At 40.0% G+C, this 139,116-nt stretch overlaps 2 protein-coding genes across 2 annotated transcripts; both read left to right on the top strand.

Moving 5' to 3' along the window:
* The first annotated feature begins 18,164 nt into the window (after positions 1 to 18,164).
* Positions 18,165 to 41,488, top strand: TMX4 (thioredoxin related transmembrane protein 4). Its single transcript, XM_049800918.1, has 8 exons — positions 18,165 to 18,403; positions 27,133 to 27,248; positions 32,083 to 32,128; positions 33,249 to 33,377; positions 34,334 to 34,379; positions 36,630 to 36,731; positions 39,006 to 39,069; positions 40,382 to 41,488. The coding sequence occupies exons 1-8, from the start codon at positions 18,195 to 18,197 to the stop codon at positions 40,666 to 40,668; spliced, it is 999 nt and encodes a 332-aa protein (XP_049656875.1). The 5' UTR covers positions 18,165 to 18,194; the 3' UTR covers positions 40,669 to 41,488.
* An 8,731-nt stretch (positions 41,489 to 50,219) lies between these two features.
* Positions 50,220 to 78,931, top strand: HAO1 (hydroxyacid oxidase 1). Its single transcript, XM_049801098.1, has 8 exons — positions 50,220 to 50,375; positions 58,464 to 58,615; positions 67,208 to 67,463; positions 70,914 to 71,089; positions 72,110 to 72,201; positions 75,463 to 75,621; positions 75,884 to 75,953; positions 76,332 to 78,931. Exons 1-8 carry the CDS (start codon positions 50,239 to 50,241, stop codon positions 76,400 to 76,402), a joined length of 1,113 nt encoding a protein of 370 aa, XP_049657055.1. The 5' UTR covers positions 50,220 to 50,238; the 3' UTR covers positions 76,403 to 78,931.
* Positions 78,932 to 139,116: the final 60,185 nt, after the last annotated feature.

Below are 139,116 nucleotides of genomic sequence, written 5' to 3'. Positions count from 1 at the left end.
CTTTTCCTTCAATTTATTGTAATGGAAGTAATGCATTAAGAAGCAATATTTTGACAAGAAAAATCAAGACAAGACTATGGAACTGTTCCTTTTAAAGTAATTATCAAAGTCCAAATTCATTTTAGCAAGGAAACCTGAGCTTTAACCTGGTAATTAATGGAGATGATTCCAGAAAGAGGACTCATTTTTCACATAGTATAATGATAGATCTTGTTTTCCATAAAAAAAAGTTGAGAAGGTTTGTGAGCATTCTTCCAGGTTTCAGCCAACAGACTGTTTAACACCAAGGCTTCTAAGTAGTAATTTTATTTCCTCTCTTTACATGCAGCTGAATTTTCTCCAGGTCAGAGAATGCAGACAGACTGTCAAAAGCTGGGAGCTGCAAAATCCAGACACAGCACATTTTGCTGTATTGAATTTATAACGCTGTTTTTAAAACAAGAATAAAATGTTGCTGAAGGTGCAGGCAGATAATTTAGTTTGTGTTATTTTATTAGTTTCACTTTTAGTTGGGATTGTCAGTTATAAATGTGTACAAGGTCAAAAGGTGAAACAAGTTCGCTACTTCTGTAGAGTCAGCAAAAGACTTTTCTAAATATACATTAGAGCAACAGCCATCAAGAGTCACATAATGAGTTCACATATGTCCCAAGAAGAAAACAGCAGGTTATTAACACATTTGGTTTTAGTAGTATTTTCTTACATCTATTTTTATAATTGAAGTCAATAAAGTTTAACTGCAATGCAAGACCCACATGGAATTGTCCCCCACAGTTGCTATTTCTCCAGAACACACAAGTAGGTAAACAACTGAACAAAAAAGCCAAGAAAAACATTTCTAGTCCATATGAAAATTCAGATCTAATGTTCTAATGATAGTGACCCCATTGCTTTGATGCCATTAAAAATGGGAATGTTAGAAACCAGTCCACTGCAATCAGTGGAGCTCTATCAAGGTAAAATGTCTCTGAACGTGGAGTTCATCAAGCACTCTGCATGACACAAAGATCATTCAAGTTTATACCTGTCCTATAGCAATTCTCCCTGGACTGGAAAAGTCCCATTAAAGTAAATTGCAGAAGTGATTTCTGCCATGAAGAACTGGAGAAGAGAGGGAAAAGAGAAGACATCAGTAAAGTACTCAGTAAGGATTTCATTGTGTTACATACTTCTAAAGTGACTTGAAATTATGTTCTCCACCACATTTCTCTTACAAAAGCGAATTCAAGACAGAAAATTTCAAAACATTAAAAAGCTCAAGTCAAATCTCTGAATGCTTAGAATGATATTGTATTTTCCAGAACTGAGGGATCTTGCAAGAGATTTAGGGCTGTATTAGAAGTTATTTTATCCCGGAAGGAGAGTACACTAACATCTGTTCAATATGCTTTCATGTGGGCATACTGATTTTACACTTCTAATTGCTTCATGCTAAGCTTTCTGAATAAGTCTTAAAACATTTTGGGTCAGATTATATGAACTATTATAAGTGAACTCTTAGCATATTTCCCTGCAACATTCTTTCCAGACTCTCTTCCCCATACTATTCCCTAACAAAAGCAGAATGCAAATTGTACATAGCAAGCTAGGTAAAGGAGATAAGCAGCATCAATAGTGGGGCGGGGGGGGACGACACACGACAACCAAAACCTCACACAGATCGTAACTCTTGCTTCTGCCCTCAAGAGCTTGAGCCCTTCAAGCAAGAGCTGTGTGCATATGTAGAGATGGAAGGATGGCTGTGAAAAAGCTCTCTAGGCAACTTGACCTTCAGAGCCTGGCTGAACTCCAGCAGTATCTCCAAACCAGGGTACTGGTTGCCGTGATGCTTAGAGTTACCAAAGTTGAGTGTTCTGCCTCCAACCTGTGACGCTTTTTTACAGTGCAGCATAAGGAGTCTCCATGGGCAACCTTGCAGCTGCCACCCCAGTTCCATGCTTGAGAAAATTTGCCTACTCCCACCTCTACTCTGGCAACATGGAAGAGACAACGCAGAAGGGCAGTGGTCTTGTCTTGAGTCCATGCACTCAGTCTATGCTAGTGACCTACAGTTTCTAGACAAAGGAAGTTGAGAAAGCAATCTTTACTTTGTACACACAGTCAGATAATGATGTTCTCACAGGGACTGATTATCCTCCCAGGAGGCCTGGGCACTTATACATACTGGAAAAAGTGAACATTAAATGCTGCCTTTCCATTTTGGTAGTGGGTTTTTTCCCCACTCTACATTGATGGAAATATTGGCCATAGCATTAGCCTGTACAGCTCTCATTGCCTTGCACTAAGTGCAGAAATGAAATTCCAAGAGACTTTATTACCATTTATCCTTAAAGCACTCCATGCTTTTATTTGTGTCTTATTATAAGCTAGGGAAATGCATAATCAGTTGCCTGGTACCTGTACCGTGCAGCGAATTGCATCTGTAAGTATACACTTTAAAATGCTACAAATAAATAGAAGATGCTAGAACACAGTCTGGACACATTAGAGCACAGACTGGAAAATACAAGCATCAGCTTAACACCAGAAAACAACTAAAGAAAATTGTAAAGGGTCTCTAGAAACATGGATATTTCTTCACATAGATTTGGAAGCAAGCATTCACAATGAAGGAAGAAAGAGCCAGTCGTCTTACTTGCTGCTGTAGACATGCCTCATGTGCATCTTAGAGACAGCTGAACACTTGGGAGTCAAATCTTGTGGAGACAAAGACAAGTAAAAGTACTCAAAACCCTACAGTTCCACTAAAGAGAAAGCACATATGCCATTCACATATAAGTTCACACCACACAAGAAAGCTCAGTCAAGATCAAACCTCCCCAGGGATGTGGTAATCACCACAAGTGGAGGTTTTCAAGGTGCAACTGGACAGGGTGTACCCTATGTACCCTTTTCCATGACCAGATGATCTTTTGAGGTCCTTTCCAACCTAGGCTGTTCTACAATTCCATGATTAAAATAGCCCCTTCACCTTCTGTGAAGGAGAGTATTTTCCCACAGTCTTACAGTGACTTAGGGCTTGATTTATCACAGTTCAGGGCCAGTGTTAATTCCTTGTCATTGTGAAGGAAAATTGAGAAAACCTTCAGAGTCTCAGGAACTGCAACAAAGCTGCTGTTCAGACTGAGGCTCTGCACAGCAAGAGAGGCTAGCAGTACCAGCAAGGAAACCAAGCTCAGCCTAAACCAGAATGTCATTACCAAGGTGCCAATAACCTAAGAGAAGTAAAATCTACTTAGCAGGCGGTGCTATCTTAATTCTGCTATCCTGCAATCAGCTGTTGACAAACTGTTAATTGACTGAGCACAGCATCCACTAACACAAGCAAGCATTGAGGAGGACATGGGTTGTCTAACTGGATGCATTCCCAATCTGTCATCACATTTTCAAAAGATAAGCACACAACTGGTTCATCACACAGAAATGAAAAATCACACCTGCTCCAAGCTGTCATTAACATACTACAATGCCAAGTAACTGGGAGAGACACAGGAAATGCAAGTTGCATTTGCATCTAGAGCAGGCATTTGCTTCCACTTCATAAATCAGCAACCCAGATTCCACCACAGTCAGTGAAGCAGCACTTGGTCTACAGAATGCTAAGAAGGAGGGGGAAGGAAATAATTGTCATCTGTTTTTTACACTACTAGATCTAAGAGGCAACTCACTGGTTATGAAGCCACATGTCTTAAGCAAAGGAACTATTTTTGTGCTACAAAGCATAATTATTTTGTGGAACTTACTGCTAAAGCATCAAAGAACTATGGACAAGTTCAAAGAGGGGATAAGCAAATTCACAGAAGTCCACTGCTGACAATTAAAGGTAAATTAAATGCTTCAGAAACCCTTATTGGTACCAGGTGTATCCAAGACAGAAAAAGATGGTATGCACAGCCTGAGCTTGTACTCTTTCCCTAGGAATTTGTTGTTACACAGCATTAAGACAGGACCCTTGGTTTGCAAGAAATCTGTCTGATCCAGCCTTGCAATTCTTATATTTAGGTTTAGCCAGGAGCCCAGTCTCAGAGTCCATAAACAGGTAACTGAGGGAAATCCCACAAATTCACTTAATCTTAGCAACTTTTTTCAACTCCATACATTCAGGATGAGTTGTCACATGGTATTTGCTATAATTTAAAGTTTGTAAGCAAGCACAGCAATAATATTAACATCTCTCACTAGGGTATTCTGATACACAACTGTTTTTAAAGGCACTCAGCTGTACAAAGTGTTAGTGATGTGTACAGTGTTAATGACCAGTAGGAATGAAGGGGAGGTATTGGAAAAAAACCCTTAACTCACTTGTAGTATCATACAGCTTGTCAAGTACATCTGAACATAGAGATAGAACACCCCCCAAAAAAGCCAGTGTTTTTCAAGCCAAATTCCTACATCTGCCAGGAAAACCTTTCCTGAGGACAAAATAAAAAAGCAGGCTGCAAAAAATCCTATTAGCAAACACAACAATACAGCATTTGTCCTTACATAAAGAATGGCTATTTGGAAACTGAGGAGCAGTAGGTGTTTGTTTTGTCCAAATAAATAAAGTACTGAGAAGACATGCAGAAAACACTACTGGGTTGTTAGAACAATACAATGAAGGAAGAACATTTAACTCAGTTCTACTGAGATGAGCTTGGTGACCTTGGGCTGCATCAGTCATTGTCCATCTACATCAGCTTCACTAACCTTACTGAGATGTTCAGGTTAAAAGTATATTTAGGGTGTGCACACAGTATTATGGGTAAGAGGACTTACACAGACCTTTGCAAGACTCTTAGAACCAGAAGCTACAAAGGAGGCTGTTTGATTTGCTCCTGTATCTTCATTAACATTAAACCCCTCACAATGCTACTCTCACCTGGATGCTTCAGAAACAGACAACTGAACAGAGACTGCAAAGCAACTCAAAGATAGCAAGACATACTGCTAACTCCTACAAAACAGCAAGATGTGGTGTGAAATGTGCTGGCAAGAGGGAAAGATACTTGTTTCAAGTCAGAGAGGAAGGAAATTTTGATCTGAAGAGATGTTTTTACTAGGCAGTCACCCTTAGAAAGTAAAGGCAACTTACACACTCCCATTGTTTTCTCATGCATCAGGAAAGCTCAGAAGTCCAAACATCCCCTCTAACTTTTTTCCTCCTTCCAGCTTGTATTTTAACAGTCTTTCCATTTCTTCAGAACAAAGGTAGGTTGACAGTTAAAGCTGTGAAAGCAGCATGGCAATCTTATTAAGCATGCCACGTTTGCTATGCTACCCTGCAGAAAAATACAGTGATGCTAATTAGATTTCAGCCACAAGTAGCTGGGTGAATCCAATTCAATGCATACTGAAACTGCAACACTTTCAAAAGCTTTAACTGCATCTGGCTAGGGATAGCAGTATATACACATTCCTTATCTGATTTGTCCGGGAACCTGCTGCTGGCCATTCATGGAAATTAGATATTCCTCAAATGGGTGTTTGGTCTGAATATGTACTTGTATTCATACTGTCTGATCAAGCATACAAGATATACAAAAAGCTCTTGCTATAGACAGCATTAAACACCTCACTTCTCAGCTCTCTTGTCATGAGGAAAAGTCAGTAACCTCCATTCCTCTCCAGACTGAAAGTAAGTGGGTTCTTTCAGAAGATTAGTTTAGCATCCAGTAATCTGTTTCTCTAAACAGCCTATTCTGAACTACAGAAGCAAATCCCACTCTCTATAATCCTGTTGGTTTCATTGACAGGAGCCTGTAACGAGCATACACCCTATTGTAACAAAATACTATGCAACATTTGCCATTTGAGAAATACTACTTTCTTCCCTTATTTCTTAGGCCAATTAACCACTAAAAAATTTAATGAGGAAAACTAACTTTTAAAAATGACACTAACTTTTGCTCTCTGCAGTTTCATTCCAGCCCTAGTCTACCCATCTTCCCACTTAGCCCATCAGATAGCAGCAAAACCAGTACAAACCCCATTGGTAGGGCTGAGCTAGGACCTGACAATGATCCCAGTGCAGACCTAACCAGAACGTCAGCCTGCAGGATCTATCTGAACATGGCATACAGTACCAGTTGTAGACAACAAGATCCATCAACAGCCCCAGACACAGCAAAAGAATGAACCAAACCTGTAAGGCATCCAGGCAGCCTAAACAAGAGCAATACAAGACAAAACTACAATATAAATACTGAAGGCAACCACAAAACACAACTAAAGACTAGCACTCCTACAGCACAACTCAAACCAGCACCTAGTCCCCAGGCCTGAGCTTAAATGGGGCCCAAGGGCCTATGGACAGGGATCCCAGGTGAGGCTGATTGGGGCCAACAGAGCTTATTAAGTGCTCTCAGGGCCCTGATACAGCTGTTTGCAAGAGGTGGACTCTCTGGAATAGTTGGTTATCATTTAAGTTTGTAAGTATATAAACTTGAAAGGCCCTTTTTCTTGGGGAGACAGAATTCAGGCATGTAGGGAACAATTCAGTGTATGGTGGGCTGTAGCTCATAATAGGTTTTTGATGTGTTTTACTGAAGTGTAATCAAGGTTTGCTTTTTTCATAGCTATGTTCGCTACTGCATTCAGTGAACTTTCACCTATGTCAGTAGTGATGAGCTCTTGCCAACAATCTTAGTTCTCACTGTTGGTTGAACAAATGTCTAATTAATTTTATAGCTCTGGGTAGGAAAAAGCTATTTTCTGACTGCTGTGATTCTTCCCTATATCTGTTGCAATAGTTTTAACTGTAGGGTTTTTTTTAGCTTGTCCACCTATCTACAGTGGCCTCTGCCTTTCCATGGAGCCTGGATTAGCAGATAATGCTCTGCATATTTGGAGCCTGTAATTCTAAGGCTCTCTAACTAGTCAAATAGACTTTAGGAAGCTAAAAGTAGTGGTTGGATTTGTTTGTTCTTAAGCCCTTTCTGTAACATACTTTCTTTTCTATCTATAGAAGGTTCTGATGGTTACTTTGCTGATAAGCAAATACAGCCTACAACATGAGGACTGGCCATTTACAAGCCATCTGTACTTCTACTAGAGACCCTTGGAAAATAAGAATAGAATGTAAAAACAGTAGAAGATTAGTGCTGTGGTAATATCAAGGGAGGGGCTACACCTTCCCTGCAGCCCTTGAGCATCACTGAGATTTGATATTTTTTTTGATACTTATGTTAAGGGATAGTACTGAGCCTCAAAAGAAATTTTAGACATAAACCCCACAATCCTTGGGTGGAAGAAGCAGTCAGCACCTCTTAATAGCCAAAAAGTTTTTCTAATTGTCTGGCCTTTTGTTCACAGTACAGATTTTACTGGGAAATTACTGAACCACAAGTAGCAGCAAATGGTGGGCAGAGAGTTAAGAGGACTTAAAAAATGTCTGTTACGTTTCCAAATGGCAGCCCTCTGTTTTAGAAAATGACAGCAGAGTTAGTTTCTTAGGGTGTGGTGGCACTTGGGTGACTCCCTGCCATTCTTATGGCTTTTTTCTGCCTTCTGCAACAGAAATCATAGGGTTGCATTTAAGAAATTACTTGGAGGGTTTAATCATTTAAAATCATTTTTACTGTTTTCTAAACTGCAATAAAGTATTTTTTTCTTCTACCTCAACAAGGCATGTTTGAATTACATGCTTCTTCACAAAGATGTGTGAAAGGAAGAACAAGAGTGCTGTCGTGTTAGAAGTTGTGATTTAGCAGGACGTATTCTATATGTATGGATCTGTATTTAGATCAAAATGACATAGGTAACTTATAGCTATATCCTAACAGTTTGCCAAAAGTGCAACTCTATGAAGCCAAATCAGAAAGTAATCTTTCTATTATTATGGCCAAGGCTTTGTTAGTGTTACAAGTATAAATGTCTGCTCAGCCATTTAACATGGCTGTTCCAAGACAACTTTGGCTTCATTTGCCTTCAGGTTTACAGTCTTGGTGGTTTTCTTACATTAATGCATCTCTGAGAGAAGAAAAATATCTGCCTGTGGGGTTTAGTTGTAAACTGAGACGACATATTAGGAGGTCATCACTGTCATATGCTTTCCCATTTTTACCTACTCATTTATCATGGAAAAAAATCACAGAAATGGGAGAACAAAACATAAAATATCAGCTTAAAGAATATCCATCACTTATGCTCCAGAAGCAGTTGGATCAAAAGCTGTTCTGCTGGGTGAGGCACAGAAATATGAATTCCACCCCTTCCCAGTGTTTTGAGCAGTGGGACAGTTACATTCCCACTGGGTAAGGGAGTTGTGATATAAGCTATAATTAGGTTCAAGTATGCCAAATAGTATACTTGCTTCGCAGACAGGGCTCTGTGGGAGTGACCAGAGTCACAGGACTAGAATGCAAGACTTAGATCTACAATCATCTTGTCAGAGACAGGAGGATCTAAAACCCAAGAGGAACTCGTTTTGGCAGTTGCTACTTAGAAGGTCCCTACTTTGCATACTGCCTCCTTTCTGTGCTTATGTGTTTGCCAACAGCAGTTTATTACAGAGTCAGGTCTGGGTCTCCGAAAACTACTCTTCAGTAATTTTGATATAAAACTACATGCCATTGGCAAAGCAAGATAACTTGTTTCTTAGTCAGCTGATACAGCTGGAAAAGAGATGTTTCAGGATATGTAAACCTTTATAAGTGCACAATATGTTTCAGTTTTCTCTCAAGGGAAAAGCCATCCAGGAAAGTCAGGCTTAAGAGCTTATGAATGAAGCTGAAAGACCCGGAGCACTTTTCATTAAATGGTTGCCATGTAGAAAGCTGCACCATGGCTTGGAATATTTCAGCAATAATAATGAACTTTCATTACAGGGCTCTTCTGGAATGAGCCATTTAAGACTACATATTTATATACTTAAAGCATCCTTTAGATTGTTACCTTACATAATCCATTTATTGATCTTATCTGTTTTTCATTGTCTACTTGTGGACCTGAACAGTACTTAACAGGAAAAGGCTGGCAAATAAGGTTCTGAGCACTTACCAACGTCAACATTCATATTTCATACAAAACATGCTATTTCTAGATATCTGCTAGCGCATTCTTTGGCAAAAGGATAGCTCTGAAAGAAACTTTTAAATAAGCCCTATCATCAGCCCACTCTTCAAATAAATGTGCACACCCTACAGTTTTTCTTCCTTTTTTTTTTTTTTTTTTTTTTAAAAAGAAAAATATTATCTTGACTTTGTGCCTGACACCCTCATATTCTAGGGCTGGAACACATCAAGTGCTCTGCACAGGAGCCCCCCAGAGAAAAATCAATAATTTTCTTTACACTGATCACCTTAATTATCAAACCACATGTCTGAAAGTTGTAATAGACTTAAATATTTATGGACACTTTGGAAGTTGCATTTAATCACAGGATGATAACTGGTTGCTGATTGTATATTTGAAGATTTTTGTAGCCTTGGCAAATAAAAGACTAGTTTTTCAGCTTCCTGGAAGCTTGAGTAGTCTTTTTCTCAGATAATTTGCATTTTAAAAGACTTCTGCTTTCATATGTCCCAGCAACAAGATACAATTCTCAACCTAACAATTTGTAGCCTAATCCAGCAGTAACTCTTCAAGCAAAAGTCCCGCCAAATCTAACAGAGTTTTGCCTGAACAGGAACTACCACAGCAGGCCCATGATCATTGTCCCACTACCTGAAAGGTAATTGCAACCCCCAGATGACAAACTGCCTAAAAGGGTCTTTCAACAGCACCAGCATATGAGCCTCTGGCAACTGTCACACGCAAGCAGCTGCAGTGAGCTATGGGGATGTTCTGTACCAGATGGAGACTAGGCTGGAAGCAGAGTTATGTGGGTGGCCTATTTTCTTTGGCACCTGTAAGAGCATTTAGTCACCAACAGCAGAGGCCCATTCATAAATATGTCTTTGCAGAGGCTTATTGATCTATATGCCACCTCTTTTTGGAGCAGAGAGCAGTACTTCTATAGCCACGTAAATGACTACAAAATGTAAGCAATCTTCTCATTCCATTTTGTAGCAATGCTGCAAATCACCTTTGTTTGGCAGGCTCTTCATTCATCTGGATTTTTGGTTATGAAAAAGACATTGTCAGGACCAAGAATTTTGAACTCAGCCTGCTTTACATTTCAATACAGAAAACTTTTTGGATTGAATACAATTTTCATTCAAGTAACTAACCTCTGTAAAATCAGTGGGGTGATTTTATGACTATAACTGAAAGTCATCTTGTTCCTGCTACTCTGGGAACAATTTGAGATTATTGTCCAAAGGATAAATGGCCTGAAATATCTGTTGGACACTACTGAAGCAAGATAAGTGATGAGATAAACTCAGATGATATTGCAATGTAATTCTTCTTTCAAGTAACTTATTTTAAACTGTCCTTGGGAAAGGGAGAACAAGGAGAATTACACTGGCAAAGCTATGGCAGAATATAGTTACATAATTACATTTCTTACATTCATTGTGCATGTCAGGAAGTTTCTTTGTATAGATAGATTTTTCCAGTGTCTTGCAATGTCTTGTGTAGTTGTTTACCTTCTTTAAAGGTTGGCAGGAAAAAAAAAAAAAAAAGGACTGAGCATTACTTGTTCATTGTCCTTGGTCGACATAATGCACGGGTCAATGGGAAAGGTACAGGAGAAACATGCCCAGGGTTGTAGGTAATCACTGGTTAAACAGAAGGTCCAGGATAAGGATTTTATACCTGTTTTGTAACACTAAAGGAGAGAGATGAACATTACTTTACTAAAACTTGGAAATTATTAGAGACTACCCCCAAAGCCTCAGAAATACTGGGATACATATCAAGCTGGCATACCCATTAATTGTTCCGATGGGGCCAGAAATATTATTTTTCTCTGCATTTAGATGAAGACATTTTCTTAGTGTGGGAGAGAATGACTAGAACTCTGAAAAAGTACTGCAGATACAGCAATACTTTGGAAAATATTTGTTTCATGTATATCCTGCTGCTTTCATCAGAAGTTGCTTATCTCAGCACTAAATTCAGATTAATAAATAAAGATATTTGCAAAGGTTGGAAGTTTTGGAAGCTTGGCTTGAGAACTACATGCAATGGCATCTGGATTTATGGCTCCGCTGCAGTATGTCTTTGAGACGCTTATCCAAAAATTGACTACAAGCAAGAACTTAGCTTATGACAAGACACTTTTCATATTCTCAAACATACCATCTTTTCAGGTGAGCTTTTATTCTTTTTGCAGGAAGTCTTGAAGTATTGCAACCTTTAAAAAAAATTACAGCATATATTTTGTGTGTTATAGACTGCACAGTAGATACTCTGCCATAGAACATCTGTGAGCTTAGCCTGGGTTTACATCTGTGCCTTTGAGCAGCCTGCAGCATTTGGAGCAGGTTTAAAATGAGTATGACATGCTGTGAAGACAGCTGCCTACTGTTAGTGAGACTACCACTCTGCCTGGAATGGAAAAAGTACTTGCTGTGTTCGCAGTACCCAGTGCGGCTTTCAGATACCCAATTCTTGTGCTGTCCCTGCTGAAGTCAGTAGGAGAGCATCATGTCTACCTGACTTTAACACAGTTTGATTCACTTTTTTAACACAACATGCTTCACTTTTTTAACACAACATGCAGCTGCCGGAAAGGAGCCAAAAAGGGTTATTTTTGAAACAAGAAGTCACTGATGGTAAAAAACCATGTAAAAATAAATATCCATGCCATATTTAACAAATCTTAGTCTTGGGATAAAGGCCTGAATTTTGGATTCAGGTATTGTATAAGGAAGAATAACTCCTTTGCCTTTAATAGCATTATTTCTGATTTAATTTGGGAGCACAGTCAGAATTATTCTATGTCAATGACTGTTTATGTTGTAAATCATGCCCTATGTACACCCATGCCCTTCTCACAACTGATAGAAAGGAACCAGTGTAGGGTTCAGTTATATGGAACTTAGTTATTGGGCCTGAAAATAGCTCATGGTCACAAGACCGTTCCAGGCGCCTTTAGAAGACCTTGAACAGAATAAACAAGGAGATAGAAGAAGAAAGATCCCAATTAGAAAACATAGGTGCACACTCCACGATAAAGGGAACTTGGCACAAACTATGTCAATTCAGGGGCTTATCTCGACCAATTGGACTAAGACAAGTCTTGTGTGCTCTAATTAACACAGCCAATTATGTCCTGTGTTTATGCGCGTGTACAGAGCGAGTATAACTATCTTATGTTTATGTGCGTGGACAGTATCGCTGTAACCAATCACCACTTACGCTTGTGCGCATGGACACCAAATGCTTGCATGCGGCAGCCAATCAAAGTCTCTGAACAACTTAGAGAATTGTATAAAAATTATCAGCTAAGCTCAATAAACTGGCGACTTTAATCATCACATTGGTGTTCTGTCGTCTGGGCCCCGCACGGATTAATTCCTAAACCCTACAAACCAGTATCACAGTAGAGAAGAATACTGACCGCAAATAGAAACATGTATGAGAGCAGAATTTGGCCACAGATGTTTGTACTAGATTTACTGGCTGACAAGCCTAGCCAGCTTTAGCTTGCATCATAATCTAATAAAAACCTAGTAATATCTTTTCATCTAACTTAGCCACATTTATCGGGCTTTGGAGGTGTCAAGTCTAAAAAAAGAGAATTATACTTCTGCTTTGGAGATATTTTTATTGCTGAGGAAAAAATGTATTGCAAGAAACAGTTCCTTTCACAGCAGGAGAATTCCACTTTGGAAAATAAAAAGTCAGGCAATAAAAATTCCCATTTCCTATCAGATCTGTCCTGATCAGATGCACTCAAACTTGAAAGTTTCTTCTATCTCTTGCAACTTCTTTCTTTTAAATTCTGAAGAGGCTTGACAGGCAGAAAATGAACAGATGCACATTAGAGGTGGGAGATGATCTTGTAGGAGGTCTATGCTTGATTTATGCAAAGATGATGATGCGGAGGCATGCCTGCATGGTGGAGCACTGTGTGGGTGGAGGAATTGCCCAGCATGCACCTCTTTACAGGACTGGATATTACATAAGGTTTGTAAATTACTTCCTGTCCCTCCATTTTGTACCTTGGAAGATATGTAAAGATACCAATACAGAGACATTTCATCAGAAACAGGCTGTCCTTCAGGTTCCAAATCTCATTCTTTCTGTCCCAGTTTCCCTGCTGAGCAGTCTTCTTTTCAAAGCCAGCAAGCAAGCTGTTCCTCTAGCTCCCATGTAGGCATTGTAGGCTTCCAGAACCAGGTTCTCTCCGGTATCTCTGCTCCCTGGAGGTTAGGGATGCCTCTGGCTGCAGGAAGTACACTGAGCACTTGTATTGGATTTGTGTGGCAAGGTTTTGGTAGCGGGGGGGGGGGGGGCTACATGGGTGGCTTCTGTAAGAAGCTGCTGGAAGCTTCACCTGTGTTCGAGAGAGAGAGCCTATACCAGCCAGCTCTAAGACGGACCCACTGCCGGCCAAGGCCAAGCCCATCAGCGATAGTGGTAACGCCTCTGTGATAACATTTTTAGGAAGGGAAAAAAGTTGGGACAGATAGGTTCTTGAAAACTACATTTAACTAGAAGCATTATGGTTGCAGTACCCTCACTGGCTTTCTTTATGAAGGTGCAAAGTATGATTTCCTCCTGTCATTTTATACCTATCTGTTGGAAGGTGTCATTAGATTAATGTGAACTTGCTTTATATGAACAAGAAAGCTCTTTATATAGTTCTTTTAATATTCTGGTGAATTTTGTAGTCTTATTTATTGTCCTGGTTTCAGCTGGGATAGAGTTAACTGTCTTCCTAGTAGCTGGTACAGTGCTATGTTTTGAGTTCAGTATGCAAAGAATGTTGATAACACTGATGTTTTCAGTTGTTGCTCAGTAGTGTTTAGACTATAGTCAAGGATTTTTCAGCTTCTCATGCCCAGCCAGCAAGACAGCTGGAGGGGCACAAGAAGTTGGCACAGGACACAACCAGGGCACCTGACCCAAACTGGCCAACGGTGTATTCCATACCATGTGACATCCCACCTAGTATAGGAACTGGGAAGGGGGGGCAGGGAATCGCTGCTCCGGGACTAGCTGGGTGTCGGTCGGCGGGTGGTGGTGAGCAATTGCACATTCCAATCCTTTTATTACTACTGTTGTCATTTTATTAGTGTTATCATTATCATTATTAGTTCCTTCTATTCTGTTCTATTAAACCGTTCTTATCTCAACCCAGGAGTTTTATTTCTTTTTTCCCGATTTTCTCACCCATCCCACTGGATGGGGGGGAGTGAGTGAGCGGCTGCGTGGTGCTTAGTTGCTGGCTGGGGTTAAACCACGACATTTATGAAGGATAGATATGAACATTCCTGGTCAAAAGTCAAACTGTTGTATAAAAGGTTTTGTTCATTTGAAACAGATATCAAAGGCAGAGCAGTGGTGAGTTTCCAAGTTAGTTACAGTACTGTGTATTTTCTAATCTACCTATTTGAAACTATACCATTCTCCTTAAATAGAACAAGCTTTAAGGTTAATAAATCCATGTTAGAACATGCATGGAATACTTATTTCTGGCCATATATTGTTTATTCTCTACTACATTATTTGTCTGAAATTACAAACCAAGTTTCAAATGCTTTTGCCATTCTCATAGTAAAAAATATTTGCAACTATTATTTTGTTAGGTGCATGTACAGATTAAATGAAAATTGGAAGTATCAAAATTGCTATTGTCTGTGTGTTAATAACTTCTTATTTTCTTGTTTTACAAACAATCCATCAAATACAAATTCCAAAAGTTTTTAGGAGGGTAGTTCTAGAAATCCAGTATAGAACTGAAAATAATACATAGATGGTGATATTAGGCATATTTTAGGAAAATGAGTGTTACAATAATTTATTCTGCTCTAGGCAGTGTTATGAATCTGTCATGGCCCACAGTGAAAGAAAACATGTCAAGAATTTTGGAATACCTTTCTTTACCATGAGACACCCACACAAACTAATAATAGGACAACATTCAATAAAGTACAAAATAAACCTAATAGAAACAAACTTACAGAAAAAGTCTTCTAACTATACCCTCTATACCACACACCTAAAATCAATGAGTTTTTAATTCCCTTCTTTTTTCCAGTGGAAAGCCACACTATCACAGGAGGCTAAATTTTATTTCAGTGAACATAAAGACTTGACACAGAGAAAATACTTATGGAGCACAAAGCACAGTCTTGTGCATGCCCTTCAAGAGAAACACTGAAATTACTGCTAGGGAAGTCTAGGAAACAATGTATTTTGGTGGTGTCCTCTGTGCAGAGCAGGGACTGGTCACCGAGGTAAATTGTCATTCCAGTGTAGAAATATTTGTGACATGAGTGCTTGCAGTATCAGAGAACAGGAGAAAGAGAAGTTATTGGTATCTCGCCCTTCATTCAGGTCTACCACACTTATTTGTTCTTTCCATACTATAGTTGACCTTTCCATTTTATAACCAAGATTAAAACAGCTACAGAAGTGAACTCATAAACTTTTTTTGCCAAATTCTGTTCAAAACTTAACTGTGGCTAATGGGATACACTTCCATCAACAGCTGTCAAAACCTAAACTGACTGCTTAATTCCTAAACCTTTTCTCTAACAGCAGTGGGACTATGGAAGTTGGAAAACTCTTAACTCTCAAGATCTGTGCAAAGCCAGCAGAGCAACACTCACGTATAGGGTGAAAGTTGAAGATGTACAGATTTAACAGAAGCCCAATGAAGCTAAAGGAGAGTAAGTTTTGTAAGGGACAGAGTAATTGATGTAATCATGAAAGCAATAAATGGTCTGGCCCAGACAGGTGTCTTTTCTAAGTGGCCCTCCTTGTTTTCTCTTTTTATCCATTTCCTGTTTCATGCTCCTAATCAGGTTCAAATGAGGTGCATCTTCTCCATCTTTGCAAGCCTGACCTAATTCAGAGGGATTAGCAGCACAGTGACATGTCTCCCCTGTTTTAGGAACACTCTGTTCTGTTTTAGGGATGAAAGCAACTCTGCATTGTTCCTGAGCAGCCTTTGCCTGACCTGCAAACCTCCTCTGTGTTGAATATGGCTAGAAGATACTTATAAATTACTTATAAAGTAAGTCTTTTGCTCTTTTCATCCTGGTCTTTTTTTTCCTGATCCTTTTGAATTCGCAGGAACACTCCCATGTATTTGGAGCCATTATTTTACATGTTACTTCTTAGCCACTTCATGGAAATCTGTTTTGCCACCCCCTTCATTTGCATGTTCTTTGAGGACACAAATATAACTATTTCGCATCTTGTACTAAACAATAACATGTACCTCAACCTTCCCTTTTGCACATCAGCTCTTTGTCACATAAATTCTCCTAATTTGGTTCCACCAGATCTCAAACCTCTCTTGGTTTTGGCCAATCACTTCCTGCTCCCCCCCTGAGAATCTATCGAAAAACTAGCATGTTTCCCTCAGGTTTCCCAAGTTCTTACTGAGCAGCAGAAAAAAGTCCTTTCTGTACTATTGCCTCACAAGGGAACTTCAGACAAGTGTGTGTCTTCTCAAATAACTTCTAGTGCTGTATTTCTTTCTGTTCACTATGTATCTCAGGTCTAAACACTGCTAAAATACCACATCCAATTTTCAAACTATCCATGCAGGAAGGGCACTGATAAGTTAGACAAGGTTTTTTTTTTTTGTTGGGTGTTTTTTGTTTTGGTTTTTTTTTTTTTTTTTTACAAACCACAAGAATAGCTAAAGGATTAGAAAAATTGTAATATAGAGATTTTTGAGTTCAGTCTACATGTATCACATGGAAGATATTAAAAGATATATGTGTTCTGTGAGGCTCTTACTCACCTAATCCTCAGCTGGCATTAATTGTGGTGGCAAGAAGCTTACGGCTCAGAAAGGCAGGGAACTCTACAATGCTGGGAAGCTGTTGACAAAAATCTTTGGTAATGGCAGGTACTATCTGAATACCTAGTGAGGAGAGAATATCACCAAGTTATTGGGAGAGGTGACCTACTCTTGAGAAGTAGCAAATGAGGAAAATTGCTGTCACTGTTTCATGTCTGCACAATGTGAGTGGTCCTATGGGCAGGTCTGTCTCCCCGCTCGCTCAGCGTTGGAGGAACAGTGGAAGCCCATAGTTGCTGCTAAACTCCTCCTGACTCCTGACTTTTACTTTTGTCTCCAGATGCTAATGCTGAGTCCACTTCAGTGTCAATAAATGAAGGCCAGGCCTATACTTGGGCTTTAAGGAATGGTTTGATCAAAGCCCAGATTCCTACGGAGAAATATGGCAGTAACATAAAGGAGCCTCATAAGACAAACTGGCAAAGTGTCACAAAATCCAGAGGTGGTAAGTCCTACTGTTTCCTCTACTGAGGGGAAAAAAAGTGTGTAAGTGTTTTAACAAGAGAGCTTATAAATTTTTAGGTAACTTAGAAAATTCTTCATCACAAGTTACTTCCAAGCCAAGATAGTCTCCAGCCAAACAAGAACTAATTTCCCTATCAGACAGGAAGGCAGCTCAGGCCTGTTCAGTAATCTTTCATTTTTTCTGGTCAATTTACTAGGCTAACTAAGGAAGTTGACTGTCTTAATTACCATTGAGAGTGCAGTCATTCCACTCAAGGGCAGGGCTGCTGTTCAGAGGCACCTGGACAAGCCAAAGGAAAGGGGCTGACAGAAATCTCATTGAAGTCAGGGAAAAACACAAAGTCCTGTGTCTGGGATGGGTTAAACAGTGCATTAGGATAAACAGGCTGCCAGCCTGGGGCACACCGTCCCTTGGGGCCCTAGTGGACGCTTGAAACGTGATCCTGCAGTGCAGCCCGACAGGGCTGGTGGCTAACAGCATCCTAGTGAAGTGAATATCGCTTTTTACTCAGCACTCGTAACGTGGCACCTTCAATAAGGCATCCCGTTATGGGTGCCCCAATACCAGAAAGACTCGTTAACCTGATCGAGTGCACTGAAGCCACGGCGATGGTGGGGCCCGGAGCACTTGATCTGTGGCCCTGCTTGGAGTGGGAGCTCGGTCTTGAGTCTTCAACGGGGCCTTTCCCCGTGAGGGGAGGGAGAGTCTCCGGCAGCTGGCCGCAGTACAGCCCGCCTCAGCACCCGCCTGACGCCCCGCACCTAACGGCTCCAGCCCAACGGCCGCTCCGCGCGCCTCCTCCGCGCGCCCGCGCAGGCCCCGCCCCCGCGGCGGCCGCTCGCGCCCTCACTTCCTGGGGCGGGTGGGTTGAACATGGCGGCGGGCTGCAGGGGCGGGTGGTGTTCCCTCTGCACCGCGGCCGCTCTGCTCCTCGCAGCGGTGCTGGGTCCCGCCGCCTCCTCGTCCTCCTCCTCCTCCTCCTCCTCCCGGGCAGGGAGCCCGGGCGAGCTGCGGAGCCGCGTGCAAGTGCTGGGCGGCTCCAACTGGAGCCTGGTGTTGCAGGGCCAATGGATGTTGGAGTTGTGAGTAACGGCCGCTTTCCCGCCTGCCTCAGAGGCAGCCGGTGCCGGGGGGGGGGGGGGGGGAGGGCTTTCCTGTGTGCGGTGTCCGGCGTCTTCCGCCTCAGCTCGGCGCCTGTCCAGGGGAGCGGGTATGGCCGGTAACGCCTGCTCCAGCGCGGGGAGAGAGGGGCCGGGCGGTGCCGGCCTTCCCACCCCGCGAAGGGAAGTGCGGGAGCTTGCAATGGCTGGCCCGGGGAGGGGGGGGGCGCGGGCGGAGGCGGCCGGGCGGTGACCACGCAGGGATACCTAAGGCCTATGATCCCCTCTTCCACCGAGCGTTGTCAGCCCTGAGCTTCCAGGTACATGCTCACCTTATTTGAGAGGATCTGATAAAAGTAGCTTTCCTTCAGGTTCTCGTCCTGTGCAGGTACAGAGGGCCCGAGCGCCCCAAGGTTAAACCGGGCACATTTCAGTGAGCCTGTCAGCGGTGTTATTTGAGAGAACTACCCGCTGGGCAGTAGTGTCAGGCACTGTACCTTGCACCACTTACCCGTTCGGGACTTTCAGTGGATTCTGTGCAAGCTAGGAAGGCTGAGTTTGGTAGGTAATATTTAGCAGGAGTAGGTTTCCAAAGTGGTGTTACATAATATGCCGGTACGCCCTCACTTCCAGCTGCCTTGCTCTAGAGTTCTTGTTCAAGAAGATGCATCAGATTTCATTAACTTTTCAGTTCTGCTGTTGCCTTATCCTGGTGACAGCTAGAGAGGTTTGCCTATTGCCGTCTGGCGTTTTAAGTGCTTCCAACAAACCGTAGTGTCGTGGCTTCACTTGTGACATGCTACTGTTCTTGAAACATGCATGACGTTTTGCTCTTGGAGTCTAACTCAACTGCTTGTATTTAGAAGGGGGAAAAGGAACTTGAGGGTCTTTTCTTAAGACAGCAGTTAAAAAAAAGTAGTATAAGCAGGCTGTATGCTCACATGATATCTGTGTGCTGTGCAGCTATGAAACAGGACTTTATTGTGGCATGTGTGCTGCTCCTCTGGGGAAGTGCTTGAGTTTGAAACAGACTGGGTAGCCTGTGAAACGGACTAGGTTGCCCATCAACATCTGAACTTGTGTTCCCTTATAAATACTTACGCAGCTGCTTTAGGTTTTGTTTTAGTGTTGAATTTGAGTTATCTTCAGTCTCTTATTAGGGGGAGGGACTATCACTTCCCCTAGGGCTTTACTGCTCAGGATCCTACTGGACACCTGGTATTAATCAGTGAATAGATGGGAACAGTCCTGAAATAGCTGAGAGACCCAGGAAGGCCCACTGGTGTGGCTAAGGATTTGGGTTTGACTTTAAGTCTCTTTTTTCCCCTTTAAATTTATTGTGTTCTATGAGGTGGGGGAAGAGATGATCTTGGAGTGGGAGAAAATAAATTTATTTTTTTTAATTGAAATATTTCTACTTCTGACATCCTAGTCCTATGTGGACACTATTGTATGAAAGTTACTGATGCATACGTGAGTTGGTGAATCTTAAGGAGCAGAAAGGTTATTTATGGTGACTCAAAGTTTTTATTTCTAAGAGAAAATATTTAAATAATTAGTGGTACATGCCCCTGAGGAAGAAAGAAGAGAAGAACTGACTGAAATCAGAAGTGGCTGGGATAGCGAACAGTTAAAATCCTTAGGGAGTCTTTACTCCACTTGAAACACTTCACTCTGGATTGGAGTGACAGGTAGCTGACAATAGCAATGGTGGCAAAGTTAGCTTAGTGCTAGTGGAATACAGTACATGTTGCTTCATTGCTTAAGTTAGACTTATTTTTGTTTTATGTACAGTGTTTGTGTGAAAGATCCTTGGTCCTCCATGCTACTTTCTGTGGTACGTTTCTAGTGCTTTCTGCTTTTCTCCTAACTGAGAGGGAACCTGTCTTTATTGAGGATGCTAACTCAATGCTGCTGTTCTTGAGTTAGTGAGAGTTTGAGATTCCCAGTTGTGTTTAAACAGGAGTTTGAGATCTAGTACTGATTCTTACGATTCTTGCAGCTCTTTTCATGCTGATGGATTTTGACTTTTACTGATTTTAATCTGGTTCAGAGTTCGTGATCCTGACAGGAGTCCTGCATGTCAGTTCATTGATTCCTTCCATGCTGTGTGATAGGTCAGTTGGCAAGACTGCAGTATCATTTATCAAAACCCCATTTGCACAGAGAACCTCCTGTTTGTTTATAAGACCTTTGTTTTCCAGCAGTACTTATTGTTATAGGTTTTTTAAATGCACATATTATTATAGGATCTCTAAAAAAAACCCCAAAAATAAAATTCTATCTCCTGCTTTAGATTACTGGCTTGAAGCCTTCTGCCCTGGTAGGAACAGGTACTAGTACTTCTGTTTAATGTCAGTTTTTCTGTTTGTGAAAGTAGTATAGGCAAATTATTGCATGCTACCACTTTTTTGTTGTTCTCAGATGCACAAATAGAGAAACTTAAGTCAGAAATTACTTGTGTGCGGGGTTTGCAGTGGAAATAGGATTTTTTTTCCTTCATTCCTCCTAGCTGAAGAGTGTGTACTTGGCTGACTTTTTGTAAATATTCAGTTTTTCATAGCTGGCAAAATTGCAGCCACTGGAAGCACTGCTGCATTTCATTGATAAAAATGTTCTGGATAATTTTGTGTCTCTGAAAGACATTGCAACACTTTGCTTACTGTTACTGTTGCAGCATACAGATCTGTGCTGAAGTGCTGTGAGTGTGGTACTGGAATTAACTGTTTTTAAAGGTTTCCTTATGGACTTGTTTCTACTCTGTAGCTGCAAGATAATGATTTGTTAAGATGAGGAGTTTTCTTTTTTTTGTCTTTATTTTTAATATTCTGTCTGTTAAGAATACAGAAAACGAATTTCAGGTCTGTTTATTTAAAAGTGCATTTTGCATTTGTAAACATAGCTTGTTCCAAGCTTGATTGATCTTAATTTAACATCATCTTCTTTCTGAAGTAGATTAAAACAAACAAACAACACACACACACATTGTCATTTATTGTTAAACGTTGTCCTGCTACCTAGCAGGCCAGATTATCACAAGGGTTCAGTCTTCCCACTAGCACTTTTGTCTGTAGTTTCAAGGGAGTGTGCTAAAAATGTAGCTGAATGTTTTGGTATTTGCATAGTTTAATGCTTTTAAATAGTTGGCTTGAAACAATTTGTGTAAATAAACTCCTGAAGAGTTCCACGAATTATTTAACAATTACTGTAACTTAGATTGAGAGATCAAGAAGATTGGGAATTTTCTGTTACTTCTTCTTGATTTCTTAGTATCCAGGCTTTTCTTTGTCATATTCCTGGAAAAAAAAAAAAAAAAAAGGCGGGGGGAATGAAAAACAAGTTATCGCAACTCTGCTTTGGTTCTGAAGCTTCTACAGCCCTCCTGACTGAGTTCTGAGGAAGTGACCAAATTATTATGGACTCTTATTTAATAACCGAACACGTGGCAGATTACTGTGCTGTGCCTTGGCTGAACAGAAACTGAGAAAACGTGAGACTGAAATATCCTTGGTAGCAGATGCTTTACTATTATAGAAGGGGACAAAACCATGTAGAATGATGGAACTTAATCTGCTGAAGTTCTAGAGGATTTCACATAATCTTTCGGTGATTGGCTTTCTATTTTAAAAATAATTTCTCCATCTTTAAAAAAAATGCTTGAGATAGAAAGTTGTTGGGGTCCTTTTTTTTTTTATTATTGCAGATGGTACTGTTATCCTTTTCTTGTTTTTGAAACTAGAGAGCTGAGTAACTATGATATACCCTGCTTTGCTTCTCATCTTGTTCTTGGAAGTTTAAAATGTTACCTTACAGAATACAATTTGTTTGGCTTGTAGTGCATCACACCACAATGGTATACAGTTACTTTTCCCCTTTATTCAGGTATTATTGGAAAAGAGATGCATGTCAGGTTACTAAAGTAAATAACAGCAGAATGGGAATTCATAAGGTTGAGCTTGCACACTGAAACAAATTCCCCAGAGCAGTGCCTCGGTGTCTGTCACTTCAGCAGGCCCATCTGTGATTTAAGGCATTTAAGTGAAACTTGGCAGGAGAATGCAGGGAAGAAACCTCCTTTGCTCTTAGAGGTAGGGAGGGCTTTGAAAATTTGTAAAAAAAACTTGTTTAACTTTTGTGGAGCAACTGTTTTTGGGTTGGGAGATCTTGCCTGTCTGTTTTGAAGGGGTTTTGGCACATGGGAGGAAACTTCTTGTCAGCTTCTGGAGCATGTATTATTATGAGATAGATCTTGGTAGATTACAGGGACTAACTTCTGTATCTTTGGCTACTACCTGCTTGCTTGAAAAGTAGACTAAAACCATAAATAGTTGACTTTCTGAAGCTTATCTTTTGTTGAAATTACAAAGCCGCCTATCCTGCCTCAAGACCTATCTGTATTTAGGAACAAGAATGAATTAAATGATAGTCTTAAGGTAACAGCCAAACACATCAGGCATGGTCTTTTTTTGTTTTTTTTTTTTTTTTTTAGGTATGTTTATTGAATCTGTAGCAATAAGGCAAAACTACCTGAAAGAATAAAAGTAATAATTATTTCATTCTGATACTATTTTTACCATTCTATTAGGTAATGTTTCAACATATGCACCTCTAAACTTAATAGTACTCCCAATCTGAAATCCAGCAAATAGCTTGGTTTACTGTAAGCAGTACCTTTTATAAAAGTTGTGTGTCTTGAATCAAGAAAAAGTAGACTGAAAGGGGAAACTTTCATCTTTGCCTATTTTTCTGTTTTCTCTTCAGCGAATTCTCTGATGCCTGTATCTATAAGCTGTTTCTCCTTTGTTCCGAGATCCTTGCAACTTCGTGAAATTGCCATTAGAGCAATTTGTAGAATGCAAAAGTGTAGAATGGTATTTGAGGTTACATCTGTTCAACACCGGTAGTTACTGATAGTGAAAAAGCAGATAAAAGGTGTCAGTTACACTCATTTGAAAATGAGTGAATTGGTGAATTCCCTAGCCAAGCAGTTACAAGAAGAGAGATGAGTGGCTTGGAGCTGGAAACTGTGTATCAGTAAATCTTAGTAAAGTCATTCTGTGTTTACTGATCAGCTCTGTAGTGATGTGACTGAATGGCATGTTTGCTTTTACTGGTTTTAGGTATTTATTTATTTATTTGTATTGCAGCCATCAGTGAAGTTACTGGTATTTGAAAGCCAAAGCTTGGTCTTTTATGCTTTAGATCAGAGATAGACACACACTTTGCTTTGACTTTTTAAGAGTTTAAAATTTTGCTTTTGGATTGCTTTCTTTATGCCTTCTGAAAAAGTTTCAGGTATTGTAATGGGTTGGAGTAGGAACTGGAAAACACCTGGCTACTTTGAAATAGTGATTTTTATCCACTTAAGTCAATTGTTCTTTCAGTGGACCTGACCAGAAGATAGATGTTAGTTTCCTTATGTATGGAGGGTAGACAATGTATGAGGATATTTCAGTTGTAAAACTTTGTGCTATGTAAGAGGACTGGTAATGTCAGAAATGAGGTGTATGTTGAGAAATGTGTGATACCTGCTTGCAGTGAATAACTTGGCAGTGTATAATTTATAGGTATGTGCTGTTTTCAATCTGACTTTTAAATGCTGGAGATCAGTAAATTGCTTTTTAATGTGTAACAGGCTACTGAAAACTTCATTTCCTTAACCAAGTGCCCAGGTCTTGATTTAAATTCCAGTGGACTTTGATTTTTAAATTGGAAAGACCTGGGTGCTGTATTCTTGGTGTGCTTGTAGGGCATAGGGCACAGCACAAACAACAAATTAACAGCTAAAGGTACCCCCTTGTGCAAAGGGAGAAGCTAGAGGAGTAACAGCCTAAATTTGGTGGTGTTGACAAGGTGCTAATTCTTTCCTGATCTGTCTGTAGAGTAGAATAGAAACATAGAGTATGGCAGAAGAAATTTGGTTACATCTGCTTTTGTGAGTGACCTGGTCTTGCATCTTATGACTTGATGAAAAGTAATGGAGACTGGTTTCACAGCACACGTGGATCTACTTTCCTGCTCTGACAGACTTATTTATTTACTTACTTTTTTCCCGGGGAATATAAGAATGGTAGCTGTACTGTGACTCCTGTAGAAATACAAATCGGCCACAGTTCTAAAGGATTCATTAGAAGCCTTCATTGAAATAAAGTAAGTCCCTAAGCTTCAGTTCTTCAGAGTGCAAGAAGTTTTTTCAAACTTTTGATAAAGGTGACCAAAGTATGAAGTATTTTATGCTTGTGTATCGTGTTGAAAACAAAGTGTAAGGGGAGGTATTTTAAGACTGAGAGGGAAGCACAATAAGGCTTTGGCAATAGAATGTTTTTTGTTATTTCCAGGAGGCACTCCTGAATTCCATAGTGCTTCAAATGCTGCATAACAAATGCAGACAGTAAAGCTTCAGAAAAGTGAGGATGTCAAAGTAAACAGCAGTGATAACTCTTGGAAAAATCTGATGTCTATTTCAAGTTCATTCTTGTATATGTGGGGACAGGGTGTAGCCTGGCTGGCAAAAATTGGTGTAATTTCAGGAATGTAAAGCAAATATTTTAAGGCTGATTGTGCCGATGTTTAGCTTGAGTGGGTGGATCTTGTAGCATCACATGTGGCTGTTGCCATCCCACATCCAATATTGGTAATAAAAACTAGGAAGCCAACAACTAAGGCTTTTTGTGAAGTTCATTGTTATGTTCTGTCACTGCTAAACTTTGATATGGGTGGATTTTAATGCTAAAGAAAATGTTAATAATCATATAAATGTTAGCCATGTGTATTGAATATTTCACTTAATTTCATTTAGAAGAAAGGCTTATGAATGTGAAACTTAAGCATAAATGTTGATATGGGCCAAATTTCTATTTCAAGATCAGATAGTACCTTGAACAGGCTAAAGGGTGCATTAATCTTTAAAATCTCATGGCATGAGTTTGACGCATCTAGAGAAGCTGGATTTGGAAAACATTCTGACTTCTGTCTTTAATTTTAGAGCAACATCAGCAGCAGCATGTGATGCATGTGTGCAGTTTCTTACCTACCAGTCAAGCTACTGTAATACAATAATACTGAAGTACAGTGTCTGTCAAAATATTATTAAAAGCCTTCTGTAGGCCAGCAGCACAATGGGAAACAACTCTGCATGTGAGACTTGTTTCCAGCATCTTTTTAAAAGATACTGAGGGGCTATTTCTTGGCAGGGTAAGGTTTATGGACTGTTTTCAGATACACTAATGTAAAGTGATGTTGATTCAAAAAAACACAGTATTAGCTTTCATACTTAAAATCATAAATTCCTAGTACAGTAAAATACAACACATATTTTTAAATTGTATCTTTAACTTCCAAATGACAAGCTTTCTTTTTTTAAATACTTAGGTCTCAAAACTACCATAAAGCATTCAGAGTAAATTTGATTCCACCTCTTCTGTGAGAAATTACCTGGTTTAGGTTCAGTCTTATTTTCATGAAACATCTGTGGGTGGCTGGAGAGGTGTCAGTCTGCAGCCACTAAGTAAGCATTCCTGATCAGAAGACAGCCCAAGAATAGGAAGTGCCACTCTTTAAGTCAGATAATAGTACTGGCAGACAAGCTGAAGGAGTAAGGGAGTTCCTTGTAGAGGTTCCCAGTTAGAGTGTAGTGGTTATGTGGACCGTTTGCCCATAAAGAAATCTGTTTCTATTGTTAGCAGTGGATGAGGAGCGTGGTAGCATATATGAAGTAATGTGAGAAGTAGTGTGTCTCTAGACCTAGTATTTTTGCTCCCTTTCATTTTAAAATATCAGAAACTTGCACATACACATTTCCACCTCTACCCCCCAGTAAATTAGGTTAAACCATGTAAAGGTTTCTTTTCATTTGTAAAAGGGTAAGTCTGTGTATGGGCAATTGCCATGGCTTAGTTACGTGCTATACCTAGCTGTTCCATGTTACCTTAATTGCGTATATGACAGACCATTGAAAGCTGCACAAGTTTGACATAGACTTTGGGAACCAAGTTAGGGTAAAATACATAAAGATGGCAAATGGGGTTTTATCAGCATTTAAGCATTATCTGATATTATCCTTTCGTGTTAGCTGTTCTATCTCCATGTTGATATTATCAATAACAACTGCAAACTTAGTTTGCTTATCCCAATAGGTAGTATTGAAAACTCAGTTTTTGAAACCTGCTTTCTTACTTTTCTCCTGTTTTTTCTCAGAATTAATTTCAGCAAGATGGGCAGCATGAGCAGTAGGAATTTGATGTGCACTCTTTAAATCTCTAAAGAGTGCTATCAAAAAGGGCATGCTTTGATGTATTGAGTAGTGGGCTAAGGCAAATGTAATTTCTGAAAGTTCTGAGATGTGGGAAATCAATACAAAATGTTACATTGAAGGATACCGCTTCAGAGGACAGCCTGGCTTCAATAATTTAGATAGCTGCAATGGAAATGGATTTATTTCATATGTAAATAGAATAAATCATGGGTGGTGAGGGGTTTGGATAGGAATTTCTCAAATCTGTGGAGATTTGTGTTTGTCTTAATAATGTGAGGAGGAACGTAGGGGTTGATACAAAGCTACTCGATCATCTTATTCAGTACACTTGATTAAGAAAAACTGTAGGCTTTTTCCTTTGTGATTGATGTGTTTGTATTTTCTCTGTATAGTAAATAAACTTGAATGTCTGTAAGTGTAAGGATATTAAAATATTTAACCTGTCTTCCCCCTTTAGCTATGCTCCTTGGTGTCCAGCTTGTCAACAGATTGAATTGACATGGGAGAGTTTTGCAAAGGAAAGTGAACGTCTAGATATCACTGTGGGAAAGGTGGATGTCACTCAAGAACCAGGTATAGTATGAAATAGACTGTTTTAATAAAAGGAATTATTCAATATAAGTACCACTTAGTATCTGGGACTGTGCTTTATTTTACTGGAGTACCGGGGATACTAGCCAAGTCAGTTAAGAGGTTTCTAAATAAAAATAACGTTATCCACATTTTGTTTGTCCGTATAGTTCATACCTGTGAGCCTGAGTTTATAAACTCAGTTTGAAGGATTAAAGAATTGGGGAAGTGATCTGGCTTAATACTGTATTAAAAAGGGCTTATTCTCTATTTTAATCTACTTCACTGAAAGCTGTTGCCCATCTCATTCCTCTCTGCTCCAAACTGTCTGCAGAAGAATCCAGTTCTGTAGCCTCCAGTTACCGAGAGTGTCAGGGTGTGGTAACATTACCGCAATGTGAGCCTGCTTTAATAAGTTCTTAACTGTTTCCATGGTAGTGCTGTTTTCTTGTCTTGTTTAATTGTAGTGGTGCTTTAAAGTGTAGATGTTATTGTTGTTTTCTGTTGGTGATGCACATATGCAAATGTGTTTACAAAAAGGGTTTCCTAACTGTCCACAGAAGCGTGAACACAATCTTATTTATTCCTTTAGTGACTCCCTTAAAAGTTTTGGATCTATGTTTGTGTAAGCAAGTACCAATATTGTTTAAACCTCTGCATCTCTTGGGAATGCTTCATGCTTGTTTTGGCTTCAAACGGATAAAAGATTTTATCAGCAATATCAAAAGACTGAGAGAGTTAGGAAGATGTTACTAAAATAAAAAGGGCTAAGCTTTACTGATTGTCCATTTTATTATTTGAAAACATGCTGAAGAAGTTAGCTTTATCAAGTTAACACCAGGGAAATGACTTAAACTCTGGTCTCAGAGCAATTTAAGTTCACAAGAAAATGCCAGCTGTTCTAGACCTGTTGTAGGCTAATGTTTTGTTAAAAGTTTAGAAGTATACAAAAATCTGATGCCAAAAAGCTGTTGATGTGGAGCCCTGTTTAGTGCATATATTAATAATTTACAGTTTATTAAACAGATGAGTTTGAATATTAAAAATTTTTGCATAGATATAAACTTAAAGTCAGCTTCTGCACATAAACAAAGTAGTGGTTACTCTGGAGTTAAGGCTGCAAATGGGGATCCGTTATAATCCTATCTTGTTATTTTCTCCCAATTAGGGATTTTTTTGCCTATGCAGTGTTCAAAAAAAAGGATTTCAGTCTTGATTGTGGCATTTGGATGTGACTGTAACTTAAAAAAGCACTTTCAGAAGGCTATAAAAATGAAATACTTGAGATCTTGAATTATTCTTCCTGGTAAAGAACTTGAACAGAAGTATTGGGACCTGAAGGGGACAGGTACTTGATACTTTATTTTGGTCTAAATTTTTCTGAGTGATGTCAGATTCTTAAGACCTTAGATGTGACTTTTAGCCAGAGATTCCTTAAATATTTGAATTTCTAATGTTGCTGAGAGTCTTGACCTCTGAGGATGTTTGACTTCTGCATGTCAAAGCACTGACCCAAAATGATGAATTTGTACTAGAGCATGCATAATATATCTACAATATCCAGTTCAGCACAAAGCATGAAAACCATAGCCACTTCTGAAACTAATGAATACTCAAACTGGAAAACAAAGATTTATTACAGATTTAACCTTTGGTGCTGATGTAATGTTGAATGTATATGAGCTCCTTTGGAAGCTCTCCAAAGTTATTGAGGTATTTTTACTATAGGCTTATGCTTCAGCCTTTCTTGGTGTGCTTAAGTGCTCTAGCTCCTGTTTTTGCTTGCTCAATGGTACCTTAATTAGCTTTAGTTATGTAACCCCTTCATCAAATTGAAAGTAGTCAAAATGCGTTAAATTAGGGGAAAAACACTAGATGAGTGCAGAGTTGCGTAAAATTGCACTTCCAAAACCTTCAGGAGAAGGTAGCCATTCATGGTGCTTAATTACAGGAGATGCCCAAAGAATAAATGCACTGGAGCCTTAATGGATTTACAGCCTATTTCAGTCACTTGATGTGCTAGTCTTAAAGTGCTTATTCTTTCCTCATCTTTTCTATTGAAACATTCAGTATTTCAAGAGCACTTCTGGATCTCAAAATTCTGTATATTTGTGGTGCCTTCTTAAGCTCCCAATCACAGCATTTACCTGTGATTTAAAGTGAGACTTCTTGTGTTTTCTGTAATCTTTGAGTACTTGTTTGATGAAAGCAGCTTTCTTTTTGGATGGCATCTATATTCTCTGTATTTGGGGGGAGGGGGGTGGGGTGCAAATACTGAAGTAATTTTCCTGTTCTTGATTATATGTTGACTTTATAATGGATATATGTCACGTTTTTATTTGCAAACAAAAACAGATGCTTAACTGTATTTCAAGTTAAAACTACTAGCCGGTTCAAGTTTGTATGAAACGTGCACCAAAACAATTTACTGTCTGTTCTTAGCTTTTTGTAGCTGGCTCACGCCTGGTTTTACTGATCTAAGGAGGTGCCTTAGGTAAGCAGTAAACCTCCAACTACAGTTTTGGGGATGCTTAGATGCATTTTGGCAACAGATTTTATATTTTATAATTTATGGATTTCATTGTTCATTCTGAGACTGTTGGTACTTGCTCTAGGATAGGCTACTGCTAAGAGAGATTTAAGCTAACTATTTTGTTTTCTGGGTGCCTGACTAGCATTTGTAAGAATTTCAGAGAGTCTTTCAGTGTTCCCATAATTTTTGCTGCTCTTAAGCTTATTGTGTGCTTTATGGCTCTCCACCTAGTTTTATCTTGTGCAGCTGTGCTTCTGTTTGATTAATTCTACTGTTACACTTGTGGCTTTGTTTACTTCACATCTCCCTGTGCTGGCACAGGTTTTAGCTGTTTTATGAAGTTTTCCACCATGCTGCTTCTCATAGCAATAAAGGCGAAAAGTTGAAATGAAGATGACTTCCTTTTTGGAACTTTAAAGATGCTTGCACCTGGTTTGATTTAAGCATCTTAAAAAAACCAAAACCCCAAACACAAACAATAAAAAACCCACAACCCTTTTTTGCCTATTCTGTAGGGGAAATCACACTAGAAAAAGCATTACTACTGAAACTTTTAAAAATACCTGGCTTAGTTCAGTCTGGCACATCTCTGCCTCCAACGGCAGAAACTGTTGCTGTAATACTTTTCCATGGTTAGCTTCCTGATGCAGAAAGCTGTTTACTTTATTGAAAGCTGAATAAAGACGTAGTTCCCCAGAAAATTATCACAAACTTTATAAAAGCAAAAGTCAAATAACTGATTTGTACTCTTTACATTGGTACTTTATATGAATGGCAATTGCTAGCTAGAGGAATGTAGCCCTTACTAATGGAATTAGACTGCATATCTAGGGGTTGATAATCTCTGAAGTCTGCTGTATTTTTTTGCCAAAATAGACTGCATTAGTAGCACATTTTTTCATTTCTGCAGTCTTTAAGTTGGATGTGTTGAGTAGTAAATAATATTACTAAGCGCTAAGGTGAGTTCTTCCTCTCACTTGCAGGTTTTCTGACTCTCAGGAGGTGGTAGTGTCAATTAGCCCTGACTTTACTCAGATTTGGGAGCAGGGAGAGAGTGATATCTTCACCTGACAACTTAGCTGAGTCATACAGACAACCTGCTTATGAGATGTTCAGGAGCTTTATGCTTCTTGGCTGACTCTTGCAGTGAAGGCATACACTGGGAGATCTTCATTGGTGTACCTAACACAGTTATTCTGTAGCAGTACTTGGTGCAAGGCCAGAGAAATTCAAACATCTTTTCCCCACAAGCTGCTTTTTGATGATTTGGATAATTTCTCTGTCCTATGAGTTGCATTATGTTGTCATTGTCTAGGGTGATACTTGTCAAAAGATTATTATGTATTTGCCAGTCAGTGGGGGTCAATTCCAGTCAGCCTCTTGAAGTCCTACTTTAGCCTTTCTTTGTCCTTTCTGCTGTCTTCTGTCTGATGATCAAAATGCTGACATGACTCACCCTTCTGGATGGTGTAAAAAATTATTCTCATGGCTTAAATTTGCAATGTTTTACAGAACAGAATGCTGAGACATCCCAAGCTTTATTATAAATGTGTTGGCATACCACTTGTATTTACCTAGAGAGGAATAGTGTATGGGAAGGAAGGAAAAGAACATAGAAACGTTCAAAATATTCTCTTGCTACAGTCACGTTTGAGAGAGATTGAGCCTTCCTACAGAATATAAGAACAGACTCGTGCAGTATATGTGCATTATTTGGAGGAAGCAAACACAAAGATTAATTTATTTAATGACTTGAAGTACTTGACATCTGAAATGTGCAGCTCTAAATCATTTAAAATCAGCTAGAGGCTGAAAATTGGGGGGGCTAGAGTTTGTAAGCCTTTGTTGTCACTGCAATCATTAGTAGCCCAACTTTCTAGATGAAACAAAGGTCATCTGGATGAGACTACGCACAGACACAAGCACACAGCATCCTGGAATATAGATGCATTTGTGTGGCTCTTTCTCTTGGTTGGAGGTGCACACTGCTGGTCTGGCCAAAAACTTCAGTTGTGTGCAAATATTGATAAGGGAGATACGTGTAGAAAAATTACTTGTAGTAGACATTCTTCAAGGTATGCATTTTTTCCTAATTTGTCAACAGTATCTAGTCTCTGTTACTGTTTGTAGCATTTCTGAACACAAACTGTAAACCTGTACTTACAAAACAGTAGCAAAAGCTATGCAGCCTGCTGCTTTCTAGTCTACAAATACAGATCTATAGGTATTTATAGATAAGTCAGAATGCTGAGAAATTTCAGTTTTACTTAACTGTTTGATGTGGTTTTTTTCTTCCCTTTCTAGGCTTGAGTGGTCGTTTCTTTGTCACAACACTTCCTACAATTTACCAGTAAGTGTGTCATACTAGAAACAGTTGTCTGTTTCAGTAGATGTTCTTTTTTCCTGTCCTGTTTGAACAGTGGCATGGAAGATGTACTGAACAACTGGCTTATTTCACTTTTGTCAATCCCTAAAACATTTTTCAGGAGCTCAGTGCACTAAATGAACATGAAGTGTGTGTTTTTAACTTATGGGGGAATGTTTTCCTATAGACAGTTTTGTACCTAGATAGAAGTGGTGCTTTTTTCAGTCTGGAAACAATATTTAATAGCATTTGTAAAAACTGGTGCAGGTTTGCAGTATTGCCTTCTAGAAACCTGACTGTATGTGAGCAGACACACTTGATTGTATAGAAGTGTCACTAAAATTTCTCACTTGAATAATGGACTGCATAAGTTGCATGTAAAACTACAGAAATTTTCCACTGTTTGTTGTACTGCTTCTGTGTACTGCTTAGAATTCTTCATCTATTGACTTAGTACCAATATGTAGCTGTTGACTCCTACTTGCCACTTGTTTTAAACTGTAACTCTGAAACGCAGGGGAAAAAGAAGGAATACTGACTTGATTTCAGTTCAGGTTATTGTTGGAGCTTTGATTGTATGATGAAGTCCTCACCTGAGGCTTTTCTTTAGTTTAAGTGACTTTACGAAGTTCCCCTGTTATCAATACTGTTAAAAATGGATCAGAAGAGGTGTTTGCTGTATATCTTCTCCAATAAGAAGCTGTCATCCTTTAAATATTGAACCCTTAATAAAGTCATGGTATTGTGAGTAGTGCATATATATACACACACAGAGACACACACATATATATGCACACTTTTAATTCTGAGTTGTGTCTAAAAATTGGTTTGGTGGTTATCCTCATGTGCTTTGTATTTTCTGTAATGCGAGTGACTATTTAAGAAAAAAGTGGTTTTAATAAATGGCAAAAGCTCATGCATTTTTAAAAACTGAGACCTTCCATCATGGATTACAGTTTTAAAACATACTGAAAATGCTTAGGTGTTCAACTTTCTGAGCAAGTCGAATCTATAATGTATATGGGTTTTTGTTTGGTTTGTTTTTTTTTTTACCATAGATACAGTTTAAGGGATATCTGTGTTATTGTATATTTCCGTTTTTTAGTGCAAATGATGGAGTATTTCGCAGATACCGAGGCTCACGGACATTGGAAGATCTTCAAGGTTATGTTTTGGAGAGAAAATGGGAAGCTGTGGAACCTGTAGCAGGATGGAAGTCTCCATCTTCTATAGTGTAATACTTTGTTTTTATCAACAAGAAACATGTTTCATAGCTCATTATTCATTAAGAGTGCTATGTTGACAGCTTCAAGACAAAAGGCTTTTTTTCCCTAGTCATGTAGGCTTTGCAGAAGCAATCTGTATTGACAGCCTGCTTTCCAGTTTCTCACCTTTAAAAGCAGTTTATTTTCTGCATCCGCTTTTGTTGGTGCCTGCTAAGGCTTGTTTATATAATCTTTGAAAATATATAAAGAAAAAAGTACAGCCACTGAGCATTATGTGTCATTTTCAATATCTGCTAAGTACTGGAACCAAATGCATGTTTATGTAAATTATTACTTCATGACTTCTGGCTACTTGGGGCAGGCAGCTTTAAGGATTTCTTGTTTATTTGTTTAGAAGGAAGTCTTGTGTTCTCTCTTGGAATAGGAAACAGTGTAGTGCTTACACAGTATATTGGAATTGTTTTTCAGAGCATTGAATTTACTTTGAAATAGCGTAGAATGCTTGTGTGATATAAAGGATGAACCAAAGATGTGAATGGCCTGCATTTGATTCTGGCTAAGCTATTATGTGTAAATTCATGTCAAATATCCTGTGAGTGTCCTTATTTTTCATCTGACAGTGAGGAAGAGCTGTAGGATATTTAGTAATCGGGAGAGGAGCTACAGGGCTGCATGCTGCTGTGACTTGGGGAGAAGGTGGTTACAGCTGCACAGGGTTAAGCTGTGGAATTGCTATTTTTTGATTATGCTCAAATGTCATCTTTCAAGTCAGTGTTTAGATGCTTTGTGTTGAGCTGGCTTAAATTAACATAATTTTGTTTGCAGTAGCCTCCTTCTGACAATTACTAGGGCCTGAATGGCTTTGAAAGTCTATAGAATCTTTTTCTGGTTTCTGTGCAGTTTGTTGTGTATCTCAGCTCCTGTCTGTCTTGTAACCTGTTCCTTCCATTTCTTTGTTTTTTAGGATGCATGGCATGGCAGGGCTGTTTCACCTCTCTGGATGGATCAGGGTAAGTAACTATGTAGTAGTGTTTTCCATACCCCCTTTTTATGCTTAGAATAATCTGTTTAGAAGTCAAAACCTAACTGAATATTTTTATTAACCTTTTATCAGAGTTAAATTTTCCTTACATTTACTGTACATTGGGTGAATAGTATCTTTGGACTATAGATTTTGTGGTACTAATGGACTATGCCAAAAATGGCAGTTTGATTGTAAAGATTATCATTAATACTGAAAATACTTACTATTCTTGTTATCTTGGTATAGTTAAAATGTTCTACTGAAGTGTGCTAACAGGATAAATTAGTTTTTTGAGAGCTGCAGCAAAAATGGTTGTAAACATCAGGAATACATTTAGTATCTACCAGGTTCTCTCACTTAATACTATTACTAAAGATTATATCCAGGTTCATTTTTAGCATTGTGAATCATGCCCTTCCGTAGTTTGTTTGCATCTAGGGTATTGTACAGGAGAAGAGAGGGTAATGGTTTTATTTTTTAGTAAGAATTTCTGCATCTGGATTTCAAAATGTCAATGCCATTCACACAGGTACACAACAAATTTGGATGAGTAGTTATCATGAGTAATTATCAGAAGTAAAGGAGAAAGGCTTAGCATACACTGAAGTATGCTTTGAACTTAAAAATATTTCAAGACCCTTTCATTTGGGAGCTATCAAAGTTTTTCCTGTAGCATGCAAATACTGAGAATTTTCAGACCTTTCCAATTTTGGTCAGGAAACTTACTCTTTCTTAAAATCATCAAGTGTAACCAAGATTGAGAGACTGTCTTTGTAGCAAAAGGTCTTAATATTGTAACGTGCTACAAAAAATAAAGGTAGTAGAGGGTTTGAACAGAGTTGGTATCGCTTCCAGCAAGCATCTAACTAACCCAGAATCAAACAGAACTTTCAGTTGTTAGGTTTCCTCTGCCAACTGTCTGATTCTTTCTTTCACTGAATAGTATTAACTTTTTATAGCCTTCTGACATTTCACTTCCATAGTTGCTGTGTAATGATGTTGTCTCTGTCCAGTTTCCTTCCTGAAAGATTGAATGCTCTGGGAAGAAACCTTCTCTAATTTGCTTTCTGCTTTGATGAATATTTGAGCTGCACATTTCATTACTCTTCTTGCTGTGCTGTTCTTGTATATGCTATAATAAATGTTGGAAGCTGTTCTAACATTAAAAAAAAAAAGAGCCTGGAATTTTGATATTTAAACTTTTGTAAATGTAGATTGTGGTTTGTTTTCTAATGGATATATGCTTAGAAGAGATCTAATGTCATAATTTACTTCCTACCAGACAATCTGACTCGATGTGATGCTTGGTTCAGTCAATTGAATTTATAGGTTTGAATAACAGACTTCAGTTTCAAAGAAGTCTTAATATTGTATTTGGATTATTCTCTTTAAATTTATAAGTGAAATCACTTTTTCAGTGTCCGCTTAGAATGGGTGGCTTCTTTTAAGAACTAAAGAGCTTGAGTAAAAACTATATGGCTTAATTTTAGTTAATGAATGAATTCCCAAATTTAAGTATGTATTTTCATCTTGTGCAATTTTTAAGTGTCTACCACTCTGCTTCCCAGATATAATTATGGGGATAAAGCTCTTCATGAAGTTAAATTTTTTTCACTTGGTGGTGTACTTGAGAGGTAGTTGTAAAAGGACACTTGCTTTTAACCTGACTTGATTCTTTTTTGGTTCTGAAATGTTTAAGTTACCTTTTTTAAATAATCAGCTTTGTAGACTTCTATGGGTGCTGTGGCTATCCTTATTGGGCACGTTTACTGTATTGTCTCCTTCCTACAACAGAGGCCATAAGAACAAATGTACAGATTCATGCCGTGGGTTCATCTAGCCCAATAGTCTGTCTTTGACAGTTCCCACCTTCTTACAGAATATAATGATCAAGAATGTTGTGATACTTTCTGCTATGCTCTGAGGCTTCATACATTTATCTGCAGTAAGATTACATATAGCATCTCTAATGCTGAGTACCTTAGGAATAAGGAATTGTGCATCCTTTGTTTAAAAAGCCTTTTAATGTGAACAACTCAGTAAAGAACAAGGTTTAATGGTGTCAAAAGAATTACAGTATAACATTTAAGGATGACTAGGGCTTGAGGGGGAAGACTTTAGTATAAATACTGTTAAATGAAAGGTCTTAATTGGATATCAATTTATGTAATGGTGACAGCAGTATCATAAGTGGTGTTAGGTATGAAGCTATTAAGTATCTTCTTCTCATTTCCAGCAAATTCATAGCTACCTCACTGGTACTCTCGGAATTCATGTTTGGATTTCTTATGCAATCTTCATCTTAGCTACCTTATTGATTGGCCTGTTCCTGGGTTTGGTAAGAAAGCATATTACTTTATTTTTCTCAGGTACCTAGAACTTTTGCTTTGCATTAACTTGTGAAAAAAAGAATAAACTTCACTGATAAGATGTACTGAAGTACCTTATTTTAATGACATATCTCCCTGGTATCCAGTGATAAGACACATGGGCATGGTTCAAAGCTGTGCCAAGGAGGTTTAGACTGGACATTAGGAAGCATCTCTTTACTGAGAGAGTGGTCAAACACTAGAACAGGCTTCCTAGAGAGGTGGTCGATGCCCCAAGCCTGTCAGTGTTTAGAAGGCTATGCCTGTAATAACATGCTTTGACTTGGTCAGCCCTGAATTGGTCAGGCAGTTGGACTAGATGATTGTTGTAGGTCCCTTCCAACCAAAATAGTCTACTCTCGTCTATTAAAATTCTTAAATATTCAGTACTGCTGATCCACTCTCCAGTGTTGTTACCTACTTCTGGTAAAGGTTAAGACTGGTTCACTCCAAAAAAGTTAACCTTTTTATGAAATTCATGCTTCAATTTAGATTTGTTTAGTCCATCCACTAAACAAGTGATTTTTATATTGGCCTTTTGTATCCAGACTTTTGTACTTAAGGACTGAATGAATGCGTGTGGTCAGAATTGTGTTAAGAGTCCCAACTTTTTAAAAACACAGGCTTTGTGGAGAGATTTTTATTAGCTGGAATAGGATTGTATTTGTGGGAGTTAGCAATGTAAGTATGCTGCTGCACTGTTATTCAAAATGAAAGGATGAAATATTTTTTTAAAGGCTTTGAAGATTTGGGGGTTTAATTGATTTACTCTATTCCAGGGCATAGCTTTGTGGTTACAGCTTGGTTTTAATAAAATCTGACTTAAATTCTTTCTCCCCTGTGATCTTTTGGTTTGAGTTCTCATTAGTAATTGAAAAATCTGACCTCTTTTGTTACTAACTAGAACTGGTGTGTTGATATATCAATTTCCAAAACATCAGGAAGGTTATTAAAACAAACCTGTTAGCTATATATGTGAATGATAAGGACTATATCCTGAGCCCTGTGTTGTTTCATCAGTGGAAACAGTCCAAAGTTGCCTTACCTGTGGAGCTGGGATTATTTCCTCTCAGAATATTTGAATGATGTGGCTCTGTGACCTCTCAAATATCAGCATTAAATGAGAAACTGAGCTGGAAAAGAAAATATAGATGGGAATAGAAGTTCTTTCAGACTAGTTGCTTGGTCTACAAGCATGTTCTGCAACTGCAAAGACAGTTTAAAACAGTTATGCTGATAACTGCTAAGTCACTATTCCATGTAGGAAGTGTAAAGATTGATTCTGGCACTTGGACCTCTGCCCTTCAGCCCAAATATTAGTGTTAGTGAAATGAAGAAAAATGGTGTAAGTGTGTTTCTCAGTAGTATGGGGAAGTGATTTCAAAGCAGTGTGTGTATTTAGGCAAAACCACGTTTTTATACCTAATTGAATTGGTATATATGAGCAAATGTCTTTCACTATCCAATTTAAACAGCTGCATTTTTCTAGATGGTAGATTTTCATCCCCAAATGAGTGCAAATCAAGTTAGTGTAACTAGGAGCAAATGAATATGATAATTTTTAAAAAAAACTTCCCTTCTTCCTCCTTCACTAAAAAAACCCAAACCAAACACGAAAAAGCTGAAAAAACGTAAGGTTAATCTTTCAGCTTTTTCTAAAAAGCTTTTCAATGATTGAAATGTATTTCTTTTAACATGGTATCATCTCTTTCTGCTGCGTTATTCTTGGCACATGACAATAAGACACAAATATCTTCTTGCAGTTTGATTGTATGTGTTTGACACTAGGCTGCTTTGAATAACAACAAGAAAAAATCCTAAAAGACAAAATCAAGCACAAAAGGTGGAAGTACACATCGTGGATTGGGGAGTCAGGGGTAGGAATTGAATAACATCCCAAAATACAGAAAATTTTGACCAAGAAGGTTTCATAAGTTTTAAATAAATAAAAAAATCTTCAACTGTGTTCTGGGCCTCTCAAGATGCAAGCCATTTCAAAACTGAGTAAATTTAGGGAAGTAGGAGGCAGAAAATTTGGAGTAGAAAGCAGAGAATATTGGCTGGTATACACTGAGAATGCAGTTTTTCCTGTCTTTTTATTTAGCTCTGATCTCTGAGCAAGAAAACATAATTTTCTAACTTTTATTGTATGTCTATCTAAAAAGGATGAGTAGGAGAATACTTAATAGTGCAGGGGCTGCTGGGATGATTTGCTAATAAACACTTTTTTTTCCTTTACACAGATACTGGTTTTGATTTCAGACTGCCTTTGCCCATCCAAGTCAAGATACAGAGCTGAAGCATTTGGTAAGAACTCTTAAGTGGGTGGGATACTGTAGGTTTAAATGTGAACTTGCAGGAGGGAGGGCAATACACTGTCAGGAACTTAGATGTGAGCCAATAATTCAGGTATTAATTTTAGTCACACTGACAAAGATTGGTATGTTGGGCTCTAAAATCCTGGTGTCACAGCATCCACCTGAAGGGTAGCAAAGCAGACCAAAAAAACCACCACTGCAAACCAACAGTAATTTGTTCTAGCTTCCACAGGTGTGAAGAGGCTAAATGCATTAAAATTGAGGAAGTCTTGAAGATAGATACTGGAGTTTGTGTATTTTGTGCAGGTGCATATTCACTAGACTTGTGGCTTAAATATAGAAAGGAATTTGCTTTGGCAGGACACTTCCACATCCTAATATGCACTTTGTATATTGCATTAGGAGATGCAGCATTCTGAATCTGTAAAATTCTCTATGTAATTTGTGGTTGGGGAAAGGAGGAGATAGAAGGAATCAAATTAATCTAGAGACTGCAGCTGTGGGGATGGGGGAAGCTGTTGCATCTCCTTCAAATACAAGAAGAAAACATATGTCTTCCTGATCCTTAGTGAAAGGGCTTCTGAATAGTATTCTGCTCCCTACAAACATGCGAGGCAAAAACTTGCACACGAAATAGTCTCTTGTGAGCACCATATGTGTGTTAAGCTCCAGAACACCTTTTGGTATGTTTGTGCTATTAAGTGGAGTCAAAACTTGACTGTAATTAAAAACTTATTTTTTAATTGCATACATTTGTGTGTATTGGTTTGCTGTTGAAGATGAAGGTGCATTTGTGACACTGGCCAATAAGACTTTAGCCAAATCTAGAATTTAAGTGTGCAAAATTACCATCTTCAAAATCTTAGATGTTCATCACTATCAAAAGAAAAATGCATCTATGCATATTTGTGCAGTATGCTATCCAATTGGCTGGTTGACTCAACAGCAGCTGTTACCTGACAGAGCTTACCAGTATCTTATCACTTTTCCACTGATTTGTTTGATAATGATACCTCTTCAAGGAGTCAGGTAAAATTGATCTTTCTGTAGTTTGTAACTTGGTGGAACAAAATGGAAGCTATCTATGCCTTATATGCAAGAAAACCAAATGAAAATGGAGGAGAAATACTACTGAAGATTTATTTGAAATAATTGAAAAATAAGGAAAATACAGTCCTGTACAAGTTTTCAATAATAACGTTTATGAATATTTCAGAATACATACACGGTGATGTAACTTGAAAAGACATCGTTCTAAGATTCAGTCTAACTTCAGTATTTGAAACTCCTCTTTTGTTTAGAAGAAGCAATTACAAAGGATAATGTGGAGAATGCAGCATTAGAAGAACCAGAGGAGGCTGCAGAGCTTTCCGCAGATGATGCGGAAGAGACTGCAGATGTAAAAGATCTCTCAGATGGAGAAGATGCAGCAAATTCAAGTGCTGATGACTCAGAGGAGGATTTAGCACTTGGAAAAGAATCAGGGGAAGAAGAAATGGAAGACTTAAGTGAACAACCTTTAGCTGATCCAGAGACTGAAAGCTCAGTAAGACAGCGTAAAAGTCAGGCGGCTGATAATGGACTATAGTTTTTTCGGTGGTGTATTTTGTACACTTGGACCAAAGAAGTATCAGACCCTGGGTCTGAAGCTGAAGCTTACACTTGATTTGTCATTTGTGTTTACGCAAAACCTCTGCTCTGTCAGCAGGCTTCTCTTTTTTTTTAAACTAATACTTGCTTACTTTGTTTTATAAGCACATATGCTGTGTGTTGCATAAAGTTGCATAACTTTAGCCATGACAATCAAAATGTGTATTTTATTTCTTTGAAGTCTTCTAAGAGAAAAGGAGTGTAACAGCCTCAGTTCACCAGCTGTAAAATGGTAATCTATGCTTGTGTTCCTTTAAGTATTAACCTAAGCAAGATCAGGAGTTTTAATTCTTTACAGTAGCTCGGCAGGACTGTGACTTTTCTGTCTGAATGTTTATTGTTTCCATATGCCACAGAAGCACCAGAGAAGTGATACAGTAGTGAAAGAAGGCACCTTACTAGTCTTCTGTTAAAAATGTTGTGTACGATGTGTTTATTTTTTATCACTTTCAACTGAAGCACCTTTCTCTTTCATTTTTATTAATGTTTGCTTTGAAAGTTTATCATACAGTATGCACCCAAATTTTTCAGTTTTTGGTAATTCAGAGGCATGTTGCACAGCTCAAGCTTGTCAGCTGAGTTTTTTGACCCAAGGAGTTTGAGTAATTGAAAACCTCAGGCCAAGAAAGTGGCAGCTAAGTGTTTAAAATATGTTTGAACTTTTAAAAGGTTTAAAGGAAATTATTTTGGTCAGGGGGGATTTTTGCCAAAGCATGACTCTATCTCCGCGCCCCCCCCCCCCCCCCCCCCCGCCAAAAGATTGTAGCAAGAAGTCTTCATTGTGCAGTCAGTAAGCTGTGTATTTCTTGCCAATACAAGCTTGTCATATGCAGTGCAGTTCTGCCATTTCCAGCTCAGAATACTTTTGGCAGAAACTGCTTTAGTAATATTAACTGAAGAGGCACTTAAAGTTTTAACTTTGATTGCGTTTCTACGTTTTGTCACTGGAATTGGCATGTTAAGAAAAGAGAGGGACACGAGTGGGTAGTGGGGAGAAGCTTTTGGTTTTGCTACTTATATCAGGATAAACATGGGTCTATTGAACTGTGTAAAGTGAAAATGGCTTGCCAGCTAGATAGCATTAGGTATGATTAGAAGACTTAAGTCATTAGAGATACCAGTATTTCCCTCCTTTGACTTCGTTAATATTTAAGGATTTTTTTGGTAAGGAATCCCTACAGTGAGATTCTGTATGTTCCTACTTTGTGGATGTGTGATCATGTGCATAAGATGTCTTAATCTTGGTTTTTTTTAATGTGTGTGTATATATATTTTGCATAAACCTTGCTAACATGCATGAATTTAATCTTGTTCTTCAAGAATAAAGAATAATCAGAGATGAAATCATCTCTCATTAGAAGAGAAGGTGCAAGTGCAAAATGCTGGTTTCCTTTGAGACTGAGATTAATAGGGCCAATTTGTGTTGAAAGTTGTTTTGGTTTGGGTGGTTTTGTTTTTGCTGTTTTGTTTTTTTTTTAAATAAATGCTCATAAAGAGCATATTTACTATGAAAGCTTAACTTTTCCTGTTGCGTATTGTGTCTTGGAACTATATGGTAGAAACTTTGCATTTGTCTGTTACAGCTGTGTAAAGAACAAAATTACACTGTGTATATTGACTATGAATTTTCTTAAGGACCTTTCTCAGTCTGGAGCTTGAATTTCATATAGTGGACACATAAATATGCTTTCACATTTGTGAAAATATATAGTTGATAATATATATAAATTGCACTATAATGAGAAAAGTTTGTCTTGTGTTATTTGGGTGCTGTCCCATGTAACTGAGCAATTACAGAAGCTTACAGAAGAACTCAGTTGTGGTACATAGCAGCTTTTTTTTTTTCTGAAAAAAAACCCCCAAAACCAACCCAAAACCCAACCCCAAACTCAAGCTAAGCTTTTATTTGCAAAAATTAAGAAAACTTTGTGGCCACTGTAGTCTGGAGGGAAGAACTGTGTACCTAAAAGCTCAGTACAGATTTGTTGTTTCCACCATGTGTTTGCTTTTTTTATTATCTGTGCATCAGGAGCTCATAAAAGTCTAAAAGAAAAACAATACTCTAACCATATTCCATGAGACAAGCAGGAGTCAGTGTGTGTATATTCATTTACATGAACTTGCATAAGACAAGAATAGACATATCCCCTCAGTCACAGATCCAAAACTACCAGACGCTGAAAAATATGTGGGACTGGATCCAGCACAGATTGAGGGCAATGATGGCTTTGATTGTGTACCAAGGAGGATATTTTATACTGCATAGGGTCTTGTGATACTCAGCGTGTTGGAGGGGGCATGTCAATATTAAATTTTGATTCAATTTCTCTTCACTTTTGTAATATCATGTAGCAAGTAATCTAATATCCTCTTCAGCTGTTTAAAGAGGTTTTAGCTTTAAAACATGCAGAATATGCTTATACCTCACAATGGCTTTGTTGTATGCTGTTGGGAATATGAAGTATTAAAAAGCCAAGTGTACCTCTTTTCAGTGCTCAAGATATGAGGTATTTGGGTTTTTGAATGTTCTGACAAACAAGGTGTTCTCACAAGACTTGCATTTCGTTACAGTGTCTTTGAATTTAAAAAAAAAAACACAAACAAAAACCACAAATGATACTTTGTCCTGTAAGATACATGGTTTATGAGATGCTGTGAGAAAGATCAGAAGCTCCTTTGTGTGGTGATTTTTCTGAAGTATCTGCTTACATTTCCTCTGTTTTTCCATGTCACTGTTAAGTTTGGATTATTTAAAATGAAGATATTAAGTATTTTCCATCATAAAAGACCTATCTGTAACATCACTCACTGATGAGCAGGGATTAAGTAAGCAGGCAGCAAGTGACAGCAGTTCATCTCTTTATAGATCTGTCTTTTAAGTCTAAAATGAGCTGTACTAGGCTTCTAAAGTTTTTTTGAACATAATATGTATGTCACTGCTCCTGTGTTTTCATTAATAAAATAGGGAATATTAATGCTAACTTAGGTTTGACTGTATTTGACATGCATTGGAGTATCATGAAGATAACTAAATTGTGATTAAGACTAGAAGAACAGGTGCTGTGCAACCATTGATACCTCCAATTTAGTTTTATATTTGTAGGAAAAATATTGTAGCACGATACTGGAGATACTCAACTTTGACTAATGTTTATCTGGCAAACAACAAGTAGCAAATACTGTAAAGGCTAAATTTGTGTTTAACAAAGACCACTAGCTATGCAGTAAAAGTGTAATGTTACTATACTTTCTAGAATCAGGGCTTTTTCCACTAAAAAAATCATGCAAGTATAGTACTAATTAGACTATAATGATAACATTAAGCTTGGTGTGTTTCCAAAAAAAAAAAGTCAGTATCAACCTTTTGTGCAATCTGAGTGTTACCTCTGTTCTATTATGATTAATTTTAAAAAAATGGAACTTGTTCTTGCAACCTCAGTATAGACAAAATGTCCTTGGAGGAGCTGCTGCTAACACTGTTAAAAATGTTTTGATTAAGGATAGGGCTGCAAGGCTTGTAAACTAGAGCTCTATGTCAAAAATTACTTAAGATTTTTGAGAACCAATTTAAATTTCAAACGGGATGCATGCCACTCTGAAAACCAGTCCCTGATGGATCTGAACATGAATGCTTAAAAGCAAGTAATTAAAAAAATCCAGTGGGTTACTTTTTAAAGAGGCCAGAAATACATACAGCCTTTCAAAACTCTTGTCCTCGAGATTTGTATGAAACTTGTATGCGCATCTTGGAATACTCTGTATATGCTGCACCCGTGCTGGGCAACACTTGTTATGTGGGCTTTCTTCATGGAAATGTTGAACAGGATTGTCTTTTCTGTGAAAGTGTTGCAAATTTATACTGGAATTCCATATAAATTTTGTATTTATGATAATCTTGTAGTTAGTTTTCATTTTCTCAGTGTGTAGATGGCTCATCTGTGTACTTAAGGAAAGGCTATTTTTTTTGATACTGATTTTCCAATTAATAATAGAGGTTGTGACTTGTGGACTTGTGAAGATTCCTTAAACTCTTTAAAACAAACCTGTACACTAATGAATTGCTTCCTTGTTACACGAGTGAAAAAACGCTTGGAAGAAGCGTACCTAGATGGAGGAGTTTACTGTAGGAACTCTGGGCTGAGCAGTACACTCTTGAAGGTATAAAATACAGCTGGGGTTCAAATGCAGGCTGCCGGGCAAAATAGCGTAACTCTGAATCCCTGAGGGCTTCACCTCAGTACCTCTACGTTAGGTTAGCTCTCCCTGCTCCCCCCTCCCACCCTGAGAAATCCACTAACTCTGAAAATTGTGTGCTAACTCTGTCTGGGATTTGGAGGACAGCAGTACATTTCTCCCTACTGATGTGGTCAAAAATAAGCGTATGGATCTAGATAGCACGTCTCACTGTAGTTCACAGCAAGCAGTTGTTGCTAAAGAAACAGGCCTTAGGGCCAGCTGTGCTGTGGAGGGAGAAGTGACTGCCAGGAACCATTGCTGCAATGTATTTGAATGATGTGAACAACAACTGGATCCAGTACATGGATTCATTCTCTTCGGGTGAGTTTCCTGAACTGCCTTTCACTGTGAACAGAACTGCTGCATGGGTTGGGTGATTTGCCATTCACTTCAGTTTTCTTCTTTTCCATTGCATTGATTTCCTGATGTAAAGTTGCAGGGGGAATGGTATCAAATGAAGCCCTTGCAAGCGTTTTGTTGTTTCACTATTTAATCAGCTACCTCTTGTTCTGTCTCATGATGTGAGAATATGAGACTTTCCCCATGAAAACATGCAGGTGGAATACTACAGGCAAAATCTGGTTGGGCTTTGAAAATTACGTTGTTTAAGCAATCAAACATAAGCTCCATTTTTATAGAGGAAATATGAAGATAACTGATGGCTGTACTGGAGCGGTCAAAAAGCTTAAGTTTCTACCTTGGAATTTTGAACAGGACCAGTGGTAACTCCCGGCTCCAGCAATGGGGCTGCCGAGTAGCATGTGCCTCCTCCTAGGAGCTGATGACACATTGAAAATGAAAAGCTGCATGGCTTTGCAGCAGGTCTTTTGGCTGCAGTATGGTAGTGGGAAGCAAACAGATACCCTTCTTTTCCCTCTTCTGAGTATTAACCCCCCTCACCCACACACAGAGGAAACACCAGGATGCTTGGCTGCAAAGGGCTGCCCGGGAAGAAACAGTGCATGTCCCTTGTGATGCTTTTGCCGCTTTTCCCAGGAGCTGCCTGCCTCTTCTCCAATTTTCTGCTTATCCTTCCACTCCTAACCCATCACGCAACAGCGGTTCATTTGTAAGCTTGCTTGCCAGGGACCCAAGTCTGCTGATACCTTTCTTTCATTCCCTTCCTTACAGGGGAATAAAAAGTGTTGTGGTTTAATGAAGACTGTGGTGACTGCTTCTTTTAATGAAACGTCTTTATTTCTTTCCCAGTAGAAAAACATTTAGAAACTGTGTACTCTTTTGTCTTTACTGAGAAGAAAGCTCCATATTTAAACATACAGTGAACAAATGGGGTTTAGTAATCAAATATTTTCATTAAATTCCCGTTTTATATGGAAAGGCCATTTTTGTTGACTTGTTAGAATTTCTCAGAGCCTGCTAGTACTTCAGGCTTTTACGTCTGTTAATCTGAATCCCAGCGGGGTGTGAGAGCTGAACCTAGGCACCACTGATCGTCTTGGCACAGGCTGTGCCAGTAGCTCACGCGCTTGCGGAGCATGCAGAAATGACAATGGTCATTTAAAGTGTTTGACTGTCAGTCCTATGTCAAGGACATGAAAAGATCATGCTTGATAGGGGCACTTTTTTATGTCTGCTTATTGCTGTGCGGTTGGGCGGCCAAAAATAGCACTGAGAACCTCTTTCTAGATCTCTGCTGGATTGTTTTCACTGTACTTGAAGTCATCCAGATCCTCCCAGGAGCACTGGTCCTCCATTTGATGCTCCAGTCTCCCTTCACCCCAGTGGTTCCCAGCCTTCCCAGCTGACTTCCCAAAATAGACATTCAGGGGCTTGTTAGAGCCACTGGCTGAATGGCCAGGAAACTGTCCTCATCCCTGTAACAGGTACATTGTTTTTGACTTGGTCTCATGCTGAAGTCACAGATGGCTGCTGGGGAAAAAAAAAGGCAAATATTTTCTGTTGATTCTTCTGACTGACTTGGAGGGGCCAAAGTAAACTGGTTCAGTTCTAACTGATGTGAGATATTTGCTGAAAACCCTTAATCATCTCTGAATTGTTTTTTTTTTTTTTTTTACTTTATTTGAAGAAATTTACAAATGTTTGTGGGGAATTTGGAAGTCAAAATAACCATTTACTTATGTAAGTTACTTGATAAATCAACAGCTTTGCATAACAGTCTTAAGAAATAGGTAATCACTGGGATGTTGAAATATTTTAATTATATACTGCAGTTAACTTTTCCAGTTAATCTTTACTGCAGTTAACTGAAGTGAGAAAATCCCGGCTGACTCATCCTTCACCTATGGAGGTTTTTGCATGTTGACAGGACACCATTGACACTGTCTCTCTGATCCTGCGGTAAGACACAGTGGTTCAGACTCAAATGCTGTGTAGCGATCTCCCTCTCTAGCAAATAACATACATTAGGACAAGCATGTTGTGATATGTCTTGGAACACTTTTTTGGCTTTTAATTGGAGCACTTTCTAAGCCCGAAGTTGTATCTCGGTGTTCAACAGCCCTCTGTGGGCTTTTCCTTCTAGAATTTGCGATACCCTTTTTTGAACTAAAGTGCAGAGTTTCCTTTGCAGAGCCTGGTTCAGTCAAGCTCCAGTTAAGTGACGCTGTTCTCCGTTGGTAAGTCTCCGGTGACCTGCCAAAGGAACAAGGGAGAAGCAGTAAATACGGGAAAGGAGGGTAATGCTACCCTGATTGTGTTGGTTGGTTGGGGTTTTTTTTCCTCTCTTCCCTCTGCCCTAATCGCATCTGAACCTTTCAATTGAATCGCTCATTGACTTTTATCAGTGAGGTTTGTCATGGCTGCTTGGGCACGCTCTTTGCTGTCAAGTCAGATGCTGTTCTTTTGCTTCAAAGTTAAAGTTCAGACAGCCGATGTCTCATTAAGTGCCCCGAGGAAACCTTTGATCCAGAGAGATTCATTAAAACAAGGAGCCAATTATTTGGAGGGAAGTGGTGTCAGATGTGCTGGGGAGATGTTGGCTGTGCTCTCCTAGGGATTACACCCATCCTAGTTTAGCAGCAGATTAAACTTCTTGTTTTACTTTGTTTTGCTTCCTTTGTGCTGATACTGGTACCCTCCACTGCACCCCAGCTCATAAACTGGCCGGCAATGGGAAGTGGTGGGGGGGGGCCCTGTGGGACTAGAAGAGTTTCCAGCTCCTGGTGGGCTTCTGAGATCTGTGGAGCTTCCCAGGGCACGTTGGCTGGGCAGCAGCAAGAAGTCGGTGACCCCGGTTGGGCTTTGGTGTGTGGTTGGCATGTTTGGGGGGATCAGCAAAGGGTGGCATGTGAGCAGCTCCATGGTAGGGGAGGGAAGAGGAACTTCTAGCCAGAGCGGCAGATAATGACCAGTAAAGTAAATCACTGATCTCGTGTGAATGTGGCAAATGAACATAAGTGGAGAGAGAAAGAGCAAGGTGGGAAGTGTTCTGAAGAGCTTAACTCTTTTTAAGTCAATATAGACATTACAAAAGGGGGTGGGTGGCAAGACCAGTGGTGAAACTGTATTGTTACCTTCAGTAATTTTTGTGGAACTTTCCAACATTAAAATCTTTTTAATTCATCAAGGTTGAATTCAGCTGCACGTATTAAAATGTTTAGCTATTGTGCAATGCTTACTGTCTCATACTTGGGGATAAATACCTGTCTTTAGCATAGGCGATGTAAACTTTAAATAAATGAAAGCAGACGTGTCCCCAGTTTTGTGCTGGGAACACAGAGAAATGTCCATGTTAAACCAGTTTGCATTTAAATTGTATCTGACGTTCATGTGTGATAAATGCCTCATGGTGTAATTGTATGTACATTGATACTCATTTCCAGTAATTCATCCCATGAATATTCTAACTGGTTAGAAAAATGACCCCCTGCACACCCCATACAACTTAATCTGAGATGCCCTCATCTAGGAAAGCAGTTAGAGAAATAGCTGCAAATCTCTCAGTGCCATTTTTCCTTCTAAATGATTCCTGAGCTGGCACCATCCTTCCTGCCTCAGCCCCTGAGATATCCCTCCAAATATATTTGACAATCTCCTTTGAATCTTAAGCATTTTTCTCGCTCTTTGCAGACTATTGCATTCCCAGTTGTTATTTATAAACCAGCCGCAAGGAAGATGGCTGTGGTTTTCACAGAGGTACATGTACAGTTAACTTGATGTTGTCTGAATTCTTCAGCCTCGCTGAAGAATGAAAAACCAAGTCACTTAAAGCCCCAGATTATTGGAGGGAGTGAGGCACAGCTGTATGTGTATTGCACTGCATCTCTTCGTCTCGGCGTACCACAAATAATGAACAGTGAGCAAAAATACAGGCTCTCTGGTTTGCTTGCACCAGAAAGAGGTGTGCAGTGAGCGCAGTGCATGCTACTTTGCTCCTATGCACGCTGCAAAGTCTGCCACATCTTGCGCTATGCTTTGGGGGTTTGTTTCCAGTTAAGGTATCGATTTATCCCTTTTTTCCAAAATCTGGGTTTAATAAAATGGCGTTGCTAATTGAAATGGATGGAAAACTTGTAAGTTTTCCCTGTCAAGTAAATACTATACATCTGTTGCAAATGATGTAATTTGTGAAAATTTAAGTCAAGATTCCATCAAGAAATCTTAACTGAGTCTGTTACACTTTGGATAAGTGTCATCTCTTTGATGTGCTAGTTTTATCTCCAGCTGGTAAGTGCATCTGACTTCATAACATTTTAAGAATAACTAGAGCTCTCTGGGTTGTGGAGGTGGAATTACCTTAAAATCAGGAGCCATTTGCCTGAGGATATATTAGATGCCTGAGCTTCCTGGCAGCGGGGTCCCTGCAACTTGACTCGGTATCCAGGATTTTAATGGAAATAACTGGAAACTTGCTTGTGTTAGGTGTTGTCCTAAATGTCCATGCTGGGACCTGCTTTTAAAAATCATCTAAATCAAGATTTTGCTTTTTGGGCATAAACAGTATCTTTCTTGTTTGAGTCTCCTGGATATTTTGGATGATGAAGGCATACACGAGAGACTGTACATTCCTGTTATTGCAGTTTTAAGTCATGCATGGTGCACCTATGTATTTCTTGCCAATTCATTTTCTTTCTTTTTGCCATATTTTTTTCCATTATGTTCTAGGTTGGCCTTGACCACATGAAATAAAACACGGTGCTGAAGTCCAATATGACAGAAGTTGGTGTATTTTTTTTTGGTATGTAGGCAAGTTGAATCCTGATGAGGTCCTGTATTAATGATTTACAGACAGAAATAGAGAGCTTAAAAGAGAGGGAAGTAGGAATAAACTAACCCTGTGAGATCTGCAAATATGTCTGGAAAACCAGTTTGCATTGCTGATTTTGAAGAGTATGCTAAAAAATTTCTCCCCAAATCAGTGTATGATTATTACCGATCTGGAGCAGATGACCAGGAAACGCTAGCAGATAATGTAGCAGCATTTTCAAGGTAGGAAGATGATGTAAGGCTGAGGTGGGAGGTAGGGGGTGTAAATTCTTCTTTGTTAGTAAATGTGGTGCAATATTAGATTTTTCTGTGTGAACAAAATTCAATTTTTCTGCAACTTCCTTTTTTATCAAAGACTCTCAAATAATTCATTTTCAAAACGACTGCCTCTCCCCTTTCACTCCACCACCTAACATTTTCTGTCAGAAAGCTGTCCCTAAAATCCATTAGCATCTTTTTAGCTTTACCTGCATTTTGTTTCTTTTGTTAACATAAATTCTCTAAAGAGTCCTTCAGCTTCAATATTTAATCAGCTGATGAAACTGTAGTTTTTACATCTTAGGCTTAAATGCTGGCAAGGGATTCTTGTGGTGGGGTTGTACCTTTTAGGTCCCGAGTCAGTTTTGCCTTTTGCTTGTTCTTCCTAAATTGAATCAGTTACGCAGCCTTCCCTGGTAAGTGCACGTGCAGCATTGCTAGATCAGAGCTGCATAGCCTAGCAGAAAGGAGTTGCGTATCCTAGCTCTGGAGCGAGCTGTGGAAGCCAGGGCTCAGTACTGGGTGGCCAAGCCATGCTCAGGAGGTCTCCAGCAGAAGGGCAGCACTTCACCGGGAAATATCGTAAATGATGGGAATGATCATAAACCAGTTTTGACTTAAACTGGCTGCCTGAACTGTTGTCAAAACCTGGACTCAGGTCACCCTTTGTTTCAGAAGTACGAGGTCAACACAAAGTAAGTTGGCATTTGCTGTCAGATTTGGCGGAAAAGTGTCAGAACTCATGTGAAGTCAGTTGGTTCCCCATCTCCTGAATCTCTGCTGCTGCTCTGTCCCCAGACCATCAGCCCAAGCACTGCAGAGGAAAGAAGGCAGCTGGAAGCTGATCGTCTCAGCCTGGCTGAGCCCAGTCAAACTATTTAGAGAGCTGTCGGCTTCCCTTTCTTTGGGTGCTGTGTTGGTGCAGACTTTTAACCCCCTGCACTTGTCTGCTATCTCTAAGGGCTTTGTCTTAAATCCCATCGACTCTAACAAACCAAAACAAGATTTTGGGGATTTATTTTTAGTCTTTCTCCCTCCCCACTTTGCTCTCCTGCTGTAGAGCAGCAATCCTACTTACTGCTCCAATTGCCTTTCCATAAGCTATGAGCAAGTCACCTGGAAATCCCACGCAACTTTAAGACTGTAGGAAACTCGTTGGTAATTCATATAGCAGGATCTCACAGGTCAGATCACAGAAATCAACTCTGAACCTTAATTTTAGGGATGTGTATGGAAAAGCTTTTTAATGGCAGGAGAAGAAGAAAACTAAGCTTCACTGTGACCACTTATTCCAGACCTCTTAGCTCTGTGCAGAAGCCCCCATCACAGACTGGAAATCCCCTTGTGCTTGGGGCTGCTGAAACACAAGCCAAAGGACTGCTCTGGCTCTGAGGACTAAATAGGAGCAGGATGGAATGTAGTAGCGCTCACCTATTTTTTATTTTATTCATTTTTTTTAATGCTTCCAGATGCTAGGATGTTATTTGCCCTCATAAAACCAAAATGAGATGTTAAGGAAAGGACACTCAAAGGAAGTGCTCAGAGGCAATAAACTGTAGTAGTAGTGAACTTTTCACTACTAACTGCTAGAGGTAATAATCATGATTAAGCAAAAGTTGGATCTAAAGTGCCCAGACACAGGCTGGCAAAAAGCTGGGTATGTCCACTTGTTGGTTTGGTATTAGCTAGATGTTAGCAGTGAGATAAGAGCAGCTCTGCCCTGAAGCTGTTTCCCACCACAGGGGCAGACTCCTCTGAGAAGACGACCTCTTTGCATTGGGCTGGTCACCTGTGGGGTTCAGGCTCACCTCCTCTTTCTTGGCATCTTCTATTACATTCTCAAGAAGAGCCTCCAGTTTTAGGTGTTCAAAACTGCAGAGCTTGCAGGCAGCCTGGAACTGAAGGAGATAGTAAATAGTAGTGCCTTGAGCAGCCTGAGACCTTAAAAGGAAGTAAATGAAATTTCCCAGGTCCTGGTGTGGCTAAAAGGCCCTCGATGGGTTTCTGCTCCTCAGCAGTGAAGGTATGAAGGGGCTGGAAGCTGTGTTTCTGTCTTTGCTCCCCCTCTCTCTGTATATTTCGCTTAAAGAAAACAAGATCTAATTTCTGCAGTAGCTTTAGGCCACTTAAAGGTCATCCAAAAAGGCAGTTAATAAAATCTAAAAGACTTGACAATGGGCTTACTCTATTAAATCATCAAGCAACAGAACTTGTTGACAGCCAAAGAGAGGGGTCACGGGGCAGAAATGTTGACGTCAAAGCTTTGCTTGTTACCTTTCCGTTGCTCTGCATCTACATCTCTTTCAGAGTGTCCGGCAAAGCACGGAGAAGCGTGCTGATGGTCACCCAGCGGATCAGTGGGAGAGCTGGGGTCAAAGCCTGACAGCCAGCTCCTCTGGTCACACGCGCGGTCCTCTCCTTTCTGGTCGCTGCAGCGCCAGCACAGCCCTTCCTGCAAGGGTGGGCATTGCACCTGAAGTCATCTGCTGGCGCTTATCAGCTTTCCCTCTATGATATGGAAAGGATGCAGGGCTGGAGCAGGGATATATAGTGATTTACAGCTTCATGGGCAAATGTGCCCTTTTGTCCGTCCTCAGGGAGGTGATAGTAAAGGCACTCAGAGTTAAGTCAGCCCTTAGATAGCACTGAAAAATGTAAGCTAAATAGTTGTCAACTTTCCTAGTGCCTTCCTGTACCTCTCTCTTTGCAAACCGAAATATTTCCAGTAAGCAGTGTGCCTTTGCTGCCTGCAGCCGGAGACACCTTCCTCTCTGCAAAGGTGAGCCCCTTTGATGGGCTGTTGAAGCTTTGTGGAAGCCCGTTGAGCACAGGGCTCCAGGGGTTCCATCTTGATAGCTACAGCAGTCCCCACCTGTAGCTGCTGTGGGGCACCACGCATGCTGTGGTGCGTTTTCTTAGCACGGGGGATGCTAGGGTTAAGAGTTTATAAGACTGTGTTTACAATGGCTTCCTGGCAACACACCTAGAAAAGGTAGAAAGAAACCTGGTATAAAGATTTCACAGTATTGGGTTTATAAGACCTGTTTGACACCAGCAACTTTTAAAATCTTTCAGTTTTTCTTTGATGCTGTCGGAAGAAACGTGGCCTAACCATTAAGGATGCAGGACTGCTTCTCACTCTGACTCTCATGCAGTCCTTGTGTGTTTCTGAGCATATTACTGGTTTTCTCCCTGTTCCTGTGGGTAAATATGAAGTAAGATGGACTTTAACCACCCCCCCACCCCGTGCCACACAGTCGCATGACTTTGTGAAAGAAATAACTACGTTCAGCTTCATTTCCCACAGCCAGAGAACTCCTGTTGATATCCACTGTCAGAAGCTTAGTTGCAGGGTTCAGCCTGATTAAAAATGTTTACACTTTATTTAAGTATTTATAGATGTATGTATAAATGTTTATGTTTAGATGGAAGAGAAGAAACTACAAAACTGAACCAGAAGCATGAATTGTTAGCCCATACTTTTGTGGTGCAAGATTATTCAGCTGAGCAAGACTGTCGGCATGGATTGTATTTGGAGGAAAATCAGTGCTGGGTTTGTCTGAGCTCTCTATTTTTTGGCAACTGAGTAGTTGTATTTGTGGAGAAATAAATAGATTATTATTAAGGACTAATCTAGCAAATGAATGGTTGTGTCGATAAATGCTGCAATACCTTTGGAATGGCCCATGCAATTTTTGGAGCAGCGCAATCCATGCTCATTAGATTATAAAATGAATGTCCTGGCCTTTTGACAGCACAGGAGCTTAAAGTACTTTGGGCCTGTAATCAGCTACCAGAGTACAAAATGCTTCCAAAAAGCTAGTGTTTAAGATAAGGTTAACACCAGGTACAGTAACTCTCCTCTAGCTTCCAGTTCTTCTGGGACTGAGGGAAGAACCAGAGCTCACATTTCAACATCAGTGTGTTCCTGCTAAGACCAGATAATTATTTTTATTCATAATTTTCAAATGATGTGGACATGGCTCTGGTGTAAGTGAGGCATTAAGGCTGGAAAAGATGATTTGGGCTGTCAGAGCATACATTACTCCCTGTGGCATCTGACCATATTCACCTTGCATTTGCCCTGTGTCCCAGAACACCGTGTGTCCTTCCCACTCCGTGCTGTCTGGCGGTTAAATTCACTCCCAAGTTGTTAAGGAACCAAGGGGCCTGAATGGAGAATAGATTTTATGACAAGGTCGGGACGCCTTTAGCTTGATGGTGTTCAAGAAATCAATCTGAAATCTCCCCTTTTGGCATTGTAATGAAGGGGGACATCTGTATGTGTAGGAACACGTTTCTGCTAATCTGTCGTGACATGTTCCGCCACTGACTCCCCGGTGGCCTTTGGAGGAGACGCATTTTGTTGTCATGTACGAGGAACAGCAGTCACTTGCTTATCAGTGACAGCATCAATGCCTATTTTCTGCAAACCTATTGTCATCTTGTAGCTAGGTATTAAGGACTTTAAAATGACTAGGCACATAAATAATTTAAATACTGGTTAAAAAAAAGCAAAGCTGAGAATGTGATGGTGTCAGACAAGCATGTGAAGTTGGGGGGGGGGGGGGGGGGGAGAAAAGGAAAGGAATGCCTGTAATAATAAGTTGGTTACATTTCTGCGATGTCTTTCACCTTGGATTCGCAGAGTGCTGTGAAAAGAGTCACTGTGTAGACAGCAAGACACCCTGGGAGAGAAAATTGATTTTCCTCAAGCGGAAGTAGCTGTTGCTTTGCCTTGCACAGCACTAGCACCTGCCCCTCACAATGGGATGTGGAGCTGTAGGGGAGATCAAGGCAGCAAATTGGGTTGAAGTTGGAATGGAGACTTTGCCCAAGCAGTGCATCCTTTCCCAAGCGTGTTGTTTGTGATGCAGCACAGAGCGATTATTCAGTGTAGGCTCAGAAGGGAAACGAGGAGAGCTGCTTGAAAGTGTGTTGCAGTTTGAAAATTTCAGCATTTTCACAGCTGAAAATGAGTGGGGAAAGCGGTGAGTGCCTCCCTCTTACCCAACTGCAAGATAATTTACATTCTGAAGTTTTTTGAGCATGAAGGGAAAACAAAAACAACCAAACAAACCAAACCACTAATCCCCCCTACTTCCCTTTCATCCTTCTTTCAAAATGGCATTTAGCTGAAGTGACCTAAATCAGGAGTGCTTGCTGCCTTTCCCACTGTGGCATCTCCCCACTTCCAGCTAGCAAGAAAGATGTACTCGCTTGCAATTGCTGGTTGCAGCACACAAATGTGGACTTGGCTGGAAAAAAACGTGGGTGATGAGGAGATGGTGAATAAAAAAAAAATCAAGTTTTTTACAAGATATCCAGGAAACGTTTTCACTCAAAGACTAGAAGGAAGCAGGTGGTGTGTGGCAGCCTAATGAATGCATGCTCTGTGTACTGGGAAGTACTGCTCTGGGGTTCTGCTTGCCGTTGTTAAGGGCATTTCCCTATGGCTTGTCCAGAAAATGTCTCACTTCAAGTGTCTGGCAAACTCATGGCTGAAAACACCCATGTTTCCAAAGCAAGATCAGGTTTTGTCTAAGAAGTATAATACTTGAGGTAGTGATCCCTTTTGGTGTCTTTCGTGGGACCTAGTAAATACTCAGTTATGAGTATTGACTTGATGTTGGTCTAGAGGATGTGACCTGATAAGGTGCAAGGGGAAGTGAAGCCACAGAAGATGTTGGAATAGACATTTATGTTTAAAGTCGAGGGCTAATGAGCCTTAGGACCCCAAAAAGCTTATGGACGGAGTAATCTGATGGTACGTAAAGGTGAGTTGGAAGGATGCTGTTTATTGCTACTTGAAGCAGCATCCTTTTTCTTGCATACGCACTTGGGAGGATTTTTGCTTTTTCTGTTTCTTTTCCCAGCTAAAAGCACTATAGAAGTGTTGGTGCTTCAAGACTGATGCTTACGTGTGTGCTTTGAGATGGCAGTGGTTTGCATGAAGTAAAAATCTGACAGGTCTGGGACAGCAGAGAAACTAGGAGGCTGGGGAAGAGCGAGATACTTCACATACTTATGCTTTTGAGTTTCACCATAAAAATGAGCAAGGATATTAAAAGATTTTTGTTTTCTCTATATTTCCTGGGAAAAGATGTCTCGGAGCTGGGAGAAAGCCTTCTGAAGGCTGATTAGGAAGAAAGGGGGAGAAAAAAGTCATGTTTTCTTTGTCCCACCCTCAGCCCATCCTCCCCTGAAAAATAACAAACCAATACAATAGCATGAAAACAAGTCTGAGGAGACATACTTGCGGTATGTGTCTTGGCGTTGAATAATACAGCTGACTCCCACAACTACAGGTCTCCTGGGGAGCGCTTCCTGGAGAGCTGGCATGGCCCCGTGCTCTAGGGCTTCAGAAATTTAGGTCTTGTCCTGGCTCTGTCCCAAGCTTCTTATGGAAATGTCTCTTCATCTTTCTATAAAACAAAGAGATTGTGTCTTTTCTTTTTCTTATAATCTGTCAGCTTAATGTGCAAGCTTAAACTGACTACTACTCGCTGTCAGAGCATAGTCTGAGGGTAACAGTGGCTCTGGTTGCTATCTCCGTGCTAGTAATAATAATGTTATCACTCGGACGTTCTGGTGCTGAGCAGGTAGTCAGGTTCAGCAGTAGTAGAGCTTAAGCTTTTAATTATGTTCTGTAACTAAAATTCAATAGCCATCAGAGTCCTTCCAGAGGGAGGCGATGCCTTAGTGAGAAGTGATGTGTATCCTACTACCTACCGCTTGCAGAAAGGGTTTGGCCTGGCTCAGTGCACAGCCCCTGCTGATGCACCCCCTCTTGTGGCTTGTAGTCGGAGTGGCTGCGCTGCAGCATCACCTGCGTGGGCAGAAAAAGTCCAATTTCACAGGTTAGCCCCAGGAATACAACCCTATTAAGATCAGTTTGGATACTGCTGTGTCGTCTAGTTGACCCCACCATGAGGGACTGCGATACTGTCGTGCTGCTGTTGTGGGGGGAGAAAAAGAAACATCTCTGTGAGTGCAAGCATGTGGTGCCCAGCCTGACTGCAATAAAATGTAATTTCAGATTAAGCGTGGTTTAGTTTGCTCTGTTTTGGAGCCAGGTTCCATTAGTACCCGAGCTGAAGAGCCCAGTGGAGAATAAAGCCCAGCTCTGGGCTGATGTGGTTTCTGGCAGACGTGTTGAAGGCAAAGCAAGGTCGGGAACGGTTGAGCAGATGCTGGGCCACATCATTCAAGGACTAGACCATAATTTGCCCCATTGGGAAAACAGTTGTGCTACTCGGTCTTTTCCTGCACCAAATTACAGTGGCCACGTTTGGTCTTTTCCTGGAAGTCTGGAGTCCCTGCAGTACGACAGGCTGTCCCTGGGGTTGCAGCTGTAGTCTCACGGGCTACGTGTTGCACGGCAGCTGGTGACTGCTGCGGACAGGACCTCTCCGAGCAAAGTGACTTGGTCTCTGTGTGAGCAGAGATGCAGTGCAGTGGATTTCCACACCCTGCCCGAGCTGAGGAAAGCCGGGGCAGCCATCCTGCCTGCCTGCTTCCCACATGGAAGCTCATTTCTGTGTAGTCTCACTGCAGAGACTCGTAGCACAGGGACAAGGAGGGCTAAGCATGCTGGCCAGGCTAGTTTTATCCAAAAAATCCCATGTCTTTTGGTTCCCTAGTCCATACAAGGAATAACTGAGGGGGGGCTAATACCTCTCCTGTTCCTGCAAACCCTCTGTCATCCAGTTCTGCCTCAAGGCTTTCGGGGAGGCTGAGACTCACTGTGAATCTTAATATTTTGCAGGTCCTGTCTTTTCTTTCAGATGATACCAGCCAGTAATGTTCAAAGGCTCTTTGCCTCTTTCACCCTCCATGGACTTCGGTGCCTCCTTGCCTGCTCCCTCCTGGCTTTGTGCACTTTGTAGGTCCTGCTGCAGCTCTGGGTCACACAATGAGGTTCTGCTCCAGCCCCAAAACAGCTTTCACCATGTTTCTCCTGACGGGAGAAAAATCTGCTCTTGGCTATTAAGAACTGTAAATAACTCTGATGATGCAGGCTTTTTATTCTCTTTATTTGTCTCTGTGAAGATGGAAGCTGTACCCCCGGGTGCTCAGAGACATGTCGGTAATGGACCTGTCAACCTCAGTCTTGGGGCAGAAAATCAGCATGCCAGTCTGCGTTGGAGCGACCGCTATGCAGCGCATGGCTCATGCTGATGGAGAGACGGCTACTGCTAAAGGTAAACCGTGCAAAGTGCCCTCCGCGGTGAGGCAGAGATTGTTCATCAGTAATACTGTGCCTTCTGGTTGTGAAGCCTGGCTTGCTTTCTTGTTCCTGATGCTGTGGCCAGGATGGGCTTGAGCTGCTGCTTAATCTGGTTTATTTGTAGTTTTGTTTTTACTGATTTCCTTTGCCTGTTTTGTGTGCAGGTTCTCCCTCACTCTGAAACAGGGATGAGAAATGGAGTATGTAAGAGGGGAATAATTTGTAACAAATACAAAATTGAAAATGACATCTGTATACATATCTTTCTATACGTTCTATAAATATAACTATATATATTGTCACGGCAACATTCTTCCTGTTACAGAACTGCTTCTAGAAATTCAGAAGCCTTTGATTGTTTGGGAAAAATACTTGCTTTGAAAGGAGCTCTTTGAGAGCATCCCAGGGAGCCAGTGAGATAAGGGCCCCTCTGGGCTAGATGCTGCACAAAGATGTTGCTAGCATGGAGGCTGAAGCCTAAAAGGCTATGAGAAATGAGACATTAACCAGAATTCAGATATGAAACTGTTCCCTACTCCTTTAACCCAAGCTGCAGAATGACACAAAATCTAAGAAAGAGGTCACACTGTGCCTGTTGCATACAAACAGCATCGGGCTATGCATGTTGATGATCCAGCACCGAATGAAAAAGGATAGAAAACTTAAACAGGCGATATTAAAAAAATAAAAATAATCCTGTGCGTGGTTGAGCTATTCATATAACAGCATTTCCATGACCAATGCAGCAAACGCTAGTGTGAAGTGAGTCTAATTATCTGCCCTGCAGCGTCGAGTCTCATTAAAAACCACGTTGCTGCGATGTGCACCATGATGGGCTGCAGTGCAACTCCAGCGGCAATTTCTAAAAAAGCGGATTTCTCCAATTTTATATATAGTATGTTTGGGGAAACATTTTTCCCTTTCCCAAGAAATTTGTTGGGAAGCCAAAGATTTTCTGCCTATTGTATATGCTGGCATATTCCACACGATGGAGCTCGAATACCTTGAATTGGTTTGCAAAGCTGCGTCGGGTGGGATGCCTTGGTGCTGTCCTGTCCTTTGGTAACTCTTGCAGATTATTTCTGGGCCAGGTTATGCTGGGAGGAAACTCTGGAGCATTATACTGTTCAATGCAAACATATTAATGCAATGTTAAGAGCGAGATTTGAAACACAGAAAATTCAGGATGTTCCTTAGCAAAAATTCCCACCAGTGCTATAGCCTGGCCACGGTTTAAGGCATAAATTTATAATGGCCTGTAAAGTCAAGTGTTACAGTAAGGCTGACTTACTGAGTGGCTGACTGAGTTATGATTGTGGTAGATAACTTAATTTTGGAGTTTTCTGACTTTTGTGCACTTATATTTTCAAACTTATGGCATATGATTATTGTATTTAATGTTCTTGGGTTTTCAAGCTAGGAGAGTTTGGTGTACTCAAAACAGTTTGAATGTGCATTCAGGTAAACATATCTATTGGAGTTGGTAAATTTTTCATCACTTTCAAAGGAGAACATAATTAAAATCACACCCTCTGTGTTGCATTAGCACTTCTTGTAGAAAAAATACAGCTTCGGTTTTGTGCTCTGTTAGAATTGGAGTGGGGCATTTGGTGCCAAGCTTTTCGTTTGACCTTATAAGATGACAGGGATTAGCTATAAAGTACATATTTGGCTAAAAGGTTCCCTTAAACTTGGGACATTTGGTATTGGAGGTTTGCCACATCCAACTTCTCTTAAATTCTGCGATACCTCTGAAATATAAGTAAGCAGATTGTTGGTTGCTTTAAATCAGCTTTTGCTTCAGCTGCACCAATTTACGCAAGGCAAGAAAGTCTGATCCATAGTCTTGCGGCTTTTGCAAACCTGGTGTGCTTCGTAAGCTTGACTTTTGGCTCAGGTGTGTAGGAAGCAACGTATGTGGTGGTGCCTCTGCTGTTGCAATGATCTTTGAAAAGCATGACATGGTCTGAATCTTGCCCCTTCCTGGCCAGGGAAGTAGGTAGTGCATGCCCTGGCTTGTGCTGGGGGAGATGGCAGCTGCCCAAAGCAGCACTCAGTGTGCATGTGTGTGTGCCCAGGCACCGCTCAGCAGGTCATAGAATAATTTAGGTTGGAAAAGATCTTCAAGGTTGAGTCCACTATGCCCAATAAACCATGTTCTGAAGTGCCTTGTCTATGTGTTTTTGAATATCTCCAGGGAATGTGACTCAACCACTTCCCTAGGCAGCCTGTTCCAACACCTGACAACCCTCTCAGTAAAGAAAGTTCTCCTAATATCCAACCTAAACCTCCCTTGCCGCAACTTGAGGCCATTTCCTCTCGTGCCACAAGCCGCACAGCTGCCTGGCTGGGGTTAAACCCCAAGAGATAATCTTGGGTTCACACCATCCTTACCTGCAGAGCAGGGTGGTGCAGGTAGCAGTAACGGCTCCTTCCCCTACCTTTTTGTATTTTGAGAACGATGCCTGATCCTGCCAAGGAATTTCCTTCAGTAACAGCATTTTGCTTTGAACTGCTCTGCTTTTCTAGCAGACCTGCATGTTGCAGCATAAATACCCTCTCTAGGGACAAGGGCATGTCATGGTGTCTCTTGTTAAGTAAAATTCCCTGCCCTCACAACCCCTTGCTTTCGGGCTTGTCAGGGTTGTGGGAGCTGCTGCCCCTTGCTGCTGCTGCTGCTCCTTGAGGGATGCTCTCCCGCAGCGACCAAGCTGGTGGAGAGGAGCGTGCATGTTTCCCAAAACAGGGCAAAGTCTGGCAGCTTGCCTTAAAGACGCCTTCACTGACAATTCTGCTTCATTATTAAAGGATCTTTTTGGGAAAAAAATGTTCAATTGCAATTTTAAAAGTTGCTGGTGACAGGCCATCCAACGCAATGTAAGTTATTTCAAGGGCTAACTAACTCCACTCTGAGAAGAATAAACTGTAATAATGGTCAAAACTTTTACAGCCTCAAATCCAGATGTTGGATTTACTTATTGTTCTGTTAGCTAGAACTTTTTTTAAAAAAAAGAAAAAAGCAAAGAAGTTGTCCATATAGGCTGTAATAAGTTTGCTCCTCAGTTTTCTTTGACATGTCTGAATGGACCTTCTTATAGAGACCTCCTTATAGAGAAAGCTCTCTTGTCCTTGAAAGTATTACATGGACCTTGGCAGTTGTCCCAGTTTTTCCAGGTCCGTCTTCAAGTATATTCCCTAGCATTTTAGTTGTAGTTCATCAGTGTATGTGGCAATTTTCCAAATAATAGATTTTCTGTTCGGTAGAAACTGAAAAACTGGGAGGAAAATTGTTTTGGATTAAATGAAATGTTGAATCAAAACCACGATGTTTTATTTCATTTTCCTAGTAGCTAATGCTTTTAGCCATTGTTCTGTTTTGAAACAAAAGTGTTAGCTCAGAAGAAAACATTTCCATTATGAAAATACTAATACATGATACTTTGACTGAAGTGAATTTTTGTCATCCTTCCCACTCCAATTTCAACCTCTTCTACTAAAAATATTTGCCAAATTTGATGAATAATCTTAGCCACCATTAAAGAGCAAAGGGCTGTTCTCTAAACACTTTTCAACAGAACTCTTCTGATTCTACTTGATTTTTCTTGCTTGTCCATCAAAAGAGTCACTATTCCTCCATGCAAAGACATTGATTTGCCATCCTGACTTCATGCTGTGCTTGCAAACCAATATGTTCCCCTGTCGTCTTCAGTTAGCGCTCCCTACAAGTCCAGTAGTACTCATGCTCCTGCAAATAGGTCCCACCTTCAAGTACACCAAAACAAAGCCTTGTGCACCATCCAGCTACTGAGCAAGAAATAGCAATTTTTTTGAAACCTTAATTAATAATAAACAGATACGTATCATTATTTTAAACAGGTATGTAGCATTATTTTATTGAGATTTCTATTCTGTTTATATTGCTGCTAATTACATAATGCTCTCTTACTGACCGATTACCTTATATTCTTGTGTTTTAGCCCAGAAAGGGTATTGCAATACCTGACTCCCTGACTTCCTGAAAATCAGGCTGAACAGCCTGACTCTCTGTTCTTGGCCAGATCTTTCAAAAACGTTGAGTGCTAGTTGCTCAGATCTGGTGATTTTATTTATTTACCCTCTGCAATTGCTCTCAAACAACTTTGAGTTACTGCTGACAGAAGAAGGGTTTCACCATCACCTGCGATGTGACTGCACCATTTGCTTTGCCAGACAGAGAATAGGAATACTGACCGAAAAACTTCCCCCCACCCCCACCTTGCTGTAGTTGAACTACCGGCAGGTCTATCATTTCCACTGGAGAGGGAACACCACCTTTGTTCCTTTGGCTCTTAACAAACTTCTGCCGTGGGTTTTGTTTGCTTTGATGCTGCTGAGCATCTGAACTTAGGTTCCTTATGCTCCTCTGATGTGCCCGTGACTGTAAAGAAGAGATCTAGTGCGCTCTCGCTCTTTGTGCTCAGCCACAGTGAAAATAGCAGGACTTTGTACCCATCTTTCACCTGTTTCCTATGTGGTGTCTCTCCCAAAAATGTTAACTTTGAGGTATGGCTACTCCAGAGTCATTGAGAGGACGATATTCATGTGGGACAACATGGCTTGGACTGACCTGGCCCTGACTCCCTCCAGAGACCAGCATGGCCAGGGGACTTTCTGGTGCAAGTGTACACAGGCAATCTGGCATGACAGCCCCCCTAGACCAGCCAGATCTATTTTGGCCACATGTATTTTTCCCTGCTGCCTCCAGCCTTCCTGTGCAGCTGACAAAATGCATCGTGTCAACAAAATGATTGTAGGCACAACTCGCACACAGCGTTTTGTAAGGGGTAAGTGAGGTAAGGCTGGGCAGGGGATTTCTCAGCCAAGTGTGTTTTGTCAAGAGAGTAATGTTAAGTACTTTAAACAACTCTGTTTCTTAGGATATGCATCTCCAAGAACATAGGTACTTCTCTCGAGAAATACCACTGTGCCAAAAGGACATCGTGTTGACCCCAAGTAATGTCCTCTGGCCGTAACCTGGGGACAGCGGATTCACCGGTGGATTCAGGGAAAAATGACCACAGTGGGGCAGTTTGGCTGCCATGCTTCAGAGATGCCCCTAAAAGGGAAACGATGGGAATTTGCACAGCTAGAGAAAAATAGCAAGTTCCCATTCCCATACAAGGTAACCCTGACAAAATACGCAAGCTTAAACTGGGCTCTTCTCCAGTGTCCTCCCCTGAAGTATGTTGCCTCTGGGTTGTCCACAGGACAAACTCCATACCCTTCCCAAACCACTTAATGAAGTGATGCCCCATCAGAGGAGGGAAGGAGATTCTGAGGTTTCAGGATAAAAAAAGGGCTAAAAAACCTTATCGTTCTGTTCTCCTGTGGATTTCCCGAGTGGGTTCTGTCCCGTGGTCAGCCTTGATTTGTTGCTATGTAAAATCCTTCAGCTGAGTTCCCCAAGAATGAGGAAAGCCCCATTTTATTGAGGTTTATGTTCCCTGGTGAGAAGGCATATGTCCTTGCTTGTGGCCTCCCTGTGCTAAGTACAAGCAGGCAGCAGTAGCGCCGAGAAACCTGTGCCTGCTCAAGGCAGCTGTGGAGCAAAGGCTGTGAAGCTTCCCTTTCCTAGGCACCCTTCTATATCCCAATTCTAGTTGCATTTGGCCCCGAAACAAGAGTACAAATAACTCAAAGCTTTATTGTCCTGATGTCAGAAACTTCCCCTGCCTCCTGTGTGTGGCTATTGCCATGCTCTCTGCACTGTCATTGACCTCAGTGGGAGCTTGCGGAGTGTACAAAGGTAAACGTGTGCTTTGGGCAATGCTCGAGAGTAAAAGAAGACCTGGGGGTTGGAAAAAAAAAGACTAAAAGCAATCTGAAATGGCATGAGGAAAGTCTGGTTTACTAAAATCTGGTATTTAAACTCTGGCAAATGTCACATATTGCTGCAAGAGCATCCTGTGAGAATATGGATCTAGTAGTACTGATTTGTAATAATAAATAGAGATAGTTGCAGCACCCCAAAGCTGAAGTGTAAAATATAGTTGTTGGAGGAAATGAATTGCCTCTGTTTTCTTCAACTGCAGCTAAATGTGCAAGGAGTGGGAGTATATCTTTAGCAAAACCTGATTTGAGGTAGAAAAAAACCAAACCCTGGCAGCACTTCAGGACTACGTATCATATGTTTTGGAAAGTCTAGAAAACTGTCAAAATAAGCTTTAAAATGATCAAGATAAAGTACAGATCAACCCAAACTGGAACTTGAAAAATTTTGTGTGTGTGAACTTTGAATTTGACTGTGCAGATCCAAAATACGCATGCTGAGCTGGTGCTTTACCAAAGAGTCATTAACTTTACAGGACAGACGAGAGGAATTTTGTGAATATGCTTTCGTGAAAATGCCATAACCCAGTCTGAGATAGTTGAACTTTGATTGAACCAAACTGCTTAAATCTAATCTTAAACAAGATGAAAGCATTATTTTCTCTATTGCTATGTATGCAGATAAGTTGAAAGGATATGGTGGTATTTTGTGTTTTAAATCTTCTATTGACCAAATATATTTTACTGTGCAGTTTCTATCTTAATTTGTGCTTTTGCAACTATTCTTGTGTCCATAGGGCTGTAGAGGTAGACTTGAGAATAAAAGAAAGAATGGAAACAAATGATACTTAAAAGCAGATTGAACCATAACATTTACATTTTTCCTTTATCTGATCTGAGGGTTTTGCAATTGCTGGGTTAGCAACCCTCCCTCTCATTCATGAACTTGTATTTGACAGAGCAACAGGAATGAGGATCCCTTGTTTCTTAGCATTGCTTAATGGTCTTGATTGGGCAAACCACTTATTATGGGATTTACAATAACCCACCACAGCTGATTTTAGCAGGACTTTAGGTATTCAGGATGCATAGGTTCTTTAGAAGAAAATAATTTCTACATACTTAATCTGTGAGAGGGAACTATTTTCAGTAATTTTAAGGAGAGGGATGAAATGGCTACAATGTAGAGAGTTTTGGGTCATAGCTACCCTATTTCCAATGATTGAAAGCTGCCTGGTGGCCCTGGGAGGGTGTAACCAATTTGTTTGAATAAGCTGTTCATAAGTTTCCACTCTAAGAGACTTGTAATCCTTATTTAATAAAATGTTGTCGTAAAGACCACTTTTTAATTCCTCAATGGGCTGGAGATGACGTTTTGAAACAGAGGTCCATTTACATTAAAAATATGCGTACTGCGGTAGACCAAGAAAAATAAGGCTTTATATAATATTTTTGAGTTTTACAGTGTGTTTTCCTTTATTTTACATTAAGTGACAGATTACTCCAAAAAGAATAAGTAATAGATTCATAAAAATATAATTGTATGAGGTTAGCTGGTTTGTAGTGCAACCCAGGTTGGAAATCAGCCCCGGGGAGGCAGCTAGCACAGAGCCTCCGGCTGCTTGACCCTGTCTGGGATTGTTCAATGACATTTAACCTCAGGGCTGCCCACACCTCAGGAATAATTTCACTCCACAGCTTTCTGAAGGTAAAGGAGGAAAGGTCAAAACACATTGGGTGTGAGCACCCATCCCTTTGGCCTCAGCAGAGACTTCGGAGATCACTTGTCTGTTGTACCTTCTCGTCCTTGTATTTACTTTTGGGGTGTTCTGGTTGGGGACTGCCACTTGGCATGTGTTTCTCCCACTCTCAGTGAGGTCAGAAATTCTACATTTTATTGGCAGAAGTGTCAAGCTATATAAGTGAGATCACAAAATGGATGTGGGGTTCTTTTCCTTCAGGCCATGAGACAGGCAGCAGAAGCGTTGAAGCAAAGAACAGTGGAGCTTCCCCCTCGAGGCTTTAAATGAAGTTGTCTGCTGGACTATGTCCTTCTGTTTTATTATGCCCCGAAATACCCTGTAGGGTTGACAACAGGCATTTACTAGAAGAGCACTTCAAGAAATGTAGGTTTAATGCTAGTGAACATTTTGAGGGTGGGAGAAAGCAGCCAAAATGCCATGATCAGAATGCTCAAGGGAGCATGTATGGCAGTGGTGAGGAGGACTGAAGAGCAATGTTGAGAATGACAGATCTGAGACACTGATCTGCAGCAATGTGGCAGTGTTCAAAAAGTTGGAAGCCTTAAATGCATTTTTAAAATAATTTAAAAATGTGCATGTTTGTGTATGTCCTTAAATGTATGTGCCAAAATCTCTGACAAGTGGTAGCCAGACGCTAGGCGCTTACAGACAGGGTCCCCATAGGATAAAGAATTATTAATATGGATTAGGCTTAGTTTGATTATATCTTCTATTTCCAGTATTGGAGCAGGGATCATCCCAAACAGCATGCAGACAGCAGTCACCAGAATTTTTCCTACAAACACACAGAATAAGCCAGAGAGTGCTTGCAGCAGCCCACCACTCTTAGCAACTGCTATTAATGTAGCATTCCCTGGAAGGCTGAAAATGCATTAACACTGAGGAAAGGAAGTGTGAAATTACGTGCACCAACACACTCTTGTGAGCCAAGTGGTCCTGTTTAGAGGAGCCTCTGTGTTTTGCGTAATCTTGAATATATCTTTGTGTTTCTCCAGCCTGCCATGCAATGGGGACAGGGATGATGCTGAGCTCCTGGGCCACATCTTCCATTGAAGAAGTGGCTGAAGCAGCTCCAGCTGGCATTCACTGGCTGCAGCTTTATGTGTACAAGGACCGGGAGGTTACCAAATCCCTTGTGAAGCGTGCAGAGAGAGCAGGTTACAAAGGGATCTTCGTGACAGTGGACACGCCTTTCCTCGGCAGGCGCATCGATGACGTGCGCAACAAGTTCCAGCTTCCTCCTCACCTCAGGTAGATGCCCGCTGGTGGGATGTGGGATGGGCATGTGGCAGTGCCATGGTCACTGTGAGATGCTGTGGCAGAAGTTTGTCTCTGGCACAAGGAATTTCTTCCAGGTGCCACATGCTGCACTGGTTGGTAACATCAGAGAACTGAGCACATATCTCTTGCTGTGCTTGGGCTATGATCTGCTTTGGGTCAAAACTAAGCTTTCTTGGCTGTTTGCAGACTGTAAAAGATGCTGTGTGCTGGGCAACATGAGGCTGCAGACTGAGGAAGTTGGAGAGATGGGGCATTTCTTTGTACCTCTGTCAATGTATTCTTGGATGTATTCAAAACTCAGCTGGACACAGCCCTGTGCAGCCTGCTCTGACTTTGAAGTTGGATCCAGCTGCAGAGTTGGCTGTACTCTGAATGGGGGCCTGGACTAAGTGGACCAAAGGTCCCTTCTGACCAGCGTTGCGATCCCTTCGAACCTGTATTATCCTATGATACTGCACTGGGTCCGAGGCCACGTTACTACCAACCACGGAGCCCCTTTCCAAGCAACTTCAACTCTTCTTTTACTCAAATACAGAAACACACGGGTATCAGTCTTTCTAAATTCTCCATGAGAGTCAATTTCTCTCTCCGTGTGTGTTTTGGGACATTTTCTAAAACTCAGAAGAATTTGTGGCCTCATGATTGACTTCAGCACTATATTCTAGTTCCTCTCTACTGCAGGGTCTATGCAGCATTTAATTTTAACTGAATTATCCAGCAGTGTTGTAAGGGCAGTGATTTCACTTGTCTTTTGCAAATATAAATCGGTACACTGTAGAGACCACCCTGATAAACATATGCTGAAGTGCTGGCACAGTGTTAGCAGCCAAGGACTGGTTGGAAGAGGATTTAGTGGATGGGATATCCAGGACTTGGGTTTGCAAAATGGAGCTAAAAATCTCACGAAAATCTTGCAAATAGGTCTTGGTAGTGACCCTGGTCTGCCATGGCATATATTAAGACTACTGTGATTGCTCTTATTCAGAGCCTGCAAATGAACACAAAAACGGAGAGGGGAAAAAAATGAAAAAGGATAGGTGAACATATTTTGAAGCAGATTAACTTTGATTTGAGTTCTGGGTGAAAGCTAGTTTTGAATATTATCAATGGATCTGAAGTGCTCTTCCTATGTCTTTTAAGACTGTTATGTTATACTATGTACATACCATATGTAACATGTACGTAGCAAGAAATATAATATCACATCCTGAGGCCTGTCTTGTTTTTCATAATATTCAAATTGAAGGTAAGCTGTGGGACTGTGCAATGAATCTGATTCTTTACCTCACAGGCCAAAAACCTCCAGAGCTTGAGGTGTTGGATCTCCCCCATACACTTGTACTTGGAGTGAATAGGTGATATGATGAAAGTTGACAGAACAACCTTAACTCTGCCTGTGACTTCTGTGTTAAAGTACAATTTTAGGAGGGTACAATCTTATGAGAAAGCACCAGAAAACAAAAAATCCCTGACACATCTAACATTAAAATGTAGTACACTTGTATGCATAATGCCCCGTATAGTAATCCTGCTATAGATCTGTGATTAACAAAACGTTATTGATACACACTGCCATTTTACCTAAAAAAAAAGAAATTTAAAAATTCTTTACATAGCTTTTTTTTTAGGGGCAGTATTATTTTAAGGCCTGGGGTTAAAGAGTTTCTGAATGCGAGTCAACCCCAAAATATTTGAGGAAAGCAACACTTTGACCCCACCTGACTGAACCGTAACAAGGTTTTGTCTGAGTGAACCATATGAAAGAATATGAAGTTGGAGTAATCTTTAAAGGTTTGAATTAATCACTTCAGATTTCAGAATGACACTTGGACAGTGTTTTGTTGCAGAGTCAGCGGTGAAACTCCCCTAGCGCGGGGCTCTGCTCAGTTATGTGATAACTTTTTCTTGGCTTCAGGTTTTCAACAAAGTTTCAAAGCAACAACAAGGTGCCATTGTGCTCAGAAACGTATGTAAGGCAACATTCATTCAAGTGTTGATCTGCATTTCACAGGCCAAGAAAAACAACAGTTATTTATATAATCTTATCCATGGTTCTGTTTTTCTCTGGGTACCCCACCCTCCACAAACCAACAGCTGAAAAGCTGGATCTTGCTGAGAGCCCACTCCTTTCTCATTTTCTTCTGGGTTTGGAGCTGAACAGAAAAGCCATGTGAAATCCTGCTTGTTGCAGGCATGAAATCGGCAGTGAAACTAGCCAGTTTCCATGCAAAAACCCCTGTGCATTTCCCAAAATGTGGAATATGAGTATAAAATTGTGCAATGTGGAATGAGACAATTTCTGAAGAGCAGAGCAATCAGCCTCGTGTCGCTGATGTTTTTTTAATGCTTGTGAGCACTCGGGGCTGCTGCAGCTTTCTAATACAAGCACAGTCTGAATTTCTCTATTTGCCCTCCTTTCCCCTTCTGCTTTGTCTGCTAAGTCTGTGAACTCTTTGGTGTAGGGGCTGTCACTTACCATTCAGTTCCTAGAACCTGTGAGACTAATTTGGTGCTAAACAGCAAATAATACCTAATGTTTTCATAGGAACTTCATTTTCCTCCCCTACATTTTACAAGGAAACATACCAAAAAGACACAAGGTGAACTGGCTGGATGTTGGTCTTGTTGGACAGATGAAAATTCTGAATTCTTTGCAAGGCTTCATGAAGATCCATCTAAATCATGGAGCTTAACAAAATTTCTTTCTCCCTGCCCATCTACCTGATCCCCTATTCCTCCAGTAGCTGAATACACTGGATTTGGGAAAAAAAAAGAACAAAAAAAGAACACCAAAACCAAATTTGCTGTGTGAAAGCTAAGGGGTTTTTTGCTGGTAAGTTGAGGTGCGCCTCTTGACTTCAGTGAGTCCTGGGTTATGTAAAGCAAGATCAATGTTCTCTTCTCACATCCAGCCTGTACTGCTCTAGGGTCTGAATGTCCCACAGCCTCTGATGGATTTATCCTCACAGTGCTCCTGGCAGATACTGTTGTTCCTATTTTATGGTGGGAAACTGAGGCAAAAGGAGTGGCTAAGTGTCATGCCCAAAGTCACAGGGGAGGTCTATGGGAGGACAGATGCTTGAGCCCAAATTAGTGCTTTCACTGCTGGGTCTTCCTCCTGATTGTGGATTTGATGCTGAACCTTTAAATTTTGGACTTTATCCTATTTCTTTTGAAAGAACAAGGACTGTTGCCTTGGGCCAGAGAAACTTGCACCAATGTTATAAAATGCTTTGCCAGCCAAAGGTTTTGGCTTGCTAAGGACTGTGATCTGACATGCTGGGATAGGTTTTTTTTTGCTCTTGCCTTGCAGTACAGCAAAGGTTTAACACAGGTATATCAAATGCTGGCATTAGGGACGGATTCATGGCTACAATGAGTGTTTCTCAGACTATTTTTCTATGTCTTTTGTTGTTTTAGATTAAAAAACTTTTCAAGCAGTGACCTGGCATTCTCCTCAGGGAAAGACTTTGGAGAAAATAGCGGACTGGCTGTGTACGTAGCTGAGGCGATTGATGCAAGCGTCAATTGGGAGGACATCAAATGGCTTCGAGGGCTGACCTCGCTGCCCATCATCATGAAAGGAATCCTCAGGGGTGTGTAGGTCTGCCGCTTCCTATGGGGGAGGTGAGGTGTCCCTTCTTGCAGAGGCACCAGGGAAGAAAAAGTGTTTGTGTTGGGGAAATTTCTATAGAATTGCATAGAAGTGCATTACTTTTTCATGGGAAGCTTCTGCTTTGCTGATATGGAATATGGTTGGATGCATGTTCATGTTTCTGTGCTGTGCTAAATAGGGAAGATTTTCCAAAACAGAGGCAATAACAGTCAAAGGGAAAAAACCTTCTCTTCCTCATGCATGGTTAGGGAACCAGCAAGCAAGACACTTGCAGAAGTAGCTGCTTTAATAAGTACCCGGAGTTGTCAGATTATTTGCACAACTGTGCTGCAAGGTGCGTTTAGCTTGACATTCAATAGGTAGGGACCAGAGCATCTGGTCACTAAACTAGTAAGTTGGTAGGCTTGTATCATGTCAGTTCTATCTGAAATCAGATGCAGCCACAAAGATTGAACTTGCTCTGTTCGTTGTGCCTGTAAAGTCTAACTCTAATCTGAGTTGGATGCTACTTAAAGGAAAGCTGGATTTCCATTCTGTCAAAAGCACTGAGCACAGTGAAGTGGTTTCATTAAGTATGAATTATTACTGTAATCATGCTGATAATTTTGGCTTGGAGAAAATAATTTAACAAAATAATTTCTCAGTGACAAGTTGCGGGACATAGTAGAAAAAATAAAAGCTAGCAACCAAAGCATCTGCTAATCCAAAGTGGTAAATTGTTCTGCTCCAACATTTCAGATGACTTTTCTGGTCTTACTGCTTAAAGATAAAACTTTTTTCTGTGTTGAGATGGGGCTTTGGAAGGGTGAAGCTCTCAGGTGGCTTTGCATTAGCTGGCCACTTTTTAGTGATGCCACAGTTTCCTTCATCATGGTATCAATAAGCTCCCAGTTATGGAAGGGCATATCTTGTTTGTTTGTTTTTGTTGTTTTTTGTTTGGGGTTTTTTTTTGGTGTTTTTTTTTGTTGTTGTTTTTTTTTTTCTTTTTTCCCCTCTTTAGCTGATGATGCTAAAGAAGCTGTAAAGATTGGGGTAAATGGTATCCTGGTGTCAAATCACGGAGCACGACAGCTTGATGGGGTCCCTGCAACTGTAAGTACTGATGCCAATATGTACAAGTAGTCTCTGGTTTTCTCTACGTTTTGGCTTCTTACTCGCCTTCTCTGAACATGTGGTAGCTGGAGGAAAAACCTGTAAATATGTGTGTTATATGCCCTAACACATGAGTAGTAATCTCTCTCTACTTCTCTATGTATGTCACATCACACCGAGTTAGACACAGCCTCCCCTTCATCAGATCAAATAAAAAACACGGGAAGGTTTATATGAGGCTGTTTCTTCAAGCTACCTGGACACTCTGTCCTTGTCTGCAGTACCCTGCATGGAAATCTAGAAGAGCGATTTCAAATAGTGTATTATTTCAGTTAAAGGTTTAGAAATTGGGAAGTTTTTAGGAAATCTTTTTCAGTCTTCTCTTTTATTTCTCCTTTCTCATCCTTTTTTGAACCCCCCTCCCCCATTGCCATTTGCAGTTCACTGAAGGTCATACTAGAGTTGTTTTTCCCTTTTAATACTCTTCAGGGAGTTCTGAAAAATTACAGAGTTACAGAACAGCTAAAGGCAGAATGAAACTCTCCCTTTTTCTCCTTTCAAACATTTTCAACTTTGGAAAAGGTACACAGTGGTTAAATTACAGATTTTTTCCTTTTTCCTTTTCCTTGTCGTGCTACCCTGTGCCTTTTCCAAAGGTGAAAGGGATTTGAGAAGTTCTCAACTGGCAAAAAAGAAAGAAGGAAAATGAAAAAGTATGTGTTCAGGGTGAAGGAAACCCCTCAAAATTCCAGTCATCACTCATCTTGCTTCATTTGGTGTGGGAAAGCTGCACAAGTAAAAAGAGAATGAAAGGGAGGAGAATCAAAGCCCAGTTGTGACTGTTTCAGTATTCCTAATGTGTCCTTGATGAAAAACCTCCTGTTTTGCATGATGATTTTCTGAAGGGAGAAGGGGACAGGTAAGCCTTTTTTCACTGCAGGGTGTTTTGCACATGAAGTCTTATCTGCTTGGCTCTGCTGTTCCACTGGCATCCCCCCCACCTCCCCTGGAGCACTTCTGCTCTCTGCTTCTCTCCTGAAGGGCAGCTATGGATTTCCCCAGCCAATTTCCTTCACCTTCTGATTTTCAGAGGTCTTCACATGCACCCAGTGATTGCCTGGTTGTGTTGGCTGGTCCTTCACCAGCCAAGCCCTGCACTGGGGAGCCAAATGCCAGCACAGATGGTTTTCTAAATGGTTAATGAAGTCGAGGCATTGTCCTCTGAGTTGAGGTATTATACTCTGAGACGCTCTTGCCTGACTGTCTCCAGATACTCCTGGGAACTGGTAGGAAAACGACCTCCTGATCTCAGGACTTCTCCAGTTTCAAAAAAGAGACTGAGATTTTTCTTTCTTCAAATATGATTTTATGTTGCTAGAGAGTGTGCAGCTATTCAGTTTTAGACACCTTAAGGGGAACTGAATTTTCAGAGTGTGGGTGCCCAATACTTCTGAAATGAATTTTTCTTCTTTAACTTCTGTCCTCTTTATCTTCTTGTCACCTTTTGAGAATGTATTCCACAATTTCACTAAGAGTATTTGAAAATCTTGGGCAAGTCTATGTATGAGGTAATCAATAGTAAGAACGTATGAGGATACTAAAAACATCATTTTGAGAAATGAGAAAGCTCAAGAAATATGAATTAATTTTTTGCCAACTGCAATAGAACAGAAATTAAACTTGCAAACTACTTGCTATGAGTTATTCCTTTGCAACACCACAGTGCAGAGAAGGCACTATTAAAGCTGATGTATTCACTGAATTTCATTGTACAAAGAACTACATTTCACAATGCTGTTTTCATAATGTAAATCTCTGTATCAGATCATGATAAATGTTTCTGTTTTATAAACATAATGATTTGCTTTAACTTCATGGGTTTTCAGAACGTGAACTGAACCCGAGCTGGTTAATATTTCTAGTGTCTAGTTACACGTTGAGGAAATCTATGTTTTAATTATGGTTTGCATCATACTTTAGTTATTATAGCACTTTAATGTTGGTACAGTTTGTCAGGATGTAGAAAGTGGTCTCTGTATATGGAAATAGATCCAATATATGTTTGGCAAGAGAGCAAAACCAAAGGGAGGGGAAAAAAATCACAGCAAGTGCCAAACTTCAAGAAAATTTTAATCCAAATCTAAAAACAAACTGCACTTTCAAGTTTTTTTTCCCCCTCATCTCCTAGTCATTTTTTATCCATTAGAAAGGAAATAAATCACATCTGTATTTGAAAGACATGAATTTGTGTGCCTTTTGTCTTGCTACCACACACTGTTTCCAGTCTCCTTAGTACTTGGCTTCCAGTTTTGTGTCTTTCCTGATTTTCATGAATAGGAACTACTTAGGTGTTATAGGAACAGTTGCCCTATAATTAACACTTGAGGCTTGAATTCAGGAGGCTCATCTCTTCACTGGGACCTCTTGCATAGTGTGGACATGTTACCTAACTCCCTGGTTGGTTACTTATAACTTGGGAGCACTCAAAATCCTTTTCCCCCTTACCCTTTATCACTGGTGTAGGGGATAAGTAGAGCTTGGTGAAAGTAACGTAGATGCGCATTAAAGGAAAGCATTTCCTGCCTTGCTCAAAACTCAGAGGAAAGCTAGTTTTTTTCTTATATGAAGAAATTTCTTCTACAATTATTCCTACGATCAAGATGTATTTTCAAAAAGAAAAATATATTCATTAAAATTTTTCAGCCAACTCTAAGTTCCTCAGGGCACACCTTTCTCTTACTCCATGTCTATAAGTACAATGCCTGCCTCTGGGCTTCTGGATGCTAGCTGGCCCTTAGTGAAAATGAATACTAAATTTAAACAAGAAAGTGAAAACAATTATTTAAAAAGTGATGGTGATTCGGTTTCTTCCCCAAACTAGTGAACACTGGAAGTTTGGGGGGTAATATCAAGGAAAGGCCTCCTCTGTGCTTGCTGTTTCTTCTTATATTATTCCAAAGCATCTGATACTGGCTTGTGTCAGATACATGTCATTAGATCAGATGGACATTTTGTGTGACCCTGCTGATTCTCATTTTACTAATGTGACTCTTCAAATTAATTTGACCTTTGTATATATCTGCTAACATGCTAAGTCACTACTGTTTTTCAGTACAAAGCTGTGTTGTTTGTGCATACGGTTAGGCATGCAATTGCTCATTTGGCTTCTTTAAAGCTTGGATCCTATACATAAGAGTTCATTCAAAAATTAAATAGGGTTACAGAAATAGACAAGTTGTATTTCTGGTTTCACTCTTTTAGATTGATGTCTTGCCTGAAATTGTTGAGGCTGTGGAAGGGAAGGTGGAGGTGTTCCTAGATGGTGGTGTAAGAAAAGGCACAGATGTTCTCAAAGCATTAGCTCTTGGTGCCAAAGCTGTATTCATCGGCAGACCTCTCGTCTGGGGCTTGGTTTATCAAGTAAGTTAGAAAAAGCTCAAATTTCTGTTCTTAGATATCTAGACTCACTCTTTAGGCTTAGTGTATGCATGTATATGTGTGCACACAGGGGTGCGTATGTGATGGTGGCTGTGTGTATCCAGACCATCTCATCTAAAATTTGCTATGACAAGTATTCGGGAGTTACAGTTGTGCATAAAACTTTGTTGGCACATGTATATGTGTCTGTATCTGCATGTGAGCTATGTGTACACATAATAGTACATATTGTCTCCTAATCTAGGGTGAAGAAGGAGCAAAAGAAGTTCTTCAGATGCTGAAGGAAGAGTTTCGCCTAGCAATGGCACTGACAGGTGAGACATCAACGCTTCCTCTCAATAATAACCACCTCTGTCTCACATTTCCTCATAGCTTTTATCTGCCCTGGGCAAGATGTTGTTGTAACCTACAGAAGGGAGATGGAAATGTTTGGAATATAAACAGATCAGGCTATGGAGAGATGGGGAAAGGACTTGTTATCTCTCTCTTATAGATGGGGAACTGAGTAGATTAAGTAAAAATGTTTTTCAGAAGGAAAGCAATAAATCTGCAGAAAGGTAGTAGCAAATCCTTGGTCACTAAGGGGTGGATTTCATCTGACAGAATGTAGATTTCTATGGGATAGAAAAAGAAAAGGCTTAGAGTGGGATAAAAAAGCAGGGTTTTCAACTGATATGTAACTTCTCCTCCAGGATGCCAGAGAGTAGAAGAAATTGGCAGGACACTGATACGAAGACATCAAGTTTTGCTTTCCAAGATTTAGGTCTGAAGACTATTGCCTAGTGTGTTGCCTGTACAGAAAGTGTGCTACCAGACAAAAAGCAACTGCGTTCACTCTTTGGGCCTCATCCTGCAATCCTGACTGAGAAGGGGTGGTCTGTAGGAGATCACTTGCTGACAAAAGTACTTGAAGCCAATTTTACAGGTGTTTCCATATTCTCCTAGGCTCTTCAGGAAAGCTGCTCTACTGGCAGTTGTGATTAGAGATGGGCCTTTATACAAGACCAACATAGAAACTTTGAGGTGTTTTGCAACAAATGCTAATATTAACTTACATGCCTGGAAGTAACTTAGCTGTTAAAATGAAACTACAAACAGAAATGCTTTGATAGCAAACAGCTATCAAAATGCAGAAATTTAAATTTTAAAAGATACTTTTTGTCACTGTTTAGAGAAATCACATTGTAGATCATAGAGATTAAATCTTGCTTCCTTATGAACATAGTGTCATTTCCCTAGCGACTATGTGTTATTACTTTATAAGCCTGTGGGCTTGTAGCATGTAGCTCAGAGGACTCTTCATTGTGAAGAAATGAACAGCAAAGTGAATTTGGGGAAGTTCTGCTGTTTAAGTGACAGAAATCCCTTTGCAATCAGACAACTATTAGGTACGTGCATCAGGTATGGGTTAGACCCTTGGCTGGTGCAAATCCTTGTAGCGCTATTACCTTCACCAAACTGCCAACTGCACCCAGCTGGAGCCCTGACTCACCTTTTTCACCTGGCTTCACTTGCTGACAGTTGCAAGTGAAGGCTGATGCTACCTGGGAGAGTTTGTAGGATTTGCAGCCATGTGCAAAAGAGAAGCTTGAATAATTGAGGTATTAACCCATGACTTGGGAAGATCTTAGTGGCTCTATTCAGTTTCCATGAACACCTTTCAGACAGATAAATCTTAGTGTTACCCACTCTGCTTATGATGAGGATAGAGACATACAGGATCTGCTCCTCTATTCTCTGAACAATCCGAATACTCACTGAATTCAGGAGAAATTTTACAACTGTAAAGAACAAAACATAACACAAAAGTGACCTTTTCCAAAGTGAGCAGACAGTAAGGTTCTACTAATCTCATCTTGGGTAAAACTAAGGGTGGCTCTTCATATGTCTCACTTCTGTTGCAGGTATAGCAATGTTACTGGGAGCAGGGAGAGGCCACTGCAGAAAGGTTTTGAAAATCTTGTGGAAATTTAGTGTTCATTTTTAAGGAGGCTTTAAAAAAAACAAAAAAGCCTTCATTTCATTGTTCCACTGTCACTGACATCACTGGCTCCACCATTTGTTTCCCAGCAGTGTCAGGAGGACTCATGCATTCTGACTCTCCCTTTTTGCTCTTTTGAATTATCCCTTATTGAGCTTTAGAGGCAGCTTTGTAATAAAATGATGGCATATTACAATGTGAACTAAATCTGGGGCTGGAACTCAAAATGGGGAGAAAACCCAAAAGGCCACATGCTTGCCCTTCAGTTGTAAAATTTGTACTCTTATTTACTGCAGAATGTAGTGTGTTGTGTGAGGGTTGCATAGCAACAAAATAAAGTTTATCTGTGTAAGGAAATATGAACGTTTCTCAGAGCACAGAGAAGCATAATTTCTGCTGTTTACTGCACTTATATCTGTTGCAATGTGGACTGTGTCAGATGTCAATTAGACTAACTTCAGAAAGACTGTTTATTTTAGATAATATAAATGTTACTTAAAAGATAGGGGCATAATATCTTATGTTTACATGCTTAAGATCTATTTCTAAAGTTTAGAAGATGCAGTTTCCTGTCTTTTGCCCTAGCCAGATTCAAGGAAAGTTCTGTAACTCTGTCGTTCAGGATAAATTCTGATGGCAAGGAAACTGTTTTGTTACTTGTGTGTAATTAACTATTTCTAGTTCCTCTGGGATAATGAGTTTACATTGGTTTTTTTCCTGCTTGTTATCTGAGAATTGTCTGACTGCCTTCCAGTTCAACCCTAATAAGAATAGACATGCATTAAAACCCCAAATTAGAGCCAAATACTGAAAGGCTGTGAGATAGGGTTAACAGAAATGAAATTAATTTGCCTGGTAGACTTCTGTTTTTAAAATATTCCACAGTGAAGAGAAATTCCCTTGATTTTGAGACAAACGCACACAACTGCTTCTGGAAATTATTGAAAAGAAAAAAAAAAGGTATGAATTCTGTTTGGTTTTGGTTTCAGGTTAGAAGGCAGAAATACTGAGTGCCCTTGACCATGTTAAAAGGTGAACAATGCCTAGGCTAAGAAAAAAAAAATCTACCTCACAGTTGCTTCACCTGGAGAAGCTGAGGAGAAAACAGTACATGTAACAGGTGGTGGCAGTAGATATTTCTGCAGTTTGTGAGGGGAATATAAGCAATATAACAGAAGAAAATAGCAGGAGTTTGTGAGATATGTTAAGTAAAAAAATACAATATTTGCTTCTAAAGTGACAAGTGAACCCAGCTCTTAGGAACAATTACTCATAGTCCTCAGATCAAGACATAGAAGTAGGGCAGAACACAAAGTGTATTTTGCATTTGTGATACTTTAGTATATCTGTCTTACTGTATGTCAAATAACAAACACAGTGTCTTGATAGTTTTAATTGTGAAATTATTTTCTGACTTTACCTTGACTCCATATTAAGTCATAGATACCAAGAAAAAATGTCTATAAAGAAAAAAATCTAATAAAAGAGGAACAGTGAGTGATATTTATGTACCCAGAAAGACAGCACTCAACTGGTGTGCTGGGTGCCTGGAAAAAAAACAATGCATTTGGGAGGCTGGTGACTGAACAGTAACTGAATGGGGTTCCAACACTCATGGGGTTCCACCTCCAACCACCTCTGAGGTAGACCAGGAACATTCCCTGTAAAAGGACATTGCAGCTCTTAATGAGAGAATATTTATCAGATCTTTTGTGGAGAGAGGAGACCAAAAGCAAAACCTAAGAGTATGAAAGAGGAGGAGGATCCTGTACTTTTTTAGGAGAAAGTGGTACCTCCCAGGAGGCTAAGATGTGAGGCAGGCTTTTTCATACTGATGTTTCATATTCAGCCTACATGTGGATTTCTCTGGTGCTGTCAGTTTAGAAGATCCCCTTTCTGGACTCATCCCCACCAAGTTGTCTCCTTGGGTCCAGTGAGCCAATAGAGGATTAAACACACTGAAGAGAATATGGAAGAGCATGGCACTCTACAGAGGATGTGCCGAAACCACTCGGGAGATTTGGAGATGCTTCAGCCCTGGTTTGGGATCTCAACAACTGAACTTGAGAGACCCATTTCTAGCAAGAAGTTCTAAAGAAGACAGTCTGTTTCAAAGTGACAAGGTCAGTGAAAGAGCCTGTAACATTGTCTGGAGATCTGATATTGCTCATCAAGGCTGGACATGCAGGGAGCAGGGCCCTCCTAGGAAAAAACAATACACTTCTGCAAAAGACCAGCTTGAGATGCAACACATGAGTGGTTTGTGCCCGGAGGACAGGTTTGGCTGTATTGGGAACATATTTGCCGTAAGACTTTGGCAGTTTAATAAAGCAGAGGAGAGTGCAGAGGTGCAGGACTGCAGGCATGGCAGTCTGGTGAGCAGAAGATGGCAGAAGTCAACCAAGGGTTGTGAGACCATCTGACCTTTCAGATAAAAAGCGGAGGAGGAGGTTAATGTAGCTTCAGGACAGATTTTACTCTCTCGCTTAACCTGTTAGTTCTTTGAAGCAGAGACCTGCTGCTTTTTGAATGCTTGGAGCCTGCACACAGGGTGGAGAATCCAATAAGTAAATAATAAAAGTCATAATTCAGTGCACTGAAGCTGAAGAGCTGTGAAAGACATGATCTGTTTTCTTGTGATCTCCACTTCTCACTGTGACTCTGGGACATGTTATTGTGTTTTATTTCTACTAGTGGCCAAGTCAAACAAATAGTTCTGGAACTGGTAAGAATTCCACCTCCATCCCCAATTTTTCAGGTTAAGCATGAAACTTGTCTGTCTTACTGGGAATTTCTGAATATAAACAAACAGACACTTAGAGTAACTTGCTTTGATAAATGGGCAGTGTAGGTCGGGGCCTGTTGGATACGCAGGCAATTCAAAGATGAAGCAGAGTTGGGGAAGTAGGCAGGAATGGCTCTGCTTTTCTTGGCTTCTCAAATGGTTTTCAGGCTGAAATCAAATACTTGAGAGCATGAGGAAAGCTGGCTTCTGAAGTCATGATTTTGCACTGAACCTCACTGTAAGGATATCTCTTATAAAGCTACTTTTGATGTGGAAATTTGGCTCCAAACCACACTGAAGGCCATTATAAATAACCACTTCATCACAGGACACACAGAAGTTGGCTTCCTTGAACACTCCTAGAAAGCAAGTCTAACCTTATTGAGCCATAGTGTAAATCAGAGAAGCTCCATTGACTGCATTAGTTTATACTGATTTACACCAGCTGTGACTGTGGCCCACAATGCAGCAAGATATGTCAGCTTTTAAATTCTGTCACTGAGTGTTGAACAAAACTTTTTAAAACAAGACTGGCAATCCCAGATTTAGATACTAATGAGACACAGCACTGTAATTGTTTCACGATGCCTATATGCTCCATTTTGTTTTCATTTTTGTCTTGCTTCTGTTTTTCTTATCTCCTGCCAAACAGAGGGACAGTACCACATATGTTACATTCATAACAAAGATGTTTTGCTGCTTTTAGAACGTGTCCTCCAGATGCAAAATGCCTTTGTGTTGTAGTTCAGCTTCTTCCTTTGCATAGGTATGTTGTTTATGTGCCAATATAAGAATGCTCTTGAGGGCCAGCCCCATGTTTCTCCAGGGCCTGGAGCTCTTGAAGGGGCACCCACAGGCTGCCCCAGCTGAACTTCCAAGATCTGATTCCCCCTTAGGGATTTCCAGCTCCTAAGTTGTCATTTCAGATGGGCAGGATGAATTGTGTCCAGGAGCACACTGATAGGAATGCCCCGAGACCATCAATACGTTTCCTCTGTCACAATCCTGCAGGGTGCTCATGTAGTTAACCATACCGAGCAATCAATTGCACTGGCAGCACCTTTGTGCTATGGAAGGCTGGTAGATACATACAGATGGTTTGTTCAGCCAAGGGGAAGACATTCATGTAAATAGACTGACAATGATTAATATAGATTATTATTTTATGACAACAGCAGCTCTAAGTTCCTGTCAAGGTCAAGACAGCATTGTGCACTGCAAAGATGCTTTTCTGCAAGCAGCAGTCTGTACGAACAGTCAGAAGTGTAAATTGACAGGCACAGGAGGAGAAAGTCTCTCTATAAAATGGGAGTGGAAGCAAACTGATTTCCCCAGTTACCTCCCTTAAATTTCCATTCTACTGCCTTAATTATAAATCATGCTGTTCTCCCTAAGGCAGATAACTCTGGGGTGGACATCACATATCACAAATACTCAACAACCATGGGGAAGGTCCACAGATGAACTATAGAGCAGAGGTAGAGCTGGGCCACGGCAGAGCCTTTAACCTGTGTATTTTACCTTGCAGAAGGTGGAGCTCCTTATACACCTGGGACTATATCTTACGCTCTGCCAGTTTGCCAAGCAAAATCTGATTGTGGTGGCTTTGCAGTATGGGAATGGAAAACCTCTTATTTCTTGCTGGTTATCTATGATTCAATAGCATAGCATAGCATGATTTTGCTTGAGTTCTCCCCAAGCCCCTCAGTATACTAACCCCTTTAATTCTGTATACTGTGGTTTATTAGGTTTTCCTGTTAGGAGGACTGAAAGTAGTAGGATTTAAAATACTTAGTTATCATTAAAAAGGTTCCTGCAGACCGAGTACTCATGGTTAGGCTCATTTCACATGAGATTTGTCTAATTTTCAAGAATGGTCATGAAGACTTCAAAGGAAGGTGCAAGGATCCTACAAAAAGGCAACGTGGCATTAATTTAGCTCTTATAGAAATTCAGGATGTGTATTGTACACATTTCTACTTGGTATGGTTAGCAAGTAAGTTCAGTATGTATCATTACTGGACCCAGAAATCTAGCATGGAAGTGAGATAAACAATCTCCATAACAGGCGAGACCTGAATGCTGATCAGAGATGGGAATTTGAATAGCAAGATTCTCTCACATACCTAAGCTTTCCTCTGGGTCTGTATGTGTGCTCTGTCAAAGATAAACTAGCCTGGTCTGTTGAAGAGCATAGGTGGGGTCTCTTTTATAATTTCAGTACAAACTGTCACTGACTCTGGAGTTACACATCTGTAGTCTTCCCATCAGGTAGTTAAGAGCAGCAAAAATTACTCAATTTTGTATAAGCAAATTCCCTTTGACAAGCTTACATCTACCCAGGAACCTGGAAAAACTAAAAATGCACCCTTTGTACGAGAAACTCCACTGGCAAGCTATTTTAAAAGAGTTACAAACAGAAATTTATATTAGGAAAAGAGAACTCTGTCACAGTCTTAGGAAAGCACAACAACAGAATATATCTGCAAATAAAGAATAAGAGTTGGCAATAATCCACCTCATTTCCTTACTGCCTACTCGTGAGTTTGTTCCATGGCTTCTAATCCGTGGTTGCATGTTCAGAGGTGCCAGCATCCATCTCTGTTTTGTTGTGGCATTGCATCTCATTGCATCCTGCATTGCATATTGCTGCCATGTCTGCATCAGCCTTTGCTGTGAAATCCTTGGTTTTGATCTCACAGGGAAGCTGGAATAAGAGAGATGCCTGGGACCTTTGGGCAGAGTCTTTGCTCTTTGTAAATACTTTGAAATGAGGTGTGGACAGGTGGTGGGTGTTGGTGAAGGGCTTTTGGCCAGAAGGTAAGAGCTCTTTTTCATTTCCCAAGAGCCCTCTACTCAGGATTAATGTTGAAGTCTACTTATAGTGGTTTGCCAGATGGGACAAGGGAACCTGCATAAATGAGAGTTTGGTGTAAGCCATAGGTGGCCTATGATGCTTCAGCAGCACTTTATGTCAGTAGAGAAAGCACCGAGTGCCTCCTCGAGGCAGAGGAACCCAGTCCCTGGCTCCCAGGCTACATACCACCTATAGCCATCGTAAAGTTAAAAAGGAGGCTTGCCTACATCATGTTACTCGCTCAGTAGTGTTGTCCTGCAGCCAGGAGATGTTAGGGCTTGCTGCTACAGAACTTCTTCTGTAAGGGTCATGCATTTGACTAAATAACCAAATGCCCACCACCATTGCAACACTCTTTCCACTTCATCTGTTTAGATGCTGATACGATCTTTGTCCAAAATGTTCAGGGCCAAATTGTGAGCTAGCATAACTCTGTTGCAATCTGTGGAGTTGTACTGATCGATGTTGGCTAAGAATCTGAACTACAAGCTCATCTCTCCCTACCCTTCCAAGAGGCACCAAAGTTTTCATTGGTTTCATGGGAAGTTTTGTGTACATCCCATCCAGCCCATAATATTTGAATTTGTGGGACTTGCAGCTGTCACGCGAGGTGCATGATTGTCATTTTTATGAGGAATTTTGAGACAAGAGCTGGAGGAAAGCAGCAAGCTCCGTGGCAAGACTGTGATGATTGTTCTTAGTTTGGCAAGGCTTGTAGTTATCTACTCAATGCTGCTTACGTTTGCCAGCCAAAGTTGCCCTGTTACAGAGTTGATACTGAATATCAGACCATCTTGTGTGAATGGAAAAACGAACAGACCTGGTGCATGTCGTGCATACTTTAACGTATAAATAAACAAGTACCTTATGACTTCTGTCCTTCACTCACCATGTTATCTATCCATAAACTATACCCTAACCGGATTCAGTCTCCCAACCTTTGCTTTTTATGTGCTCATTGTTAACTTGGAAGACTGCCACAGCTGTACAGCAGGCCTAAAAGATATCTCTGATAGTTCTAGCTCCAGCTTATTTTCTGGTTATTCAGTGGTGCCAGGGAAACTCAGAAGACCTTGTGGTGCATCATTAGCACTGTCTTCTCATGTTGGTCTATGGAGAGTCACTTGCAAATAGTTATGTGTTGGTTCATAACTTCTGCGTAACAGACTACAAAACCACACACAACCTAAATAATTTGCTGGCATGCTAATGAGCAGTAAACCCAGACAGTTCAACCATCTGCACGCTCTGCTTTTTATCAGTTTCAAGTGTGTTGGGTTTGGGTGTATGTGTCCCCCCAGCAAGCATAAAAACATACTTTTGATCTATCACAGAAAGGCCCTTTTACTGTAAAGATAAAAAGATAAAAAAGTATTCCTTTTGATTCTCAATCCTTTTTCCATTATTGCTCTGATACAGATGGGAGTTGTATTGTCAATTATTATAGAGCATGTAGAGTGCATTCAAAGAACAAGGAACCATAGAGTACATCCAGCCCACAAGCTCGTTTATTAATTTGTGTTGCTGTTTACTGATGTGTTTGGAAATATTCAGTACTGTATGATGAGCAAAGATGTTGGTTGCAATATAAAGCATCTCTAAGCCAACACTGTGCGCTGCTGCCATGATCCCTAGAGCTGTGATTGCAGCAGTCATGGAGAATGTTTCTTTTCTGACTGAATCTTCCCTGCAATGCACTGAATAATTTAGCTTGGAGGATTTTTATTGCCTCCGTCAGAACCTTTTTGGTTATTAATACAGGAGAAGTAATATATGTATTACTACATATATTAGTACATGGGAACCCAGAAGAGAATATCCTGACCTTTGCTGCTTTAGGTGGTTAGAAAAGTGCAGTGACTGAGTGACATTTTTGAAAGACAATGACATTTTCTCTATTTTTAAAAAGGGGAAAAAGGAAGATCTGGGGAACTATAGGCCACTCAGTCTCAACTTTGTGCCTGGCAAGATCATGGAGTGGATCCTCTTGGAAACTATGCTAAGGCACATGGAAAATGTGGAACAGGTTGCCCAAAGAGGTTGTGGATGCCCCATCCCTGGAAGGAGGGCCAGGTTAGATGGGGCTTTGAGCAACTTGGTCTAGTGGAAGGTGTCCCTGCCCATGGCAGGGTGGTTGGAACTAGATGACCTTTAAGGTCCCTTCCAACCCAAACCATTCTATGATTCTATGATCTTTATAAAAGCAAAGTGTCTGTAAGCCGTATAACATGATGCATCAAAGTAAAGGTGTCTTTGCAGAGAAGTCAGCTCTATTAAGTGGTATTCCTTTCTTCATAGCTAGCCTTTTTCAGTTTCACCTTCCCACCTTCTTGAGAAAATGGCTAAGGAGAAATTCTTTGAAGTTTCTCTTTCCTTTTCTACTTGGAATTGGAGTACAGTCCCTTCCCCACTGCCTCATTGGCTGTGGGAAGGTGTTGCTGTGATTAATTATTTTTTCCTTGTTGTTGTTTCTAGTGCTGGCAATAGTTAGACCATTCTGTGGTGCAGTGTCATCACGGTAAATGCCAGAAGAGCTCATCTCAATATTACTGTGTTCAGTGAAGTGTGTCAATTAATTACTGTTCACTTATGCTGTTGCAAAGACACTTCAATTGCCCCAATAAGATGCTTTTAAACAGCATGATAGTACGTAAACAGTTGATATTTTTCAAAATGAGGTCAGCAGCCTAGTAAGAACTTCGAATTTTTGGATGTAGTGTAATTTGCTGCAGGGAATAGTCAGTATGTAACTTTACAGGGCATTTAGTGTCAAAAGCAGCAATTCCTGATACATTATTTTTTCTTTGTCAATTAAAATCTTCCAAATCAAGTGTTCCTAAGTTAATTCCAGCAGGTGATGTAGGTCTGCAAAACAAAACTTTGCACATGTATCTGGCTAAGGGGCTGCCTTTTGATCTTACATGTATAAATACATCCCAGACATGTGGACATACAAAGTGGTTACTTGTATGCAGAAGCAGAGAAGCTATGCTAAGGCATATATCTAACATCTGCCTTGTAATTTTTCCTGCCCTGATCGTGACTTTTTGGAATTCATTTATGTCCATAGCTGAGTGGCTCTAAAGAATAAAGCCCTACCCAATGTGCAGCTCCCTGGGCTTATTGGTTTTACAGTTCTTGAGATGTTAGCTAAAGGCTACCTGAGGTCCTCACTGAACCTGCTGGTGAACTTGGGTCTGATTTCACAGAGATGAAGCCTGCTTTTTGCCTGTAGGTGGAAGCCATGCAGAACCTAACACCTTTGCAGCCTTTGCATAAGTGCAAATATACTGAGAAGTGTACATAGCTGATTATTATGACCGTGGAGATAGTACATGATCTTGGTTTGGCGGTACTAGCAAGATGATTTGGGGCTCTTTCATCTCAGAATAAAGACATACGGGATCCAATGGCTGAAAGCTGAAGGTATTAAAAACAAAGTGTGGGGTTGTTTTTTAGCAGCAGTGTTGGAATGTTTCCAAGGGATGTGGTAAATTGTCCTTTGTAGTATTTAAATGAAAAATAGATGGGTTTTGAGAAGATATACTCTATTTCAGACACAAAATATTGGAGAGTTGTTGGGTAAAATGTTCTGGCTTTTTCATGGTGAAAATCAAATTAGATGATTGCAACATCCCTAAAACATACTCAACCTATCATTTTCCTTTTGATGTTTTTGGTGTTTGTTTTTTTTTATTTGTGGCTGAACCTACATGAATCAGGCAAGATAGGATAGTTTGCATGATGGATTTGTGCAATCCAAGCTACAAAGAGGTGTACTGTTTCCCTGATCCTGAATGGTGCTGAGCCTTTTTATCAGAACTTCCCAATGACTGGGCATTTAGGATTTTAAGCCTTTAAGATCCAGTGATGCTTTGGCTTAAGGTCCCTGTCTGGGTATATCAGTACAGCTCTTTTGGCTGGAATGGTACCTTGCTGAATTAGACTCGTTAAGGCTCTGCATGGTCTTCTTGTTTCTCTGACATCTCTGCTTTTGATTTTGCTGGTTTGGATACATCAAATGTCTTGCTGTCTTGCTAACCGATGGTAGGTTTGAGAGCATAATTCCAGGCTTTGTGAGAACGGAACATTTGTAAAGCAGCAGCCCCTCGATAACCTGCAGAGAGAAAGCACATATGACAGGCAGCGGGGATACCATTTTTCAGGATCCAGGGTTTAAGACAGGCTTAAAGGAGTCTTATTAAAAGTGTTTTCCAGCAGATGTGGCTCCTTCTGACAGCACCCAGGTGGTTAAGAAACCAGCATTAAGAATAAAAGCTGTTTCTCTTTTCTGCACAACAAATGGTTCGAGTGTCTGGTGTTCGATTCAGAAAGGAAACCTGCAGCAGTCATGTCCCCTGAAATAAACCAACCAACATTTTGAGCTGCCAACACTTCTGTCTATTACGTCAAGACATCACAAAGTTTAAATTGCAGCAAAGTAATGTATATATTTTTTTCAGTAATCCCAGGGTAAATATTAGCTAGACAGCATTTCTGCTTTGTGCATTAAAAACCCGACTGGATTTGAAAAGCCTGCAAGTGCACTTTGGGGATTTCAGAAAGTGTCGTTTGACCATGAGCTAAGACCAGAAGCTGCCATTTTGCAGATGGGGCAGGAGGGAAGGCATTTGGCCTCATTCATAACTTCACAGCTACTGCAAATATCAGCTGATGAATATTTATGTTATGACTGGCAGAGACCCGAAAGGCAAACAGGGGGAGGAGTGGAAGGGAAAGCTTAAGTTAGGAAAATGGTTGTCTGAACTCTGTGGGATTTCTTTACCAACACTTTCCATGCATGAACAGTAGCTGCTGAATGAAATCATTATGTACTGAGCCCCTGTGCAGGAAAACAAGGTTTGTCAAGACTGTTCGTTAGCACCTCGTACTTTGTTTGAACCTTGGACATTTGCTGGGCCCTATAAAGAGAAACTTTTTTTCTGCAAATCAAATATGCTATAAAGCTGGCTGGTTTTCTTTTGTTTAGCCATTGCTGCAATGGCACTAATTGTAAAACAGGGTCTCATCGTTAGGAAAAGAGGGGGCCAGACAGAAATGTGAAGTGCTACAGGGTGGTGTGGGTACTGAGGAGGTGATGCTGCAAGGCAGACTAAGATTGTATATATGGAAAGGGTTAAATTAGAGGTGATATTATTGAACAGACCTGTAGTGCTTGACTGGGCCCAGCTGTGTTGGAGTCTGTAGGCTCATCCACTGTGCCAGAAACACACCTGAAACTGGACCTGTGTCCTGCAAGTTGCTGCAGAGCTATTGATAAGCAGAGGAGATGAGGGGAAATGCAAATTTAATTATTTGGGTACAGAGCTGGGAGAGACTAAAAGCCAGCTATGCTTTCCTCTTTCCACAAATCCTCAGCACACTGTGTTGCATTTAACTGCTGCAAGCAGTAAATGTTTGGTTAAAATGAAAATTATGTTGTTTTTTGCAAGACAGTGGTTCCCCAATAATTCCTGCATGTATCAGCAGTCTCCAGTGTTACTGGTTTAGTTAGTATTGCACTTGAATTTTAAGGAAGCAAAAGAGGTGAGCGTCCTTTGTCTATACAACATAATTTCAAACTAATGTATTTCTTCATATCTGTATTATCTCAAGTCACTCATTGAGAGGGGAAAAAATCCAAATTTCTTCCTTCTGCCTTCACCAGGCTGTAAATTAACAGCAAGGAGTGACTTTCAATAAAGTTCACAAATGTAACTTCACTGTTGGGATGTATCAAGCCCAGGAAGGAAACCAGCTGAAATAAATAAGTAACTGCTGAAAGTCAGCTAGGGTTTACTGAAGTGACGGTCGGCTGGGGGTGGCCAGGCTGAGCCCCCTTTAGAGGACCACAGGGTGAAAAAGCAGCAGCTTGGGACTTCATGAAATGCAAGTGCCTTTAAAGGCAGGCAGCCTGAGTTAGATATATATTAAAAAAAAAAAGTGCCCAGAATCAGTCAGTGACTTTAGAAAATCATTCCCCAAGGGTTCTGCAAAATTTACTGGGCTCTGCTTTAGAGGAATAGGGAAAAGCCTAGATTTTGCTTATTGTACTTCTTCAGTGAAATCCTTAAACTCACCACTAATTTGCCTGTTGTTTCTCCAGGAGGTAGCTTTTCTTAGACTGCTTATTTAGAGGTACCTTAATTCCTTTATAAGGAGGAAAATCTTCAGGAAATGCCCACGTGCAGAAAACCACAGGGGCCTTGCACTCCGCGAAAACCACCCGCAAAGCCCTTCTGCTCCTTCCCGCCTTGTGGGGAGATGCCCAATTTTAAGAAACCAGCAGGTGGTGCTGCAATACATAAAGTATTTATTTTCCTGCACCGGGAAAACGGGACACATGTCCTAGGGGCTGGCTGCCTCTGACCACCCCCAACCCCTGAGGAAAACCGCTCCCCGCCTCGCACCCGACAGCCTTGTGCCGGTGGACGGACGTCCCGCTCTTTGCTATTTCCAAACATGTGAAGCAGTTTCTGATGGGGAGAAAGAGGCCTTTTGGATTGATCTTGCCTCACGCAGCAGCAAGATGAGGCAGCCATGAGGGTGCCGAGGGCAGTTGGGTGAGGGGATGATGCATGCCTCTTCTCAAGGGTGGTTGGTGAGGGGTGTGGGGACGGCAAGTCCACCATGATCTCCCAGCACTTTGCCCAGCTCGGCCTTTCTCACAGTGACAGGTTCGCCTGGCAGTGCAGGTCTCAGTTTGGCCGGCACCCCTCAGACAGGGTGGCCATGGCTCATTCCCTCCCCGGCATTTTCATTGGTGCTGGGTTTCTGCCCACAGCTTGGAGTGGCTTAGGGCATAGAGAAAGGCTTGGTTTTCCTCAAAAATTTGAAAAATACCTCAAAACCCCCAAGAAACAATGGTGATTTTGTGCCTAGCACTGCAGCCCTGCTGCCAGCCTGTCCCACAACCTTCTGGCACCTTCTGGTGCCTTCCGGAACCTTCTGGCGCTTCCCCTGTTAGGGCAGTGGGTGGGGGTGCTGCCTCCACCACCTGCCTCCAGCTAGTGTGGTGAAAATTGTGAGGACCCCCCCCCCAAAAAAAAAACCCCAAAGGGCAGCAGAGTTACAGGGGGAGTTTGGAGCGAGGCACTGAAACACACGCAAGGCACCATGAGCAAGCAGGGCATGTTTATGTGCAGGGGGAGCTCCGCAAAACATGGCGGTGTAAAACAGGACTGGCATGGATGCGCTGCGTTATTTTTCCCCTCCCTTGTGGAAAAAGGAAAGTTCTCAAAATGTTTGCCATTTATTTGTGAGATTGTCCCTGCCTGCCAGCCAGTACCTGGTGCCCTGTGAACCGATGGCGTGCCATGAGGAGAAGGGGCCGAGTTGCTGCTAATCGGCAGGCAGCAGCAGTGAGGACAGGCAGAAATATGCTCAGGGAGGGACCCGACAACGCTGCGCAGCTGTTTTTGTTATACCACCGAGCTGTAAAGTTGAAAAATGATTTGAAAAGCAAGGGATGTGCCGGGAGTACTGGCGTGTCCCGCTTATGGGCGCTTGGGGCATTCTGTGTAAATTGAACTTTTTTCCCTTGTTTTTTTGGATGGCTGAATATCGCAGCAGTGGAAGGGAAGAGCAACAACACACTTGGAGTTCAGAGCCTCTTGCCTGATCCCTCTGGCACTGAACTGCACCAGAGTGAGCTGAGGACAGAGGCAAAGCCTGGCTGCTCCCTGTCTTTTCATTGCTGTAATCCAAAACGTGGAGGTTATTTCAGTGCGGAGGTTGCACGTGAGAAGGCCCTCAGTTTCTTTTATTAAAAAGAAAAATATATATAAAAAAAAATCAACTGGGACGAGAAGGATAACTCCTGCATGATTTACCAGACAGCAGGGGAGCAAGCAGAAGGACCTGGCATGGACTAGAGTGGCCTTGCTGGAGATGGAGTCATTTGCACTGGGGGAATATCTGGCCCATCAGCTGTACCCAGCGGTTTGTACACTGATGCTCTGCAGGCTGGGGTCACAGACCCTGGGAGCAAGACCGCCTGCATCCCCTTTGCAAGTAAATAGCAACATGCAACTTTTCTTTTTTCTGCAGGATTGTTTGATAATTGTGAGTTCAGGAGTGTGTGTGGATGTTTCTGGGCTTCTTTTGGTCTGCTCGGGAGCCTGTTTGGAAGGCGACCCCTTTGTTTCTGACCAAAAGCACCTAGAAAAACCTGCCCCTTAAGAGGAGTTATTCATCTCAGTGAGGGAAAAGGGATGGAAAGACAATTACTGTATCTTGTGACTAACACAATATGTGACTCAAAATGTTAGGCAAGACTGCTGACGTGATAGCCTCTTCCCCACAACTTGAAATCAGTGTGAGAGGCATCAGGTTGAAATGTGAAGTAGTTCCCCTGAAGCCAGGTTGCTCTGGCTTTGCATCCAAAGCCAGTCTGTTACTTAAAGAAAATGGAACTAGCAGGCTTATTCCTATTACAAACACAAAATTTAGAGGTCTCTGCTGTAGTCTTTGTGTTTTGATTTAGCAGGGAGCAGGTGGATTTCGTGCAAGAAACCAAGAGGGAGCTTCATGGTGTCAGGGCCTGCAGCCCTACTGGAGGGTCCTGCTATGGCTTGGGCAAAACCTTGGAAGTAACGTCATTTTTTCCTCCTCACCAGACTCTCTTCTGACATTCTGGATTTATTGTATAATGCAGATTTGGGTTTCATTTTGGTGTAGGAATGGGTGCTGGTGTTCTTTTTGCAGGATAAGATGGCTGTGAGGTCTTTTTTTCTGTCCTCTTCTGATGTGCCTGTTCATGTCTCTGTTCCAAAAGGTTTGAGGAGCTTTGAAATGGACTGTGAAAGGATGGTTCTTTGAAGGGGGTCCTCATATGCAGGGTCTGGAGAACCTGAGCTCTGTGCAAAGGACAAATAATTTGTTTAACTTGGCATTTTTTAGCTTTCAGAATATGGCTTTAGGCCGAGTCTGAGTAACAATAAAAATAATTACTCTGAAAATTGGAGAGTTATGGGAAATTCAGTAAGTCTTCTAGAAAACTGAAGTTTATTTTGACAAAATGAAAAATAAAAAGGGGATTGTGCTTTTTTACCTTTGTGTTAAAATTATTAAAAAAAAAAGAAAGAAACAAAAAGTTACTATGATGACTTAATTTTTGATGCATTTTCCTCTGGGAAATATCAATATAGAGAATTCATATGCTACTAGGGGAATCTTATCTTCCTGTCTGCACATGAGCAGTCTTGATTAAGCTTGCTTGTTCTGTTAGGATATTCTGCCTTTAGTGTTGCTGCTGGAGAGCAATGGCCTACTGTGTTTTGCTGGGTACTTCTTGAGAAAATCAATGCTGTAGTCCTGCTGAGGCAGGGGCCTATTACTATTTAGCTATAGTGCTATCAATTGGAAAAGGATGTGCATTGAGAAAAGAAAATGCACTAATGCTGTTATTAACATTTCGAGTCCATATTCTTGTTCAGGAGTGGCTTAGCTTGTTCCAGTCCATACAGGGATGCCTCACTTAAGCATTATTAACAATTTTATTGGCAGTGTGTACTGAGGTGATCTTGCTCTTGGAACTGTCTGCATGTACTTGGTTTCTCTCCCTTGTGTGTAATGATGCACTAATCTGGAGTGATGCTCCTGATAGTTTACATATAAAAAGTATAGCTGTTGCAAATACTTCCTGCAACACATAAGGTTTTTCAGAATTACACATTGCAAATATTAGTTTAAAAGAGGTAAGAAATTAAGATTTAAAAAGGATGTGAATTACAGACATGTCCCTCCTTGTCATTACTCTCTTCCCTAGTTTACCTGTTTCTCCCTTCAAACCATGCACTTATGGTTTTGGTCTCTGAGCTTGAGCACGGAGTTGTTTCATTTCTTCAGGTAGCAGATACGGAAGGAAGTGAAGCTTTAGGTAGATAAAAGTTCATTTTGTTGTGGAAACCATGCGCTGCCTTGTGGCAGCACATTGCAGAAAGTGCCTTCGAAGGGTGTTGACTAGATCATCCTGCCTGTGGGAGAGCTGCCGAGAGGCTGAGCTCCTCAGTGCGGGGATACAGGGATTTTGGTCTGACTCAAGACAAACCAAAGCCCATCTGTAAGCTGGTGTCCCATAGAAAAGAGTGTGCTTCCTTCTGCTCCCAAAATGTTTTGTGACTGTTTTCACACTTACTTCAGAGCCAGTCACAGAATGTAGCACATTCATGTGACTCCTGTTGCATTGTACTGCCCTAGACAACGTTTTTTTAATGAAGAATCATTTCCTAAAATACGTTGTACTGTGTTTTGCAATAGGGTGGCAACTACTGCTTTGTTTGTCAACTATGGGATGTACTGTGGATGGCAGATGAATCATTGCCTAACAGGCAAGAATTTAGTTTGTAAGAAATGTCTTTAGTTTGGCTTTAAGATATCTGTATTTTTTGTACAGAAGTCCTGTGAGAATGATTAGAATTTGGATGAGCTTTCACAAAGGTAAGTGGGAGATTAAGCATCTAAAACCTTGGCAGATTTGGCCATAATTTTGTGCAGTCACTTAAAACAAAAAAAAATTGTAGCTGTGATCTTATTTCTGACTTGATGGAAACTTAATTTTATACCATTTTTGGGGACTTGACATGCGCAGTTGTTGTCCCTGAAATTGGACAAAAGCAAAGCAGATAGATCTGCTTTGGAAAGGATTTCAGTTTTCTTCTGGAAGTCTGTGAAGTTTAGCAGATCATAATATGCTCCCATCCAGCAAAGTGTTGTGTGGTTTGAGGTTTTATTATAGACTTTTTCTACAGCTCCACTCAGGGTAGATTCATGCTTAAATGGAAGCCCAGCAAGGCAAAAGGCAGGTGTTTAGGATGTGGTGTTGGTGACTCAGTAGGTGGTACACTTCCTTCTTCCGTCAACATTAAACAAGTGCCCTTGTGTGGTAACAGGGATGGGTTATTCCCTGGCTAACATGAAAAAAACCAAGGTGACTACTAAGACTTTGGGACTCGTACAGGAAGGTCTTCTGTTTTCTGTAGTGAATGGGAAATTAGCCTCAGGATCACTTCAACTGAAAAAACCTGACATCCTTTAAAAATGAAAGCTATAAGTGCTATAGCTATAAGCTATTGCAATAGAAACAAGAAAACCCAGCTGATGTCAGGGTCCCATCATGTCTCATGTAAAAAGAATGGGTAAATGGGGAATTGTCTGTGTTCATGTTTAGACAGAAACATGATTGAGTGAGCACCAGAGTTACCTGAAAGGGCATGGGTGGACTTGAAGCCAGGATGTCAGTGGGGTGCATTAGCAGAGCTTTACCTTTCCTGTCTCTGAGCAGGTATGTGAACAGTTCGTCTGTGCAGTTACCCATTACTTACATGTTTGAACTTGAATTCATTGGATTTGATGCTGCCTCTGCAACTTGCTGTTGCTACTGATTTGGGGACTGATTTGCCTGCCAGAAGGATAAAGGAAGGACATACACTATGCTGGCAGTTCACTTGTGGCATGACTGGGCATGGTGTGTCTGGAAAGTGAGAACTGGATTTAATTGTACCTCTGAGCTGTGCCTTTGGGCTGAGAAGGGCCAATCTTGATGGTGCTGCCGTTTGAAGTCCCCTGGTACTCCAGTGCTGGACCCTGTAGTGAGGCACAGGAGAGGTCCCTTCAGCTCTCAGAGGTCTCCCTGCAGCAAGCCTGCAGATGCAGCAATAAAACTGTATGTCCCACAGTTTCGAAACTCTCTGAAATTTGCCAGGGCTCACAAATGACCAAACCATGCATGACTTTTGTTCTGCTTTAAAAAAAAAAAAAAAAGTAAAAATCACATCTTGGAGCCGTAATTTTTTTTTTTTTTCACCTTAAAGATTGTTACTTCAAAGGATATTTTCTTAGTGACTGAAAAAGGAACTGGAAATCCTATATTATTTCTCCTTCCCTCCCTCAGCCAGGTCCTTTCTGTGCCCATAATTTTATCTGGTGTGAGCAAAAGGTCCCTGGATAGACTGTGAGATTTTTGAAGACAGAGAGTTTAGGTGGTGTTTGCCACCTGGCTTGAGCATAGCTGGATGGCTGCTGAGATAGCATATCCATTGCAGATGGCACAGTTTGGGGTTTTCTTTTCCAAACTCTGCTTTAAAGGACAGGGGGGGAAATCTTAATAGATTTTAATTGTAAAACTGAGAGAACGGTACTTCTGAAGTAAGCACTTCAGATACAGAAAAATACAGAGATAGCTTACTGCTCTGTGCATGTTTCCACAGACAGTAAGATACACCATTGTTTCTCTTCGGATACAACTGGTCTTAGAACATGGAACTAAACAGCAAAATTTGGAGTCCTGGCAAAATGAAAAACTTTTCTGAGCTCAGTTCACATTTAAAATCTGCTTCACTGTGGCCACATAAACTAAAAACCATTATCATAAACTCCAATTCTACAGCACAGTTTTACAGCAAATACCACCTTCTGTATCTGCAGTTACAACTCGCATAGGCTTTTAGCTTTGTGAGAAAGATCACAGTACACCTTTTCAGTGTAAGGTTTTGAGCATCATTGCTTGTCAAGATTACAGTAGATATATGTTTCTTCTTCCTATGGAAATGGCATCTATGTTATTTTTTTTACTACATTAAATCTTTAGATGGGATTAGGTAGCATTACATTAAGCAGTTTCAGGAAAAGGTATATGTCTCTCTGAATGCTTTCATGGCCTCGCTGGTGTTTCAGCAGAAATCTAGATGTCCTAAATGTTTGTATTACCAAAGGGAGTTAGATCCTTGGCCTCGCTGGTGTTTCAGCAGAAATCTAGATGTCCTTAATGTTTGTATTACCAAAGAGAGTTAGATCCTTAACCTCTGTAGAGACCTTTGAAAACCCTATTAAGTGCCTATCTGTGCTTAAGCAATTTTGAAAAGCTGATCTTTAATCTCTTTCTGCCTCATTTACATTGTTCTGTAGTAACATAAAGAAATACCCAGACTAATATTGTTTTGTTCTTTCTTAGAGTTAGCCATCTTCTTGACTTCCACGAAATTGCCCACAGAGAAATATTTCCTGATTAGTGGAAGTAAACTTGGCACTTTTCCCCCTGTATTTTGTAAACAAAATGCAGTAGGTGTGCAGCATGAAAATATTTATTAAAATGCATGAAAATATTTACAAAACACATGAAATATTTTTTCCTACTTTCAGACAGCCAGATAAGAAGCAATAGTATCAGTGAAATGTTGCAGGTGAATATTATGGAGCTCGCTTTTAAGAAAGAGGAGTGGTGAATTGCTAATCTTGGGGGTTTTGCCCTCCCAGGTGGTGGGGGTTAAAAGGTCATACTCTGATTTACTGGGACATGAAAATCCATGTCATGGTGCACATGGAAGCAAGGCTCATTTGAAAGGCAGACCCAGAAAACAGGCCATGGAAGAAGGTAATACAAAATTAGGAAATGCTGGTTGTGATGATCTTTTGTCAGTTTTTAGTTCATAGCTAGAAGCAGCTCTTCTGTAAGCACTAAATAATCAGTAGCACCTGCCAGTAAGCTGTTACGTTGAGGATAGATAGGAAGAAAGGAGCATGTGTGTCTTTACTGGTAAGGGCAGTTGCTGGAGTAATGTTTCCACTATACTGTAACTGTCTGTACCGCCTATATTTTAAAAAGGGAGAGTAGGAAAAATACCTGGAATTATATCCTGATTTGTCACGTATAAGGGAACAAATGCTGAGTAAAGTTTTCACTGAACTACAATGCTTACTCATGGTGGGTATTATGTTATGATTTCTTAGCTGGAGGCTCAGCTGGGGATTAGTGCTGCAAAGAGACACCTGGGGAATGACTGCAGAGGGAAACAGCGGCCCAATTAATCTGGGGCTTCCAGGCAATTTGTACCTGGTGCTGATGTTGGAAATGCTTTCTTTTTCTAGGGAACTTCTGTCATTTTGAGAAGCTGAAAATCTTTTTGCTGGGTGGATTTTAGCTCTTCTGATGAAAAATTGCAGTTTTCTATGGAAAGCAAAGCCTCCATTTAGAGGGAACTGTTCTGATGGATGTACAGATGGCTTTAGATGGAAAAATTTCCTACCAGCTCCACACATTTGAATGAAACTGTTTCTAAACAGGCTTCCCTAGTGACAGTGAAGCTATTCCACTCAGTCTCGTGCAGGCAGAATGTCCTGGGATTGGCATGTGGCTGTGTTCATTGCAAGCTGTCCACCTTCAGGTTACTTTTAAGACAAGTAATTTTTGTTCCAAGACTCTTTGCATTGTGCAGAAACAGCCACAAAACACCTTGTTTTCAGTAATAAATTTGCTGTTATCTATAGTAATTCTTCTAATGTGACACATTATATTGAGCTATGTGATCTAACAGCTACAATTGCTAGGACCTGCAGTAAAAAAAGCGCTAGGTTTTCTTTTGCAAAGAATGAAACGGATTCATAGCAAAGTCATATGAGTTTCTGCATGTGTTACTGGTGATGATATGAAGGTGCTTTGTGGGCTTTCACTCTCACTCATATTTAAATGGTTCCCAAATTTCCAGCAGAACAATTTTTTACATTTGAGTACTGATAAAGATGCAGCTCTTTAAAGCTTACAGAAGCTAGGTAGTTTGAGTGGCAGCTGAACCTCTCTTCAGCATAGAAAGAGAAAGGTGAACTCCAGTGGATGTGAAAGTAATGTAAGATACTGGCAAGCAGTAAGTACATGGCAGGAAAATCTTCTCTCAGGTTGGTCTGCCTGTCTGTGGAAGTGTTGGAGTACAAATGAGGAAAGATGTAAAGATCTTAAAAGATGGGGATCTGCAGGAAAAAAAAGGTTGGAAAGTGAGAGGCAGGGAAGAAGCCAGTCCATCAGGCAAGTCTGGCTGTCATAATCATGGCTGTTTTCTCCTTATGCTCTTTCCTTGCCATCACCCAAAGCAGATGTGTGTTTTTCTCCTGGCCTACTCCCTTTTTCTCCTGAAACTACTAGGGTGACAGTTAAAGTGCTTTGCCAGGCATGACTGTTACTCAGGATGTGCTATCTGTACTGGGCTCCAATCCCAGCCTCTACTGATGACAAAAGGCCTCATGGCAATCACGTTTATATTACCATCGACAGAGAGAGCAGTGGTCAAATGAATGCCTGGATTAACCCAAAAGGATCTCACAGGGAAGCACCAAAAGTGGTGTCCTGGCATGTTGTGAACCTGGACTTACTCTTAAATTTGCCAGTGCTGCGCGAGCTTAGTATTGAGGTAGTGCTTACCTTACAGTGCACAGTGAGTCCTTTCAGTGGAGGTGAGGAGCATTGGGTGGAGAAGGGGGAGAAGGCATGGGAGCCTGTAGCTGACAGACCCTGTGCAGCTGCAGGTTTTCATACCTTTGTCTCAATCACCTATTTGTGGTGTTAGTGATTCCCATGACCTTGGGATTTTGCTGTGAAAGTTTTAAAAATTACCATAATTTATTTATAATTATAAATAGTAATAAAAACAGAGACAGTTTCTGGGGTCAGTAAATTCCTCACAGCAGGATTCCCCCTTGACACTGATCTTTGTTCCAGGCTGCCCTCCATTCCCTTTCTGCACTAAACTTTCCCTCCTCTAAACAGTAACACTGTGTTATTCCCAGTAGGTCAGTTGCACCATAGTGCACTATGGTGTCGGTCCCCCTGTCTCTCCCATCCCAAGGCCTCCTGCACTATTGCTGTGCTCTGATGGGGAAAGATTTTAAGCAAGAACAAGTCCAGGATATTTAAGTTAATCTTTAAATTAGGCTCAGAGAAGTGACACCCAAGTATGCTATTTCTACGTGTTTCCAAACAAACTGTATATTTTCTCAGAGATATTAAAGCAGCTTTGTAGGCTGAGTGTGGCAAAAATCAGTGGAATCAGCAGATACTAACATTTATGATAGAACAGGATATTAGCATTAGTAATTGTGGCCCAAGTTGGGTATCTAGATCTGTGAAGAAAATAAAGTTAATTTGCCTCTTAATGTGATCTGATATTTCGTAACATCTAATATCTAGGAATAAATGTCATGTCATAAAACCACAAAGTTATGACCAGAAAAATAGCATGGAAGCTTTAAAATATTTTTATTTTTTTTTCACTTGGGCCAAAATCTTGTGATATTTTTAAAATAAAAAAAAAAAAAATTGTAAGCATGTAGTAATATGGATCTAATAACTGTCTGGAATAAGGAATCAGTTCTCAAATGCCCTGTACCTGAGCTGTTGTTCCTTTAAAAAGCATAAAGTCGGTACATGTGTTTGAGCTATACTGATCCACACCAGAAGAGAATTTGGTGATTTAGTGGTTTGGGCTTTTTGGCTGAATTTTGTTACAAGTGTGAAAATTAAATAGTAATATTGACTCAGTCAAGGCACTCTATAAGCCTTTTTGGCCTTCCCCCAGTCCCCAGATTTGTTAATATGTGTTAGTCTGAACCTTCTGGTAGTGACTGAAATGTCTCTTTTTTGTATTAGTCTGGATTTAGATAGGACTAGATTCTTTGAATTCAAGTAACTCATTTCTATCTTACAAAGAGAGCAGACCTGGGATTCTTGCATCATTGTCACGAGAAGCCTTAGCAGTGAAAGTCTACCAGTATTCAGAGCAGGTTTACCCAAAACAGAAAGGGTGGGGAGGACTCTCCTCCCTGAAATGAATGTATCTTGAGTTTTATCAGCTTTCATTTTTAAAAATTTGTTCTTTAACCTGAACACCCTCAGTATTAATTGAAATTAACATTCTTTTAAACATCAGGCAGCTCTGTCAGCTGGCACAAGAGGCTGCCTCTAGATAGATTTTGGCCTCAGGCATGTCATCAAGTTGCCAGTCATCAGCTGAGCTGTAGCAACTGATCACACATGTTTTCTTAGACAAATGCTTACAATTAATATGAACATGAACTGCATGTAGTTTCCCTAGTGAGATTTGGACTTTTTGTCCATTTTAAAAATATTTTTTATTTTGTTCATTTTACTCTGGAGACATCTGTTTGCTTTTATTCCACTGGAAATTAAAGAGCTAACCTCGGTCAAAGTTTAAATTTGTTATTAGTGTTATACTATATTTTCAGAAATTTAATCGAGCCTAAGTTCACTCAAGGAAATCAGCTCATTTTATTAGCCTAGCCTCCTTTTACTCTAAGCTCTTCATTGACAAGTTGTGCTGCATTTTATTGGGCAGAATTAAAATTAACCTCCTATTCATCTGAATCCAAGACAATACTGAAGATAAGGCAATGCAACCTCATGCAGTCTTAGAAGTAGCTTTGGGAATATACATTTCTAAGCCATTTCACTTATTGCCCCTTAATATTTGTCAGCGATAGAAACTCATGTTTATATGGGATGTTCCAGTTTTAAGGCCCTTTCTGAAGAATGGGGAAATATTGGATTGGATTGGATTGATTTTAATTCTACTGAAATGGTTTGCCATTTTTAAATTGTCAGCATCTGGATGTTTCTGGAGTTGTCAGTGATGGAAAAAGAAGTTTTTTCTATGGCTGCACAGAAAGAGTGATTTTGACAGAGGACTGAACTGAATTGTTTTAAGTATTGTACATCCGGGGCCTTCCAGAAATTCTGTTAAATTCCCTGGGCAAACAGATGAGCTGAACGTTAAACCAGCTTCCATGGAATAATAAATACTGTTTTTTGAAATTAAGGAAGTCAGTCAGTTGATAGAGCCCATGAATGGAAGAAGGGGAAGTCACTCTGTATAGCTGTGTAAACACTGATCTTGCTGTATATAACTCAAAATAAGACTGCAGCCTAACATGTGCACTTCTGAATTCTTACATCATACATCTTCAGTGTTTCCTCTATAAAAGGATCAGAAACTTCTGTTAGAGTTGTTTGCTTTGAAATAAGTTATTCAGTACTGCATCCATCTAATCCAAAGCTTTTCCATCAACACTAGACTGAAAGTTTCCTGTTCTTTGGTTTTCTGTGGTCTACCTTCTTACTCACCATAACCTTTTGACTGCCAGGTCATACATGACTTGTAAGTTCAGACTTGTATTTGATTATAATATGAGCTCCTAAACCCCTTAATTTGGTTACTAATTCCATTGGGAAAGACTGAAATGTGAGTCTGAAAACAGAAAGTTATCTATTAAAAAGCCTGTTTTGCTAGTATGTAAAAAATGTCCTGTTCCATCTAAAATCAGCTTTTTTTGTCTTGGGGTGTAACATTCTGGTGACATCAGAGACACACTTACTATATTATTTTTGGCCCATTCACAATGGCTTTAACTCTCTGTCTTGTCTCAGCCAAAATTGTGTCAGAAGGGGTCAAAAAGGAGGATATGGTAGCCACACTAAGAAGGTCATTTTTGCTTAATATGTTGGGTGTACTCACTTAAACCCTGGGGCTTAGTATCTGAAGAACATTTGATTAGCTTGGATCAAGTACAAGTGCTTCTATACTGGAAACTAATCCTGATAGATTTCACAGGATGTTTCAAGTTACTAAAACACAAAACTCTGGACGATGGCAAGTTAGAGGGAAGGAGGACCCTGCTGGAAGAAACGTCAGATGCATAACGACTCATTTACTTTAAGGAGGATGAGTGAGAGGGCGTTGGGACACTGACTAAGACTGACAGACCCTTGATGGCTGGGGAGATTGGAGTTACACACCATTTCCATTATGCTAACATTAACTTAAAAACACAAATGTCTATCTTTGTAACTCTTTCTGCTCCACATAGCCTTCTAGCAGCTAAATACAAATAGCAGCCTAGCTGTTGTGTTCCCCCTCCCCAAACTCTGCGTGGCACTCTGCTCTTAGTTATGTTTTCTAAGGTGGGTGCACACCTGTAGATGGTAGTGAACATTACGGGCAGTAGGGCACATATTCTTCATGCAAAATAATGTGAAATATTGGCAGAGGCTATGAAAAAGTTCCTCTGACTCCCAGTGAGAGTTTCTTGAGACTGGGAGTGATTGCTGAAGGGGAGATGTTAGAAACAATGTGATATACAAGGGAGAATCTTTAGGTTTATGAGAGGGGAAGAGAACTGTGTTTGTACATGTGATTAAACAACACCAGAGATGGAGTGAGAAAAAGACATGTGTAGAGAAGGAGCCTGGTCCTGAGATGCCACTTGAACTGTATTTTCTCCACATAGTTCTTTTTTGGGAACCTGCATGTGCTTCTCTACCTCTGGGGCATTGAGAAGGGAGAAAAATGCTGTTGTGCACCCATGCTGCTTGCAGAAAAAGCAGTGGGTGGCAAAGACACCCTTTCTGTTTTTAAATATGATCAGTGATGAGATCACAACCTATTGAATAATCCACTTCAGCCTTATTTTAGATCTACTTTAAAATAATTGAAAATCTGATGTTCACTGGTATATTTCTACTAAAATTTTTTCTTGGTCCTGAACTTTTTTGCTATAGTATTATCCCTACATGTATATTTAAGAAATTATGTAACAAAATATTAGGACTCTTAACTATCAAAATTTGCTAGAATATGAAATATGCTATAAAAGGATGAACAATATATTTCATATTACTAGCTGCCTACTAACTATTTGCTTGTTCATCATTCTGGACTGTATTTAGATAAAATTTGGAATTAAACTATAATGCACAAAAAGACCACCACAATGTTTTGTTACTTGTTTAAAATATCTTAATGTTCCTGATTATATAAGAAAAAAAGAATTTATTGGAAGATATTTTGCACGTAAAACTAACTTTTTACACACAAAAGTAAAGAAATTAGAAGGTCAGCTTCTGCTTATCATGTTCTTCAACATTTCAGAATTATCAGGCATCATCCTTTCATAACTATCTTTTATTTATAGCTAAGAGGAAACCAGGCTTTCCTGTTCATGCATAGATTATAAGAAGAAAAGACACTTTCCTTCTTTTTCAAATCCCAATCTCTTTACCAATTCTGAATGAACTAGCCGTTTTAGAGAACTGATTTAATTGACAAGAAGTAAGACAATATTTCTTCTGTTTTTTACAGAAGAGGTCCTGCTATCAGAAGTAAGCTATCGGTTCAGTAAGTGTTGGTTACAGTGACATTGATCTACTCAGTGCTTTAACTTTCTGTATGAGTTTGACAATAAATACATGTATCTCTTAATACTATTTAAAAATGTAATTTAAAATGTTTTAATAATTTTTGGGTTTAGGCTTTAGTATGGATTTGTCATTGTGGGATAAATATTTCTTTTTAAGCAGGAAAAATATCTCACTGACATTTAAAATAGCTGATTTTTTCATATTTTATTTTTAAATGGCTTTCAAGTCATAAAGGACAGAACCAAAACTGGTCTTGAGTTAATGTAGGGCACTTCATCATACAAGGGATTCAGAGCTAAACTCACAGGCTTTTTCTGCCAGTGTGAATGTCAAATGTAGCAGCCTGCAGTGATTCTGATGTCTGTGCAATGGTCTTTTCACCAGAGTTCCTCTGAATCTGCTGCAGCATTCATGGCTGTTGTCATAAGCCTCAACGGTCTTCCAATCTGTGTGCATTTTGGTGTGAGAATGGAAGCCTGGGGTGTTGTGGGTTGACCTCTTGAAGTAGAAATTCAGATCTTGCTTCTAACAGTCTTTGGATGACCCCCCTAAACAGGTAGGTCGGTTTTTGAAAAATTTGAAAAATGTATTCTTTTCTGCTTAGCTTTTGTTATCAGTAACTGATGGTTTCAACACCAGTGATTTCATGAGCTCTCATGTTACTGATGCTCTGTTTGCCAAATGGTCAGGTTTGGGTGCCATTTTATTTGTAATAATTCACCATAAAAATAACTTGGCTCATGGTCCCCAGATAGTGAACCAAATGCTTATTCAGAGACTTTTCTGTAAAGGTCCTTCTACTCCCACTATTTCTGTGCTAATGCCTCAGCTGAACAGATAGGAGAAACATGATTTTAAAAAAATTATTTCTATTTCTGTTAGTCCTAGATCTGAAAAGAACAAAGAGCTATCAGGTCTCTAATTTGTGAAGTGGGAGTCAATGAAGCTGAAATCTTGTGTGAAAGATTATGTTTCCAAGCCTTTATAGGCTTGGAAAAAACCTTAACAACCCCCTCCCCTGAAAAAGCTGATATGATTTCTGTTGTCTTTTTGCATTGAAACAGTTATGTCTAAGACCTTATACTGAATTCATTCAAGCTGGTTGCAAGTCTTGCACTGATCTCAGTTGAAGAATTAGGCCATAGTGAAATTAACAACATAAACAATGTCTCTAGGAATAAATGCCAAAGAAACAGGAAAAGTGGCCTAAATTTCTATGTCTTTGACTTCGGTCAGGAAGAAAGAAAACAACAGGGACAGTGTTCTTTTCACAGAGAAATGGACAGGAAGCACGAAGTGTGAAATAAGTCAATTATGTATTTCCACTGCTGTTTATTGGAAAGCAGTGAGAACCTTTTTCTTGCCTACTTCACTATGAGGTAGGAAGGACTGCACTAATAAAAACTGAGTTTTAAATTCTAGCCTTTCTACTAACCTTTTATGTGACCTTGAGCAAGTGACTGTTCATTTTTTTAGCCTCATTTGTTCTCATTTGCAAAATGAGCATAGGAAGTTGTCTTCTGTTAGCCTTAAACATGGGATTTTTCTTATCTAGCACTAGTTATCACTAAACCCCTAAAAAACTAAAAAACGTTAACCTTCTTGTTTAAGTTACTCTCTTCCCAGAGAGCAAAGAGAGATGAGCAGCTAACAGAGCGATCCCATCCCATCCCATCACATGGATGGGATGAGTTGTCATTTGAATGTGCCAATCTCCTTTGACTGTACGAGGAGACTATGACCAGTTCTTAGTCAGTCCTCATTTTTACACAGGGGACAGTATGCATGGGCTCTCTCTGTACAACACCTAGCATGTTTGGGGCCCCACTCTTTTTGGTTTTATTTGTACTAAGAAATATGATCTGAAAGCAGTAATATCATGGGAGGGGTAAAAGACCCTATCTAAGTAGCTCCTAAGACTTTTCTGACTTCCTGGGATCAGTAAGACAAGGTAACTTGTTGTATGATACCCTCATTAGAAAATGAATTCAAATCTTCACCCATAGGATTTGCAGACACTTGGACAAAAGAAGGTTAGTAAAAAAACATTTCTGGAAAACAGAATTGTTCTCAAAACTTTTTTTTAGGCCAGTTTTACCCAGCATAATTTTGCAGGTAATTTGCACCTCTGTGTGCATGTGCAGTGTGACATGTTTCCACTAAGCCCAGACCCATTTCTCTGCAGAAATCATGTCAGACACGTGGTTTGGCACTAGTCAGACTGAAAGCATGAAGTGGGTAACCAATTGGCATTCATACCTTGTAGGTTTATTCAACTGGAGATGAATAGACTTGCTGTTTTCAGAAGACTGCTTTTCTGAAGAGAGCACTTGTATAAGAATTGTAATGAAAAAGAAAAAAGGTTTAAGCCCTCAGCTTTGCTTGAAATAATAGGAATTAGACTGTAGAGTCACCACCAGCAGCTTTATTGACCAGGAATGCTGGGTGACACGGTGGGCCTGCAGGAGTCCAGATATCCTGTGTTTAGTGGTGCAGGATTTCATCCACCTCAGACCGCGTAGCTGCAATATTGAATCAGCTTTTGTTGTCTTGAGAATATATTTATGACTGTGAGAGCAGAAATCTTAAAAACAAAACAAAACCCCCCAAAACCCAAGCTGGGATTTTCTTCTGTGTGTGTATGTGTATTATTTCTGGCTACCATGGCATTTTTCCTATGAAATTTGGCTTTGTTCAGTTGATACTATCACTTTGGTCAAACCAACTACATTTCCAGACCTGGGCTGCACAGACCATTACTGAGGTGAACAGAGGGGTTTTTAACAAATAACCTCATTAAACTGTTATGCTTTTTGCTCAGCAAGAAAATGTTCAATGTGCAGTGTCACAGTTCTCTGGACTCCCCAAACCAATTGGAAGTTGCCCACCTTTTCATGAGGTGCTTTTTTTCTCTTGTCACATGTTCTGTGCTGTTTACTACACATGAGTTACAGATGGTAATTTTGATTTAAAACTCCAAATGTAATAAATTCAGCAGATTAGTATTTGGCCAGGGTTGAGTGCTGAGATTGTTCAATTGACTATTATGGAAAACACATCAGCCAACCTCATCCCTGACCAGAGAGCAGTGGTTCCATCCCCTTACAAACAAAGCTTTTGTTATGTCTTCCTTGTGCTGTGACTCTAGTCTCTACTGTGCATTTGTTTCCAAAGCAAAACAAAGAATTCACAATTCTTGGCAGTTTGAATATTTCAACTTGGATTTTCCTGTTATAGAGTTTACCTACTAGCTGACTGAATATGAGATGACCTCACTGCTGAGGAACAGTATGTTTTCAGATACCTTCAGTCCTACTTTTTTTTCCTACTGCAGCTTTAACCAAGAGTGAACTGTAAAGCAGAGTCTAAGGATCAGGGTGCTAGTGCTGCTACCCCACACTTTATGCTATAGAAGGACTCAAGCCTGCTCATTTGGAGATAGTTTTCAATAGATCCCAGAGTTTGGCACTCTGTGATTAAGGTTTGGTTTATATCATTGTTACACATTGAAGAAACAAGAGCTGCTTTTTTTTCTTGGTAGGTTTGGAAAAATTTAATAGTTATTTTTATTTGGAGTTTTCAAACATAAATAAGATAATATATACTCACAAATATTTATTACTAGATACATTATAGTCTGTATTAATTACATTTTACAAACATGAACATACACAAATGCATTATTTATACTCGCTGTGATGAAACTGTAGAAAGGTAGGGATAATCAATGTGCTTCATACAGCTTTTGACCATTTACCTGTATTCTGCCTATTGCTTTCCTCCTCGTTATTTATAACATGTCTAGACTTCTATCAAAATAATTGGAAAAAATCATAATGGCAACAAAGATTTCATTTTTCCTCCAAATGTGCACCAAACTGACCCTGACTTGGAGTGCAGGATGAACACCTTCCTGCAGTGCAGACAGCCTGGAAGTCCTGTCATGTTGCAGGGTATGTACTGGGGACAGATTTGAGCTTTTCAGTGTAACCCTCACAAAACTAATTTTCCAGTGAGTCATGTGATATCACTTGCTTATTATTTAGGCCATTCTGTTTAGACAGGTTTTCATTTTTTTATTCCCAGGAATTGAAAACAAGATCCAAAGAAGCCTAACAGAGGAAAGTAGGAGAATAACACGTAAAAGGCTGTAAGGTACTGGGCTGCTTGCTCTCTTTTTTTTTTGTGTCCTTTGTCAGTGTAAACTGCATGATCTCTTAACCATTGGTCATGATGGGGTCTTCAGAAAAGCAACTATTAATTTAGAAAGTGGGTAGACTACCCAAGTAAGGACTGCACCAGTATTAAGCCTGAAAGATGAGCAATGAATGACTCCTACTTTTTGGATGAATATTTGTAGGATTAACATATAAAGTTGAAAGTTGAACAAGAGAGAGGAAGTAAAAATGGAAAGAATGATACTTCTGTACAGGCTTCTCTGCCAACCATTTGGTTTCTCTGAGAGCGCATTTTTTTACAGTTAGTAACAATTATTTATTTTAGTCTTTGAGGATGTCGAGGCCCTGACCAAGACTGGGGTTTTGTTGTGCATTACACCCTGCACATGTAGGAACAGCTCTGCTCATAGGACTTGCAAAGTGTAGGAACAGAAATAAAGACACGCAAAGGTGCTATTTGTATCCATGGGGTGATGGAAAAGGTCAAACAGCAGGTCACTGGCATAGCCAAGAGTAAAGCCCAAGTGTGCTGACTCCTGGTCTTGTGTCCTGCTTACTAAACTTTGCCTCCTTTAGCAGGAAAATGGCAGCCAAAATGCTGCAATAGTCTGGGATAGGAACAGGGGTGGGAAAGATACAGAGAAAAAAAACATTTTCAGCTTTTTATGAAGCTGCCATAATCATGATTTGTCACTAGCAGTGACAAAACTGCCTATGCAGTTTTTGCCTATTGAGTTGTGCTTTTCACCCAAATTTGTTAGTGGGTGTCAACTTCTCATACTCCCTCTATTTCAACATTTCTTTCTGCATAGTGTCTATACAGTCTGATACTTCATTTGATTGTTTTATAACTTTCCAGTGATGAATAGTATATACACCCAATAGCAATATATGAAATTAGGCATCTTTATGTGGTGAAGTGATGGAAATTTGAAGTCTGGCAAATCATCTTTTCAGGAAGAGTTGGACAAATGTTCTGTCCATTCTCCTGAAGCCTTTACACAGTGGCACATGACATGTACAGTGGTTTCCATAATCTTTTATTAGAAATGTTTTTCCATTTCTGACCATGAACAATACTGTGGTATCTGCAGCAGTCATTGTGTTCACTGTAGGAAATGGATAAAGCATACTATGCATACAGTAGTAAAGCTAAGTGCCTGCCGGCTCCAAAGACATATCTGATAAGTACTGCATGGGTAAGAATTAACATGCTTAGAGCATGATAGGAGTGTTGGGCTCGGAGTCATTCTCCTGAACAATGAGTTGATTTAACTTTTACCATTTACCACTGAGACCTAGATTTATGTGTTTATAGTAATTTCTATGCCAATACATCAGTGCTTAATGCAGATCAGTTCCCTCTGAAGTAGACAGAAATGATCAGATTTCCTCTTTACTGATGGGTGAACTGGAGCCACAGAAAGACTTCATGATTTGTTCACACAGCCAGCCAAGACAAAACAAGGGATTCCCAATTCCCAGTTTGTTGTGCTAGTGATTGGTGGAGTCTGTTTCCATTCCCAAGAAGTAACGTCTGTCCTAAACCCATTAAGAATGCTCCTTCCTATTCTATATTCCAAACTAGAACAAACTGTACTGATCTGACCCCAGTTGTGAAGCTATAAATTTAATTTACAAGGTCATTTATATGGGAGAAGTAGTGTCAAAATACAAGAATCTATGCAAGGAGAAAACAGAAGAGGCATAGATAACATAACCCCTATAAAATGTCTTCACATGTGATTTGTGTGGAAACAGTTGCTCTCAGAAGGAAATCTGTTGCTTTTGGCAAAACTGGTAATTCTACAGCTCAGTAGTTATTAGGGCCTCTGTGTGATACTTTCTGAGCTATTGACTTATCTTAAAGACTTCCTGTTTTGTAGCTTTCAGTCCTGTCAAAATGTATGCCTTAGCATGATTCAGTTCTGTTGTTATAATGATATCAAGATTTACAATGAACTGGTAAAAGATTAAAAGAAAGTATGACAGCAAGCATAAAGATGAACATAGTCTGGAATGGAAAGTAGAAGAGTACAGAAGAAAATTTCAGACTGGATGTTGATTTAGCAGCATTTTAGGCACTCCGTATTTTCTATAACTTCCATCAGTCCAGTGAGCCTATCCTCACTGTAACACTTGCTAGCACTAAAAATCCCTTTTCTTCCCCTGTCAGCTAGCTGTTGTAATGCAACATGGTCTAAAAAATTTGCAGAAGGAGATGGAAATTACCAAACTAAATTTATCAGTTTTGAAAAATATTAATGATGTAATTACAGAAGTAACTAGAGAATATGATATCTAAAGTTCTTTTGTGCTAGGGTCCAACAGAGTTAAGTATGTGCACAGAGGTGGTCTGTTCATTGGTAGCTACTCTAAGTGATGTTACAATAGGGAACAGCCATCTCTGTTTTAAGTTGTGGACGCAAAGGGCTCATTTTGAAGCTAATAAAGACAATTATAGCTGCATTTCTGTGGAACTGTGGAGACACAGCTGTAAAAGAAACTATTATTTGGCAAAAGGATCTGACCATGCAGGGTCTTCTAAAGGCAGTAAAGGGTCTGATCATCATTGGGAAACACTACAAAATCTTCCCATTTGAAAAACTTATGAAAGTAATACCATACTGACAGTGTCCTATCTCAAGATTCTCCAACCCTGCCAAAACCCAATCTACCTCATATTAAATAACAACAAAAAGCCATGAAATAAATTGATCTTAAAATCACAAATCAATGCACTTGGGAAAAAAAATTACGTCAAAGCAGAGTTCTTAACTCCCAAAGACAGGACAGATAGAAACCCATCTTCTATGGACACTGTGTGTGCTCTCAATTTTGGTCAATTTTATGCATCCTGGTACTCGGGTGCTACTGAAATGTGGTACCATAAAATAGAGAGATCAAGAAAATAGCATTAAAAAGCACAGCACAACCAGGTATTTTTTACCAGCAGCACTTGAGGTGTTGGACAGCACTTTGTCTACAGGTTCAGCTTTCTTTCCTAAGTAATGTAGCATGCATCCCAAGGAAATAGATCCAGGCATGAATAGAGTACTCATTTGAGATTTATCCACACTCTCAAGCAAATATTGCCAAGGTAGGGAGAGAATGGACCATTTCCACCGATCTGCAAGGCAAACCGGGAGGGACATGTCACACTTGTACAAACTGTGTTAGAACTAATAGAAATATTAAAACATGAGACTGTTTCTGGTGAAACGCACACAGAACAGAACACTCAAAGCAAGAAAACTGGAAGAGATCTGCCCTTCCATACAGCATCAAACTCTGTAATTAACTTGCAATGCAGCACAACTCTAGTACTAACCTAAGCTGCATGTGGGCAGGTGTTTTCTTAAGAGCCACAAGTGATAACTAGAGCAGTTGATCTAAATTAATGATTTACTATTCCTTGTTAGGCTGCAGCTTCCAGTCTGCCTGGCTATGTTTTTGGTAGAAGAGACAGGGTCCAAAATTAAGACTTCTAAAGCCTCTAAGTGACAACAGTTATGCTGTCTTACCTGTCTGTAGAAAGAAAAAAAACCCCAAACTCAGAACTGCTGCTTTTCTAGGCTTCCTTTCCTTAGCTAGGACATATGAGGAGGGAAACCTTAGTTCTGATGAAATTAGTGGGAATTTTGCTTTTGTCTTCCAAGGGGCCAAGATTTTACCCAAGCCTCAACAGCAGGCAAATGTGAAAGAGACGCTAAAGTGCCTCTTGTTCAACTGTGCAGGCAAACATTGGGCTAAGCTGGGTGATGTGGGCATACTTCAGTATTTCTTCACCAGCCGCTGGAAAGATGAGGGAGCTTCAGGCTGTTTGGAAAGTGGAGTTCTGACTTAAATGTCAGAAATAAAAAATAAAAAAGTGTGAATGGATGAATGAATGGAATGAAATGATGGACCAGCTCATAAACTTACTTACCTGGTCTCCTCCACAGTATAAAGTCGCCTTCTTCCTTGTCACATGTAGTCAGTAGTCTAATTAAATAAACATAGATTTGACATGAAATTTATGCTGGCCTCTCTCTCACATGCATGGAATAAGTGAAGAGATACCTATCTGACCTGGCCCTGTGACACATGGGACCAATCAGTCAAAGCATTTGCTTTATAGAACAGTTAGCAATTCACAAGATTTACAGAGGAGATAAATTAGACTGGACTCCAAACCACACCATCTCCTCTGCTTGTCTTTAGGTTGAAAGGGGAAAAAAACATTTATTAAGGGATAGAGGACTGGATGGGAGCTGAGCTCTCAGTCCCATTCTGACACAGAAGTACTTGTATGTGTAGTTGGTTTAGGCTGCATTTACATATATAGGAATCAGAGACTTCTGACTGTGCTACTGAATTTGATGCAGGCATGGGCACTCGGAAAGGTGCTGATTTAATAATTCTTAAACTCTGTAGAGGGTTCTTCAAGGTATGATGAAGCAGCTTTGGAAAAAAAGTTTATTTCTGTTGGTTTTGGGAGAAGAGAATTTCAGTGGCAGCAAACATTCTGTAACAGACTGGATTTTTTGTATTGTGTTTAAAAAAAATCTCTGTTTTGAGCTGTTATTAATTGTCACTGTGCAATCAAAAGGTCAAACCTGATGATCTTGCTCAAGCAAAACCCTTCTCAAAGCCAATGGAGTTTTGCCTGAGAAAATACTGGATAGAAGCATGCACAAATGTCAGCATTGGGACTGGATTTGAACTGTATTCAGGCACTAGTTAAGAGGGTTCCAGAAAAAGCTCTAAATGTAGAAAGAATGCTGTCTTTAAAGGGTACTTCTACATAAGAAATACGGGGCGATATCCTCAATTTACAAACTCTTAGGAAGGAGAAGCAAGTGGCTGTACATCATGGCTCTGTTCCCTTGGTCCTAGAGTTGCCAGTTATGAAAGTGTTATTAAATAAGTCTAAGGTCAGACTAAATGCTGCTCCAAAAAGTGCTAGCTGGCTGTCCATATCCTGACCCCATTCTCCACTCCTAAGCAGGTGGTACAAGGCTGATTTTCAATTCAGGCCTGTGCAAAATACCTTTGCAAATATTTTTCCTGAATGTAAAATTAAATACATATAATGCAGCAACCAGGAAGGTGCTGGTAGAATCAGGAATTCATTTGTTTAGCAGCTGTGTATGAAGCTCTACTTGTCTTTTTTCATCCTGAACTTATGGTCCCACACCAAAACATGTGCCTCCTGCTGTCTGATCTCTTCTCCTGTGATACTTATTCTGTAACATTCACAAGAAGACCATTTTATGTGTGACTACTAAAGCACTGGCTGAAACATTTCTTACTTCTGTGTAAAGTTCCTAATTTGACCTTTGCAAATTTAGTCTAAATAACCAATCATGGGACAGAAAAAGTAGTGCCTAATTTTTGTAAACAAACTTACACAATGCAGTGTACTAAATTAAATAATGAAATGTTAACAGCAAGCTTCTCGTAAGTTATTTTGGGAGGGAAATGGCAAAGAAGCTCACAAGTTCTTTCAAATGAATCTGAGAATATCTCAAGCTACTCACAAACAAAAGAAAAGAGATGGAGATTTTCCAAGAAATTTATTTTACTGCTCAGCTCTGTTCCTGTCCAAAAGGTTGGGAAAATGAACAGTCACTTCTTGCTTTCGCAATTTTAATTTCTGAACACGATGGGGTACAGAATATTGAGTAGATTGTGGGCATTCCTGCATTGAATGATTTCTCCTGGAAGTAGGATCAAATGTTTGCAAGTTTCCTATCATTCTGATATCTATGAATGAGACCTGCATGCTGACTGTTCATATTGGTATTTCATCTGCTTCAGTTATGTTGGAAGGCATGATGGAGGGGTTCTTGACTCTTAAAATAATATTAACAGTAATGATAATATTAAAGACTGGAAAGACTAAACAAGATATCGGTTATCCTTGTGGTAAAGCATGACATAGTGTCTCTATAGAGGCTGTTTCCATACACTGACTATTTAAAGGGCAAGATAAAGTAGAGTAAATAAATAACACTCCTTTGCATGAAAAGATGAAAGTAGTTCAGGCTCTTCACTTTATTTAGAAGTGCCTTGTTCACAGTGCACAATTTTCTAACGGTCAGAAAATTGTAATTGTGGAGCTTTTTCTACTCTAACAGATGAAGGTGTAACAAGAGCCAACAAATAGAAGAAGGAGGATCCATTCAAAGTAGGAGTAAGGCTGCATTTTTAACAATGATGTTATTTAACAAGTTTGGAAAAATTTATCTAGGAACATAGTGGATGTCCATCACTGGAAGTCTTTAAATCAAGAATGGATGTCTTTCTGATGACCGTGCTTGTTGCTGTAGGCGGAGTTATAGGCTTTGAAATTCCACGGCTTGTGTCATCCAGGAAGCCAGAGTAGATGATTGTGTTTAGTCTCTACTGGCCTTCCAGTTCCCGCAAAGCATTCAGCTGGATTGCTACTTGCAGCTTGTGTGGAAGAGGAAAAGTAACATTTCTCATATCTAGACAATAGATGACAAGTGGTTTCCACTGGAGTTACAGATCAGGTTTCCTTTAATTTTTCCAGGCAGTGCATTAATTTTTCAGGGAATAAGGAAACTGCCAAAGGACCTTTTGGTTATTTTAAATTAAATTATAGCAGCCCTCCTTCCACTTGTCCTCCCCTACAAACTCAGTGTAGAGGTAAACAATGTATAGAAGTGGTGGCCTGGTCCAAATATGAAAACACTGGCACTGAATAGCTGTGTTTACCTTGGTCATCCTTTAAATGATATTAATAAAAAATTGACTGAATTCCTCTGAGTACTCTGAAATGAGTTTTGAAAGAAAACAGCTTTCAGCAATTTGAAAAAAGAAAATATATTTCATTTGCAAATGGCATATATTGACTGAGGTTGGCCATAATATTTATGAATAACCATAGAAACATGATGAACAGGATCTACACAGTTGCTTCCAAACTTCATCGCCAGAATCAGTATATTCATATAACACTCCTAATCTGATATACCAGGTAATGGCAAATATTACCTACATGAAAGAGAAGAAACAGAGGCATTCCTTAGTGGTGGTGTTCTGCAAATAGACCAACATTATGCACACACTTTGAGCAGACCATAGCCAATTAATTAAACCACAGAATATCTGCAAATATTTACTTGATGGCTGCGGTTTGCAAAAGCTATAGCAGTACATAAAATAGATTTGCTTTGCATTTCAACAGACTTGTTGGTGAGAGTAAATGACAGGGAAAAAAAAGAGGAAAAAACTAAAATGAAAACTATGTTTCCAAAATCCTACCAAATATGTGATCCACTGAAATTATCAGACTGTTAACTGCTTGTAAATCTGCCTAGACTGGGGTTGTGAAATTATTTTCGGTATGACAGCAGAAACCTTTCTAATGCTACCATTGTGGCATGGTGTCAGCTGTGTAAGAGGCAGCAAGAATGGCTTAAGTGTTAGCTGGGCAACCTGAGAACAAGGCAGTTTAGCAATACAAAATTTTCTTTCCCAATAGAGGAAGAAGTATACTGATGTAATTGTATTTAGAGCCTGTGAACTTCTGAAATCCTAGGGAGAGTACATCTGAGGACAATGCTGTGGCTCTACATAGTCCAAATAGCAGCTACGTAGTTTTTGAAGAAGAGCATCAAGAACTCTTGCTCAGCTGCTTAATAGAGTGTGTTAGAGCTCTGCTGTCCTGGAAATGGTGAATTCTCAGCATGACAGTTTTGCATCCATTATTGCCAACCACAGTATCCCCTTCCCAGTCATATCTTATGCTTCCATAAATTGTAAACTTGGTTTAAAATGAAAGAGCTTCAAATAAATGTCTTTCAGTTATTTTTATTTCCTGTCTGGTTTGAGAGTTTTGTATTTGTAGGGAATAAAGTTTCTGTGGTCTCTGAAGCATACTTTCTCCTGTACGACCTTTTGCATAGTCCAGGCATCAGGCTGGGGCATGGTGGAGGCAAGGAGGACTTTCTTTTTGGAAGAGGAAGGCAGCAGAAGAAGATGCTGTTGTGGAGATATTGTGGAGATTAGGAGAGCTCTACTGCTCTCAGCTGTCTTCTGTGTTTTCAGTTCCCATTGTGCCATAAATTGTATGAACTTCTCTGCTGTTTCCAATGAGCTGTACAGACAGATACTGGATACTTATTATGATTGTAGGGGTGGGGCAGTTTATGGCAGAGGAAAAAAAAAGGGAGACTGCAGAAGTTCAGCTGAGCATTTCTGCTGACATCCTTAGCTGTGGAAGAGTTAACAAGGTTGATGCAGACTGTCATCTTCTGGTTTCAGATTTGCTCCACTAGGACGAGAGACAGGAGTTCACATCCCTCAGATGTATTGTTTCAAGCTATCTACAGACTGGAGAATATAACAGTGCATCAGCTTACTTTTTTTCCTTGTAGTCACAGAAAAGGAAGATTGAATTTTTGAGTGTTGATTTCAGTGGGAGCAGAAATGCAGAGGCACTTTTGAAAATCGTGTCTGCAATTTATTTTAAAATTGAAACTAGGTTTTTAATCTCAGTACTGTGAAAAATGTCAAAGATGGAAAAAATGTATTAGGCCCTGCATGTGGGCAGAAATAGATATGACAGTTCTACCTGATTAATTCTGAAGAAAACCAGCATAGCTTTATGCAAATGAAATTGCTCAGGAGTATATGAAGGTGTGAAAAATTAAACTAAGGGAGGGGAAAACTGGCTTTTGAATAGCAAACGAAAAAGAACCTCTTAACTTTGTAAATCATAACAATTCCATTCCCCCAAGCTACTCAAACAAATTGAGCTTTGTCTTCCAGGCCAATGGAAATATATTATACAGTGTTGTTGCAAAGTAGAATGGCTTCAGCGACTTTATGGAAAGGGGAAAGTTTCCCAGGCTTTCTGTTCCCAATCCAGTTTAATTTCAAGTCTCATGCTCAGTTTCACTTTTAGAGTGCCCTAAGAGAAAATGTAATTTAGACTAGAGCTGCATTCACAAGTTAATGGCACCGACTGTAATCCTTCAAAATGATGGATACTGGAATTTTCCCCCCTCTACAGGAGGAATCACATTTCTCAATGTCAGATCAGGAAAAGAAACAAACATACAGAAACAGCAACTGACCCTCAAATCTTTGAAGATACATTTGTGTTTCCAAAGCTGAAGTAATTTTCCTGCCAGAAATCATTGTGACCTAAAGTTAGAACTCCTGTATCTGTGCCCTTTGTATTGTGTTGACCTTGTTAAAGATAGAATTCTATGTATTATGGAAAACATGGGAAATTGTGGGGGAAGCAGAGAGATCATCAAGCAGGCTAGGGTTTGTCTCTTGAGGTAAAGGAAAAACTTAGACACAAAGCCTGGCTTCTGTTGTCTGTCTCTTGAGTTCTGCAAGTTGCAGGCTATCAGCAAATGTTTGAACAAAATAATTTATCGGTTTTGACTGGTTTTGCAGTATTGTATCTGCTTTTGCTTTATTTTGCATGGGCTGATTTACTGCTGTTGCTTTGCTACATATTCACACCTGTGCTATGCATACAAGGAGGTCCTCGCTGAAAGGCAATATCCTTAAAATGTTGTTCTTCAAGATCCTTTGAAGATAAGGAATTGATGTTTTTGCCTGAAACAGGTAGGTGGAAGGATGATACAGAGCCATTCTGATCTCTTCCTTCAGTAGTACAAACACTAGTAGCAAGAAAAGAGACCGAAGAGGGATCTACTTTTCACAGACAATACAGGGAAGGTTATTTCACTTAGACTAATCAAACTACAGATCCAAACTCTACATCTCTGCAAAACTATCCACGTCCTCTATTGGAGCTAGATGGGGAAGGCAATTCTATCACTTTGAGACTATCAGTTGTGCACAGTCCTCATACCTCAAGCTCAGCACCATCAAACACAGCAAAGGTTAGAAACTGCTAAAAGCATTGGAAGCAACAGCTGGTAGAACAACAGCATGTCTCTCCCAGCTAATAAAAGTTGGTGGAAACAACTGTGTGTGCTGCTAATGGAACTACTCGGTGTCTCCTTCAAAGAAGGTGCACATCAAACTCATGGATAAATATAAGGGTTTAGCGACTCAGACAATCGGCACTCAACCCTGAGGGTCTAAGAATCATTAAGTCTTTGCACAACAAGACATAACTCAGCATTGATTGGATGTATGTTGTACTCAGAACTAGCTGTTAGAGTCTTCACCAGGTTATTTCTCTTCTAGATGACGGTTATCCACTCAGTGTTAACGGAAGCAGCATGTGCAGAGATGGTTTTATGTCACTATACAGTATCTTTTGGCCACAGAGAGTTGAAACCTCTGTGCTTACGTTGCTGGACTTTGCTGCAGCTTCGTTGGAGTGAAGTACAAGGTATTACTATTATGTTATAGTAGGGGCAGCATCCTCAAGAATCTGGACAAGAATATTAACTGGAATAATATTTGTAGCTTCTCATGCCCCTTTAGTTCTGGTGTATCTAGTCTGAGGCATATCCCATGATACTAAAATATTGCAGTGTTGGGTGGAGGTCTAGTGTTGTCCATGTATTTCTCTTATATGTGACTGCCATGCTGTGGAGGGGACAGAAGGGGTGAAATAGTCAGGTGATTTTCCTGGGCAGTAACAGGCATTGGGTCTTGTCGATATTTGTGTTCTCTGCTCTTCTCTGGTGTCCCCCTCCAGAAATCATCCCTTACCAGTAGGTTTGTTCCCTTTAAACAGGCAGGGAATAATACCAGGAAAAAACGTAAGAAAAGGAAGGCTACTTCTTTGTTGGTGTTTTAGGGAACATTTTTGTGCAAAGACTTTTAACATTTGTTTTTGCAAATAGATACTTACCTTAAAACACAGACAATTGACAAGCTGGAGTAGGTTACTGTATTGTATCAAGACTGTTTGATGATGCATTGATGTTTGGTGTCGTTACTCCATTAATCAAATATATTTTGGAGGAAGTTCTTCCTGGTTCATTCATCCACAAATAATTTACACTGGGAGCAGTGGGTCTAAACCATTTTGGCAACTGAAATCAAGGAGCATGATGAACAGCTAGCCTGGCTCCTGAGTGACCAGACACCCACTGCTTACCAGGGGTCTTGGTTTTTTTTCAGGCATGCAGTTAGTCTGTTGTGCCTGGAGGGAGCTCACAGTAGATATTTGTGAATGATAAAATAAAAAGGGGCTGAGGGCCCAGGGACTCAACAGAGACAGAGGATCTTAGGTGAAAGAAAGCATAGTTGTTAAACTTCCTGTGTCTGATATGTGGTTTGTCAATTAGGCAGCAGAAGCTGAGTTGGTTGTATATTGACCTACAAGCATTAAACAACTGGCTGGAAGCCATATCCTGTGAAGACTGTACTATCCTTTTGATTTGAAAAGCAGCATCACAGTTGTGGTTCCACTTAGGATTTTTGAAACACATGCTTTAATAAAAAGAAAAAAAGAAAAAAAAAAAAAGAGAAAGAAAAGTATCTTTCACCAGGTGCACTTTGGCTATTTGGAAAAAATAAAAAGGATTTTGCACAGAAGCAGCCACAGTTTTCCAAGGGTTATTAACATGCAAAGCCATGCCTGGCTTGACTGTGCAGTATGCTACTAGACAGAATGACAAAGCTGGAAAAATGAAGTCAAGGAAATATGAGCTGATTTATTTTTTATGTGTAACAAGCTAAACCTTGATCCAGTGCATCTGTGGAGCAAAAGAATATTTATTCAGTTCCACCATCAAAAACACTGACAAACGCATGAAGTGAGTGTGAATTGTCTCAGCTGAACTCATGTATTCTCCAGACATAATTAAACACTGGCCCAATTTTTAATGTGGGCTACTTAATTGGATGTCAGATATTCCGCATTGGGAGGTTCAGTTTGACCTTTAGTTACATAAAAGAAGCATTTAAGAGTCTCCAGTGAGTGTCAGTGTCTGAATGCAGATGCCTTATTTGAAAACTGTGCTCCTTTACAATGATGCATTCCCAGAGGAGAAAGCCCTGGTCCTGCAAACAGTTTGAAGCAGGCTTCAGCTTGCTGCCACTGACAGCAGCTTGCTGGAATCCACTCATTCCAGGGAATGGTACACTAGTAAAGACAAGCACATGTGGAAGCAGTTGCAGGGTTTGGGTCTAAATTAGCATGAGGTTTTTCTCCTATATAAATACATTATAAGTTTGAGAATATACTTTGATTTCAAGGTGAAGATTCAAAAATGAAAGTGCTCAGATAACCATCTTTCTCAAATGCCAGAGGATTTATAGAGAAAAAACCCAAATCAATTACAGTGAGACTTTCAGTAAGTGGTAGATCTTGTTAAAGCTGGTGTGACCAGGTGAAAAATGGGACTTTGATATGCACACAGGGTCATTTTCAATCAAGCCAGCCTGGAGGAGATAAATAGCACTGAAACCTGGCAAGATCACCTGTAGCTCACACCATCCACCTAGCAAAGCAGCAGGGGATGTAGACAGGTATTCTTGCTCATAGCTATTGCAGAAGTCAGTAATCCGTAGTGAAGTGTCCTGAAGGAACACTTCTGGAACAAGAAAGTGTTAAAGCATCTGAAGCTGTTTGCTCAACAAAGCTTTATCTGTGCTGCAAGACCTGGAAGGACTCTTGCATCTCCTGCTATCTCAGGCTTGACTCCTGTCAGTACATGGCACATCAGAGTTAAAGCTAAGTGAAGCAGATTATCTGCACACTGCAAACACCGCTCCAGTAGATAGGCTTATATAGCTGTGGCTCTCATCAGCTACCTTTGCACACAGTCTGTGATTCCCTTTCTGTAGTTTAAAAAAATAGTCTTAGTACAACACCAGAAAGTTAACTCATAAAGGGAAATTATTTGCTCACTAGTTTTTAAATGTTGTGAGCTGCTTACAGGGTTTAGGAATGATGTGACAATCTCCAGACTTAGCTTTGGTTTCTAATATTGCTTGGATCTGTATGTACAGGTCCCTGTTCACTATGATATTATTGTTCCTGTATTGATTTGTTTGGTCAGTTAAATTAATGTAAAGAAATGTAGTTTTAAGGGTAAAAATGTCATCAGTAAAAGGCATTGCTCTCTGAAGTGTGTTCCTCGCTTGCCAACTACTACTTGGCAGGAATGAACAGGCAAGGTCATTAGTTTGGTACTTTCTGGAGAAGGATGCAATAGACTGCATACAAACTGCAAAATCCAGGGGGATGACACACTACCAATGTAGAGTTATTTTGTTTGCTGAGCCACAGGGGATGTTAAAAATCTGTAGATAACTTCTGTATTTTAAACAAACGTTCTTACTGTGTATGGCTTACAATTCACACTGGGCAGATGTCCATGAGAAAATAAAACTAGGTGAAAACTGGACTGTCAGTCAATCATCACTGAGTGTGCTTCTCTTGAGCACACTTGAATTACATCCACAGTACTTGCTAGTGCAACTGTATATATGTAAGAAAGTTTGAATTGGCTGGTCTAAGTGTATAAAGTACTCCAGCAAACAGGGAATTCCCCAGGAGAATTACATTTGTCTTTAGAAGTAATTCTTTTTCTCATTGTATCTGTTTAAAAAGAAAAAGTTGCACAGATAAAGAAATGGGAAGTTCTTTCCAGGCAGAAAAAATATTTCATAATAAATATGTGGATTGGATAATTTTAGTGATTTGATCGTAACCTATGGACTATATAGGGGAGTGATCTACAATCTTGTTATTTCTAGTGGTTCTTCAATCACAAATTGATCCTTGCAGTATTATGACCAAGGCTTCAAAAGTGAAGACAGTTATAAAATAAAATATTTTTAAGTAAAAAATAACTTGGTCATGTTTCTAGGTTTTCCTCTGTAATTCTCTGGACTAGAAGTTGAAAGAAAAGGAACACTGAAGAGCTGGGGCTTTCTTTCCCTTTTTTTTTTTTTTTTTTTTTTCATATTAGAAAAAGCCCACCCAGTATCAGAATAAGTAGCAAAAATCATGAGTGTGGCAATCCTTTTGTCACACTGAATTTTCTGCACTTTTTTTTTTTAAAAAAACAGATGATGGCCCTGGTGAAAGGGTGAGACTGTGTACAAATGTTTGTGGTTTAGAGCCTGGTTTTCCAAAGACAAGTCCAGAATACACAATACGTCACCTGTTTGTACTCCAGTTCCATGAGGCAACTAAGACAGAATTATACAGCGTTTCCAGATCAGGTCTCCCATGGGGGTTTAAAGCTGAGTTTTGGTCTCTGCAACATACAAAAATGTTTCCCCACATGATTTAAAATATTACTTCTTGGCTGTACAGCATGCTACAAGCTTTATCCACTGGTGTTACACTTTTATTCTGTTTTAACCGTTCCCAAACTAAGGTGGGGAGCATGCGTTTGCCAGCATAGTATTAATCTGCCTTTGGCTAAGGAAGTATTTGCATTTCTTGCTATTACTGCTAGGCAGATTATTCACTGTTTATGTGAAGAAAATTTGTAATGTCTTGCAAGGTTGTAATATACTTAATGAGAGATCGGGGGTGGGGGGGGGAGGGGGGCCAAGTGGGGTTCCTCTGCCTCCAATTTGATCTATTTTTACGACTGACTTTGGGAGCAGCAGAAATCAGACCCAGTGTGGATGGTTTTATTTGGTGTTATGTGAGTTTAGAGCCCAAGTGAATACCTGGTCATGGCAAAAGAAGGTTTGTTGTTGTCTTCAATAGCATTGGAGGGTATCCAGTGAATAGTACCAACAAAGACTTTACTAAAATTAGGACTGATGCTGGCATGTAGCTCTTCCTCTGTGCCTTTCTCCTAGAATGTACTTCCAGTCTGTGAAGGGAAAATTTACCCTGTGAGAATGAACAATTTTATGACAGTACATAGATTCTCTGTGCTGGCAGTCAGCAGGAGAATCAGCCAGTGTCAAGACGTCCCAATGGGCATGTTTATTCTGCCTCATGGTATTGGGGCATCTTTCCCACTTGTGCTCCATTGGCCCTTCTCTGAATACATACATGACATGTAGGCCATGTGTTGGCTCCCAGGACATGGAGTAAGTCCAACAAAGGTAGACTTGAGCAATCCTTCTATGTCAGATTTCTGAATACAAACACAGAAGGAGCACAGAGCATGACTATTGTGTACAGAAATGAAGAAGCTGGCAATAGATAGCTCAGGTTTTTTTATCATGGTTTTTACACACTGAACATATCATGTAGTTCCATTGATTATTGTTGCATTTTTAGTTTTTACAGCTATTTCTAGTTCTTTAGTTGTAAAAGGTCGTTAGCCAGGTGGCTTTAAGCTCTCAAGTGATATTTATATTAGAGGCAAGTTGTGGTCATATTTTCAGTCAGGAATTAGGGCAAGAATAAGACCATTCTTCTCCACTCTTTAGTTAGAAATGTTGGATAGAGGCATCTTTCTGGTGTCATTTCATGTTCATTTTGGTGTGCACAATGGACAGTGTCAATCACGCTGCTGTGTCAGTAGACCAGAAAGACTAGACAAGGAGGGGAATTGATACGCATCCTTAAACTCAAGGGAGTATATAGAGTGCAAATAAATGGAGAAGGCAGGCTACTCGGAGCCACTGAGTGTTCCCTTTGTACATCAGATTGCGATTTTTGGCTTTTGAAAGCAAGTAGGTGGGCAAAATAGAGCAAAGGAGAGTTTTTCCACTAACTAGCTCCAAGCTCACTTCTGCCAAGAAAGTAACTTTAAGTGCAAACGGAAACCCAATCATATACAACTGCATGTTGAATTTCAAGGGATGGAAATGTGTGAGAGTCAGAGTCCATGTTTGCTTTCTTGGTGTGTTTTTTTTCCCCCATTCTCTTGAAGAGGAAAATGGAATTTAGAGTGGGGAAAGGATGGGAAGGAAAGAGCTGGCAGAACTGATAAAGCAAAACATATATTGCCACTACCTGACAATAATATGCATTTAACTGCCAACAAAAGGAATGCTAAATAAATATGGAGCTCTTACCAAGTGCTGCTGGCTAGATTTATTTTGGTTTTGCCTTTTTTTTTCCTGCCCTCAGTGTTTTTGCTAATTATAAGCTGTGGCACCAGGAATATTTAATTTTGTTGAAAGGATGTGTGTTTTTTGGGCAGTGGAAGTAAAGCAACCAGGCATACTACAAAGGTGAAATGTCCTAAAGCAAAGGGGTTTAAACCATTCCCTGTCCATCTAAGCAAGCACCTTGTGGCGTTGGGACTTCATATATAGCTTTACCACTGAGGCCAGCTTTAGGGTGTTCTCTGCACATACCCTTATAGTTTCAGTGATAAAACTCCATAGTTCAGCAAGGTGGATTCAGTTAAGCCAGGGTAAATGTCCTTATTCCAATTTTATTTTTGGAAATTTATTATTTTGTTTTGCTGATATATTTTTACTGATTTTAAAGCCTAAATGCAGAATGCTGTTATAAAAAAAACCTAGTGACCCTTGTACAAAAGCTGCGGAGTCTGGACCTGTGTGAATATCTTTATTGAATATCCTTGTTCCTATTGTTCTACACTGTGGTCACATCCATCTGCTTCTGGAAGCATCTGCTGTAACCTAGAAGAGTTTACTGTGTAAATGGGGGCATCAGCTTTTCTGTCAGCCTCTCTGGGAACTTCAAATATCTGTCAGAGCAGAAAGTGAAGGAGAAAGCTGGAACGCTACTGAGTTTTCAGCAGATGTGTTAAGCCATATGGAGCCCTAGGCAGCTTTCACATTGCTTTCACATCCGTTATGCAATTTTCAAGGGTGAAACTGACCCTTTTTCTCCTTACCTTCACCTGGGATGCCAGTTGGGAGTCTTCCTGAAAGGACTGCCCATAGCAAAATAAGTTAGTCTTAATTCACTAGGCTCATTCCACTGCAGCCAGTTGAATCACTGTGAAGAGACAGCTTGAAATTATTTACATCAGTACAGACATCTTGTAAAGTGCTGAGAGATTAGGCACAGAATCTTATACCACCATTATTTTATTTTTTTTTAACCTGGAAACCCCTCCAAAGACTTAATTTCAGATACAAACTTATTCTAACAAGGTAAAAAAAAAATAATATCTATTTATGACTCCTTAGAGCATGCACAGAGCTTACCTATTGGCAGGAGCCAAGACAAAGTTGTCAATCTGATTATTTCAATTCCCATTTTATTTGTGGGGAAGTGGATGCAAAGAAGTAATGTAGCTTCTCCAGTGAAGATGTGTGCTTTGGTATTGCCTTCAGGAGTCCCGTTAGTTGCTCAAATTAAAGCCTCTGGTGTGTTACTAGGAACAGCTGTTCTAATTAAACTCGTTCATTCAAGATACAAACAAATAAGCCTTTAATCTCATCTGTTGATCAATGACAAGTCTGCAAGTCTATTGAAGGCATTACCAGCTGAGGAAATGTGTTTGCTGCTGCTAACCAAGTCAAAACAAAATGGAGAGTTTTTCTTTTTTGCTTTGGAAATATTTTCCGAATTGTGAAGTGGATCCTGTCCCAGGTTCATTTTGTGTCTCATCTGCCATATATATGAAGAAAATGTTATAGGTCACATGTAGCAATTGTTATGATTTATTAATAACCTGTACCAGCTTCAAATGGATTTTGAGGGACAGGACTTAGGCATATCAGTTCAGGAGAGGGCTCATGACGTGTAGGAATCACAGTACTATGAGTGTTAGAAGTGCTGACACAAGGCTTATTTTTTCCAAGCCCTTGTATGGACTTGCCATGTAATTCTTCCAGCTTCAGTACTACAAGAGCTGCAGAGCAATTCTAACAGAAACTCCCGCTGAAATACTTGCTGGCAGAAAATATTAATATTGTAGAACTACTTAAGTTTCTGTTATAACTGTGTATGTATAGGTAATGATCTGCTGATGAGCGGTAATCTATGGTTATAAAGCTATCTGAACCAGCTGAGCCATGATCCTTGTAGTCCAAGAATTCCTCTGTGGTCACAGAGACTGGTATGTCCAGGGAATATCTCAGATGTTGTTTGTCTTCCTGCTGACTACAAAGCGATAGGATGCTCCAAACTTAAGCATCTCCTTTAAGTTTCTAACTGTAGATTGCATGGACCTAGAACTAGGGATTTCTTTTTTCTCTCTCCTTTCCCCCCCTTTTTAATGTAAAAAAAAATTAAAAAATTAGGAAGTGTTTTTACAAATAGCAGCCAAATTATAATAGCACTTTCTTCTTTCATCTGCTACTGTGAAGAATAACACAATTTCTTTTTCTTTGCACACTGGACATGAAGCTGAAATAAACATTAAGTTTAGAGTAACTATGGCTGGAACATGTAAGAATCAAAGTCATGCTGGCCTTTGGGATTCAGATTTGGAAGGAAAAAGTGATGACGTCGTCGCAGCCTTGGCATTTCAGACTCAGACCCTGTGGTCTTTTAGGGACATGTCTGCTCAAATGATCTTCAACTAGCATGTTAACAGCAGTGGTATTTGTATTTTCCAGCTTGATTCTACCTTTAGTCTGTTTCTCTCTACCTGTATGCTCAGGAAAAGACAGCCCTACGGATGGAAAAACCAAAAGCTTTAAGCTGAAAGCTCAAACCTAGCATGAATGTATACCAAACCAAATAAATGCTCTGAGACAAGTGTCCATCTGTATCCTAATATCTCTGAAGAATGGCAAAAGTGTGGAATATCTTAGATACAGCAATCCAGTGAGTCTGTTATATCTAGCTAGGTTTTTATATGATGGGCCAGCTCCATGGTGTCTTGGTGCCTTTTCAATTCCCACAGACCTGCTTTAAAGGCTGGAGTTTAAAAAAAAAACCAACCAAACAGATACTGATCTGTTAACACAGGGTACAGTGTTTATTCTGCCAGTGTTTTGTCAACATAAAAGCCCCTCAAACAGTAGGCCTGGAAATAGATGTTTCTTTCGTCTCAGCAGTGGCTGGGTGGTCTGACTCCTGAACATTTGTTACCTATTATTGAAGACCACTGTATAAAGGTGAGTGTCCACAAAAAATGAAGTACTGGAGCTTGCACTTCCTTACATAAAAGTACACACTTTTATACAATTTTTAGCTTCCCTGCATAGTTAATAGTAGTTCCCATATGTCATTTTTAATGGCTTGAGCTGCTGGAAGTCCCCTGAAACCTAGTCTTCAACTTCAAAGTTAAAGGGCTAAAGCAGAGCTGGTACATTATTGTTGCCGTTGTTATTGTTGTTATGTCAGCACTAAAGAAAGCTATCATCACTTTTATAGCTGAAAACTATGCTTTGCATGGTTACAAAGACTGCATGTGGGGCTGGTCAAAGAAATGGGAGAATACTTTGGGGAAGCACTTTAAAATTCCAGAAGTGGAGTAGTGGTGCTTTTTTCAGGGTTTTAAGTAGAGCTGTTCTCTTGCTATTCCCGCACTGCCCCCCCCCCCCCCCCCCCCGCCTCCCTGAACTAGGTACCTAATAGAATTTAGATATTGAACCAGTTTATAGTTTTTAAAATTCCACTAATCATGAAAATTGGGAATTGTTAGATATGTTTTTTTAAATACATATGTTTGTACTTAAAAATCCTGCCAATTTTATACTTATGTATGTAGATAAATACATATAATGTGTTTCCATTGATATCAATGCATACAGGCACTTTCAGGACCTTATTTGTTATCCTAGTAATGGGTATAGCAGACCAACTTCTGAAAGTCAAATATGAAAATATAATTGTAGTAATAATCAGAGCTTATTATCACCATGCTCTGCAGCATTAAGACGTAGCAGAAGAATCAGTATGTATGTGTACAGACTGCGTACGTTATACAGAAACATAATCTTGCCAAAGCTGATTCATCTAAAGGGTTGGAAGTGAGCTCAAGGGGGAATGAGTAGGGGTATGCTTTCCAAAAAAGTTTACTGAAGATTTTCTTGCATCAATTGTCATGACAATAGGTGGCACCCTTATGCCAATAAATGTCATCTTGTTTAACTTAACCAGGCTTCCTTGGACTTACCTACTAGAATTCCTTTAACCAAAATTATTAGAATTAAAAGCAAAAGCAAGTCATCAAAGCAGAATATTCATTAGGGAAATGGGGGATATGCCTGGAAAAAAAAATGTAAACTCCATTCTGACTGTTGAGTTTAATACATGACTTACTTAACTACCAGTAACTCTTCTGTTGAGCAATTTGAGAATTTTGAGTATGAGCATGTTTTGAGCGATGCACACAAACTGTGTAAATGTATGCTTTATAACTGAGGATTTTTACTCCTTTGGGGTTATTTCAGAGTGCAAGAGAAACAAAATGTGTCCTGTTTTATTTGCCCTGTTACACAAACACTTGGGTGCATGGGATATCCAGATGTTCTGAAACACACACCTGTGCAAAATCAGAAAGAGAATCTTTTAAGAATGGACTTCTCTCAGTAGAGTTTTTGTCATTTTTTTCTTCCAATGTGAGCCAAAACCTGGAAAAAAAATGTTAACCAAACTTTGTCAAGCCACAAGCATTTTGATTTGCGGTTTGGATAAATGTCCAGGTCACTTCTTAACTGTACCCTGAATGGACCTTATTCACTGGTCCTCTGCTGAGATTGAAAGATTAGGAGAAGCAGAAGAGAGAGCATTAAAAAATGCCTAAATGCATTGCAGAATGATGAAAGGATACCACATATTAGGAAGTGTGAAAAGGCATCTGCTTTTATTGCATATTGATTTTGCTGATATAATTGGCTGTAAGAAGAGAAGCTTTGCTAAGCATACATTTCATGCATTTTTTTATTTTCTTGAAAATAGGGTTTAAAGATGTAATGTAATTCTGAGAACATAAATTGTCTTAGGCCTGCAGATGGCCCATAAAATTTGCAATGCCTCGACCATTTATAAGCTGGAATTGGATCAGAAAAAGCTTCAGGATTCATTGAACTTTGCTAGTCTTGGCAATGTCTCTGTTACGCTTTTGCTGGCATTTTGTTTCATCCTTACATTGCAAAAGTAGCATCTTATGGTGGTAATGCAAAACCAAAAGGGAAAAAGAATTTTGAAAGAATTGATGGAGCTAATGAGGTTCTATTCTAATTTATGAGACTTAACACAGCTGTTCTCTTAGCTAAAATTTTGCTGAAGTAGCTATGATGTTGTAGGGAAAATTAAAATTTCCAGCGTTTCATGAAATGTTATTTATCTGGACCTCTCTTCATTTCCTTTTCATCATCTCATGATGATTTTTGCAAAGGTTTTTGCAAAGCAGTATAATACCTGGACAAATTGTATTAATTAGGATGAATGCTGTCTCCAGGCTTTGGTGCCAAATGGAATTGTTGCATTTCTGCTTAGCATTTGCTCCTCAGCAGCAATGGATCTGGTTTTAGACAGGTGATTACAGAGCCAATAGGACCAAGAGACTATTGTAAGTCAGTTAAGTCTATCATATTTTACCTAAATTATATTAAATGAAGATGCTTTCCCACTTTCATATGATCATCTTGGACTGACATATATCCTGTTGCCACTGTTAAGTGTTTCTATTCCTTGAATTTCACAGACGAGAAAACTCATGGGTAGAAAATGAAGTATCTTGTACCACTACCATATTTTGCAATTTCCTATGAAAATACAAATCCTAAGCCTGATTGTACATTGTTTTATGTTTAAAAAAGTCTTTTATTTTGCATCTGCAAATTCCATTTTTTATAGCATAAAAACAGATTAAGGAGCTGTACTCCTCTCCAACCTTTTAAGCATGTGAGTGCTCACCCTGCAGAAAAGATGCATGTTTCCAGATAGAAATACTTGTATACAGTTTTGGGCCTTTGGTATTAACACTTTTAAAATAATATTTTCAGTATCAGTGAGAAAGAAGGTAGAATTCCTAGATGGACCGTGTGTGTCAAAGTTGCTGATAGCACTAACCTGTTTGGAGACCTATGCCAGCAATAATTTATTTTTTTTTTACTTCTTTTTTTTTTTTACTTCTTTTTTTTTTTTACAGTGCTATTAGAGTAGGCAGAAGCCATTTCATGGCAACATTTACCTTGGGGGGGCAGAGTGAGGGGGCAAGGCTTGCCAATCCAGAACTCTTCCAGTGAGGCTGTCGTTTGGTAGAAGTATGTTCTGCTTTTTTATGGGCAAATAATTGAAATTGAAAAAGAAAAACTCAATTATCTTTTCAACTTTCATGAAGTAACTTTTGATTATTTTTTGAGACCATAAAATGTTATTCATCCACAGTTTCTGAAATAAAAAGGAAGAAAAAGTACTCTATATTTTGAGGGAACTGTGCAAGGGGACCGTATCTGAAACCCCTTCCCTATTGCATTTTGCTTTCACAACTAGAGTTCTATTTATCTGGCTATGATTATTTCCCCTGGTATTTTGTACATAAAAGTCACTCATATCTGACATAAGCTATCAGACTCCTGAAGAGCAGTGGTAAAAACTAAGCACTGACTTTGGGCCAGAAGGTACCATCTGTCTTTAAATTACACTTTTCCTGAAGAAACTGTGTCTTCATACTGATGCATGATGAAAAGTGCACCACTCTGGCACTTGTTTTAAATTTCCCATTGTTTCTTGTTGGTAAAAGGACTGCCAAAATGGTGGTGACAAGGTCATCAACATGTAGAATACTTAGTTTGTGGTCCTGGTGAATCACTTACTGCGTGGTCCAGGAACTTGTCCTGTTTCCACTGGAAAAATGAGTTTCTTCTGGCAGTGGATGTCAATTGACAGGCAGTGTAATTTCTGGTCTGCCAGCTGTTGATAATGAGATGTACGTTTAAGTTTAGACCTCTGTGGTCCTTAGTGAGTGGACAGTGGACTCTGGTTTATGTGATATATATGATATATTAATTTTGTATGATTATATCTATATAAATATATCCCAGGGAATGATTCCCCGAGGTCCAAGCTGAATATTATAAGATGATCTGTGTGCACATCTCTCTGGGCTAAGTGAATGTAGAGCTGACTTGCCATGTTCATATCACACAGCACTTAGTCCTGGACTTCGTATTGTCTCTCCATGGTCCAAGAAATTCCAATTACTTGTTGGTATTTTTATAGCTCAAAATGCCTTAAATACCATATGTAGGGACTGTGCTGTAGCCCATCAGAGTGAGGTTCTTAAAGCATGAAATTGTCACAAGTCCTGGTGCATGCGGTGTTGTCCAAGGATAGAAATCTTGCTGGGAAAATGGAGCCCTACGGAGGGAGGATGGAGAGACAGCCTGGAAGGCTCTGTATGGCTACAGAAGCACTCTTTGCAATCCTCCTGATTTTAAGAGTCTTTAACTGGAGTCCACTAGGAGTTGAGTCCAGAAATACATGATTGATTGTTCACAGGTATAAGTGAGATATCACTTATCAGAGGTAAATAAATGCACTATTTTACACAGGCTTGGAAAAGTCAACTGGTTTTGAGGGACCTTGCTCTCTAATGATTCAGATATGGGACAAACAGGTAGATTCTTTCTCTCTGTATAGCAACTTCTCTAAAGCTTGTTTTTCCTAATGTCCTGAAGTACATCAGTATCAGAACAGTATATTGGGGATAATTTGCATAAGCATTATTTTACAAATGTTTTAGAATTTCTAAAATGAGGATCCTGCCTAATCTAGGATACATTATTTGGATTTTTCACAGTGCAGTAATTTTTTGCAATTTTTTTTTTTTTTTAATTCTGAACATAGAATAAGTAATTTCACATTAATATTTACTGGTTACTGTAAGAAGATTGTTCTAACTTACAGAGTCCGAAGTTGAGGATTCAAAAATATTTACAGAAGTAAATGCCATGGTGTATCAAGCACTTGAAGAACCTTTCTTCATAAGAAAGAAAGGGCCTATTTACAGCTCACTTGTACATACACAATGTATGAGGTATTCTGCCTCACTATCATCTGGTCAAATTTTATATTAAAAAAGAAACAAATTATGTGGTTTGCAGGGAGTTGCAAAACTAAATGAAGCACATTAAAAATACATTTCTGGTGTAATTCCTTTTTTCAAATCCACATATTAAACATGAATATAATAGCCCAGATTTCAAACCCAATAATGTTCTCCTTAGAACTCAGCATCTTTGTTTTCAGAGTGTTAGGCATTTCCACGAGTTATGCTGTACTCATAGCACACAGGGATGGATGTGCGTGGTAGGACACTGGCCTTCATGGAACACTGAGAGCTCAGGAAATTTTGAGCAATGTGAAGGTTAGAGGTAACGTCCATGTTTGCAAGCTTCATTACAAGTTTCTCAAGGTTTTGAGTTTCTCAGCTGGCAGCTCAGATTTAAATTCTAACCTAGACTTCAAGGATGTAAATACTTTTCTAGAAATAGGTCTTAATGTCTCTGTGATTCAGCTCTATTTTTTGCTTGTGGGCTGTGGTCCTTTGCCTGTTGAGACAATAAGTTCTTTGGGGCATAGTCTCCTCCTGTGGATACATATTGTGTGAGGGACTCTGAGTTCATGGGGACAGGACCTGCAATTTTTTTCTCTCTCATTGAACATCTTTCTGGTAGGAGAAGAGAGATGTTAAGTCAACTGAGTGTGTCCCGGTGTTTAGGCTGGGACAACCTGCTTAGGCCTGGAAGCATTGCAATGATATGAATAAGTAGTTGCAGGAGATGCCTAATTACCTGGTGAAGTAGCTGCGGGACTGACATATGCTTAGCCTTTTGTTAGAGTGTACAGCTTCTGACTGTGCTCAGTCAGACAAACTTTTGGCTTTCCCTTGTTTTGTTTCCAGCAGTACACCAGAGATGCTAAGTGCTCTGTTGATGCCGTAGAACAGGTCACCTCTTAGTTATCTCCCCATTCTGTTACCTCCATGTTTACTAGCAAATGGTTAAATAAGGCATGATAGCCTTGCTAATCTTCAGACAATCCAAGTGCCTTCATGCATCAGACATTTCCACAGGACCTGTGGGGAGACAACAGTAGGGTTAACCACTAAAATGTGCTATTTTATTGGGCATGGGCAAACAAATAAGGTTTTGGTCGAAGTAGTTAACAAAGACCAAACTGCATGCTACTCGCTCATTTTTCTGAAAGTTTTGTGTGTACTAAGGAGTTTTGGGCTTAGCTGGAAACCTTGGATGTCGTTAATGAGCCACTGTGCTTTACTTATGAGCCTTCAGTGTAAGGTTGAAAGGTGAAAGAAAGAAATCCCAGACCTGTGCACCATGCTGCAGAATACACATATTTTTATATCGCATGGATGTCTGGAGAAGTCTCCCACCAAGCTGACACTGACACTGACAGCCATATGTGCAACTTGGATCATAGCAACAATGAAAATAGACTGTGGTTTACAACTGCTTGTAACAATAAACAAAGCATATCAAAGGATCCCCCAAAACACACTTTCTTTCTAGAAACCTACATGGTTTTATTATTCCAGTCTCTAACTTTAAAGCATTTTTGTCATTTTTGTAGAAGAAGGATTAAATAGTTGCAGATTCCTACCAGGGACAATTGTCAGGGACTGGACTGGGCTTATTGGTCAACCACATCCATCACTGTGTGCATAGTCAGCAAAAACTTCCTTAAAGAAGATGTTACTTGCCAAAATCTACTTTCTTAAATTTGTGATGCATTTTAATAGGGGCATTACTTTTATATAAGGTTCTTCCCACTGCCCCATGCAAATTGTTACAAATGTCATTTTATGTAGCTTCAGTTGGACTGTGCAATATTTAGTCCTTCACTTAACTGATGGTGAGTTCATCTATCTGGTTAACAGGATGAAGCAAGAGTATCCATCCCCTTCACGCAGATGTTAACTGCTTTTTACAGGTAGACACAAATATCACAATATAGCACAACAAAAGAAGCCTTTGAAACACATTTCAATATGTAAGCATTTAAAATGTATAAGGTGTTAATTGGAAGTGTTGCCCTGTAGAAAAATTAATTCAGCTTTGCAAACTGATCTGGAAGAACTAACCTGTGAATGGGAAGGTGACAAAAGCAGCTTTAATATGAAAACAAGTAAAGCCTATCTTTCAGCTTGCTTTCCCCCTGAATCTATCTTTAGCATTCTTTTAGCCTCCAGATTTCTATAAAGTTGAATGATGCCTTGTTCTCCAAGGCTTGTATCACCTTACTAGGAAACCCATGGAAGAGGACTCATAATGTCTTCAGTTATACAGCTGATATCTTTACTTAATGTTGACATGAAATTCTTTGCGAAAGTTCTGGCAATAAAGTTGGAGAAACTTATTCCCTAAATTGTTTTATCTGATCAAGCAAAATTTTGAATTCTCTCTCTGTCCTGAAACTTCAGAAAGTTATTTGTGTTATCCTGACTCAGTCAAACTCTTGTCACTTTCCTGAAATCTTTGTGGGCTGAAATACTTGGGTATTTTTACTTTTGCAGACATCTGCACTCTGCCATGGAATTAAACGTGAGAAAATTTTAGTTGTATTTTATTACTTCAGAATAGTTCCCTGTAAGGCACTATAGGTGGAAAAGAACAGACAAAATAATTGGTCTTGGATTAATTTCTTCTATTCTGACCTCCCCTTCTTACCTTAGTGTATTTCTTCTGCAAGGTTCTGGATTTTCCTGAATCAGGCTAGGAATAGTCATCAGGCAACAAAATAGATAGGTGATAATTTCACCCATGCGTGCTAGGTCTTCAGATTTCAAACGACCATGCACAATGTCATCATTCCCTTGCTTCTCAGAGGTCACAGTTTAGGAAGCCAGTTTTTAAGGAAGGATATCAGAAATGGAATGCCTGCAAAGAAATCTGTGAGTTCACTGAATTACCGGAGAATGAAGGGAGGTTTTAAGCATGTTGCTGAGAAGCTAAATGATAGTCCTTGTAGCAGCCTTTGTCTCAGGCAGATGTTACCCTGTGATAGGTAACTGGAACCTGCTCTTCTCTAACACTGAAGATGAAGCTCTCTGAGAAGGTGAGATGCAGGGAAAAAATGGTAAAAGCAATCAAAACAGATCTGCCTGTTGAAGTTGGTGGCTGTGAAATTCTGGATGTAGACAATTGTGACTTCTTGAGTTTTAAGATAAGATTAAAATATTAAAAAAGTAGAGACAAGGATTGTGCGCCCTCCTCTCCAGGCTATACAGATGCTTTTGCTCCCTGTCCTGAAGACCCAGAGAGCTTGACATTCTTTGTTGCACAGTGGCATGGCTACAGAAAGGAGGAGAGTTAGTCCTGGCTGCAAAGTGGGAATACAAGGTTAAACATGAGCCTGAAGAAGACCTGAAGCCTGTGCCTCCCAATTTCTGGGTATATGCTGTTCCTGGTGTCACCTGTGAGATAGGGCAGATAGTATTAGCTAGGAGTCTTTATCATCAGCTGCATATTTATCATTACTGCTGTAGGTAAGCCAGGAACTGTCCCAGTGTGGCCCTCTTTTCCCAGTATTCCTGACAGACTGCGGACTTGTCAATGAATGGAAGTGGGGTAGAAGCTGGAGTGCTTTCCTAACTCACTGGATAGTCTTTACATGCTGCAACAGACAAGCTCTTGTGGTCATGGGATTAAAATATTACAAGCTTTGTTTTGAAACAATGACACAAGGAATGTTTGCAATGACTCCTTGTGCAGTGGTTTGTGATTTAGCTCATGTCTGGAAACCACTGTTTCTGGATTGCAGGACAGCTCATAGCTTGGGAATTTCCAAAGCAACTATTAACTGGAATGTCAGTTTATATAACTGTGTCTGTGTGAGTTCAAGTTTTGTCCTCTTACAGGTGGCGGTGGTGCTGAGCAGGGGAAGGGAGTACAGGAGAAAACCTCTTTACCGTTCATTTTGTGTGGGTGCAGTGGAAATTCAAACTTTGACTCTCACCCACCATGTCTGGAATTAATCTATCTGGCAAACCAAGTACAATCATGGCAAGAAATTATATGTGCTTCACTGAAGCCTTTCCTATGGGGCTGATCCATCTTCTTATGAGGTCAATGGAAAAACCTTCATAGGCTTCAGTGGGAGTCAGAACAACTCTAAGTGGGCTCTGTAGGTTGTTCAAGTCTTAAATGAATGCAAGGGCTTCTGTTCCAATCTGAAGTTCATTCTGAACTAGACACTGCAAAATGGATAGGATCAGATAGCACGTAGGAGGGTGTTTGAGACCCTTTGCTAAGAATGAGAAATACCATCTCTGTTGTGTCTTGGTCACATTTTTTATTCAGTGATGACCTAAGGTAAAACACTTAAGAGAGTCCTTGCAGAATACTGTGAACTAAATATGTAACAGCAAGAAACAACTTCAGTCTGGCCCTATAGTTCTGTAGAGGACCCACGCTGCACCTGTACATTAAGTACAAAATTCTGTCTCAGGCAGGAGACATGGTTTCAGGCGCACGTCTCCAATTAACTTGTTTGCCCACTGGTTGTTAGAAATCTCAGGTTAAGATCTCTGCTTTTTTTTTTTCCTTTGCCCTCATTGTACATGAAACTAAGTTGCAAATTCAGCACCCTAAATGCCAGCCTGCACAGTGGTGCCCAGCTCTGCTGTTTCCTTATTGAATGCTTGCTGAAGCAAAACCGCACAACTACAGCTCTGCAGAAAAGGACAGCTTCTTAGCGTGGGACCTCATAAGGTCAAAAAGTCCGAGAATGAGAAACTATTATTTGCTGAAGACACCATGAGCTGCAAGAAAATGCGTACACTCCCTCAAACCCTCGTCCAAATTCAGAGCACGTCTGAGCTGACTGTCCGGACACTAATGAGTGAGAAAAAATGTTAGGAAGGAATCAGAGGCAAGAGACCATGTTCAGAATGTACTTTCTTTGTTTGTTATGCTTGGGTCAGTATATCTCCAAGATGAAGATGAAAGATTCTTCAGGCACTCAAAGCTGTGTGCTCTTCTGCTTTCCTTGCCACTTTTTCCTGACAGGAGGGGTGTCTGCTGCAGATTTGGTGCCTAGGAAATGCAATAGAGAAGCCAAGGACAGATGCAGTACTGCGGCACACTCAGACAGGTGGAACATAATGAACTCGTGGAGGAGGTGCTTTCAAAGGACCAAACACAGTAACCTGGTGAGGACTTGGTAGTGGGCAAACCCACCAGAATAAGAATTGCTAACCTGAATTTTTCCAAAATTGTCTTCCCAGGCTCTCAAAATAGTACTACTGGCCTAAATATTAAGAAATAGAAAACCATGGTATTACCACTGAATTATTGTTATTTGCCTTCTCATCTCTTTCACTTGAAGGTAGCTAATTATGTGTTAACTCTTCTGGAACTGAATGCTCTTAGACCCTCACATAAGAGGAATGCCTACCTTTCTCTGGTGCCTAATTAGTGCCTTTTTCTTTAGTCACCAATTATTCTTTGAACTTTTCCTTGTATCTATCACCACTAGAAATCCATGCTTTTAATGTGGAAGGTCTGACTGCAGTTTAGTGTCTTTGACTGGCAGAGTCAAATCTTTTCAACAAGAACCACAAACATTGAAGGATTCCTAACAGTGGTGAGAAATGTTAACATTACAGAAATGTTTACTGAAAAGTGGTGCTAGTGTAGTAAAAATGGGTGGTGAAAGCTAATGAACCCTGCTGTAGAAAATTAAAAGTTGTATTCATAGCTGAGACCCTCATGCCAGAAAAAGCGGTGACATGCTTTCTTCATAACCATGAGTTAGCAGAGTTTACAGCAATCTACTTCTGAACCTGGCATATATATTTTCCAAGAGATAAACTGCTTCTCAGACTCTGTGAATCTGAAGATTATTGGACAGAGAGGGACAGCAATCCTTTATTCTGAGTAGATCTTGGATTATTTTGTAAAATGCAGAATTGTGCTAAAACCTTAAATACCTTAAGAAAACAAAATGAATGAAAGGATTTTAAGATAGATTTTATCTCAACAAGTGAGTGATGCATTTTAATGCGCCATAAACATGCAACCCTCACCTCTTCTGCATTACAAGGTAACATATTGTTTTGTTTTCAGTTCACCTCCCACCCTCTGTTGTTCTGTTTTCTATTACTGCAACTTGCAGTGTAACAACAGAATTGTTGAATCATATGAGAGGGGTCCAGCAAATCTTATTTGTTCCACCAAAATTCCTTCCATGTGTTGAAGCTTCCTTTTTTCTTTTGCTAATTTTTGTCATGTGCTTAATTTTAGTCATTTCTCCCACACATTGGAGGCCAGCATCCTTCCCTCACCACTGACAGGTTTTGAGGCCTTACAAGAAGTAACCAAAGCCTGTGGACTTACCACATCCTTAGAAGAATGTAATCACTGTGCTTTTAGTTAGCTGCTCTCAAAAAGAGGGGAGAGGAAAAGAGCAAAACAGAATAGCAAAAAAGGAGACTTGGACTGGAGAATGTAATTGGTGATCCAAATTAGAGATACTAAATGGTATGAGAAGAGAACTAGACAAGAGCTAGACCTCTCACTAATATTGGAGGAACATATGATTTCAAAATGGCTGACAAGACATAAAGTCAATTAGCTGAATTCAAATGAGGGAAAACGTTGCACCTCCAAGATAAAGTGAGCAAACTCGTACGGGACAGTGCAAGGCAGTGTGGGATTTTGAGCATGTTTCTTCTGTAGGTCCTTTGAAGTCTCTCAGCTAGAGCTCAGAATCATACAGGATTTCGTCACAAACTACTGTGCACTTCATTTGCTTAACAACACATTTTGTGCATATATGTTTGGGGGCAGGTTTCCAAACATTTAATGCCTCTTTCTTTCCTTTGGGAAAGGATAATTTGGGTCATTGGTCTCTAAAGAACTTTTTCCAACGGTTTTGATTTGCTCAAGGAAAATGAATGGGAATTCTATTAGAAGCAAATGCATAGCAGAGACATCTACTACTGCCCTTTAACTGCTGGAGACTTTGCTCTTGTGTGTTTTATTCACCTCATAAAAAAAGCTTAGAACCTTGTAAAAAAAATGTATCACAGAAGAGATGTGAGACTTAGCACAAATATATACCACGCACATAGGGTGGTCTTTACTTTGCATGTATCCAATAAACTTTCCTTTTTTTCATGCTGTTTTTGCCAACTTCCCATTGTTTCTTCATATATGAAGTTGCTTTGGCTTGGGCCATGCTGCCTCCGTTGTTGTCATAGGCTTTTTCTCTCTCTACAAATTTATAGCTACCCAATAAAAAAACAGAGAGTGAGGATACACTTTGTCAGCAGAGCCAAAGTATGTAAATGTTTATAAGAAGTGATGCTTACATTAATCTTAAGTAAACTGTAAGAACATATAAAACTTAAATGCTTAATACTTTCTGGACACTACATTTTGGTAGAGGATTAGAACTTTTGCTAGCCAGAATGTTAAGGATTAGAGAACTGGAGCTGAGATCCAGCACTGTCCCATATAAGTTTTGAATACAGAAGGTTTTTAAAACAGTGTTTGAAAAAGTGTTTGAAAAATTATTTGAAAAAATTTGGCTCACATTCATAGCCAGGCTCCAGAGGGATCTTTGCATTCTTCCATTGGGTCAAAGGCCTGTATTTAGAGAGGTGGAGGACTCAATGTGTTTCCTCATGGCCAGTTATCCCTCAGTACAACTACTGTCATGGTTGCCTCAGCTATTGCTGTTCCACATTCACATTCCCACTGGAGAAGCCAGACTCTAGAATGTGGATGCTGAAGCATGGTCTAAATTATCTGTCTTTTGCAAGGCAGGAGTTTGCTTTTCAGCAGTCTTTAATTGCACAGAAGAAGTTAGGCAGAGTATTTGCACCAGCATGCTACTTATTATCAACATGGTTTTCATTTGAGAACTTTTTTATTTTTAAATCTATTTAAGAGTACTCCACTTTTTTTAAGATGTTGAACTTCATTTTCCTAATCTTAGGATCACTCAGGTTTCCTGTGGAATAA

Source organism: Accipiter gentilis, chromosome 5, assembly GCF_929443795.1.
Source record: "Accipiter gentilis chromosome 5, bAccGen1.1, whole genome shotgun sequence".
NCBI lineage: Eukaryota > Metazoa > Chordata > Aves > Accipitriformes > Accipitridae > Astur > Astur gentilis.
Note: the sequence above shows the minus strand (reverse complement) of the source record. Positions and strands in the feature narration are given on the sequence as shown.

Bases quoted from the DNA above. Each gene is read 5' to 3' on its own strand.
- TMX4 (XM_049800918.1), top strand. From the start codon at position 18,195: ATGGCGGCGGGCTGCAGGGGCGGGTGGTGTTCCCTCTGCACCGCGGCC. The intron at 27,249-32,082 runs GTATAGTATGAA...TTCCCTTTCTAG, and splicing joins GGATGTCACTCAAGAACCAG to GCTTGAGTGGTCGTTTCTTT. The intron at 32,129-33,248 runs GTAAGTGTGTCA...TCCGTTTTTTAG, and splicing joins ACACTTCCTACAATTTACCA to TGCAAATGATGGAGTATTTC.
- HAO1 (XM_049801098.1), top strand. From the start codon at position 50,239: ATGTCTGGAAAACCAGTTTGCATTGCTGATTTTGAAGAGTATGCTAAA. The intron at 50,376-58,463 runs GTAGGAAGATGA...GTCTCTGTGAAG, and splicing joins AATGTAGCAGCATTTTCAAG to ATGGAAGCTGTACCCCCGGG. The intron at 75,622-75,883 runs GTAAGTTAGAAA...CTCCTAATCTAG, and splicing joins TCTGGGGCTTGGTTTATCAA to GGTGAAGAAGGAGCAAAAGA.